Below are 140,738 nucleotides of genomic sequence, written 5' to 3'. Positions count from 1 at the left end.
GCGTGACCTGACCCCTGCCCCGGCCGTGACCTGACCTCTGCTCCGGGTGGGACCTAACACTTGTCCCGGCCATAACCTGACCCCTGTCCCGGCCGTGACCTGGCCTCTGGTTCTGCCGCTGTCCCAACAGTGACCCGGCGCCAGGACCGCCCGTGACGCGGCGCCGCTCCACCTTTCTGCGCTGCTCCTTCTCCTGCTGGTCGACGTCGGGCGGGGGCGCTTGGCGGAGGTTCCGCAGCCGACGGGCGTCCAGCCGCTGCTGCCGGTCCGGCGGCAGGCGGGCCGGCGCCGCTGAGACCACACGACCCGACGGGCAGCGCGTCGCCGCCGCCGCGTCGACGATCTCGAAACTGCCGCCGCACACGGGGCGACACCGGTCACTCGCCATCAGCTGCCGATGCTGACAATGGGAGGCTTTTGGCTCTCTGCGGGACTTCGAGGTGGAAGCTGAGACCAGAGACGCAGTTTGCTATTCATTAGAAGCGGAGGTATCCAGTTCCCCAATTTTGAGAAGATGGGTTTGCATATTTGTGAAGAAATCCGTTTTGGTATATGCAATGTGGTAGGGTTAGCCCTGTTTCCCTTCTGAAACCCCAACCTTGTTCTACGAAACTATGCCGCTGGGTAAGATCTTTAATTTGAGATGCTCAAAGTTGACACCAGTATTTTCTATCAACTAAGCATCCTTATGGAGACTTCGATTTTTGCCTAAGAAGTTCATGCGTTTAACCAGCTCATTGAGCCGCGCTATCTTCTCGCAAATAGGTGGAGCAGTCGCGTCGTTCACAACGGCAGTAAATAGATAAAAATGTCCTACTGTACAGCTGACATCCATATCAATCACCCAGACGACCATGAATGACCCGACTCTCGAATACCCCTTGAATACAAAAATATAAGTTCTTTGCTTGTTTTATCAATACAAATTTTGCTCCAGCTGCACACAGGTTCCCAGGGAGCCAGCCGCCGGACAGCCGCCCTGCGCGACGGCTGCCGCCGGACCTGAGCGTGCTGAGCAGCGGAGTGCGCCGGCCGTACCTCAGTCCACTGGAGGTCAATGACTTGGGCGTGGCGATCAGCCCCTCCTCGCGCAGGGACTGCAGGATCCGCTTCTCCTCCATGCGGTTCTTCTGATAGCCCGACAGGAGCCGGGTCACCGCCCGCCCGACCACCTCCAGCTCTGATGGCACGCGGGTGGTGCGGTCGGGGGATGCTCAGTCACCTTCGGCCGGCCCAGTCTCGGTGTGACGCGACCTGGAAGTGGCCGGCCTCCTCCTGACCACTGCTATGTCTGGTCGAGCACGCGTGATAAGGAGATGTATGCGGTCATTTCACCTTCATCTGACCAAGACGCGGTCTGCAGCCGTCAACAGGGAGGCGGCCGGGCGACTCGGTCGGGCAGGTTCGCTGTGTCCGTGTGGTGTGGTGTGGTGGTGGGGGCAGGGGGAGGCACACGTACTGAGCTGGTGGGGCGGGCGGAACTCGCGCTCCACCTGTGCCACCTGGTCCGGTGGCGAGTTCTCCGTCACCATGTGCGCGTAGGTCGGCTCAAGCTCGTAGGCGCCGCTGTCTTCGCTCTCAGCGGGCGGAGCCGAGTGCGACTGCAGCTCACTGAACAGCAGCGCGCCGCTCGGAGCGTCCAGAGATTCCTGCCAACGCCCGGCCGTTACTGCACGGCTCAAACGCGTCTGAACTACCGGCGAGCTTCGCCGCCACGGCGCGCGGCGTCAGCTCGGATCGAGTGCCCAAAGTTGCGGGACGGGACTCACGGCATCCGTGCAAGAGGATAAGGGTGTAAGAGGATAACGACTTGGTGACGAAATCTAGTGCTGCTAAGCGTGAGTATCGCGGTCAGATGTCGCTTGTTGTTCCCAGCCGGGTGAAGTAAACCCGGGAAACTGCAGTAACGTCACGGGAAACTGCAGTAACGTCACGACAAGCACACCCATCGCCTTTTTCGTAAAATACCCACTGTTCAATGACGGCTTATTGACAGCGTACGTTGCCAACTTTCCTCCACCGAACGAAAGCTTTTTTCTCTTTCAGTTGACCTTATTTACCCAAATAAAAGAGAACGGGTCGTCGGAACACGGAAATCTGCGCCCGTAGCGGAGAAGCTGGGAACTAATTAGATAGTCCACTTCTAACTTAAATAATGATCAAATAATGCAATTTTTCACAAGTATATTTTCAGTTCGAACGGTTGAAAGAGTCATGTTGTTTCATTCACCATACCTTTTATGTTATTTATGACTTAATGCCGTCTTTGGAACATTGATATTACACCGAGACACAACATAAGTACTTTGGAAAATGGAAATGGGTCGTAATGTCTGCTGCTTTTACACGCATATGAGAACTAGTCTGTGGAAACGCAAGGTTTCCGCTCTTTAATGCATACACACTGCATACATTTTCAGGAACACCGACAGCAAAAGTTGCCATTTTAGACTACTTCACCGCGATGAGTTGAGCGTATATAACAGCAGCAAACAATAGAACACATTTAGTGAAATTTACTTCCTTTTTGGAAACGAACACTAAGGGACTGGTGAAATGCCCATCCTGTAAGCGTTGAATTATATCATGCTCGATAACAAATAACTGATTTTTCAGTTTTCCAACCGTAATTGATGCCTAGTGGTTGGATCTGATCTCCCAACGTGTTATCTCAGGAACCAAGCGTCGGATCGGAAAAGATCAAAGGCTGTTCGAAAACCACGTTCAGTTTTTCCCCAGCAACCGGGATAAGAGGACACTTAAATGCTTGCTTGTAAGGTAGCTTCGGTGTCAAATCGGAGAGATCAGGTCAAGGTCAAGTGCAGGTTGGTGGAAAATAAATCATTCGGATCAATGGGTACTTCAGTTTTTTGGTGCATGTTTTCATACTTTTTTGTCCCTGGCATAACGCGGTAGCGTTTATTCACGCACTAACAATAATACAATAGATAGGTTGCAATTATTTGGTCATGGAATAAGTCCCAAACATCTAAAATCATTTTGATTTCTGCTTTCAGAAAGAAAAATAGCAACAAGCAGCTGACAACACCAGAACTTTCCGTTTTTTTTCCTTTGTAGGAATATCCTCCTGTTCAAGCCCAGAGTTAGTGCAACAAAAGGCCAGGGTATTTCATCACTCCACCCGGAGCCGTTGTGTACCGCCACCTACGATTCCCGTTATTAACTGTTGCGCTGCCACCCTGCCGAGCCCACTGGCGACGACTCTCCGGGCAGCGGCCTACACTCACGCCGAGCTCACAGTCGGGGATCTGGCTGGCCAGCTGCTCGTCCCGGGAGCGCGGCCGGGTCAGGTCGAGGGAGCCGGCGTCGCCGCGGGCTGCCGGTCGGGCCGTCGTCACCCGCGCCCGGCTGCCGCCGGAGCCCATCTGAGCCGGCTGCCCGCCGGCCTCTCTGCCTGCCAAGAACGCTGTCAGGCCACAGCCGCTCGTAGTTCGCTGGCAGCCGGAGCTCAGCCGGCACGACGCGTGGGGAGCTCCTGTCCAGACTGGTGACACGCGGGGGCTCCAGCTCAGCCGGCAAACCCGCGGAGCTCCAGCCCAGATTGAGTGACACGAGGGAGGTCTAGCTCAGCCGGCAAATGAGGGGAGCTCCAGTCCAGACTGGGTGACACGCGGGAGGTCCAGCTCAGCCGGCAAACGTGCGGAGCTCCAGCCCAGATTGGGTGACACGCGGAATATTCAACTCAGCTGGCATGATACCCGGGGGCTCAGCTGAGCCGGAATCATACCTGGGAAGCTCTTGCTCAGCTGGGACACTACGTGGGAAGCTCTAGCTCAGCCGAGACGACACATGGGAGCTGGGAAGCTCTGGCCCAGCTGGGATGGCGCCTGCCTGCCTGGGACGACACGAGCAGCTCCGGCTCAGACCATTGGACACATAGAGCGGGGCACCATCTCAGATGAGGTGACTCATGGCCGGTGCTTCAGCTGGGACGCTGCAAGGGGGTGGACGATGCATGATACATGCATGTCCCAGGTCATCTGGGGGCGATGCACCGGACTGGAGAACTCTCTCAGCTGGGACAATGGAGCTCTACCTCGACCAGGACGACGCATGGACAATCACGCCGGCTTCAGCTGGCTGGAGGTGACCGCCAGCCGGCCGGTCGGTCGGCGGCCCCGCCTCTCACCTTCTCAGTGGCGCCGGTCCCCCGAGGATGCCGGTGATCTGGCAGCCGCAGTGACCCCGGGCGGCGCCGGGCGGTAGGGAGGCCGCTGCGTGCTGGCCGACACTGCCGGTTACCTGCCGCCAGCCCAGCCTACCCCGGCACGTGGCCGCCGGCGCCAGTCGGCCCCGTTGTTTGCAGGGCCTCCCTGACAACCGGCGGCAGTCGATCACCCTCTGACGTCACGCCGGTAGTGGAACTGCCGTCCGCGCTTGCAGGTCCCCTGCCTGCGAATCACTTATTTAGAATAAGTTGAATATACCATTGACCATCTGCATTATTTGAGAGAATTCAAAGCTTTGGCATGGAAATGGTTGGCTGTGGACTGGAGCGATTTGGTTATATGAAGAACACCTATCATTACAAAGTCCAAGTCGGCCGGGTTAACGGAGGTTATTTTAAAATGTCCAACGCATAAGTAAACAATTCAGTCCGACAATCTGTCAGCAACTACGAATTCTCCCTCAACGAACTGGGTCGTGATTCATCACCATGCAAAAAGGCATCTGAGTAGAAACATCAATGATGGTGGCTTTTCATAAGGGAGCAGGAAACCATTTAAACATTCTGCCTTTCCACATGGGGGAAGTACTTAAGGCCACATTTGAAGCATTACTGGCACAGTTCAGGTTCGTCCGACTAAGCTGTCCTTTTTACATGGAGCTGTCTTGAGTCTTTGACAGACAGATACATTTTCATTTGCTCGAAGTCCTTCCACACAATGACTTTTCAAGCCTGACGTTGGTTACAACGCCTGGCACGTTCGGTTCGCTACAACACAGTGACGTCAGCTACCAAGATATACACGAAATCGAGATATCACTTCAATAAATGCGCCAATTTCACACAAAGTGCATGTGTCGTACTCAAAGTCTACCTGAAAAGATAAATGAGTACAAAGTGCAAGTACATGGGGACCACATTAATATGCATGACCACATACAAAGGTTGCAGTGAGCATGCAGTAAAACGGGTCGCCAGTATTTCACTGGCTCAAAACAAAGAAGCACGACGCAATATTTGTGTTTTGAAATGACAATTCTTAACCTCTTCGCGTATGAAGACATAACAGTGGTCGGGGTCGGGCGGCCCCAAATTGCTGCAGCACGATAAGGAAATGCCCGCTTGAAAACCTCTAATCGGCACCTGGGCAGGCTAAGACACGTCAGCATGGAGAGGCACGTCCTCAACAGTGGTACAAAGGAACGCCGCTTAAAAAGAATCTGCACTGCGGAGATTGCTTGCTCGCATCTCAGCGCTTTAAACGATTTCAGCACCTCCGTCGTAGATCAACACGCCGATATTAACTTTCCTATCACGTCACGCACTTGTCCATCCATTTGGAAGATCGTGCACACCACCTCAGTGCCCAAGCCGGGCGCTCGGTCCTTATCTGAACAACTTTCGACCCATTTATATTTTCTCTGTACTGTTAAGACGTACGGAGAAGGTTGTTTGCTCGTAGCTCACTTCTTGACAATCACGCACTGACACCATCGCGATATGCTTGCCATCCACGTCACTCGACAAAGGACGTCCTGATCGACGCTTTCGAATGGCTGGTAACGGCTGGCGACGACGGCCATGTCGCGTCGATAACGACCATCGACCTTAGCAAGGCTTTTGACAGCGTTGATCGCGGCATACTCCTGAGCAAGCTGGACTGGCCCGGGGTGCCCTCAGAATGGTTCCGGGACTACCCGAGCGGTCGAAAGCAGGCGGTTAGTGGTGGCTCTGTCACCAGTGACGACCCCTCTATCCCACGGGGTCGCCCAGAGGTCCCTTGTCGGCTCAATCGTGTTACTCATCTTGATCAGCGACCTGTCCAGCTTTCTTACCCATCGCCGCTTTCATCCCACGCCAACGAGACCCAATTCCTAAGCTCCGCCACAAGGGCGTCACTTTATTTATCTTTTGGGGGTGCCTGAGCCCCCCCCCCCCTTCAGTGCAGCTTGAGCCCCCCCCCCCTTAATGCTAACTTGGGTCCCCTAATTGCTCTTCTGAACCCCTCAATGTATATCAGTTAACAGGAAATATTGAACAAAATAAATATGGAACAATTGTCTTAACTATTGGCACACTAGGGAGTAGGTCCCTAAACATATCACTATTAACATCATGCTAATTTTGCACCAAATGGTATCATGTGGGTGCCTTATATGTCTGTCATGCTAACTTCTTCGTATATTAAGGAAGCCTGCCGATGTTTGACTTTTTCTCTCAAATGATGTAGCATATATTAGCAGATAATAGCTAACGCATGTTTCCTCCAACCGTGGCAAGTGTATTTGTCGAATAGCCGTGGCTGTGGTGGTTATAAGCGGTAATCAGCAGTGTTCCATTATTGAGATTTACTGAAAGGTATTTCTGTGAATTTCTGAGCCTTTTTCTAAGCCTCGTTCTAAGCTTTTCATAAAAAGGCATCTCCCGAGTCTTCGGCCTGTCCAACCTGAGAACCCGTGCCGAAGAGTCCATTCATTGCCTTCAACACGGTTACAGTCAAACAGCCTTAAAATGAACCCAAGCACCCAAAACCCCATGCCGAGTGCCACCAAATCATTTATAAAAAAGACCGGCAACCTCCACACTGCCACCTGTGCGGCGCTGTAACACGATCCTCGTGTCCCGCTCACAGTTCATCACCTCCTGAAGAAGTTCTGAACCTCCTTGTCCAACCTCCACACTGCCACCTGTGCGGCGCTGTAACACGATCCTCGTGTCCCGCTCACAGTTCATCACTTCCTGAAGAAGTTCTGAACCTCCTTGTCCAACCTCCACACTGCCACCTGTGCGGCGCTGTAACACGATCCTCGTGTCCCGCTCACAGTTCATCACCTCCTGAAGAAGTTCTGAACCTCCTTGTCCAACTGTGCGTCTTCCCCCACATCCTCAACGGCCTGTCCACCTGAAGTGGAGCGGCCGAGCGTCACCTTGACCGGTTGCAAAAGATGTGCTTCTCAGCCAGGCTAGTGAGTGGTGTCCGCCACAGCGATCGTGTTTCTCACGGCCTGGAAACACTCGGTTAGTGAAGTACCGCGGGTCGTATATACTGCCGCAACGGCGTGTGCATGGGGCACTGCACGCCCCGAATCTCAGGGGCATTCCGCACTCTTTTCGTGACGCACGCCGAGTCTTGCCAGCGTCGAACTCGGGCGCTGTTTTGGGCGGCATCGGCTCGCTACATCTGCCGCGCGTCCGACTGATCGCCGAGTGACGGTTCTACGCGGCGGCGCACCGCCGTGTGGAACCGGCTCCCGCTGCGGCCGCCCGCGCCCCCACGCATCGCGCGTTCTTCACTGTTCTAAATGGCTGACTGACTGGAACTGCTTCTACTTGTGCGTATGTGTGTATCTCTCTGTGTGCTGAGTGTTTGCCTTGCACGGCTAGGCACAGAATAACCGCTACGTGGATGCACCTGCAAAAAATAATAAAACGTGAGCTGGCTAGATTGTTTTAGGTGATGCATGTGCACACCTGCACGATGCAGTCGGTCCACGTGGTGGTCTGCTCGGGTCGCCGAAACGTTAGATCAATCCTGAAAAACGCTCCAAAGCTTTCGAGTCTACCACGTGCGGGTACACGTGCGCATTGATGCACGTGCACGTGCGCCTCAACGCGCACTGGTTTTCACTTTTGCCTGCACTATTTCCCGTTATTTTTCCCATCAAAACATGTTGAATCCGTTTGCCTGTGACAACCCGTGACCGAGCCATCAACCAGATCTCAGCACATCTTCCTATGATTCTCGTCAATTTGCGAATTCGCGTTTGCCGTGTGAACCTGATGGGACACCTCCGCACGCGCCGGTGGCACCCGCAGCAAGTTCGATAACATCCCGAATTAAATGCACTGATGCGGCCCTGCTGGTTTGCTGCACGTGGAATTTCGCGTGGCTGCTATTACCCGCAGCGAGCTACGACTGCATTCGTGCATGACAGACGGACAGGCCGACATTTCGAAAATTATGGGATAGGATAGGCTGCAAGTGCCGTGCTATATACTTGAAGGCTTTGCGTTTGCAGGTATCCTATGAATTTGGAATATTTCAGGAACTGGACGTCTAATTGTCTTATTTATGATTGGATTATGTCAGGAGTCTTTTCTATGCGTCTAAGCACCACTTCGTAATCGCTTTGTTTGAAGCTGACCCAGCTTTGTTTTAATTCCAGTCAGGTTGTAGGGAATCTTGAAAGCCGAATACAGAACGTCGTAAATTGGTCTTTGCTTTAACGTCAGTCAGGTTGTAAGGAATCTTGCCAGCCGACCATAAAACGTGGTGAATTGATCGATTGATGCAAGTAGACTGATGCATTTTCATCAACTGAATCACAGTATGAGCTTTAAAGTTCAAATTCCGAGAACAAAATGGCCCTCTCCGTCCCAAAGAAGTATGAGACAAAACATGAGCGCGATCACGTATTCCGGATTCTGGACGTCATATAGTATTTGCAAGGCTGGTAAGTGATACTGAATATGGAAAATCAGGTCACTGCCCTCTATTCAATGTGAACCACAGCGCGTTCCCTTATTTGATAGTCCTGCAATGTGTATTGCTTACATATTGGTAACTACATCGTTTGCATGAACTAGATTGCGCTGTCGTTGGGCGAGTCGCGTTCGTGCGAACCGGTGGTGGTGGCCCGTATTACGCCAGCGTTTTGTTACTTCATGCCTTATATATTGCACGAGGCAAGATAAGTGAATCTAGCTTGCGCCCGACGCTGAAAACACTGCGTGTAGCCAAAGCTATACTGGCCAGCAATTTAGCTAGTCGATGACTGGTATGGTAGCTGGTGACGATGGTTGGTTTTCACAGATTAACACGCGCTCGGATGGAGGGTCAATTAACCCCCGCGGAGGTGTTTCCAGAGTAGTTTCCGAACGGCGCGGCGCAGTCATGCTAAATTTTGCACTTTTCAACAATTGAATAGCGGATCATTCGGTATCAAAAATTTGGATGTACCTTGTAAGGTCGTTGACCTACGGCAGGTCAAAGTCAGGCCATAGATTCAGGAATACAATTTTTAGGGAATCGTTCCATTTGACGCAACAACGGGGTATTAGACGAAGCTTTACATCTCTAACATCGTTTCATAGGCAACACAACGACTGAATGGACAAATTCCATTGACCTAGAGTCAGGTGTGAAGGTCGGACCGAGGTGAAGCCAACCTGTTTTATCACTCCAGAGCTTCCTGTATGGCGTAGTTTCTGGTGCTCATTTGTAATTTACTGATGGCGTGAACCGCGTTATACATCTTCCATTTATTTCTCGAAGGTCAAAATAGGTTACTGACTTAAAATGACTCAAGTCAACAATATTTTTGGGAACATACTGCCTAGCGTAATCTTTGACGTTTATTCAGATACAAAGCTCAAAGCAGTCTCGCATGATTTTGACCACCATGACATTGGAAGAGTCCAGCAAGGTCACTGTCCTTAAATGAGCACCAGCGACCTTTTTCTTCGAACGGGTGTCAAAGTTCTGAGGCACTTTGGACATAAATTTCGATTTTGACATTGTTTGAGCTTATTTGGCCCGAAGGTTTTGACCTAGGAACTTCAAATTTTAACATAGGTAAATTCACGTACAGGCCAACACACCTTGTGAATTTCGTGTCTCTAACTTTTTTAGTTTATGAGATCTCAGGGTGGGGGGGTGTCATATCGACCCCCCCCCCCCCCCGAGCAAAGGGCATCGAACCGGCCGCCTGAGTGCGTGTTAATAGCGTCTAGTCCAAGCAATACGCGCCAAGCAAAAACGATTTGGCGACACGCAAGGTAGACAGTACAGTTACCAGCGCGCTGTTTTCGCTCCGTCCACGAGTCCAGGCGAGTCCAGGCGCTCATTATTCCAGGCGTCGGACACCATCATAACTTGCTTATTTTCGCAACTACGTTGCAACTATGCTGACATGCAAAGTGAGGTAAACAAGTTTGCCTCAGTGAAACGCCGGGCACGCGAAAATTACATTTTGAACATCGCGGATATCGATGGTAGAATTAACCCTTACCGGACGAATGTGCAGATTGATGCAGGCGAAAACTGTACTCCAGAACTCGCGCGCGAATCGGCAGGTATAAAGCTTATTGCAAGCGATGAGTCCAAACCGCAGTGAGCCAGGCGCACTGGCGTGTTAACAACGCCACTGACATGTAAGAATTTTCTGGTCGGAGTATCTCTAATGTTTGAACTTGAAATTATTGGAATACGGTTGACGCAGTGCATATATGCAGGGAATGTATATCATTTCAGATCAATTTCATTGTATTTCGACATGTCTCGGTGTTGCCATATTTGCGTTGCGTCTGGGAAAGCAAGGATACGGGGTACCATCCCCGGCAATACCCGCTCTTCCTGCCATGGGGTGAGAAGCAGGCAACGCCATACATCTTAGGAAGCCAAGTGCGTCGTAAGGCTGCGATGACGAACGAACGTCTTCGCAGTAGCGGTTGCACTATTTTTAATCATGTTATAGACATTCCTAGTCGACATGCCAGCAGTTGAGAAAGGTTTCTCTTCTGCCTTCTGTGCGGCATACATTTCTCTAACTGTTATTCATGACATTGCTCCCAACCGGCCACCAGTCACGCTGTTTGCAACTGTGACGCTACCGCGATTGTGAGGCCTAAATACGTGAGGAAAGAAGTCATGCAACTCGGAAATTTTGTAACCATAGTTGTCACGCCAGTCATCGGTAGGTTACACGTTTGAACAACAGAGCTTCGGCAAGCGCCTGACAAGGCTCAACAAAGTGGCGCAACACCGGTCACTACCACAGGTATGCCCGACCGCGGTTCGCACGACGTCAGCGCCATCTAGTCTATGGAAATGACGTCGTTTCCGCGCCTGTAAGCAATGTAGTAGAGGTACTCAATATGATAGCGGGCTCTACGGTTCACATTGCAAGGAAGACAAGAAGCTGATTTGTCACCTTCACTTTAAATTACGGGCGTTACAAATACCATATGACGTCCAGAATCCCAAAGACGTGCATGCGAGCACTGTCAAAAACTTCCTAGGAGCGGGGTGGGGAATTTTGCTATTGAAAATTGAATTTTGAGGGTAGTTTTTGTATTCAGTGTATCTAAATGCATCCGAATACACCACATCCTCTTGAATTTTCATAAAGATTGAAAAAGGGCCACCCTGATGCCCAGTGACGCGCCTGAATCCACCGCGCGGAGGACCACCAGTACAAGCTCACGACCTCGATGGCATTGCGTGGAGTTTGCCAGGTCAACAAATGAGAATGACATTTTGCACCAACGGAATATGTGAAGTTTGCGGTCATGGACGTTCTGGGCGATTGCGACCAAAGTTAAGTGAAATAAGCAAATATTTTTTATTGGGGTAGTTGCCGTGAAATGGGTTTTACGTCTCTGTCGATTTCACAGCCTTAGCTTAGTCGACTTAGGCGCCAGCATGTTGTGCTCGAGGAACTCCTCCAAAATCACGACAGCACCTCCCTGCCGGTCGATCGTTGACACTGTTGCAGATCTGGTAGTGTCGGACTAGCTGCGTAGATTGCGGACGGTGCACGCCCCTTGCATTCGGTTTCACGTAATTGTCTGCGCGGTTCGCCGAGATCTAACACCAGTTCTAAGAACGCTCCGAAACCGTGGGGTCCGCTGTTGTGCGCGGATGCACGTGCGTCTCAGCGCGCAGCGCTTCCCACTTTGTTTGCATGGATGCTCGTTCCGTTCTGCGTAGAGATGCTTTCCGGGTTTCGCTATGCGTTTCCGCGATTTTTTCTTCTTGAAAGGCGCCCGCGTCGCGTTTTTCGTGTTAATCCAATGAGGCACTTTGCCGACAGTGCCCCGCCGGTCAGACTCTGTCACAAATTGATCGCCGTGATGCGCTCCTGCTGACCTTCCCGCAGGTCAAGTCTCACGAGGCTAGCTGGCACCGGCGACGAGCCGCGAGTACATGCATGCATGACAGACGGACGGACGGCCCATCGGAACACTGCGAAATTCATAACGTAGGAAGATAGGTGGACTGAATATGGCTGGGCCGTTTATTTACGCTCGAACCCTGGATAGTACAACAAACACGACAAAACGTCGCGAGCAGCTCAGTGAACGATGCACCGCACATTGCACAGCCCATCTACTAATACACGGGAAACCAGTGCTCGACCGAGTAGTGGTACACGGTCCGTCGCAGATGAATACCAGCGTGGTTCATCCACCCTCTAGCCACTCAAAACACGCGCTCTGACTGAGACAAGCGTCACGATCAACGGCTCCGATGGTGCCGTGAAACGATCTTGACTATAGGATGTGAGCGTTCGCTGCCGCGGCGAATTCAAAATGTGTGTCGTGAACAAACGCCGCACAGGTTAAAGGTCACGTTGTTTCCATTGCACTGATGGATGGACTACACGGTCTGGAGGTAAACGCGGGTTTGGCACCGGTCATGGCATTAGTACCTGATCTGTTAGAGGATGGATTCACCTAAGAAATGGATAACAAATTTGGGAAGCATCCCAGGTGCGTGATCACATAAGCTCTTATGTACACCTCATGGAATATTCATATTTCATACATTCCTCAGACCTTGGTGAGAAAAACCGACGTCAAATGATCCAACTGGGCCTGGTGACCCATACGATGATGATGATGATGAAGGGCTGAGGTGCCAGATCAAATTTCAGTGAGCCACCATAAGTCACCCCAGCATGGCTCCCCGGTGATTTATGCATGGATGTAACCCCACACGTTAACTGCTGGGGTGATGCACTGACCTCGTTCCGCGAATTCACGATCCAACTTCACTGGGGTTCAACAGGCATCCAATCCACGCGAACGTTACTGAAGCGCGGGCAGTACCAACACTTCACAGTTACGGCCATATGACCAGGGCGACGTAGAGCTTAGGGCCCAAACACCGATGGTGCAGCTGGGAAACGCTGGACCATGTCTAACGTTGTCCTGTCCCTCAGGTATAGCACGCCCATGTTTGACTGGTTCCATGAGTTTGTTGGCTGCACCATGAGAAATAGCAGCAGATGAGTCGAATCATAGGCTCGGAATACCCTTAGCAACGTTGGCTATTGGACAACCACCGAAGTGCCCCGCTAACACCACGTCCTAGGTTGCCTCTTCCCCAACCCCACCCCCCGTGTCACCTAGCCTCTTTACGGACAGGTAAACCTTCTGGTGCCCACCCGTTTGGAAGCGGCAAAGGGCTGAGTTGGGTACAGAATTCGGGGAAATTACGGGTATGCAAGGGCGCACCCAGCATTTTCTTGAGGGAGTGGGCCCGACCCCGCTGAGTACACATCACGCCAATTTATAACCTTCTGTCGGGGGGCATCTATGGTCAAAACGAAAATCAGGCCTAAATAAAGGGCTTGGATCTCTAAGCTCGCTGAGCCACTGGGTATGGGTACGGATGTCGGTAAGACACTCACGAAATGTCGGATAGGCAATTCGAGAAATGGTGAACAATATCACTTCTGCGCTCCCTTTAGCCTCGCCCTGATTCGCCGTTTCCATAACGCAGACGGATAGGGGTGGGGTGGGGGGGGGGGGGGGGGGGTGGGGTGATGCAGCCCTCGGGCATCTCGAAACTAATATAGATCCTAGAAAACACACCAGTGGATCTTTCTCAGCCAGATCTCGCCAATGATACTAGTTCTGATGTTGTTAGGTCAAAAATTGACTTCATCACGCTAGGTCAAAGGTCAAATTCGGTGTCGGCGACGTCAGTCGGCGCGATGTTGGCAATAGCGCGGTGTCAATTGTAGCGACCTCCGAGCACTAAAGCTGCAGTGCACCGATCCCGCTCTAGGACGGTAGCAGGTTGCAGGTGACCCGCCCCGAGAAACTCAAACAGCAGGGCAATTGTGGTGGATTGGATGTCTGGTGATCATGACAGAGAGCTTGAGTCATAAATGGCTTTGTTCTGAGCGTGATCCTAATGTAGGAAGCGAGCCAGAAAATATGGCAACCACACATACGTACCGCAAAACTTCGTGTGCGGGAAGACTTGTGAATGGATCCTCTGACACCCCAGTACGAACCATCTGGATTACCGAGAAGATAATAGATGGCTTTCCCAACACCCTAGTTACACGTCCACTTATACCGCGCAGACCCCTTTGAGACAATCCCTGCCACAATGCTACCAGGCAGGCGAGCGCCCGCCTACGTGCTTAGCATTGCGGTTATGAGAACAGGCGGCAAAGGGTAAAGACCGCATGACGATTGCACTTTGAATGGCAGACTCTTGGCTTATCAAAAAACGTACACCTCAAGGCCCGAAGACTATAAATTAGAACGTAGTCTACCAGGTCGACCCGATAGGCCGAACGTCCCGACTGACAGTTGACATCCGCACCTCTGCCGACTGAAACGGAACCCCGCCGCCCCGCACCATAAGACAGGGTGCGAACGCACCAATACAAACCAGAGCACCGCACGAAATAAAGGTCAACGCCAAACGCTGACCTGATCAGCCAGCGCTTTCCAGAGACTGGACGAGGTACAATAGGATCTCAAGGAGTGAGCACTTGGATGCGTCATCGCAGAATACCATAACGTGGGTGCCCGGTGAGAGCCGCAAAGGCATAAAGCAAATCCACTGAAAACCAGTGACCAAGCAATGTAAAATAATTCCACGTCACCAGCTCCTTAGAACCTAACACAAATATAAAAGGACGCACTGTGCCTGCACCGTACTATGCCGACCTCAAAGGCAATCTTGATTTCCCGCCACGTCTGCGATTGGCATGACCTCGCCGCTCGGCGGCAGGGGACAGGCAGCGTGCCGCTTGCTGACGTGGCTCTCCAGGTGATGTTTGTGGACGAAACGGTACTTGCAGTGCTGGCACTCGAACTTGCGTTCCACGCCGCACTCCAGCCGGAGGTGGCGCGACAGGTTGGACTTCCAGCGGAACTGGCGGCCGCACTGGCCGCAGGCGAACCCAGGCAGGACCAGGCCGGCGCCGCCCGGCCGATCCGAGCGCCGCGCCGCGGTCGTCGTCGGAACTACCAGCCAACCTGAAACCAACGGCCGCTGTTCTCATGCCCGACAATACACTCAGCCATCCATACTCAAGTATCAACGGCATTGCTCCAGTGACGTCACAAGGCTCTGGACCAGCCGCTCGAGGTGTAGTCTGCTGTGAAAAGGCCGTCGTCAACCGTCGCAACGCAGATGGCCACCCATCACGCAATGCACAGAACTGGTCCATTTCCGGCGTTCGGCCCGGTGGCCAGCCCTGCCCGAGGAGTGGGTGGACATTTTAGAGATCACTGCAGCGCTGGACACAGCCCACAGCGCTAAGCAACAAACTGCTACCACAACTGCAGAACACACGCCGCCGCTGCCAGGCCGGGACTGGTGCCGCCTGGCTCTGAAAGCGCGACGATTGCCGGCATGGCGTGCTGCGCCATCTTGACGTCATGGCCATCCCTTTCGATACCTTGTAAGTGCTCGACACCCCGGCTTTGTGCCGGTGTCGGCGTAATGGAGCGGCCGTCATGGCAGCATGCGGCCTTCCTGTCATGCTAAGCAACGGGGCTTTTCTTTTTCAGCAATGATGGTTGATTATAACAACTACAAAAGAGTTTCATCAGCACTTCAATGCTTTTAGGAGGAAAGATTAACGGACGAAACGTAAAATACTGAAATAAGCCGGAAAGGAGGTTGTTTTCCACAGGGCAGCACTACTTACGGAAAGCATCACAGATGTCATTTCAACAGCCCTTCTGATCAACGTCCTTACTCCACTCGACACGAGGACCGTGCTACTCTCTGCTTATTTACGTGACTAAAAAATTAGCACAAGGCTTTTATCAGCGCTTATGCATAAAACGCACACGAGTAAACCAAAACATACCGATAAAGATTGGCAACCAAGGGCAGATCATTCACCGAGTGTTAACCGGCCTTGACAGGAAGAATGCGCAACATTTCGCGTCTACTTCACTTACTTGAAAACTGTACAGGCCTTTTGTAGGCGCGTGCCGTGTCCAGCATGCGCATAACGTAGACCGAAAACAGCCATCGATGCAATTATCGGCTTGGAGTCGAAGTAAGTCAGAGTAATCAGTCGCATCAGCTGAAGGGGTAGAACCGGTCAAGCCTCCGGCGATCAGCCGAGCCCTAAATGATCATCTGCCACCGGGACGAGCAGCCGCGCCATGGACGAACCACATCACCGGGACGTCAAGAGGTCGCCCAGGTTGCCGCTGTGCCGGATCGGCCCAGTGGATTGATCCAGACGGCAGGTGGTGCTGCCACACTCCCGGCAGGAGTACGCCCAGGCTCTCCTGAGTCGTGAGAACGGTAGAGTTGGCTAGGCAGCACTGGCCACACACCAACCGCAGCTTCACACCCTAGCAAAAAGACGGCGCTTGTAGTCCTGCCGCCGGTAGCTTCTGGGGCTCGCCCCTAGGTGGCGCTGGCAGTACCAATGCGACCGCACCGATCCCGAGGCAGCACCCGTGCTGTTGGAACACGGCGCCAGCTACAGCTTCACCGCCGCCATCCGAGCCGCCAGATGGCGTTGGTGGCCACCGTGCCGTGCCCACCGCCGTCAGCACACGCCGTCAGCACACGCCGGCGGCGTCGGCGGGAGACGGCAAAGCCCAGAAAACACCGGCCTCGGTCGATGTCGTATATTGCTTTCAGCTCGTCACTAAATCACGCGACGCACGCGCACGAGTTAGCCCACCACCACTGCATAGGAAGACGGGCATCCGGCAGTTCCGAGTCCGTGAGCGGGCGAAATTTGATGAGGTGACGAAATTCGATTCCGTATGGAAATATGCCAGCACTGAGCACAACAGCCTTACCACTAACTTCCCAGTCACGCGACATGTGAACCATGATGAGGTGGGTAGAGGACACCAACCCCCAAAGCGTATTGTAGAAACGACCGCCGATCATCTCCAGGCGCGCGGAAGGTGGGCCGAAGCGATTACCCCACTACCAAACAGCGGCACGCAGACAGATGTCATGCAGGCACCGAACGGCGCCCTCGTCGCCCCCCCCCCCCCCCCCCCCCCCCTCTGCCCCGCCCTGAAGTCAGCCAGGCCCGCGCTCGCCCAGCGAAGCAGCTGTCGGCGAGTTCGCGGCGTATCTACATGGAGTCTGGCCAGCGAGGTACCCATCAACCACTCATATCTCACCTCCCACGCATGATTTTGATTTTCATGGCCAACAAAACACAATATCAACAGCCTCGTCACCTAACGGACACCGGGAGCACTCCCACACAGTACAGAAAAAACGACCCCGTTTTCTCCACCCCTTCCGGCTAACAGCCGACGCGTATTATGCACTTCACACAACGGCACTTGGTCCTGAGTATGTTCCTGAGTAGAGATTTTGATTGGTCACGATGACAACGTGGCACCAAGCCCTGATTTACACAACACACAAACATAGCATAGTAAAATGGCATACCCGCTCTGCTGCCCCGCAGCTTGGCGCCCTCTCCGTGCCCGCGCCGCCGCACAGGCGTCTCCTGTCCCCACGAACATGCCCGGCGGTCGGTCACGAGCTCCATAAAACACCTCACGATCAAAGCGGTGGTGAAAGGCCGATCCGAAGTCAGTGGACGTGATCAAGACCAGCGACGAACAGAGGCTTCCGGCCTGCTATCACGAGAGGCCGCGCGGACCGTGACCAGCTCTACTGACCGAGCAACCGCGGTCGTGCTGGAAAACGGGTCACGACGCCGAGCCATGGTGCCGGGTGGGCCACGCCTGGCCGATGTTGGCTGCCTGGTTTCTCAGTGCTGAGAAGCATGGCAGGTGTTTGTACTTCTGTCGCATGGCCCACTGCCGCCCTCCAACCGGCTGGCCCGGCAGGCGCCGCCTTCTGCGTCAGTGATCACACCCGACGCACCGGCGACGACCCGGTCTCTGAATATCGCTCACGTCTTCAGAGAACACAAAATACATGACAGACTAGGAACGTTCGGGTAGCGAAAGCTCGGAAGACTACATGCTTTCTAAGCAGACTGGAAAAATCGTTAATAATGTCCACGGAAGTCACAATTCTCGGCGCGCGGGCCCTGACAAAATGCCTGAGGAATGTCTGCCGCCCCGGCGCCAGGCCAGAGGTCGGCGACTGCGCCAGCACGCGGCCTCGGTCGGAGCTCGTGTGCGGGCCATGGTGGCACGCTGGGGCGGTCGGCGCCGCCACGGTCAGCAGACCGCCACAGTCGGACGCCGGGCGGGGTGCGCAACAGAAGCGATCATCTGTCGCTGGACAGAGCTGTGCGCGACAGCGAGCGGCGGCGGTGAGTCGGCACTGGGGAGTGGCCGCAGACACAGAGGAAGGCCCACACCGGAGGCACGTCTGGTGGACAGTGCGGCCCGACCCGGGGCGAAGGAGGAGCTGACAGCCGGTGTCGCTCCTCGTTGCGACAGCTGGTGTGCGGAGGAGATAGCCTCCACCTCAGCAGTGGCTGTGCTCCGCCTGGGTGGTGGCCGTGTTCCATCTCAGCAGTAGCCGTGCTCCGTCTGAGCTGCGGCCGCGTTCCGTCTGAGCTGTGGCCGTGCTCCACGTCAGCAGTGGCCGTGCTCCACCTCAGCAGTGGCCATGCTCCGTCTCAGCTGCGGCTGTGCTCCATCTGAGCTGTGACCGTGCTCCGCCTGAGCTATGGCCGCGCTCCGCCTGAGCTGTGGCCGCGCTCCGCCTGAGCTATGGCCGCGCTCCGCCTGAGCTGTGGTCGTGCTCCGCCTGAGCGCGCCGACCTGAGACGCGGCCAGAGCGCCGCGAATCACATCAGATAGTCCTTGATCAGCTCGGGGTTCTCCGACTTGTGCGTGGACACCACGTGGATCTTGACCGAGTGCCGGTGCTGGAACTTCTTCTTGCAGACGGGGCACTGGAACTGCGGCTCGACGCCGCACTCGTACTTGACGTGCCGCTTCAAGTTGCCGCTCGAGGCGTACTGGCGGCCGCACTTTTCGCACGCGTACTGCCTGCTCGGCGAGGTGGGCGACTCGCGCCGCAGCAGCAGCGGCAGGCCCAGCGAGCCGGACGACGGCGGCGGCGGCGGCGGCGGCGGTGCACGCGCCAGAAGCTGGTCGTAGCGCTGCTGCTGCAGCAGACGCTGGAAGCGCACGTTGAACGCTCGGTGCAGGAAAGCATCTGCAACACCCGAAAAGCACAAACGTAAGCGGAACGAAAGCGGCAACGTAAAACGATCGTAGAATACGACGGGTCGACAAATAAACGAGAACGAGCGCAGTTGATGACCACCGCTGTTGTCTAGTGGTCGGAAAAACGGTTGCAGCAGATGCACAAGGCTAGCAAAAACTACAAACACATTCGTCGAGCAAAACTCGCTAAATCGCAAGCAAGAGTGCAAATATCCAGAAGAGAGCTCTCTGCTCGCTCAGACGTCTGATACAGGAGAGTTCTAGCAGGCGGGGGTCGCGACTGCGTGCAGCAGTCCTTCCGCTTGCTGCCGGCGGGGAGCTCGTGCGGCGGACACCGCAGAGGCTGCTGCAAGGCTCACGGGCACGCTGACGAGCTACTCAGGCAGCGGGCGGGGCAGACGCACCGCCGGCAGACCCTGCATGCTGACAGGCAAACATGCGGCATGCGGGCGTGCGGGCGTGCGGGCGTGCGGGCATGCAGAAGGCGCAGGCGGCGGTCTGCAGGGTCCGGCAGTAAGCGGGGGAGGAAGGCAGGGGCGGGGCGCCACGCGCACAGGCTGCACCTTCGACTGCTGCACCAGAGAGCGCGATCGCGCGTGCGCCTCTTCAGCGGCCGCCCGGCCGTCTCTCGCCACCACGTCTTCGCCTCGGGAGCCAGGCCGCTGGCCACACGCCTCTCCGGCAGTCTGTCCGCCTCTGTCTGTCCATCTCTCAGTCCGTCTCCCACCGCCACCGCCGCCGCCGCCGCCCCGTCGCGCCGGCGCTGGCGGTGCCGCGCCGCGCGTCGACGCCATCAACTGTGGTGCACGCGCACGTGCGTCCGCATGTTGTGCTTGTGTTTGAACTTCATCAGGCAGACGGGACAGGCGAACTGCGGCGGTTGGCCGCACTCGTAGCGCCGATGCCGGTTCAACGACGACGTGGTGGCGTAGGCGCGGCCACACCGCTCACAGTGCACGGTCGGCGGCGAGCCGGGCCCCGCCAGCAGCGGCAGGCGCGGCCCGCGGCCGCCGGCCGCCGCTACCCGCGGGTGGAACAAGTCCAGCAATTCGAAAGACGGACAGTTGGGACCTGCAACGACACACACACATAGGTGGTGAGGGCGGGCGGGCAGGCCGCGCGGCCGCCGCCGCCCCGCCCAAGGGCCGGGCGCGTGCTACCCCCGGCCCGGCCCAGTCCGGCCGCCCGGTTAGTGAGTGCTGGTGCGCGCGGCTGGAGCCCGGCCGACCCGCCGCCCGCCGTTACCGTGCACCCGCGCCCGCCCGCGCAGTACGCCCAGGGTGAGTGCGGCCAGGCGAGTGAGTTACAGCCCGGCGCCGCAGGGCAGCAGCAGCCCCGCCACCGTCACCATCTCCACCGACTGACACCGGTCCACAGTCAGAGTCTCCGCACGCGTCTCCGGACGGCACCGGCAACCGAGGCCAAGCGGCCGAAACGGTCCAGTTCGAAGTCAACGGCCGATTGTGGCCCCGGGCAGTGAACTTTACACGACGGGCTACCACAAACTCTCAGTTACAAAGGTGGAGGGGAGGGGGGGGGGGGGCGAGGCGCACCACGAGCCGCCGCTCAAAGGCTGAGGGTTGGAACGGCGCCATACACCCGGGTTCCGAGTCAGGGAGGATGGACAGCCAGACAGCAGGGGACGGGCACGGCCAGGAGGCAGCTCCCGCACGCAGCGCCCGGCAGGAGCGCGGCGCCCGCTCGTCCCGCAGCAGAGCTCAGCGGGCGGGAGGCCGAGCGCCCTCCGACCGGCAGCTGGAGGCGTGTGACCCGGCTCAGCTCGGGGCCAGCGGAGGCGAGGTGTGGCGCCGTGTCGTGACAGGACAGTGCGTGGTGTCGGGGTGCGCGTGAGGCCGCGCGCCGGCGGCCGGGACGCTACCTGGGGCTCCGCCGGCCTCCGTCGACGGGACGAACGGGCCCTCAGCGCCGTCGCCGCTGCCGCCCAGCGACCAGTTCATAAAGCCTGCAACAGGGAGGGACTCGGTCAGCCGGTGCGGACACCCGCTCACCCAGAGCACCGGCGCATCCGCTGACACTGGGCTGCCCTCAGGCCGTGGTAGCAGCCTCATCAGTCCCGCGTGGTAGCAGCCTTATCAGTCCCGCACAATGACGGCGTGCGAGTCTCGCAAATCTCTTGGCAACTGCAAACAGAGCCCACGGTGCATGCAGGTTGACATGTATGACAGATGATAACCACATGCAGGAGAGCGCCATCCACACCGTAGTAGGCGACAAACAACGATTTCCGTCAGCATCCGCCGACGTGCTGACCTATCTGTATCCCCTGCACCTAGCAGCAATCAAGGACGACCACGAATAAGTTAACTGCTGACATGTGGTATGCGACGTGTTGTACCTAAACCCGGAATGTGGATCCGGGACTGTCCATACCCCATGCAGCGGGAGGTGGGGGGGGACAGAGGGGACAGAGTGGCCGGCCCAGACCACTGCCGGCACCCACCTGCCCCTCACACTCCAGTGTGTGCATGAGATTAGTGGGGCCGGCCGGCGGCGCTGAGTCGGCCCCATCCCCCCCCCCCCCCGCGGCCGGCTCCGGCGCGGCGGCCCAGGGGAGGGGAGAGGCGGCCATTGTGGACGGCGGCGGCGGCGGCGGCGGCCGGGCCGGGCCGGGCCGGCTCGCTCCCCTACCAGCGGCGCGACGCATCGCATTACCGGCCCGCCCGCACAATGGCGAGGGCCGCGTGGCTGCCGACGGCGCGCCGGGCCTGCGGACGGCGTCCCGCCGCCCGACCGACTGCAGCTTCACGAATGTACGCTAGACTCACGGGGCAGCAAACAGAGACGCAACTGCTCAACCGGTCAGTCCACCACTTTTGCACGGCAAGAGTCCCCCGGATTTTGGCCGGATTGTAGGCCAGACGTAGTAAGCTTTTGCAGATTTTAACAAGCCAAATAATGCAATTTCGCTAGTCAATGGTGATTTCAAATCCCTCCAAAAATCACAATACACTTGTGAAAAAAAACATCTTTCAACATTTCTAACGAGGGCCCTGGTTAGTGGCAGACAAACCGATAGACTTGATGTTGTGGGGGTGGGTTGTGATTAAATATCATTGATTCATACACCAATCATATCTCAAAATCAATTCAAATTATTCATGAAATAAGCGAGGAACCGTGGTTCTTTCAATGCCTCACCCTCGCTCACTCGTCAATACGGACCTCAGTTACTGGTGCATTCCATGTGGAACAGTTTTCGAAACCTGCACAGTGGCAATGCAGCGTTTGACAAAGGCTGCGTGTTTTCTTTTAAACAAAAACATACAATTCATGATCAAGACAAGAGGGGCTCCTACGAACAACACCTTTCACCCTTTCTGCACGTATCATTAATTTCCAGCGTAAACGTCTCATAAAAACTGTGTCCTGTTTCCTTGTGTCATCTCTTCCCACGTGTATCTGTACACGGGTCTGTGTCAAAATCAGTTATACGTAACGTCAATCAAACATTCGATAGAATTCCACAAGTTGCAATCAGCAGGCTATGCGAAGTATGAACTGTGTATGAAGTATGAACTAAGTATGTAATGAACTGAAGCCTTGACACGCTTTGCTGCGCACACCCAGACAGCCAGCGTGCTAACCGTCACCCTTTCCACAATTAACGAACATTTCCGAAAATATACTGCAATGTACAGGACACCAGCAAACTTCACGTCTGTTTCGCGTGTCTTGCCGGGCGGCGGGCGCTGCGCTGCAGCCGGCGGTCACCGGCGCGAGCGGGGCGGGCCTGGTCGGCGCGACGGCGGCGCACACGCGTCCGTGTGAACGGCCGCGCCGCCGCCGCCGCCGCCGCCGCTCCCGGCTGCCAGTCACCAAGGTCAGGCAGCTCCCAGAGTTCAACATACTGCGCCGGTGGCAGTGCCGCGCCCAGCCAGCAGAGTCAGAAGCCAGCACAGACAGAACGCCGCCCAGCTAGCGCAGGCAGTACGTTGCCCAGCCAGCCTAGTCAGCACGCAGCCCAGCCAGCATTTAGTACGCAGCCCAGCCAGCCCAGTCAGCACGCAGCCCAGCCAGCAGTCAGTACGCAGCCCAGCCAGCAAGCCGGCAGTCAGCCAGTACGTCGCCCAGCCAGCACAGTCAGCAGTCAGCCAGAACGCCGCCCAGCCAGCACAGTCAGTGCGCCGCCCAGCCAGCGAATAATATCGTGCCGCCTCACGCGGGATGGTAGCGAGTCAGGCGTTCTCAGACCGGCCCATTCGCCGCGAAATGTCTGATGACGCGTGGAATCAGACGCCGGTGAAAGAACGCCTGTTTAACTGCTTTGAATAGTATGACAGAAAACCGCAGTCTGTTGAGAAAATACCAACAATCTTAGCCAGGATGGAACAGAAGAACGCCCAATGTCGCTGGCAGGAACATATTCCCACACTGAGCGACGGGGGAACACGATAAACGTCAACGTAACACTCCAACGGCAGCACTCCAGGCTGTTGTCACTAACACAACACTGGACATTGAGCCAACTAAAAAAATCGTGGAGCCTGATCGATAGGGCCAAATTCATTTCCATTAATAACAAGACCTGCTCGCCAGGATATGTATAATGACCAGCAATGATTTGGGCGGGAGCTAGCTTTCAGGCCAGCAATTGGCCTGGGCTGATCTCCGCGACCTGGCTATCTCTATTAAAAACGCAAATTTGCTTCAGCTGCCCACATACATACTGGAACGTTCGTAGGAATCGAACTAAAGCAGCTGTCTCCGCCAATCGGTGTCCCATCCCGTCGGCAGGCTCTCGGGTGGACAGTAAGCTTAAACACTATCATCCCCGCATGCCAACTTCTCAGCCTCCACTAATAGGTCGGCACACGAGAAACGTCCCGGAACGTCACTGAAGTCATGGAGGTCCAACTAAACACGCGTGGCATTGGTGACTACGGCCAGTCCAGATGGGGAGCACGGGGTCATACCCCACCCCTCCCATCAGCAGCACGCGTAGTGAGCACAAATGTTTCGTTGTGTTTCGCAACCGTAGTTCTTGTCACGAAAGTGACGGAGATGTAAACGGAGAACGTGTCACGCGCGAACACGTCCAGCAAAGATTTCACGTGACGTCACGCACCATGGAACATTCTTGACGCGTCACGAATAAACATCACGTACTAACATCACATCACATCTTAAGCAATATGTGACTACTCCAAGACCAAATCATGCGATACATATTGACACCAATTATTTAAGAGCGCTTGCATTTTGCGTCTAAGAAGACATCACCGAAATCTGGGGGGAGCGTGGCTGGATTTCGTCCCGCCCGTTTCTTTCAAAATTCCTTTGCTCGCTCGGATTCCTCGCGAACTCATGGTGTACGTGCAAGAGCCCTGCCTTCAATACCGTCATTTTCAGGTTCAGACGCCATGCCTTCAAATGCCATTCAATAATTTGGATTCAATAATTTGGTGCAAGAGCCCTGCCTTCAATACGGTCATTTTCAGGTTCAGACGCCATGCCTTCAAATGCCATTCAATAATTTGGACACTTTGAAGACACGCACGACAAAGTGAAAAAGCATGTGTAAAACATCTGAATTTCGCATGATGTTCAGTCATGGCAATACAAACGCCTTTACCATCCCGAACCGAGCAAATACCTGACTGCCGAGCAGCTCCGAATGTGACACTGCGTATACTCTGGTGAAAAAGGCCCAAATATGTGAGAAGCGCGCTCCAGCGTGACAACAAATACCATGGGTGGGCGGACTTCATTACTTTCATTAACATATCGGCGTACCGTCGACGCTGGGCTAGGACGAGAAGGACGCATCGTAATGCTGATTGCCAGTGCCCAAAGAAACACCATTTTATACCAGGGCAGCACGAGCCACACGTAATCGAACACCGATCCTAGACGGTCGGTGTGTATTATTCGCGTGGACGGGTCCTTTCATCAAAGATGGGATGCAAGAACGCCGGGAAGACACTTCCATCGATGTAATCCACGACATCCTGGCAGTGAAGTGCTATTCGCCCGTCGCTTGATACTGTATAGCTATAATGGCGCAGTCGAGTGGGTAGTTGTAATGACAGCGAGACGTAGCCAATATCTCAAAGCATTGGCAGCTCACTGCCGCTTGGTGCCCAATATCCTGTTGCCAAGTTCAGACGATCATGCTCACGTGACGCGCGCGATTATCGACAGCAGCCATGACCACGTCCTTATCTGATATTGACGCGAAGCACACGTGTCAGACATTCATCATGTCCCATATTACGCGGGGCCCGACGTTCGGTCAGTTCTCGTTAGGGATATGACGGCATAGATAGATGATATCGTGCTCGACCCCAGAGGACAACACGTTGTGCTTCCTGACGCAGCTTTAACCTTAATCATGGGCATATTATCCGTGCAGCGGTTGGCATGTATGACGTCATAGGCACCATAAAGGAAACATTTATAGAACGTATTCTATCTATTCTATTTTATTTATTCACTTTTTCTATTTGTTCTCATCGGCTCAGTCATATTAAATCAGCGCACCGCTGAGATGAAAGGGCGGATAACCTACTCCTACTTGCAAAACCTTCACTCGCATATATGAATCGCTCGAAGCGACCACCAATCACCGATTCACGCCAAGACGAGACCGAAGCTGTCCAATTTTCTGATGACTGGACCAGGACATTGCAAGACCAGGATATTGCAAGACCAGTATAGGATACTCCAAGACCAGGACATTCGTGCTGTGACCCAGCCAAGAGCTGAAAAGCCGTCCATTGACTATGCCGCATAACGTTTGAAGGCAGATGACCCACATCCAAGTGTGTGGGGGGGGGGAGGGGAGGCAGCAGCATGTGTACTAAAATGGGGAGTCAATGAGTTGACGAAGTGACAGTCTCAGCCCACAGTACACGCGTGGACAACAGCTCATGAAGCTGCTACGGAGAAAAGAAAGTACCGGCGGTCAACGTGGTGTTTAACCCGTAGTAGAGACACATGAATGGTACACACTAGTGCAGCATTTTTTAACCTTTTTTTTGGGGGGGGGGGCGCATCCTGACCATCAACTGGTACTGTTATCAGAACAATAACGGCTTGCATAATCTCCACGAAACCAGTACCAAGCCTTTGGCGAAGGAAACTTCCAATCCCAAAAATAGAATAAATAAGCCGGGACCGCCAAGCATTGGTCGCTCAGCATTTTGTACAGCTCGTAAAGCCATAATACGATAAAACTTGCTATTTCAGCTATACAAGTTGCTTTGGACATCAGCAACCAGCATTGCGCTAATGAGTCATCACCACAGTCGAAACGACTCTCGCACTGGACACAACGTTGGCCAATACCGCTTGTTCCACGATATCCCGCTGCTATGCTCAGATATTCATGTCGACGCATGTTGACGTGACACAAACAATTACCGACGGTGCGCAGCCAAATTCGAGGTACTAGCCATCGCTGAAATGACATAGCACCAGTTGATCTAAGTGTATGCCATTTGAAGGAAACGTCCGCCTACAATGAGTATCCAGCAAGTGAGGATAGTACGCGCGTTTCCACCTCGTCTAATAATTAATTTTGGTACCATTTACAAGCATTTCATTCTTCCATATCCTTTTTTGCGACAAATTTGCGCTAACATCAGCACATCATTCGGAAGGGGGTTGAAAAGGTCGTTCTTCGTTCAAAAATGGATCAGTTGTGTATCTGCCAAGGCCATCTACATAATTTTGGCACCGTGCACAAACCAATGTTTTAGTGTACCTCGCGTCCCGCAGCTCCAACGCACCGACAGACACCCCGGGGTCAGGCGGGCGCCACTCACCGTGTGGGACGAGCGACTGGTCGAGGCCGGGCGGTGGCGGCTGCGGTGGCGGCTGCGGCTGTGGCTGTGGCGGTGGCAGCGGCGGCGGCGGCGGCTGCCCGGAGGCGCCCTGCCACTCCGCCTCGCTGCCGTCGCTGACGCGGCCGTCGTCGTCATCACAACTCGGCGACTCCCGCTTGACGCTGACGTCGGCCGGCGCCGGCGCCGGCGGCGACGGCGAGCGGTCAGGCGGCGGCAGGGCCGTGATGGTAGCCGGGATGCGCGGCAGACCGGCCGACGGCGAGCTGGCCGGCCGCGGCGGCTCCGGGCGGCTCTGGCTGGCGCCGCTCGCCTCACTGTCGGCAGACGGCCGGCGCGGCCGCTTGGCCGGCGGCGAGGCGCGGCCGTTCAGCCGCTCGGGCCGCGCGCTGCCGGCCGGCGCGTCCCGTGCGGAGTGCGGACTCTCCGACCGCCTGGGCACCGGCGCGTACTGTGTCTGGAGCGGCGGTGGTGGCGGCGGCGGCGGCGGCGGAAGAGGCGGCGGTGTCGCCGGCGCAGCGTTAGGCCCCCGCCGATCACCGCTGTCCGCCAGACCCTTGATCTTCAGCGATTCGGCAGTTTGGATCAACGACGACAGCTGATCTTGGCACACATTAACTTCACCCTGGTACATGTAGTCAACAAGAGCTCTTAGTTCGTTGTGAGGCACATCCTTGAGAATGATGACTGGGTGGGCCTCATGATGTGTGGCGAAGATGGACTGAAATAAAGGTGAGCAACATCAACATATTGTACCTAAAACTATATTCAACCACTCATGTTATTATACAGGTGTGTGACTTCATGCACAGTTGCCACTTTTGCATTCATTCTGTTATCAGGGTTTTACAAAGCTCTCTGCTGCTGCGGTGATATGACATCACCTGCCCCTGACCCTGCATGAAGGTTGACCATCAAATCCAATATCTCTGGTTTCCTCAGTGTGAAACAGACTTTGCAAAGGAGATTCAGAAGGAGGTAAGAGATGCATGCAGCTTGACCTGATTTACCTAAGAAGTTCACAAAGCCAAGGTGTCAACCCTTGGGAAGGAGAGTGTAAACCTACTGCAGGGGTCATGATGGTATATTCCTGGATTCGCTGCCTCTGCCAACCCATTAAATGAATGCAACAGCAAATAAATGGCCTCAAACATAATGAACAGATTTAAATGAGCTTACCCTGAAGTACTGGCTGCAAGCAGAGAGGACCACCTTGTGGGCCCTGACTGGCTGGCCCTCAGCATACAGTGTGACATCCACCAGGCTCTCATCTTTGAGTAGAGAGCCAAACACATTGATAAGTGTTGTCTGGTGGTGGTTCCACCGGAGACAAAACTGCTGATCTGTCATCCCAGACCTGAAAAAGATGCACATGGAGATGTTGGAAAAATATGGACCTTGAAAGATGATTACATGGAGTAAATCATTGGAGAAGAGCAGCAGTGTGCACCACAGCTGACTCATTACAAACAGGTGTCACGCTTAAGATGACATTTCATTAAAAAACAATTGGGATCAAATTAATTTTTAAGTCATCAACATGTTGATACTTACACTACCTAACACTTTGCCTGTCTCAGGCCAGGTTTCCACAGAGACACAGACACAGAACATGACACAGAACAATACCACAAGACATGGCTACCAAATACCTGTCTAGCATGTAACATTGAAGATATCACAATATTGAAGGAAAAGGAAAACAAAACCCATAACCTCATACCCCAACAGCAAAAAATATCTGAAATTCAAATTTCCCCATTCTCACTGTAACAACTGGCAATAGTACGAGTTACTTACACATAAATTTTATCACTCCATTTCAAAACAATGGCTTTGACTGGAAGCCCTAAACTATGGTAGAAAATATAGGTCCATTGGAAACTTGGTGGCATGTAAAACCACTCACTAACAGATCACATTCCACAGTGGTGTCATGGTTGGTGGCAGCTAGTCAAAACAGTCTCTGTCAGCTGGTTTTAACCAGTTTTATTTTTCTGGTTGAGACCAGCAAATTTAAGCCAAGTAATATTACCAACTTTGGGCTGTCTGGCTGCCTGATAAGCTTTGATCAATCAATCAGGCAATGTATTTCTGACTTAAACATGCCAATATTGGAAGGTAACACCAAGCTAGGGCAAAAGCAGCAGCTGTTGCTTATCACTTTGCCCAACCCAAGGCAAACATCTGACAAACAAGAACAGAAAAACAAGGAAAATAACAAGCTTCTTAATTTTGTAGCATAGAAATGATGTGAACTGTAATGCCATAGTTGTAATAAACATCAATTAATGATGTTACTATGACATATATAATGATGCAATTCATGTAAAATCATGACTGTAACTTAATGCCACCCTGCTATCCTGATTTTTACTTGAATACTAAAATGGCCCTGCCACCATTCATTCTTGCATAAACCTTAATTACATCTATAGTGATGTTCTCCTACTGTATTGTTTTTATTCAAGTCACAAATTCTGTGATGCATGCATATATATATATATATATATATATATAGATAGATAGATAGATAGATAGATAGATAGATAGATAGATAGATAGATATAGATATATATATATATATAATATATATATTCCCCACGCACAACTGGGTAAGTTTTAGACACTGCCCTGCCACGAAGTTCAATAGTTTGGGTGCTACCAGCACTTACAATGAAAAGTTAATTTTGAAGAAATCTCTATATTTCAATACATTGCAAATATGGTCACTTAAGCAATGTTTCAAGGTGTAAAGCCCACAGCCAAGATGCAAAATAAAAGTAAACCCACCTCCCAAACCAGCATGATTCAAACACTGTTCATCCAAAGCAGTGTTTGAAGAACTCACAAATGGGAAACAGCCCAGTTTTTCCATGATTAACCAGGGCATGCTTGAGGAAACATGTGCCGACGTCAAAACGACTCAAGTTAAAGACAGCATACAAAAGGGACATTCTAAATATTGTGCAGATTAAAAGATAAAAATTACGGTTGTTTTAACCAACACAGCAGAAATTAAGGAATCTCTTCTATTAACCAGGACGCGGTTGAGTTACGCTACTTTGCAGATGCCTTTTCCGCCATTTTAAGAAGTCGACATAATCGAACCGCCCTCACTCCCAGCTCACGAAAACGCGAAAAAAGCATGGCACAAGGTGCGACACGCGTGCTAGCACTCTTCCGCTACATAAGCATTTCACCACATTCAAATGCTGCCCTCACCTCTCAAAGCTAATCGGTCAATCACCGAAGTTCCGCGCCCCAGCCCACCCCACGCAGGTCCCCTCGCTTCACTCAAGGCCGCATGTACGCTTCTGCGGTGACACCCTCCCTCCCCTTCATTGCTGTGGGTGAGCTCTGATTGGCTTTCGGTGTGACTATCTCAAATGGTCAAAGGGAATTTTGTTAGGGAGGACAACGGCTAGCATTCTAGAGATATTTTTGAACATAAATGTCTCTAAAAGAAATGAACAGTACGGTATTTTTCCGGCCGAATATATACGAATACACCTTATATAAGACAATTTCACTGCAGGTAAAAGTGTGCTGCAAGGCCACCGAAGTACAGAAGTTGTTTTCCTTCCCTCCCACACCCTACTGCTGAACACACAGAATTGGTACACAAAATAATTACGCATGTCGAGCACGGAAGTGACATGGGTGGTACCTCGGGTACCGGACACCCCTAAGTAAAACGAGGCGGGACCGGAGGGAGTCAGTGCTTCGTAAAATAAACAACGTGAGTTGATCTTGAACGACACTTTCGGCTCCCGGGGCATACGCCATCTCCAGAGGCGAGAATAACACCCAAACAAGAACGTGGTAACCGAAAGGGGGGGGGGGGGGCAGTGGGGGCAGCCGCCCTCGCCGGCCTGAAAGCTGTGTGGGGCGGGGGGATGCATGCAAAAAAACACCCCGGCCTGCCGAGGGCTCATTCCTCATTCATTCTAATTATTGTGCTTCTTGATCTAAAGAGATCAATTCTGAGCCCGAACAGGACCCATTCTGACATGTAGATATCCGTTCTGGCCTGAAGAGGCACATTCTGGTCTGTAGATGGCCGTTAGTGGCTGGCGGGTCCGTTCTGGCCTGTAGAGGGCCGGTTGCACCTTTGGAGGGGTCATTCTGGCCTTGAGAAGGTCCATTCTGCCCTGCAGATGGCCCATTATGGCATGTAGAAGGTCCAGTATTTATCGTCAATAGTTTAACTCAATCCTGACCTTTGGGTGGCCTATTCTGGCCTGAAGCGACCCGCTATCTAATCGTTGGGGGTCCATTCCGGCATTTTGGAGTTCACCCAACTTAAACATAGTTCCCGCACCCCTGCAATCAAATCCCCTTGGCTACATCGCCGTCGGTGGCACGTGTAACGTAATCAGCGCGGCGCTAGGTAGTGCATCATGGGGCTGGACGGGCTAGGGCCGCGTCTGCGGCCGGCCCTGGGCCTGGTGCTGCGGCCGGCCCGGGGCCTGGTGCTGCGGCTGGGCGTGAGCCTGGTGCTGCGGCCGGCCCGGGGCCTGGTGTTGCGGCCGGCCCTGGGCCTGGTGCTGCGGCCGGCCCTGGGCCTGGGGCTATGGTCGCAAACACTGCTTAACACAGGGTTGCAGTTTCCTATTCAGTTGGGGAACGTGCTCCAGCCTCCAACTTTGAGAACAAAGGGGCGTGCGCATATAGAAGCCCTCCTGCGCACGTACCCGTCCTTACCAAATTTATGCTCTGTATTGATATCTACGTGACTAAATGTTGACAACGACCAATTTCAGGGAAACACATAAGAGCTAACTCTGAACTTGTGACTCACAATCCATCATATCCTTGCCAAACCAATTTGGCGTCGTGCAATCGCATGCACAGCGTCATTTGCTTACTTGACGCCCTCCATTAAGCGTCGACAGCAATCCGATCTTCCCTCCAGCCGGCGCGGCCTGATGTTGAAACACTCTCTTAATGGAGTCGCGTTTGTTCACTTCGCATTCCACGCATGTGATCAACCGACCGTCAGAGCTGTACAGCTTGCCTTCATTTTGATCACAGGTACACAATGTGAACAGATCGGCGTGTACTTTGACATAACACGCGCCCGGGCGGCCGGTTGGATACGCTTCGGTTGGATGGGGGCCAATTTGACCCCCCACTGAGATCTCAGAAACTAAGGGAGCTAGAGACGCAGGGTGTGCTGGTGTGCACGTGAACTCACTTAGATCAGAGTTTGAGGTTCCCAGGTCATGACCTTTGGGTCAAATATGGTCAAACAAGGTCAAACCTCAGGTCGGTCTCCCAAGTGTCCCCAGAACCCAGATACCTGTTCTAAGGAAAAGGTCACGTGTTCATGAAAGCCAGTTACCTTGCTTGACCTTTTGAAGATCATGGTGATAAATCTTACAAGACTGCTTTGAGTTTTCCATTTGAATAAGCTATACAATTACACTAAGCATTATGTTCCAAAACTCAAATGTTGACCCGTGTTATTTTAGGTCAGTGGCCTATTCTGACCCTTAAGAAGTCCATGAACGATGCATAATGACGTTCCTGTTATCAATTAATTCGAAATGAGCACCAGAAACTACCCCGCACAGCAAGACCCAGAGTAATAAGACAGGTTGGTTTGACCTTGGTCTGCCCTTCCTGCCTGACCCTAGGTCAATGGAATTTCTTCATCCAATTGTTGTGTTGCCTAAGAAAGTATTTCAGAGATGTATGGCCTCGTTAGATCAGCCAATATATGGCCATGCTGACCTCGCCAACTGTCTGGCATCAGCAGATCGGCCACGTCGACCACAGGGTCACACCGCCTTCACCACGACTGAAAATTTGGCAAAACTAGCATCTCGAAAAAGACTGCTATCACGAAAAACTCGAAAAGGGGTCTGTAGCGACCTAGCGACATGGGACATCCAAACTGCGAAATCAGATAGCAATTAAACAGACTGGTCGATATCATCAGCCTTGTACAGGCCAGAGGATACATTAAACGCTATAACTCGAAACGTAACAACTGACCTGGGTTGATAAGTTCTGACACTCAATAGAAACACGAAGGGTCGTACCTGGGGCCGACGACAGCATCAATCCACCTCCACTGTTACCCACACTCTTAGCGCTGGCAAGCCCACCTGGTACATCAGTTGCCTCGTCCACTAAACGAGCCTTTTCAACAGCTTTTGGGCTCTCCCCGGGTTTCTTGGGAAGGACGGACTGATGGTACAATGCATACCATCCCCAACTATGTTCACTTTTGGGTGAAAAGGCGTGCGACAGGACGAACGGGAGGAACGCTTTCTCCTCGTCTCGTACAGTGCACACGTCAGTGCCCGCTGCAACCAGACCATACCGCAGGTCGTCCAAGTAAAGGCGCGGCCAAGGTGAATCTCCGTCATCCAGCGCGACGTCGCTCCACGCGCCGTCGAAACACCCGTCGACAACACCCGCGGAAACGCTTCCGGTGATCTCTCCGAAACACATCATATTCCTTGAGTACCAACCACACCGTGGCGATATCGTATATCACGGCGACCACGACACTTCCAACGGATTTAATTCTCACGAGGTTGTTAAAGAGAATGTTTCATATTTAAAGACATTTAAGCACATATCACATATGATGGAACAAGCGTTCTGATGGCCATTGATATACTTTTAAATGGAAAAATCTGATCTAGGCAACTCAATTATTATTTTTGTATCTATATGTCCTTCTATTTGATACGATAATACCATTATATGCCATTCTATTTAATATGTTCCTCAAAACGGCTTTGTTCGATTGCGTAATGGAACGTTTGCAACACTCTGAGATGTTAACCACGTATGCGTGCAACAGGCGTTTGTATATTTCAGTTACATACACACATGTATATGTATACACATATACATATCCTGGTTTAAACTTAATACGTAAGTTTCTGAAGTGTTTGACAGCATTCAGTGTTCAATGGTCCATCCTGGAGGTGATCAGTGACCAATCGTACCTCTCAAAGATTAGACTGGGAGTATCTTTTTTAACAGCTTTGCGGTCATCCTCTGAACCGCTTAACAGTTACAGCGATACAAAAAATACAGCTTGTATTTCTTCTCTTCCAATTCCACCACCACTTTGTGGTGCTGTCAAGGCAATCCGTTCTAATTATCAATCCAAAAATTGCGCAGGTTAAACAAACGCCCGGACTGCCTTTTAAATGTACAGTTCGATGTCTCAAAAGGGTACATTAATTTAAGGGGTGCTTCTTTCAGGTGCGTCATCATTTTTGTCCGCCTGTCGGCCACGACTTAGTGTTAGCTGCGGAACCGGCCAATGAAGACTGCACCGCCTGACACGGAGCTTTTTGTTGCTAAGGTTTACGAGCGCGTATGTTAAAAACTGCGTCACACAATTTTGCATCACTAATCAGTCCTGAATAGATGTTGGATATTTTCACCAAAACATGGCCTGACCAGGTTAATACAAATTGTTGATTTATTTCAGTCTACAGGCTACATTCTTGGGGTCCTTATTGTCTCTGTAGAAACCTGAACAAAATTATGGCAAAGCTTCTGAATTCTACCTTTTTATGAAGGTTTTCTGGACCATTGTTAAGTGAGGACCGTCGGCAATTAGTCAATGCAATCGTTTAACGCATAATTTTTCAGATTATTGACTAAAATTCAAATAGAATTCCCTCCGCCGTCATTAATGGCTTCCGTTTCAGTTACAGAAGGTAAAAATGAAAAATGGTATATAAAAGCATGCCCTCACTAACAAATGGGCCGTACTCTGCGATGTCTTTGGGGGGCCACCTTTTACCATCAGTGGGCCCTTTGTCAAGGCAGTCGTGCGTCCCCCTCGCTAAGGTTTTGACTGTGCTCCTGTTCTGGTACTGTCGCTCCAAAAAAAACACAGGTGAGATTAGATTGAAGTAGGGTGGGAATGGGGCTGAAACCTGTTGCCATAAAAAGGATTTTGGAGAAGGCAAGAGCTGTCCAATCAGCGCGCAATTTAACCAAACAGTTGTGGCGCACTGACGGGCAATAATACTGCACGTCGTAGAACTTTAAAATGTTTTCAAACTACTAACTCTGTGCAATGATATTGATTTTTTCAAAACAATTGACGCCAGGGCAATTACTTATTATTGTTTACTTCATATCCGAATATGAAACTGTGAAAATTACATGTAATGTAATTTACTTGCATCAATTTACACGCCAGGCTTTTGTTTTTGCTGTTTGACAACAAAGGAGGCCAAAAAAGCGCATGAATGAACCGCACCAATAACGTCTACCTCAGCGTTCTCCAAACTGCTCCGCAAAACACCTCTCATTTCGGAGGAGTTAGAAGAAGGCTAGCAGCAAGCTTTGATGGGTTTAGGGAAAGCTGGGATGCCCCATGGAAACGATCAGGTCAGATTGGAAAATATTTCATAAGCATACATTACCATGTTTTCCACTTTGCGCGCCGCCCGCCTAGGATCGGTGGAGCTTCCCGGCGGGGCGGGGAGGATGGGGGGGGGGGGGGGGCGGCATGCCAGCCGGCCGTGGCCAGGAACTCCCCCTTGACCAACCAAACATAACGATTAGACCGGGCAGCTCCTGATAAGAGAATGCAGATCCTTCAGACGCTTCAGCCGATCACTCCGCAATTAGACAGCGGAGCCTGGGCGAAACGCTGTTTTCAGAAACGGACTACTGCGTTAAAGGGAGACGCCTGCCGTCAGCCAGACGGTCGGCATTAATGGATGCGGAACGCCCAATTGCCTACGAAAAACATGCACGCTGAGATATTTGCCTAGGATGTTATGAGAATGTTTGCTGCTCTGCCCGAGGACCCCGCCGCGCCGGTGCCGCTGTTCTCCCCCCCCCCCCCCCCCCCCAGCTGGTGTCAGGAGCGCCACGCCACGTGGGAACTGGGCCAGAGGGGGTCGCACAGGGCCCGCCCGAGGCGAAGCAGGAATAGAGTGGGCGGGACTTGCACCGTCGCCTGCGACGTCGCCACACCCGAGCTCTGGCCCTGGGGCCCTGCGGGGGCCGAACCCTGGAGGTAGAACATGCGGGCCCGGCAACATATTGTATGAAGGGGGCGTTCCGGCCAAACTACTGGACCAGACGGAAAACGAGGGCGGGCTGACCTAGTTTCAAGACATTGCGAGTCTCGGGTAGGAGTCTCCGAGGCAAAAGGGGGCGAGTACCGTGCATCAGGAGCCGACAGCCGTGCATCGAGAACAGGGCGGCCCGACGCTGATCGCCTGGCGACGACCTCTGGCTCCGCGGGCGACGGGACGCCGGCGACAACACGCATGACGTGAGTCCACAGGCTGTTGTCCCCCGTCCTAACCGGGCCATTGACGGCTATGCGCTCCGAAGATGTCGCTTGGCCCCTACCCACCGAGCGGGCATGGACCATGACGACCTCTTTCCCCTGTGCAATAGGGGAAAGGGGGGGGGGGGTGACACTGATTATGCGACCCTCCCTGCCAGGCACTGCGTCTTGGAGCGAGAGACGAAGTGACCCTGTGACCCTAGGGCTTGGGATCCCATAATCAAGGACGGGGGGGGGGGGGGGAGTAGGTGATGTGTCACGTGTAAGGAAGGAGAACGAAGCCCAACAAGTGGGCTCATATGTGACTATGTGTGAATAATTGTAAATACGGGTCGGTGGCGATTAAATTGTTTGTACAGAGGCAACCATGAGGCCACGACAAGATGAAAGGTTGGGAGCTAAAGGGATCGATGATCGTGAGCTACACGCGGGCCGGACCGTTCCCAAGGCCGGTGATGGCAATAGCCACACGTTTACTCAGTCTTGCCGTAGTTCATGTTGTACTCGACCATGGTCGCGAGTCAGGATGAGCCAGCCGACGGCCATTCTGCTCTCACGTACATAAACATTTAATGGGCAGCGTGGTTCGAAAACACGGTTTCTCTCTTCTCTCGAACGAGGAAACGGTCGACTTGCTCGTTTCCCCCTCACTTGACCTTAAGCGTGACGGCATGAAAAAGCGTAGGCCATGGTATGGGCGGGGACCAGTTGGGAGACCCGAGATGCGAGGTTATGCACGGTGGTAACTGGACCTATCCGCTGGTGTGCGACGCCTCGGGAGAGACCAGAACACAGGCCGTTCTCTTCCGACGTGATGTACGACATGTTCTTGATGACGATCCCTTGATGGCGACAAGTTCGGCTCGGATAGAGAGCGCGCCATCGACGCTTGCAGGAAGCGCTACAAGGGACCGAGTCGTCGGACAAGTTAGTCAGGCCGAGTCTCCAGAGCGCGCCGGCCGTGAACACTGTAAGGTGTAACGCAAGTCGGGCGCTCTTGGGCCGAGGGATTCCGCTGTGCCCTCAGGAGCGCTGTCTACCTCCAGGCCTCCGAGGAACGCGCTGTGGGGCGGCGCCTCGCAAAGCCCGCTCCGGCAGGCGGGAAGCGAGGGCACAGAAGCAGCGGAGGAGACGTCTTCGTATTGGACGGCGCGCTGCCTGAGGCGCGTGCGCAGCAGTGGGAAGCTGCGGGCGGTGGGCGTGGCCGAGGGAGCGGTGGGCGTGGCCAAGGGAGCGATGGGCGTGGCCGAGGGAGCGGTGGGCGTGGCCAAAGGAGCGGTGGGCGTGGCCGAGGGAGCGGTGGGTCACCCTATCGCGGATAAGGCGCGGGAGGCCGGCGTCCAAATAGGGAGCCGTCACCCTGGAGATCATGCGAGGGATCAGTCGTCCAGCTTTGGTATACTGGATGCCGGCCTAGCAGCTGCATCGGTGCCAAGCTGACAACGTATTGACACAATATGCTTCAAACAGGGTATGCACGGGAGTTCATTGTATGTTTGAAGTGGGCAAATTAAATTTCATTTAGCCCAGCGACCACTCGCGCAGATATGCCAGTTAAAATGCAAGGTGCTGGATAAGGGGGTGGAGGGGCGAGTAGAGGAGAGGTCCTACCGATGTGCGAGCAAAGAATGAGTCGGGTGACGTGGGCGCCGGTGGATGTGTATGTTTGAAGTGAATGTGGTGGGGCGCCGAATGCATGAAGTCTGTGCGAATTAGCTAGGGAGTTATGGATGAGAGGGGTTCCGGAATTAAATTCAGCGAACCCTTGCAACGTGATTCACCGGCTGCTTGGCATCCCGCCAATTTGGGTGTACCATGGAATTTAGGACGTTTAGCTTTTTTCGATGTGTCCGGTTCCACTTTTTTCCCCGTTTAAATACTATCACCAGCCAAATTCTGGAAGCGGGATCCCGTGGCTATGGAACCATGTATGGGGAGACAGTCGTTCATGGTGCCTGACCGGACCTACCATCCCGCCAGTGCCCCGATCTCCCGCTTGATCCTAGCTCTGTGGCTCACATATGTGTACGCGTGTCGATGTCGGTTACACCAGAGTCACAACGTTTCGTATCGTGCGCGTTATACCAACAGGCTCAAATCTGACCAATGCGCTCCTCAGTATAAATTTGCACTTGTGGGAAGGCGTGACACCGGCAGCCGGCGACGCACAAACACCCAGCGGCGGTCCGGCAGCCGCGCCGCGCAGCGCACGCACCCCATCACAGAAACACCCCACACTTTCAGGAAGTTAAAGGAGACTGGAGGAGCGATGGTAAGAGGCCCGATGTGAGTGAGATCTGGCCGGGCCCGGGCCGTTGTCCAGTCGTATTTAACTTCTGGCGCAGCTTTTACCAGCGGCCGCACCACCTGCGTATTCTTACGGGCGCTGATGGAGTATTGTAAGTGCCGTCGTGCGTGGCTTTTTTGTCGTGTGAGCTGGTAAACCAAATCTAAACGTGTTAAGCCGCACAAACATCCAGACAGGCTGACTGCATGCTTGTTAAGACATCCGTTGCCAACATGCGGCAAAACCGAATGAGTTCAGGAATCATATTTGAATCGTGGATACACAAACGTTAGGTTCACGTCATCAGTTCCACCAACGAGTTCTGAACTATAACTTATGAAACTACCTACACTACCCCATGACGTTCAGTAGTTAAAAGGGCGCATGGCCTTTGGATCCCGGTCATTTCGAGATACCGTTCAGGTAACCAAACACAACCTCATTTTAACAATGCTGTCAGTGTGAGCTAACGTACATGGTGCCAACACAGTGTAAATTGAGCTTAGTTTTAAACTGCCCAATTGCAGATGGCGATAGTATTGCCGGCGAAACAGCGTACCAGTCATTTACGACCCAGGAGCTGGATGAGTTGTCACGGACGAGGGTCCTGGCTTGAGGTCTTCTCAGCTTGCATTGGTGAAGTCATGTCACTTCCGAGTCGTGTCTTATCAGGAACTTGCCCACCGGCAAAGACATACTTCCGTGAAACACTTGGAACGCTGCAACCATGTCTTCCCTGCAACGTCAGTAGCACAGCGAGGGCAGCTGGAGTCTGAGCATCCCAGAACATGGGCGATTCCTTACTTCCCGGACAAGCCGCGTAACTCGTCACTGAATCCACTCCAGCCACTCCTGATTCAACTCGCCACACGAACCCCAAATGATGATGCTACACCCTCGAATAATTGCGCCAAAATGGACGTACTGTAGTCCTGCCAAGGGTGGCGGCGTGAAACACCAATGCTGGCGAATGACTGTCTCACGACTTCCAGCTTCTGGGTGGCGTTAGAAACCGCCTCTGCTGTCTGCACATGGTGCATGGGCTGGCGTGAGCTTCCAAGGTACTTTTCAGTGGGCACGACTGCGGTCTCGGTGCCGTTCAGAAAGAAGGTCAGTCGCGGGCTGCAAGTGCTGATGTGCATCAATCTATACATGGGTGCGATGAATGGGAGCAATCATGCTCTTCAATCATTCAACCTGACCATTGACGCCAACCTGGAGAGGAAAAGCGGCAGGGTTGACAAGTTGACATGGCGAAGAAAGATTAACCCTTTCCACGCTCACGTTCACGTTCACACCACAGCAGTGTTTTAGACACGGGCCTTATTTGGTGCCAAATCTGAAATGCACGAAACCGGAGTGAACAGAAGTGAAACCCATCGCCTGTCGTCAGACCCATCAAAATAGACTGCAAATATTATTCTGAAAGCAACACAAACGCCGCATTCGATGCTGCAAACAGTGAGCACCGTTGCAACGCTGCATTACTGGATGCTATCAATAAACAGTCTGCGGGCAGGACCAAGTCACGTGTTGCCCCTCACACGGCCGGGGCAATCAGTAGGTGAGGTGTCTGGTGATGAGGCTTCAGTCAGGTCATTACCAGTCCTGTGTTGCCGTCCGGGGGCTGTCCCTGTGGTGACATTACATCCGGCTGATCGTCGATGCTTCTGTCGGCGGCGGAGGTCAGTCAATGGGCACAGCTGTGCATCTCATGGGACATTTCATGCAATGAAGCACCTGAATTTCGATTGTGTTCGGCTATATACATTATCCACTTTTGGAGAATACGACGTTGATTTATTTTCCGTTGCGGCAATTGTAAGAGGACGTAGAGATGTATCCGCCTGGACTCGTCGGCACTGCAGCGAGCGAAATCCGTTCCATCCATCGTCATTTGTTGACGGGCGCACCCCTCAAAAGTATCAAAAGCGATCTGATAACGTATTTCAGTGGGTACTTTGCAGCCCTTCTCTTCAGCACGCGTAATAAGATAATCGACCTTGTTTTTCTTTGTTCGCTGTCTTGTGTGGTGGCGGCTTATGATAAGAATGTTATTGATACATTTCCTTTATTTGTGGTAATATTGTAAACGCAGTTGATCTCTCCTGTCGGTGTTTGGTAGAGTTCCTAACCTGTACTTTCTTTGTATGTTACTATACACGTAGGTGTCACCGTCGAGTTGGGTTAGTTTCACCCCACCAACTTATTGCGATGGACTAGTTGTAAGTAAAAGCGGTGCTCGGTTTCAAGGTGAGCTCAGAAGGGCACTGAGCAGACATCCCCATCAAAGGCCGCTGGTTCGTCACTTGTCAGCGACCAGTTGAGAGAACCTGGGAACTACAGGTCAACCGCAAAGGGGATCAGTGCTGCCATCCCCAAATGGCTGCAAGGGTCACGGAACCGGGGAGGTTGGCGCCCCGTCCGTGTGGCGAGACTGCATGGCACCTCTCCATTAACGTCAGATCGAGCTGCCATCTCCAAATGGCTGCGTGACGGGACTGCATGGCACCTCTCCATTAACGTCAGATCGAGCTGCCATCTCCAAATGGCTGCAAGAGTCACGGAACCGGGAAGGTTGGCGCCTCGTCCGTGTGACGGGACTGCGTGGCACCTCTCCATTAACGTCAGATCGCGCTGCCATCTCTAAATAGCTGCAACAGTCACGGAACCGGGGAGGGTGGCGCCTCGTCCGTGTGACGGGACTGCATGGCACCTCTCCATTAACATCAGATCGCGCTGCCATCTCCAAATGGGTGCAAGAGTCACGGAACCGGGGAGGGTGGCGCCTCGTCCGTGTGACGGGACTGCATGGCACCTCTCCATTAACATCAGGTCGTGCTGCCATCTCCAAATGGGTGCAAGAGTCACGGAACCGAGGAGAGTGGCGCCTCGTCCGTGTGACGGGACTGCATGGCGCCTTTCCATTAACCTCAGATCGTGCTGCAAACCCTTTGACGAATGGGTCCTCTGCTACTTCAAGGGTGCTGGCCTTCACCGAGCTGTGAGGCCTCCAATACCATGCTTAGCGGACAAAGTTTGATCCCATGATCCAATGTTCACTGTGAAAGTTCAAATACAGATTGTCATTTTGCAGCTTGGCGTTCACTTACGGAACGGGGGTTATGCTGATGCCCACCGCACAAACACTTCTCGCCCATTATACTACCGACTTATCCTCAATCCCACGTTCCGGTTGGAATTGATCCTATTGAAAGGGTAAGACCTTGAGGCTTGAGGCCAAACGTCACAATTGTTGGCCAGTGCCAGGTCATGGGTCATACGCTCGTTTATAATCTTGCGTTATTGGCTTTCTAAAGCTGGAAGTATGTTTAAAAGCTGCTTGTGCCTTACCACCCGGCAAACAATTGACTCAGAATGGTTGATGGAACATTTTAAAAGTCGGATATTTCTCGTATGACAAAAATCATGCAGCTGCGAATTCATGCGGTTTTGGAGATCCTGTTTGCTAGCAAGTGGTAGTGAAAACCCGGTTGCAAGACCAGCCGGTCCCTGTAAATCAAACCAAACGACGTCATTGTTAGCAAACGCAGCCCCGGACGTCATGCTCGGTTTTCGTAAACGGATATTGTCGAATTTTATTTTCGGAATAGGAAGGCAGCGTATCGGGTCTGGTCTGGCGCATCTTTGTAAAATGCACTGAAAATTACTTATCAAGCTCTCGCAATACAATCTGACTTTGGCAAGAGCGGAATGTTTTCCAAAGTTGTTAAAGCACTGCATGACCTTTTTGGATAACAAAACAAGGTTTTTAAAATTCTAACCGTGTTCTCGGTGTGATTGGGGCGGGCGGTATGCCCCAACTGGAACAGCTCAGTGACAGAGCCTGACGTCTCTCCTTAAACGACCTGTGCTTCGGCCAGGATAGGTTAAGATGTTTGTGGATTTAGCTCTTGAACGACGGAGAAAATTAGAGCGATTGTAGCTACCCTCTGCAGCCATGGACACATTTTCCTTTACAAGTTTAACAACCACATTTTCAAATGATTGATCCAGAAAACGGTTTATCATAGACGAGACACACAGGTTAACGGAGCGATGGACCGTAAGCACCGCCATATTTCGCGTATAAATATACTACACATTCATGATAAATATGCGTCTAAGTTTGTGAAAACGTTCAATATCTGTAAAGTTCGTGGCCATTTTGATCTTAAAATAAGCGTAATTTCTAGATTTTGCACACTTTTTCGTTTTCGTTACTAAAACAACGTGGTGGGCATTTCCATACCGACTCATCTACCGCGCACCGAGTCGGTGATCGCACGCGCAGAAGTCCACCGCCACACCCCCTGGTGTCAGGTCCGTGACGCGGGCTGAGGTGGCGTGCGGGGAGAAAGGGGGTGCACGTTGGTTAACGTTGCGCAGTTAGTTAACGCGCATCATTACAAACTGTGAGGAGAATTTGCTTGAAAAAAAGACAATTACCACATCGAGGTGTGTAAAAAGGTGGTGAGATCTGCTCCTGAATGTTCGCGTTCTGTCTGGATAGCGCAAGGGTGGGACGGCTGTTGGTCGGTACATCGCCATACACACCTGTACGCAAGTTACCGAGGGTATTTTGTCTCTCGGCATTCAAGTTTGAAATAGGTTTCAATATCAATGAAAACAATTTCCACAGCGTTAGCTCTAACAGACAGCGCAGATGTGACGCTTTTAGCCATATCGCAGAATGCATTACGTCCACACAAGCTCTTAAAGGTCACAGAGACCCTGAACATATGGGCAGTTTATTTTTTATATTCAGTTTGAGGGGAACTCGTCGCGCATCGCTGCACACCCTTCGTGGAGCGCCAGATGCTACGGGGTTCAAAATAAGCGCTCAGATGCTACGGGGTTCCAAATAAGCGCTCAGGTGCTACGGGGTTCCAAATAAGCGCTCAGGTGCTACGGGGTTCCAAATAAGCGCTCAGGTGCTACGGGGTTCCAAATAAGCGCTCAGATGCTACGGGGTTCAAAATAAGCGCTCAGATGCTACGGGGTTCAAAATAAGCGTTCAGATGCTACGGGGTTCAAAATAAGCGCTCAGGTGCTACGGGGTTCCAAATAAGCGCTCAGATGCCATCGTGCGAGCCTGTGTTCAGAACTTTGAGTATCTCCTACACGGTGACGAGAGCAGCGTCTGTGATAAACACGGCCAGTGTCAAGCAGGAATGCTGCTCATGTTCAGCAGTTATTGGTAAGCCCAGACTGCGGCGGACCGAAGCGCGCATTTGCTGCGCTTGCGCTCCCCTATGCTGAGAAGTTCGCCATTTTGCCGCGCTTGAGCTCTGCGAAGCCCGCCATCTCGCCGCGCTCGCGCACCCTTATGCCGCGAAGCCGGCCGTTTCGCCGCGCTCGCGCACCCTCATGCTGAGAAGCCCGCCATTTCGCCGCGCTCGCGCACCCCCCTGCTGCGAAGCCCGCCATTTCGCCGTGCTTGCATACGCTCGTTCGGCGAAGCCCGCCACTTTGCCGCACGTGCAGACGTTCGTGCTGCGGAATCTCGACCCGGCTGCGAGTATCTGTGGACTGGCCTGCAGCACCACTGCAGCACCGGGCCCCGGCCATCCGGCGGCACCACTGCAACACGCCAACTCAAACACGCTCCGTATACACACCATCGAACAAAGCAACATTCACAATTGCTGGCAGTTCTCACACAAAGCTATTGCAGCGCCCACGACAGCCTCTTCAGTTTGACGGTCCTGCTTCGGTAACAAAAAACATGAGAATTCGAACACGACTTTGCCAGCGAGGCAGATGTGGATTGGTTCTGGTGCATCCAACGGTGTACGGGCGGCAGCATTGGAAGACTGATGTGGACAGCCAACACGGCACTATGCATAACCCACCTGTTCCACTGATCGCTAAGCTCTTCACTATTTCCTTAGGCCAATGTATCGTCACGCATTTACAAGGGCTTTAGGACATATGCGACGCATCGGAACGAACGAAGAACAACAATCACTCATCTGCAACGACAGGCAAATAAGCAGTTAAAGATAAGCCCAACGGAGATGGCACTCGTGTGTGAGTAGAAAAATTAACACCTTGCACAGGGTGGCCTGCCAGACCCTAAACACCACGACCGAAGTCTCAGAGGAAATCATGTACGATGTCGCCAGGCGACACGATCAATAACGCAGCAAGGGTTGGCCAACGGCGAACAACATAAGGGTCATAATGGTGTCCTGCTCTCCGCTAACGACAAATACCGACCACTGACGCGCAAGCAGCGACTAAGCAGCGCGTGCGCAGCCTCCGCCGGAAAGCTCGCTGTCTCAGCTCACACCAGCTGAAACCGCCAGACGGAGAGCGGCCGCTTGAAGCGGGTGACGGACGACGTCTCCCTGCCGCCGAGTGTGTACATGTAGACGGGGTAGTAGGGCACCAGCGTTTGGTCCAACTGAACGCCGTCACGCACAGGGCTGCTGGATCGCGAGCGCGGCCTCTCCGAAATGCCCGAGTCCTGCGACCGGCACAGTGGCGCCATCTCAAACTCGGCACCCGACGGTAGCGCCGCCACGCGGTAGCCCACGTAGTTGGGGTTGTCGTACCCGGTGATGTCGCAGTGCTCGATGCTCGAGTAGTCGGACGTCCCGTCGCTGTCGGCGCCGTGCGTGATGCAGATGAGCCGCGCCGACGACGACGACGACACCCCCGACGAGAGGCGCGATGGCAGCCGCGGCGAGCGGTGACCGGTCAGCATGGGCGCGCACGGGCCGGGCCGCGGCGCGTGCCGCTTGGCCGGCTCCGGCGGCGGCACGGCGCCGCCCAGCAGGTCCGGGTACGACACGTGGTCACGTGGGAAACCGCCGCAGCCGACTCTCATCTCCACCGGCGGCATGGCGTGCGTGCTGTACGACTTCGGCAGCTCAGAGGACGAGGTGAGCGACGGGCCGATCGGCTGCATCTCGACGCTGTCGCCGCTGCAGCTGCTCAGAGCTGAGTAGCTCGGCTGCTGCCGGCCGGCCAGGTTCACCTGCGAGATCCGCCACAGCAACTGACTGCCGGACGCGTGCACGCGCGGCCACGCGCCGCCCTCGCGGCCGGGCCGCGGCACCGCCGCCGCGCGCCGCTCCTCGTCGCCGCAGCGGTCGGCCTCGGTCGACGGCGGCGGCGGTGCGCCGGGCCGCCTCTCCGTCACTGGCCCCACCTGCACGCGTCGGCGGGCGTGCAGCACGTCAGCGTGCACCACAGGGACGGTTGGCCGGCCGGCGGTATCACCGGCGGTGTCAGCACCGGCGTCAGCGGCGGCGGCAGGATGGCTGTGTGGCCGCTGCAGCCGGCGTCGCTCGGCGGGCAGTAGCAGCGCGCTGACGGCCACGGCCGAGCACTGCGAGCGCGCCGCCGGCTGCGGCTCGCACGTTGGCACCCGCTCCCAGGTCTCCGTGGCTGAAACGGAGCCGACGCTAGCTCAGGCCGACAGTCCATGCCTACGCACACACCGGGACACCTTGCGGCCCTCACTGCGACATAATCGTGTTAATATTTAGATAAACTTGTTTTGTTGCCTGTCAACAGTAGGAATTTGTTGCCTGCCTGGAAACTGTGGCGCACAGTGCAGCTAGTCTCGACTGCGTCTATATAGGACGAAACTGTTGTCATAACTACCATGACAGTGCTATACATGTGAAATAGCATATCCGAACAAGACAGCGCAAAAACGGGTTGGTGAGTTCATAGAAGGCACAGTTCAAAGTTAACAGCATGACAAGATTAAAAGTTCAAATAAAAGTAATGCATACAAAGTTTGCGAGTCGAAATCGTACCGTACAACAAGCTAGGCGCGGTGTTCAACACGCGCTCAGGTACTGATGAGCTTGGCCCTCCGAAGATTTCCCACAACAACTTTCGGCAAGCACAGCGCAGCCACCCCCAACTTCCACCGTCTGTAAGTTATTGAATAGCCGGCGTCTTTGCACACACAAACGAAACATACCTTGTCAGGTCCCTGACCTATGGCGGGTGAAAGGCACGGCGTGGCTGTCAAGGAAGGCCATCGCAATGGAGTTGTTCAAAATGATGTGACAACGTAGCGTTAAACAAAGTCATAAAAAATGAGATGGTGTTTTGGACAGCTACACTATTGCAATCGGGACTGCGACTGATTTATTTGACCTTGGGTCAGATATGAAATATATGTATAGCTGGAAAAATTGTTTAATGAGGCCATTGTTGACGCGCGCTTTAAATTCCTGGATAAGGGCGACGCCAAAATATGTATTATTTTAGTTTTATGAAAAGGAGAGGTTACTGACCTGAAATGAGCTCGGCAAACACTTTGTTTTAAATAATATACTGCCAAGAGAGGTATTTGGCGCGTATTGTAAGTTCACATGCCCAAATAATCCCCAAGGTTTTGGGCCATTTGCGCCCTCCAAAAGTCAGACATGGCCACTGGCCTGATATAAAGACCGCTGACACTTTGCTTGTTATCCATATTAAGGCTGGTTGCATGAGATCAGAGTGCACTTCGGACACCGATCTGGAGTTTGACCTTATCTGACCGAAGGCCATGGCCTAAGGACCTCAGCAATGGGCAAAGCGAGTGTAGATAGAGCCCTATCCGACCTGCAAAGTGCGGTGTCTCTAGCGTTCTCAGCTTTTGAGACCTCAAGAGGTCAAATTGCAACCCCTACGCACACTCGCACGCGGCAGATTACACCAGCCACTCGGGGGCGTGTTAAGCACACAGTGCGGGAGGTCTCCAATGGTCGCTGGTCGACGAGCGTCGGATATTTGGAATGGCCCGACAAACGGGTGCTTTAGATAGGTGATAAGCCTGGGGGCGGATGTATGAAACCTCGTGGACAGTTATGTTGCCGCAGGCTTGTCGTCGCATCAACGTAAATATCGTGGCCCTCACACATGCCGACTTCTAGGCTTGCTCGCATTGTACACGACTCGTTGGGGGACAAACAGGTGGGTCAGTTAACGGTGAGCTCTAATGGGACGCTTTACCTGCACATGGATGTAGCAGAGAACGACACAGACACAGACACAGACACAGACACAGACACACACACACACACACACACACACACACACACACACACACACACACACACACGCACACGCACACGCACACGCACACGCACCCACACCCACACCCACACCCACACCCACACACACAGCCAGTCACAACTTTGCTAATTGCTTGTTCAAACACGTACGCCAGCGCACCACCTAAAGACAGGGAATGCCTGAGGCGATCCATAACACTTTCGGAGATAGAGGACTGGGTCCTGAAACATTACCAGCATAAAGAGCCTGTATTAAATACGGAATCTTCAAGATGCTGGGGACGAAGACAAATTGCGAGCATTTACCCACGGCTTTATAACTGGGCTCCGTATAGTGGCCATAAACAAACTCACACAAACAAGACGCTCAGATTCAGGAGACCATTAAGGCACTAGATTCTGAGGCATACAAGCGCCACAAACTGTAGTTCTTCAACTCCTTTCAGGCAAAAAAGTGAGATTTCAAGGAAAAAGAACACATAACCATATCGAAACTCAGGAGCATTCAGCCATCCGTCACACATATTCACTGTCTACAACACATCAGCGTCTGGCGTTCGGCCAAACCCTGTTGTGTGGTCCTGCTGTCCGTGCCCGGAGGGGACGTCCAGAAGCCGACGAGTCGCATGCCACCGGCAAAACCTCACCACGGGCGGCGACACGCGCCGCATTCGTAACTATTTACCGCTGATCAGCGACAACGGCAGCCAGTTAACGAGGTATTGATTCGGTCGCCGCCTGGGCGTGGATTAGCGCGCCCCGCTCGGCTCCGGCGCCTCTGACAGGACGCGGGAGGCGTGTCGCTTCTCTGACGGGAGGCGGGGGCGTGCCGCTCTCGTCTCTGGCGGGAGGCGGGGGCGTGCCGCTCTCGTCTCTGACGGGAGACGGGAGGCGTGTCGCTTCTCTGACGGGAGGCGGGGGCGTGCCGCTCTCGTCTCTGACGGGAGGCGGGAGGCGTGTCGCTTCTCTGACAGGAGGAGGGGACGTGCCGCTCTCATCTCTGACGGGACGCGGGAGGCGTGTCGCTTCTCTGACGGGAGGCGGGGGCGTGCCACTCTCGTCTATGACGGGAGGCGGCAGCGTGCCGCTCTCGTCTCTGACAAAAGGCAGCGACGTGCCGCTCTCGTCTCTGACGGTGGCGTGCCACCCTCACCCCTGAAGGGAGGCGGCGGCGTGCCACTCTCGTTTCGGACAGGAGACGGCGGTGTGCCGCTCTCGACTCTGACGATGGCGCGCCACTCTCGCCTCTGACGGGAGCCGGCGGCGTGCCATTCACGTCTTTAACGGGAGGCGGCGACGCGCCACTCTCGTCTCTGACGGGAGGCGGCGGCGTGCCACTCTCGTCTCGTCGTCAGCAGCAGCGGCAATGTTCGCATGCCCAAAGGCTAGATGCCGCTCGCAGAAGAGGTCGGAGTGTCAAAATGCTCGTGCAGGTTCACAGCGGGAAGAAGAAAGCTTTAAAAACTGTTTGCAGATGTTGAATCAACTGGCACTATGTAATTATATGAAATGCTACGCTAATTTGAGGACAAATTGCATTTTTGAACCCTGCCTTCAATACCGTAGCCTTGAAGTGGAGCAACTGGAGCAGCAAACGCAGTCCGCAGTTCTTGCTGGAGGAGAAGACGTGGTTAATGACTCGAGCCGGCGGTCAGACGTAGACAGACCGGCTATCGGAATGCCTTTCGGGTCCATCCATTGTTTAGCAAGCAGCTATTCCTCTCATTTTTTCTCTTCCTTCTCATCTGGCTCTATTTTTGTTGCCGGCGGAACATGTCTCCTTTGGATGCACGCGTCTATTCGAATGTCAGCGTTCAGTTGTAATCCCAGTGAGAAACCGACAGTGAGATAAAGCGCATGGGCCCACACTGATGCCACGGTCGTCCGTCTCGCTGAGCTCGGAATAGACCCAAGTTGAAAAGGTCACCGACTCCGTCAGCACAAACTTTTACCAAGTTCGCCGCCATTTCGTATAGAAAGGTCACGGCTCGGCCGTGCAACACGTAGAAATAGATAAATATGCCTGTCCACCACTAAAGCACCTTGGCCACCGAAATCAGCATCCAAACCCAGTGAGCCTGACGCGACCGAGCGCTGATTACGAAATGTGCGCCAACTGCGAAGGAGAGTTCTCCGATCGCAAAAACTGTCTCCGGCTCGGCTGGAAGCCTGGAAGGACCAGCATGTTCAGCCATCCGGCCCATCATTCCCCCAACGTGTCCATGCCCCATCAGGCAATTCCCCCGATGAGCCCATCGCTGGTTCATGAGCTCCACATTCTTGCCCACAATGAACATCGATCAAAGCTCCACTTCTGGATCATCTCCAAACCCGGACGAGGTCCAGAGGCGGGAGGTACAGGCCCATTGCATATCGTCTCCAGACCCGGACGAGGTCCAGCGACAAGAGGTAAAGGCCTATTGCATATCGTCTCCAGACCCGGACGAGGTCCAGCGACAAGAGGTAAAGGCCTATTGCATATCGTCTCCAGATCCGGACGAGGTCCAGCGACAAGAGGTAAAGGCCTATCACATATCGTCTCCAGACCCGGACGAGGTCCAGCGACAAGAGGTACAGGCCTATCACATATCGTCTCCAGACCCGGATGAAGTGCAGCAGCAGGGGGTACCGGCCTTTCATATCAGCCGACCAGCGGCTGCTATACAGCTGTGGACGGGCAGGCCAAGGTGCTGACGGGCAATGCCAAATCGTCTCACATATACAGGATCACAGAGAGATCACAGGCATCGAACCGAAGGCGCGTCAGAGTTACAGCACCAGGTGGAACTCACCGACACAAGAACAAAGAGAGCTCAGAGTCAAAGAGCCGAGGGGTGATCAGAGGTAAAGGACCAGAGGGTCATTGATAGGCGGCAGGGGTGCAAGGGACGAGCGGGGACACGCAGAAACTCAGTAATCTCTGATCAGGAGCGTTCACACCGGTACGGCCCAGCCAGGTCTGCCAGCCGTGTGGTCTGGGCGGTGGAGGAGCTCACGGCTGGCCGTGTGGCCTGGGCAGTGGAGGAGCTCACGGCTGGCCGTGTGGTCTGGGCAGTGGAGGAGCTCACGGCTGGCCGTGTGGTCTGGGCGGTGGAGGAACCCAAGGCCGGCCGTGTGGTCTGGGCGGTGGATGAGCCCAAGGCCGGCCGTGTGGTCTGGGCGGTGGAGGAACCCAAGGCCGGCCGCGTGGTTTGGGCGGTGGAGGAGCTCGCGGCCGGCCGTATGGTCTGGGCGGTAGAGGAGCACACGGCCGGCTGTGTCGCTCACGTGTGACAGCCCTCGGATGGCGTACCCCTCCGGCGATATCAGCCCGTATAGTCTATGTACGTAATCATCTCAGGCTTACATATTACCCGCTTAGCTACCCCAAGCATCAGACCTACTGGCCGCCAATCTAAATTATTCAGAGATGTTGTCTTCCTTTTAAGACATCTGACCTACTGACCGCCAATCTGAACTATTCAGACATAATGCCTGCCGATTAAGACATCAGATCTGACGATAGGCGCTTGACACAACGCGCGCCTATCTAAAGGCATCAAATACCACCCTTATTTGAGATGCTAGGCCTGCCTGCCCGTCTGTGATGTCAGGCGTGTGTTTGTTTATATTATGAGTTAAACGCACATCTGAGGCATTAAGCCATTTACGCGTCAGCCATTAGGGACGGGGACGTCGAGGTTTTGAATGCATGGCTTCCACCCAACTAACCACCGTTGACACGACGCTTGATTTCGGACAACAGATGCGTTCCGTACCCCATTCCGTCGCGAACCGATGATAAGAGTGATAGATGTGTGAAACGCCAAAAGAAAACGCTCGCTTAGCAGCGCTTGTCGTACGTGAGAGTGAGCCCACCAACCAAGTTGTGTCATTCCAGCTTGTCGCACAGCTTTGCTTCAGCTGTTTAGGAGTACAGAACTGCAGAACTGGCGCGACGGGGAACGACAGATACAACACGGCCGCTCAGGGACTGGAGCTTAATGACAGAAAAGTGGCGTCTGGCGCCTTAAACGCGATATCCACCTGCCCAGGCCATACAAGACATCCGCTTGCCTCCGGTGGCGGCAGCCGTCCATTATTCTCCTGCCGAGCCGCAGCAGACGTCCATTATTCTCCTGCCGAGTCGCCGCAGACGAGGCTGCTTCCCGTCTCGGACGCTACAGAGCTGACGCCACTCACGGCGCCTCGCAGCCGAGCCGGCCAACAAACGCTGGCAAGGCTCAGGTTCAACCCCCGCCGCGAGCAATCGACCCGGCCTGTGTCCGACGCAAAATCGATGACGTCAGTGGGAAAGGGAAGAGTGAAAGTTGCTTTTTTAAAAAGGAAACACTCGCGAGCCACGCGCGGTGATGAACATTTCGGATGCCAAACATGTAGAGTGGGGCGGCTGGATAGCATGTGAGCGGCCTGCGACGGTCATGCTTAAGGTGCAATAAAGTTTAAATGGCTTCTGAGACTGGAGATAATGGGAAAGAATTGCTGGATTAATTCAAGCTCAAACTATCATTTAGCTTGGCGAGGCTTGCTAACAGCACTAACTCGGGAGGAGACAACATCAGCTGTACAGACGGGATTTAATGCCCCGGCATTAGCAACCGGCCTTTTTAGCGCTTTAGAAAAAGCCAAGTCTGGCTACATTAGCATAGCAGGCACATTCGAGCATCGTTTCACTGGCGCTGTTTCTAAGACAGCCATAGCGCACGGATCACTTGAGATATCAACTCTTGCCAGAGAGAGCCGTTTTCACACTCTCAACCCACGAGGGGGAGTTTGGCAGGCACCCCACTAACTCTTAAACTAGGACGGCTATAGCATCAGAATGAAAACCAGCGTGCTTGCTCGTGGTCAACGATATCTTGAGATGTTCAGAGCTTTCTGTGTGATAGCCATAATCCAAATTGAAACAAAATGTTCTCGACTGTATACCTACCACACTGCGAAACCAGAAAAAATGCATTGAGCATTGGCGCGTTCTCTGCTTTTTTCCGGTTTTGAGAATATTCAGATTTCTTGGTCTAAGTCAACTGAATGCCCCCACCCCACAGGTCAGGAAAGCATCACCACAGGGGAATCATTCATAGGACCACATGGCATATAGTTCACTACTGGTAGCTGTAGCACTAAACAAGGAAAAGTGACGGGGAAAACCCGATGTCGGGATCACCGCCGAAGCTATCCAGTTGCACCTGTTTTGTTTTTAGTTCAGTATGTAACAATATATAAGGACAAGCTACGTCGTTGGGGTAACGCATGTTGTACTGCTAATAAATGCAGATATTTGCTTAACAATAATCGGATGAACTTACTGTGAGCTTGCTTTCACTCTTCCAGTTATGAATAATTTGCAACAGATGCATTTGACCTTTGACGGGTCAAGGCCAGGCACGCTTATAAAGCCAAAAGATTCGTCCCGGTTAGCTCAGGTAGCAGAGCACTGGATTCGCAATAAAAAAGACCCTGGTTCGAGACGCAGCAACGCCACAGGGACAATTCGGGTTAGCATGCATACGTGACTGAAAGTCCAACCAACCACAGTCAGGTGTTGTTGAGTCAGGACTAAACAACACCTGGCGATCGGAGAGTTAACTGGCGGGAACGTGTACCAACTGATGCATGGAATGGTGAAGATTGAGCTGTGGGCGGAGCAGAAGGCTGAGACCGGAACTGTCTGCTTTTGCATGTGATTGTTGTTATTGGAAAAATGGGTCGAACACCCTTCATTCGCGTTTTTAAAGTATTTGACCCTAGGTCACGTCACAGTGTTGTCCCCCCCCCACCCACAACTCATTGCGTTAAATCGATTAATTTAAATCGGCGAATATTTCAAAGCGATCGGATGAGCGGTTTCGTAGCACCAGCATGTATGCTGGATATGCCAGTTCTTTGGTCCTATCCGTAGTAAGGCCCTATATACGAAGTAAGGTCACCATGTGATTTCTTTAACTCTGCACAAGCCGCCGCGTGACGTCAGTGGGAGCCGCTTGGTCGGTGGCCCCCGGCGACCACCGAATAGGAGAGCCAAGATTTCAGCCACCAGAAGCCGCTCCAGCAGCAGCAGACCCATGCGCCGCACTCCAGCAACGGCAGACCCAGGCTTCCCACCCGCCCCCCCCCCCCCTCTCTTGCAGGTTCAGACCCGCTGCTCGTCCAGACTAGCCTAAATCCCCTTTAACACCGGTGACAAAAACTTTTAAGATCAACAGGTGAATATCATTGTAAAGGGGATGTTCCGCATTCGAAGATATTGAAGCAGGCATCAGATGCGGTGAAATTGGTATTCTTTTTAGCGTAAAAGACTGCTCTAAAAACACAATTCCGTGTTCAGTAAAAATGCTCCTCAACCCGTCATTGTCTGATTACGTCATCGTACCTTGAAAAACATTGAGAGCCAAGTGACAGCCATTATATCTGGAAATCGTGCTCACAAACACCATATATGAACGACTCGACAACTATATTTCGTTTGGCCGTGATCGTCATATGGTTAACGGAATGACAGAAGTTTAATGACATGATTATGACGTCATAGACTCTTGGAAACCTTGAAATGATCTCCTAGAAACATTCTGCATCCGGTGTGTAGCTCCGAAACTAGGGGGGTTTAGGCCTCAAGAAGGGCATGGCTGTGTGCTGCACCAAATGACCCTCAAGATAGCTATTTCAGCTCAAAACCCCCATACAAACCGCGATGATCACGCCCAGCCCGGCCCCAGCGGTCCACCGCTCATCCAAAAGTTGTTGAACAATCAAAATGATCGCTGGATTGTTGACGTTTATGCCACTCCCATCGACGTCACCGTGGGGTGGTTGCTAGATAACTTGGTTTCCCTATGACCCTCAACACTGGTGGCGACCCATCTGCACAGTGTTAGGCTAGTCGATTTGTGCTATGCGTAAATGTCGTTCCTTCGTAATCCTTGCGCAATGTTTGGGAACATATCGCTATGCATGGTAAGCAGGGCCCTGTACAGGCCGTAACAGCATCTCAAGTAATTGGTCTTGCAAATTTAACTCGTAGGCCCACAGTTCAATCGTTACCGGACTTCACGTACATGCTTACGTGCTTCATCCTCCGTTGGGCCCCAGTGCCGGCGCACGGCCAGTGCATTCAATTGACAGCCGCATTCCAGTTCATCCTCACCGTCCTCTCTCGTGCTCAGGGATTCTTCCCTCCACCCATTCATGCTCAAGTCCGCCATTTCTGCCACGTCTGCGCTTCTCTATGGATGCATGCTATCAGACAATAAGTTCCTGGCAACCTGAGCCTCTACACGAGCCTTGGAAATATTATATATGGTCAGATTCAACCAAAACAAGCTCACAAACAACACGAATCGTAACGCTAAGCTCATCTCTCGCCTCCTGTTAACGCATCCGCTCCTCTTATCCGGCGATTCGTTCCCGAGTTGTTCATCGGATCGCCAGCCATCCGTCACCAACCGGTCAATTCGCCTCTCCCCACACATGTTTGCAAATCTGCCCCCTCACCGCCACACACCCTACCCCCACCGACACACATACACACACACACACACACACACACACACACACACACACACGCACGCACGCACGCACGCACGCACGCACGCACGCACGCACGCACGCACGCACGCACGCACGCACACACACACATTCGTCCCGCGCCGTCGGGCCCCCGGCCCGAGCGTGTGCCGGAAACACCCACCGAAGTGGAGCCGCCAGACCTCGGCCGTGGTTTGGCCACGCGACTGGCCGCCGTACACCAGCATCCAGGCGAGCAGGCGGCAGGCGGCGTGGCCGTGCAGCGGGCCCGGCGGAGAGCCGCGCCACCGCACCGCCGTCCACAGCAGCGAGTCTGCAACACAGCACGCCTGTTAGTGCCGTCCACAGCAGCGAGTCTGCAACACAGCACACCTGTTAGCGCCGGCCACAGCAGCGAGTCTGCAATACAGCACGCCTGTTAGTGCCGTCCACAGCAGCGAGTCTGCAACACAGCACGCCTGTTAGTGCCGTCCACAACAGCGAGTCTGCAACACAGCACGCCTGTTAGCGCCGTCCACGGCAAAGAGTCTGCAACACAGCACGCCTGTTAGCGCCGTCCACAGCAGCGAGTCTGCAACACAGCACGCCTGTTAGCGCCGTCCACAGCAGCGAGTCTGCAACACCAGGAAGGTATCACTCGCCCTCTTCAGTAGCGATATTGCAACGGGGAAGGTTTGTTGGCTCTGTGCACAACAGCTATTATGCAGCACTGGAATGCCTCCTGCTCTCTACATTCGGGGATCTGTAGCTAAGGAGATGTCGTTACTCCCGACAGCAGCGAGTCTGCAACAACTGGAGGCTAAACGCGATAAAGTCTTCCCCCAGCCACAATAACATCCAGGCACTGAATGAAGCACCGCGCAATCGTCTCCGTCTTCAGACGGCCTCTTGGCAGGCATTGCGAGTTATGTAGATGATAGTACAGTTTGTTTATGTGAACCAAACCGCAGATGCATCGCTTCACACACATCTAACATGTCCAGGACCTGTTTGGTGCCCCGTTGGCTACCCACCACGGGTGCCATGGTGAGTTCCCCACTGGGCGGGGGGGGGGACACGTACCGAGGTCGAGTTTCCAGAGGTCGGCGCGCTCGGTCAGGTCGGTCATGCCGCCGAACACCCACATGGCGCTGTCGTGGACGACGGCCGAGTGGGCGTGGCGTCCCTCGGCCGGACCGGGCCCCGTGCGCAGCTCCTCCCACCGACCCGAGGCTGGCGGCAGGCGCGGCACTTCAGAAACGGGCACGCACACACGTGCGCGCCCGCAATCGCGCACGCCACACGCACGTGCGCAGCGACACACACGCAGGCGCAGCGACAGCGGGCTCACACAGCACGTAGTTGATGAACTGACGCAATGGTCTCAATTTGTTCAGACACACCAATAGGTCCTGTGGTGTGACAGTGTGTCACCAAACACACCAGCTTCTTTAGCACAGCACAGTTCCCCTAAAACTTGTTCGTACTGTCCCTTTACCACCTACTTGTTTGCCACTATTCCGCTCGCGAGGAAGTGCTTACAGCTTCGTGCGCGTGATGTTTCGCGAATGCTCCCGTGATAACTGAGCCAACTCTGTCTATCTTCGTGGGTCGGTTAATTTGTATAACTGACATTGCCATCACATGCAGACAAAAGAGGGACGGCTTATGCCAGCAGACGACAACCAACACTCACAGAGCTACCGGGCAGAGCACAACGGACTCGCGCTCCCAAAATCCCGCAGTTGGCACACAGAGTCGCCGAAATTGACGCGCTCCAACTGCATTATGAAGTGAGTCTATGCCATTGACGGGTGAGAACAGCTGTGACCCGTGCGTGATAACCACCACGCCATGTGGCAATGATCCACCACCTTACTTCAAAATTTCCACACACTAAGCGACAGCGCCAGGATGTTGCCGCTGCTATAGTCTGCCAAAACAGACGTGCCACCGGCGCTGTAAGGTGCGAGCCTCGTCTGCCAGAGGAGGCGTTTCCCAGAACAAAACCCGGCAATACCGCCACCCTGAAAAACCGGAGAATAATCCCAAGCGGCGGACCCAGACGCCTGGTTTGGCGCGAGAAGCACACCACTGCATTGGTATTTCCTCTAAAATGTGAGACACTTGATTTAACAAAATGCATCAGAAATTGACATATGCAGCCCATATCTGGAAGATCGACCACAACCAATAATTTTGTACTGACTCTCTTTAAGACTAGAACTTAGTAAGTAAAACTATTCAACTTTGCTTTAAGTACGCCACTGGTGGATCCATCCAGTTAGGGATAGGGACTAAGCCGCTCGGGCAAATGACGTACAATATACATGCACGAGGATGCGTTTTTACGAGGATATTCCTTAAATTATTCAATGCTAAGTTACACGATAACAGAGATAGTCGACTACCTGAGATTAAGCTCCGGGCATCCTGGCTGCACGCCCGCGTGCAGTCCGACCGGCCTGCTCCTCATGGAACCACGCATCATGAATGCATTTCAGCTTTTCACCTGTGTCAACTTGTACCCAACCTTTGCCATACGCTGGTTACACTGTTCAAGGAGCTTAAGGATGAGGAAAACATGCACTAAATTCCAAACTGATCCACATTTTTTGATTCTCTTACCTTCATTCTTATCTAAATATGGCGGCCTTTCTCTTCGTCTGTTCTCGAAAAAGTTTACAAAGGTCACCTGCCCCTTCATTTTCACCGCAGTTCTCTTCCAGTTACTGTCAGGCCCGCCTGGGTACTGTCTCTTTGAAAGATGGCTCCAACCAATCACCTCGCGTGAAAATCCCATGTTTTGCGAGGAAACGTACTCATAAGCATAATTGTCCAAACTAAGAGAAGAGGCTGAAGTGCTTCCAGATGGAAACACAAGCAAACTTACACAACTCATCCACGTTCGCTATTCTTGTTGCTCGTTTTATTATTGCCAAATCAGTTCCCAACAGACCAACATATTTGGGATCAATGCCCCTCTTCTGAGCGTATGAGCAGGGGAAGGCTGGAATGACCCCTGCCATCGATTGGCCGATACAAGCGGATGACTTTGGTCGGGCGCTTTTTCATCCCGATGAAGCCCTGGAACTCTGCAGCCGTCAGACCTCGCTCCGTTCGCACCGCACAACATGTGCCATCCCGCTACGATTGGATAAACCAGGGGGGGGGGGGGCGCACCTAGGGCACCGAAGCACACAGGCTTGGCTGAATAATGGAGGCTTAATCGAGTCCGAAGCTGATTTGTCACAATGCATTTGATTACCTGATTACAACCTCCTGATTGAATCCTGACATCATGCTCGCTCCAACCAAAAAGAAAGAGCCTCACGGAAGGAACAACAGTGGATTGGTCTCAACAAAATCTCGTGAGTTGTGATCGGTTTGATTTTGCTGGGCACATAATTGAACATTTCTTCCTGAAAATCATACTATTTTAGACATACATGCCCAAATTTACAAAAACATCGTACGTAGAAAAACAAACTTTGAACGTTCAAACTTTTCGTTTAATTCTGAGCACACCAATATGTAGGGTGGCGTGTGCCAGCGTGCTTTATAATGCAGGGCTTCATTAAGGTACCAGAGTCGACCTGCCCCGGGCGATCGGTGGATTCCTCGGTTCCCGACTGCCAGCCACGCCGGCCGTCGAACGCCTTGCAGTGTTCCCTAAAAACCGCCGCTATCCAGAAACCAGAAGTGCTGGACACAAGGGTTTGCCCTCAAAACACACCGTACCATGAATTCCCCACAGGCTCTTACCACTTGAGCGCAACTGTCAAATAAGCCGGAGAGATATCTTCAAAAAATGGATGGCGGAGGTCGCCTCGACCACCTCCCCATCAGGCGAGCGCTAGTAACACAATGGTATGCGAGCTGCTAGGCGTGCAGATTGTGTACTCGCAGATCAACTCGATATTGTGCAACGTAAACCCTGTTGGGCCCGTGGCATAAACGTTCTGGCCGACCAGATATCTAAAAAGTAAGGCTTCATTACTACAAAATTGACAAAGGGGTTCATAATACATTTGTGTCATAAAGCAGGCTGTCTTGAGGTACGATTCATATCAGATTTTCTGCTTCAACAGAGAACATACGGTTTAGCACCAACACAATCGGTGTATCGTAAAAACGTATTTGTTGTCATCACGTCCTGTTGCAACACTCCGATAACAAGTATGCCAGATGCGTGATATAAATGACTGGTTATTGATCTCCGATCAATTCAAGCAGACAAAAAAGACGTGCTTAGAAGTTAAAAAGCCCAATGCCAGGGTTCGGTGATCTCACATCAGCACCGTTGGGGCGCATAGGTAAAGTTGCTCTTGCCAGCACAGCGATCACCAACCAGAAGCGGAGTTATACGCTCAACTGAGCTTGCACATAATGAGTGGTCAGCTTCATCGTCAACATTAGGCCAAGTCACGCTAATTCAGCCCTTCAGAACGCTATGCTGCATCTGCTTTCGTTTTCTGTTGGGGAGGGGGCTCCCTGTCACAATTTCTCACCCGAATTATCGCAAGACTTTCAATGACATACCACAGCTGGTCACAATTACTTTTCACTCCCGTCTATCAACTTCTGGTTGGTCTTCACTGAACGGACACCGAAACAGACTGAGGATTGCGTTGGCTTAGACTGTCTTGAGACGACCGACGAGAAACCTTCAACGTGAGGTTGAGAAAACAATGTAAAATTCTGATCGCAAGTCGGAGACAAAGACTGCCGACATCACCCGACCGCGCAGGTCATGAAAATGGACACTAAACGGCGCTCAGCCTGGGGACCAGGCTGCAACCATGTAAGGTATCAGAAATAATCATGGTCTCGATCCACATTAATCTAACAGCTGCCCACTTTATTTTATCTGGACCCTCTCCGAAGCTTTGTGTGGCTTGCCATCCACCCAGCTCCTTGCCCTTCCATCCTCTGTTTCCACGCATCTGCTGCGTTGACGGTATTGCGGGCAACTTCGGCCGAATACAAACGCCTCATATGAGCATTATTGGATCATATTTTGGTTGCAGATGGCGCCTCGGCTAGAAGAACTCTCGAGATGGCACCGAACTCCAGAGGAAGAACTCCCGGTACTCCAATTGGCGACGCACATCCCCTTAACACGACTCTTCGTTTTGCCCGCCCTAACAATGCTCACACTGCGGCCCGTGAGTGTGCAAGAAAACGAGGGATGCAATCTACCTCAAGGGCGTGTGACGCACGCAGTTTAAACGCTCTGGTTGAAAATCAATGGCGTTCCGCTTATGGACATCAAATTGAAACCGGGAAACCTTTGGTGACAGTTTGATGGGGCCCAAGGCTGGGTTTGCCTCTGGCTTCGTTGGCTTCAACCGATGGGGGCGTCAACCCAATGCTAGTGGAGCGGAGGTAAAATAGATTTCATTGCAGCTTTGGGACGTCAAAAGAAGTCAAATGCATTCAAGCAGCGGCTTAAATGCAGCCAATGCGGTTTGACAAATAGTGGTTACAACTCACAACTTTAGAGAATCGACTGGCCGATACGCCAGTGGAATACTAACGACCATTTGGCGTGACGTTACAGGATGAGAACGTTTGGGGACACGTTCCATGTTCCCTGCGGCATATCCCATGTGCTTATCAGCCCAGGCAGATGGACTAGGCGGACAGGTTTCGCCGTAATGATCGGGCTGCACTGCAGCCAACCATTTTGGGAATATCATAGCACTGATTTCGGCAAAGCGACCATGCCTGTCGTTTGAATTATTTTTCATCGCATCAATATTATTTTACTGAAATCAGGCTTTTGATAGTCAGTATTTCTAACGGTGTTTTAAGTTAGATATCACGAATTTGTGCTGCCCATAACACAAACTTGACATGCTGTCATTGTTCAAAATACAATTGACATTAGCAATGAATGATTACTTTATCAGCAGCAGTTCCTTGAACACGCTGAAGGATTTAAACACTATCACGACGCTGCATCATTGGCTTGTATGTGAGCATGGTCATATGCCAACACCATAAGCTGTTACGTCATCTGTCTTGTTTATGCTTTTATACTTAATAGGATTATCGCAAACGGAGCCCTCTCCACTAACAGGCGAAGTCAGCAGAAATAAACACGACCTGTGTGGGCGCACGCCGATAAATTTACATTTGGGGGCACATTCGCCAGAAATTGCATTGACACTATGAATATTACCGCATGGATTCTGAGAGCAGTAATATCATCAAACATTCGGTTCGACGTTTCATACAAAAGCGTTGATCAGCTTTGGTGCCCCACAGAATAGCCTGAATCTCACGGCGGTCACCCGCGCCGAATGAACCTCGATCGGTGCCTGCGTGCGGGTCGGCCGCCGAATCACGCGCATGGTGGAGCCGCGCGGTAACATGCGGGAGTCTAATTTTGCTGGAAAAACGCTCCAAATAGACATCATACTGCACTCTCCGTGACGTTCAAAAGAGAAGGTGAAAGTGGCGCAAAACACCTTGATACGAAAGAGACTGCAGGCATGGCAGGAAGGGGTATCACTTAAAACTTGGAAGTTAAGAGCGAGCGAACGAGGGAAAGGCTACAAGGTATTATTAAAGGCGAGGGGTCGGCTGGCTGGGCTGGCAACATCTGAGACACGAGCAGCAAAAGACAGCGTGATGTCCAGAGTGGCTGCCAGATCACGAATCTCTCCAATGTGTTCCACCTCCGTGCCACTGATAACATATGCTGTCTGGACGGAAGCGTGCCTGAGGACCATCACGGCAGATTGGCGTTTGATAGCATTCAGTGGTGGTTCTTATCTGACAGACCAGACCGTCAGACGATCGAAGGATTGCTGCCACTATGCCTCTGTATGAAAACAGTGTGTGAAGTCTGTGTAACACCGCTGCTTGAAAATCGCACATATACTGTCAAAAATAGCCAAAACACGTTCAGCTTCAAATAGCTCATGAGCATAGCATAAATAAATAAGACGATACGAAGAACACTGCACGGCGACGAACTGCCGCCGCAGGCAACGGTCGGCGATCGTCGAACCGACCACTGACCGCGGGCGATGGGGGACAACACCGTTCCCTTCGGCGACCAACTGCCGCAGCGGGCAACGGTCGGCGACTGCCGAACCGGCCACTGATCGCGGGCGGTGTGGGACGACACTGTTCCCTTCGGCGACCAACTGCCGCAGCGGGCAACGGTCGGCGACCCCGAACCGGCCACTGATCGCGGGCGATGGGGGACGACACTGTTCCCTTCGGCGACCTGCTGCTGCCGCGGGCAACGGTCGGCGACCCCCGAACCGACCACTGATCGCAGGCGGTGGGGGACGACACTGTTCCCTTCATGGAACTCTGCATGTTCAATATTTGCTCCAAACACACAAAACCACACACCTCAACATGCTCAACGTGATCCACATTTCGGTTTGGGGAGGCCCCATCGAAGAGCAAGCTTGGCCGGCCCAAAGCATGGCAAGCCTCGCCGAGCGTCTGGCTACTGGAGCCCGCCCGCGGCAGTATATCACACCTTTGCCAAATCAAACACAGCGGACCAAAATGGACGTCACGGCGGCGGCGCGCCACTGTCTCAAGCTTTGTCGGCTCTGGGAGTTCTCGGAGCGTGAGTACTCCTCTGGTAGACTTCGAGTCCTCGGGCAAGAATTCACGCACGAGTCTGCCTCTGGAAGTCGTCGGGCAAGACCTCACGCATGAGTCTGCCTCCGGAAATCGCCGGGCAAGACTTCACGCATCTGGGAGTCCGCCACTACCGGGACTCACTCCGTACAGCAACCTTTCTTTGGGTTTATGCGGGCGTTCGCGTTCGCTCATGACTAATGCATGCCACGTGCTCCGAATAACAGGGGCTACGGGGATCAGCATTACGCGTGGGTGAGCAAAGGGCGGATGACCGGCACGGCCGCAGACCTGTCCGCCTTCAATGTCAGTGGACCGTTGATCCTAGTCATATCCTCCCAGCAGCAGCAACCGAAACAACGGCCTGGTGCACATTTTGCCGGCATGCCTTTTATGATCAGCTAGCCTCCTTCCTACGACAGCTGCTGGCGGTATCAGTAAACGCTCCGCGGGTGATATCGCCACCATCATCCGGATGGCCGTGTCATAATGACACTTGCCCGAGACTTTGCTCAACAGAGCGACGGAGATCCATAAATCGGGTCTGGCGCCATGCATCATGGGGAGTCAGACAGGCGTGGTAATTGGCAATCGTAGGGGAATGATTACCGGCTCATTTCCAGAGTAATCCGATGCCGCAGGAATATATAGGTGCACGACGCAGGCGCCGTCCTTCTCCTTAATTCCGATGGAATATAATGCGATTCGGGGATTGAATTCATTTTGGGCGGGATTGGGCTTGAAGTTGGCCTCCGTGATTGAATCGGGCGCGGAGTTAACTCACACGAATTGAATCACTGAATTGAATCGGACGCGAAGTTGATTCACACGAATTGAATCATTGAATTGAATCGGATGCGGAGTTGATTCACACGCTGTGCCAGCCAGATTCAGACTATACGCCAGTTCCCAACAGTCGCCTTGAATCGAATTTAGACTCAGCTCTATTTGCTTTTATTCGGGTTCGGAATCGATTCCACCAAAGTAGGGTCAAGTATAATTCTGATACGCACAATAAGTCATTGCACTATCTGGACCCCTGATTATTTCCATCACACGGAAAGGCAACTGGGGTAATGAGACGTAGACGATGGAAGAAAGGTGGATGGGACCACGGGAGTAGTGTGAAGAGGCGCCGGGCCTAACCAAGGAGACCTGGTTTGCATACAAGAAGAAAAGTACAGAGGCTTATGACAAAGGAAAGCATGTTCATAGTTACCCATGTGAACGTGTCAAAAAATCCACATTCAAACACAAGCCAGGTCGGCCCTCTCGGCGACTAGCGTCCTCGCTCCCTCGCACTCAACCATCAGCTGCAGATGGCAGGACGCCACCGGCACCGTGTCTGAGCACGGCGCCGAGGACGGAGCGGGGTCGCGCACGGTGGTCGGCCGCCCCCACGTGCGCGCGCGCGCCTCCACCAGCCGATGCCACCCGCCCTCCGGCGGTAACGTCGGCGCGCCCGCCCAGCATGTGTTGCTTCCCCTCCCTCGTAATGACTCTCTTACGCGAGCGCGGAGGGGAGCGGCCGGCAGTGGTGCATACTGGGCAAAAGACGAGAGCGGAGAACGAGAGCGAGGATGGGCGACGGGGGAGGCAGGGGGAAGGGACCGCCGCCCTGCGCACGCGTACAAAATGCCAATTGGATGGTTTGGTTTATGAGGCACTGGCGATGAGGCAACGAACAGGGAGAAAGGACATATCTGCAAAAAATAAGATAGACATAGGTCGGGAATATAAGCAGATGCCATCGACAAAAAAGAAGACAAAAAAGAAACAGCAGACGGCGGCACTAACTAGAACAAAAAAGTACAGACAAAGAATGTAGAGAAATGCTCGGCGATTTTTGAGAAAAGTACACAGCTCACCGCTCGTCGAACGTAAAACAAAACCAAAAACGATCACAAGGAGATATCGGAACATGATCTTCGAAGACAGGCGAAAAAAGAACATGGTATTGCGAAATTATGTCCAAAATGGGTACGAAGGCATCGCACATGACGAGAGGGTCACTTCACTGAAGACAACGTATGGTTTTGTTGATAGCTGGTACGCAAAAACAACCTGGCCTGCAAGTGGAAACTGAGGTGTGCAGGGACCTGTGCAACCTCATTCTGACCTGTTTCCATATGTAAAGTTACGTCCATAAGTGCGCAAAGCCGACAATCACGTGACAAAAAGTCGAGCAAAAGAAGTCAAATGACGAGAAGTCCACAATACTACGCAATACAAATGTAATAAAAGTTAAGTTGAAAAATTCAAGCAGGGAAGAACCTATAAGGAACCAGTCACATGGGATAAGAGCCCAGGTGGCAGTCAACGGTCGAGCAGTTGAGGAATACAGTCCAAAGAGATAGGTCTTATAGGAAGCGATCCAAGGGTATAACAGGCAACAAAGCCAAAGCGACATTGTGATATTGGAATAGGATGACACTTGAGATTAACAACATAATTACAGAATAGGATTTCATAAAAACACACGCCAAAAAGTGAACGGAAAGGCAAAAAGCGGCCGCGTTTCATCTTCACTATCGTGCTACCAATACCCGAAATCCTGTTCTATGATTAGTCTGGTGGCCATAATGGATTCGTGGCGCGGAGGGTGTGACGTCACACTTGTCGACTACAGGGCTCGCAAAAAGTTTTAACATCTCGGTAGTCGGCGGGGCGTTCATGAGCATGGCGGCACGCAGCGCAGGCGACATCATGTTAGTGCTTCGGCTATTTTAATTAATACGTGGGCTACTAGGGATTTAGCGGGACGTTATCTTTTTAAGCTTGCGGCTTGATGATAGGTGACTGCTTCTAAGCTTACAAACTTATTTTTCCTCCCAAATTTTATGGGCACAGATGCACGGCTAATGTAACGCTTTCCAGTAGTCGGTAGCTGGTATGAAACAGCCCAGCATACGAGTGGGCGGGGCTTGTGTTGTCTGCCAATAACACGGTAGATGAAATGAAACGCGGCCAGTGGAAAGATCAAAACGGTTCAATGGACTTAAGACAGTCATGTCCGATTCGGGTGATTTCAGAATATTTTACCAATCGGTACAGATTTGTATGTTAACACTGGGACCGAAAATGACGAACTAGGCTTAGAGTCTGAACATTTGCTGATATCTCAAACGTTGAACTGCTGGTTATAACATTACATCATTTGGAAATTCATCTGACCAAAGAATTCCACCAGTGCTGGCAATGACATAGGGCATTGTATGATTCAATGACACGTGCTCTTATGAGAATAAAAAGCGTAGTGAAGATCCACAAAATACTAACAATTCAATTAAGCTGACCTGTTCCATTCTTAAACTGATCCCCAGCACAAACTACTGGTAACAAAGCTTTCGCTAAAGTCGTCTCTTATAACTTTGCCTAAACTGCATACACGGAGGGATTTTGTGTAATGCTCGTTTTTTTAACTACCTTCTGGTGGGCAAGAATTATCTAGCGGTTTCAAAGCTTAGCAAAATTCGTCGCCAGATAGTACGGAAAACTTGAGATTACCCACCGGGGCTGTAACCCGGACCTCCGGAATGCCTGTCCAGTATGGTAACCAATACACCAATGGTGCTCAATAAATTGACCGCACGTTCAACCTTTGATGTTGTAGCACATGTGAATGGTAAATATGTTAAGTTTATTCAAGCTGGGTATGTGGATATTTGTGTCGGGCTGTTTTTCGACTACTCTAGCTTCGGCGGGCCAGAACTCTAGCCGTCTTGCAGTTCAGCGATATTGTTCGACAGATAATGCAGAAAATTTGCGGTCTTGAACTCGCATTGAATAATGCCCTTTTAAAATCTCGTTAAAAACCGTTCCAAGACAACCGTTTGCAAGTGTAAGTGGCCGCGTCGCTACTGGTCTTCGATGCTCACGCAGGCTTTACAAATGCTTGAAATAAAATGGAAATTAAATGAAATGGTCGTGCACCTTTTGTTGTTCAATTGGATGTCATACGCACAGGTGTTCGCACCATAAGCTTCCGCATTCCCGAAGGAAAAGCACAAAATTGCTTAAATTGTCAAAATTCGCATTGCTGTTGCGCGTCGGTGCTTATGTATGAATTGCAACACGGTGGTGACATGCTGAAGCGGCTAAATATTTTTCATATCTGATGACCAATCTGTCGACTTGATTCTAATTAAATATGGCGCCATGGGCTGGATTTTTTGGGAAGTGGCCGTCTTCGGCCGTGACTTTAAGGAATTTTTATATCGACAAAGCAAAACTACATAAAACTGATTTTATCATCACCAAACCCGTATCAGCCCAACGCAACCCATACGCATTCTCAAGCCAAATGACCCAACGCAACTCTGCATAGCCAATAGCCATCATGCCGCCGTTCCATGTAGCCAATTCATCGAAACATTTTCAAAGGCATGCAATGCCTGAAAATGTGAGATATACCTTGATAAATGATGCCTTGATAAATATACCTTATAATATATATATATATATATATATATATATATATATATATACCTTGATAAATATACCTCGATAAATGTACCTTGATAAATATACCTTGGTAAACGCCTCTCAAAACGCGCCTGGGTTGCCGGTTGAATGTCCTTCCCTTGGGTGAGGGTCAACTTGGCCCCACTGAGATCTCAGAAACAAAGTGAGCTAAAGACACCAAAGTAATAGGGTGTCTTTGCCTGTATGTGAACTCACTTACATCAAAAGTTGGAGTTCCTAGGTCATGACCTTAGGGTTGAATAAGTTCAAACACGTTCACACTCCAGATTAGTGTCCAAAGTGCCCCAGAACCAAGATACCTGTTCTCAGTAAAAATCATTGGTGCTCATTTAAGTTCAGTGACCTTGCCTGACCTTCTAGAGGTCATGTTAACCAAAATCATGCAAAAAATGCCTAGTTTTGCATTTGAATTAGGATCAATGATTACGCTAGGCAATCTGTTGCTAAAAACAAAATGTTGATCTAGGTTATTTTGTGTCAGTGACCTATCCTAGCCCTTAGGAAGTCTATGGAAGATATATAATGCAGTTCCTGTCATCAATAAATTCGGAATAACCACCAGAAACTACCCCATATAGCAATCTCTACAGTAATACAACAGGTTGGTTTGACCCAGGTTTGACCTTCAAATCTGACCCTACGCCAATGGAATTTGTTAATTCAATTGTTATGTTGCCTAAAAAGCAATCTCAGAAATGAAAAGCTTCGTTTAATACTCTGTCGTTGCATCAGATTGAAGGGCTCCCCAGAAATCGTCTTCGCTGAATCCATGGCCTGACTTTAACCCAACGTAGTCCAGCGACCTTACAAGGCATATCTATACTTTTGACACCAAACAATCCGCTATTCAATTGCCTACAATTATGAAAAATTTGGCACGGCTACACCGTGCCGTTTGGAAACGATTCTAGAAAATTATTCGGGGTCAGATTGACCACCAACCGAGCGCATGTTAAAAAATAACGGATTTTTTCTGTGACTGAGCATAAAGCGAATAGATTTACATCAGTTTGCGCTCAACCAAATATTTCGACTCCGACTGGTGTCAGTAGTTAATGGATAGGACAGGACAGGACAGGACCTTAGATAGGACATTTTGGAATATCAGGTTGAGATAGAACCTGCATAGTTGAGATGCAGTTATTTTGGTATTCCTGTCCCGAGGACGGCTCTGGTATTGTGAGCGCACCAATCATTCGATCAGGACGGAGAGGGCGGCACTGGTAATATGAACGTACCTGCCCAACGCTCGGAACCGAGTGGGCGGCACTGGTACTATGATCGTACCGATCCTGCGCTCGGGACCGAGCGGGCGGCACTGGTACTATGATCGTACCGATCACACGCTCGGTACCGAGTGGGCAGCACTGGTACTGTGAACGTGCCGATCACACGCTCGGGACCGAGTGGGCAGCACTGGTACTATGATCGTACCGATCCTGCGCTCGGGACCGAGCGGGCGGCACTGGTACTATGATCGTACCGATCACACGCTCGGTACCGAGTGGGCGGCACTGGTACTATGATCGTACCGATCACACGCTCGGTACCGAGTGGGCAGCACTGGTACTGTGAACGTGCCGATCACACGCTCGGGACCGAGTGGGCAGCACTGGTACTATGATCGTACCGATCATACGCTCGGGACCGAGTGGGCAGCACTGGTACTATGATCGTAGCGATCATACGCTCGGGACCGAGTGGGCAGCACTGGTACTATGATCGTAGCGATCATACGCTCGGGACCGAGTGGGCAGCACTGGTACTGTGAACGTGCCGATCCTGTTTGACTTGTCGTCAGTTGACTTCTCGCAGTTTGTTTTGTGACCGTGTTGACTCGTGTCCCTTTTCCCATTTGACATTGCACCAGGGCACCAAACAGAATGTGACTCAGGGAGCACGTTATCGTACGTGACGCACGTAGGCATGATCCGACAGCCTCGTTAAGGCGGTGCCCCACACGATCCGACAGCCTCGTGAAGGCGGTGCCCCACACGATCCGACAGCCTTGTGGAGTCGGTGCCCCACACGATCCGACAGCCTTGTGGAGTCGGTGCCTCGCACGGTTCGAAAGCCTCGTGAAGGCGGTGCCCCGCGCGATCCGACAGCCTCGTTAAGGCGGTGCCTCGCACGGTTCGACAGCCTCGTGGAGGCGGTGCCCCGAACGGTTCGACAGCCTCGTGGAGGCGGTGCCCCGAACGGTTCGACAGCCTCGTGAAGGCGGTGCCCCGAACGGTTCGACAGCCTCGTGAAGGCGGTGCCCCGCGCGGTTCAACAGCCTCGTGAAGGCGGTGCCCCGAACGGTTCGACAGCCTCGTGAAGGCGGTGCCCCGAACGGTTCGACAGCCTCGTGAAGGCGGTGCCCCGAACGGTTCGACAGCCTCGTGGAGGCGGTGCCCCGCACGGTCCGACAGCCTCGTGAAGGCGGTGCCCCGCACGGTCCGCTAGCCTGGTGATGGTGGTGGCTCCGCACGATTCGGCAGTCTGGTCGACGCGGTGCCCTGCAAGGTTCAACAGCCTCGTGGAGACGGTGCCCCCGCATGGTTCAACAGCCTCGTAGAGACGGCGCCTCCGCACGGTTCAACAGCCTCGTGGAGGCGGTGTCCCCGCATGGTTCGACAGCTTCGTGGAGGCCGTGCCCTCGCACGGTTCGAAGTCTGATGGAGGAGGTGCCGCCGCAAGGTCCACCCGTCTGGTGAGGGTGGTACCGCTGCACGGTCCGGCAGCCTGGTGAGGGTGGTGCCACCGCCCGGTTCGGCAGCGGAGCGAGCTGACACCGCCGTGCCGCAGGTCGCCTGGCTCGAGGCAACGGCGCGGCATCGGGGCGTCGGCGGCAGGCGCCGCGTCCCAGATACGATCAATACAGTGAGTGGAAGTCACCGGCCAGTGATCTGCCATGCCGGTGAACAAACAGGGGGCGGGACCTGCTCTTGATGGAGGGGTTGAGGGATGGCACGGGGAGGGCGGTGACTCCATCCGGCTGCTGCCACCGTCGTACGGCAGCAGCATGGATAGCACCGGGGCGACACCATCAAGCAAAACACCCGCCGTCGCCAGCGCGGCGCTCGAAAGCAGGCCTTAGCGGGATTATGGCTACGGCGCTGGTGTTTTGTCGGCCGGCGATGATAACGTCGCCGCGTCCCCTCCGTCCCTTCTCTCCAGACACGGCGAGACGATTTATCGTTCCGCAGATCCCTTTTTATTTCTGGGCCACGAAATGAAAATCAGAATGGTTCCCCGAGGGCCAAGCGGCAATATTTCAGGCTACGTCGTCCAGTCTTTTTTGCGACGGTGAGACCCAATAGAGAAAAGAACGGCCACACACCAAAGAGCAATGCTCGAAGCCAGGTTTCTCCTCGATATCAAAACGCAACAAATTGGTTTAAAGTCGTTTCCCCTGCCACATCGATCACAACCCGCCGTGGTCGAAAGAAATGATTGCCTGATTCGGTATACTGCGGCACTGAGTACAAACTGCAGAGTTTGCTCGCTTTGGCTCCGCATGAACCGAACGATCAGATGCCAACTGGCCAGTGCGGGATGACTCAGTGTGGACCGGTGGTTTTGTAGCACTTCACAGCAGGGCAACAACCCCGCCGCAGGCCTGCCAGAATAAAGTGGCCCGTAGGTATAAATGTCCCAGGATTGGAACAAGACAACTTCGATCACGGAAGTTCATAGTAAACCCAACAAGATCTGTGGCGCAAATCCTCCCGAGTTCAAACCGCCCGAAAAGATGAAAAAAATAACATAATATCTGATAGTTCAATGGTGCACGCGTTGCAGATTTATCGACTTATCCTATCAATGATAAAGGACAATCATGTGAAGTGTGGTACATAGTCGTTACTCATGCTTAGAACATGGCCAAAGGGGTGAATATGATTCAGCCCGCATCTTCTACAGGACTGAAAAACAGACAAGCTTAGTTTTTTTTAACAAAAAGGTCGCGTTCCCAACGCTTTGGCTAACTTCTGAACTCGCTGATCTTCATACAGATCAAAGACAACTAAAAAAGCATATACAGAACGTCAAAGGGACAGATCAAATAACGATAAAATCTCACACACCATTGGCCGCTTTCAGCCAAATCATCATTTCATTCCCTAACTCTCTCCTTTTTCCCCCTCTCAGAATTCTGACACCAAGTGGAAATACACCATTGATAAAATTATTGTGAAACAGGTAAATATTGGTTTTTTGTTTTGAGCTCTTGTAAATGTGATTCTCATTTGTGGAACATTCTTGCGTGTGCGTCATGCCATGATGTGGAACGTAATAAGGGCATATTATCTGTTAAGGGTATAGCGTAGCCTTTATATAGCCAGCCTACATGTTCGTAAGATATGATATTCTAAATCGCCATAAATCATTAGCGGAATAAGATCGTAATATGCATATAAGATAATGTGATGCAGTCACGGCAAAACTGGTACAAACAAACGGACATACAGTCAGTGATATTGCTCATAAATGATCTCGCTTCAGGGCACGTTGACGGCGATAAGACACATTTAGTACAAATATAAGCACTTGTAAGTCAACATGCAGTTCTTTCATCAACGGCATATTTCCACGTGATGTAAACATTCGGTGAGTAAGAGGAGAAGGAGGGAGATGAAGAATGCATTGATGGTGTGGCTGAGGAAGGTCTCACGATGTGCAATATTCTATTCTTGGATCTGTCGATTCTATGTTATATATATGCATTGTTGTGGCAGTGGATTTTACACATAAGAATGCCGGCGAAATCAGATCTTAACCAAATATTGACCTCGTGAACATTTTTCTAACAATGTCTTCTTGTGCCGACTTTTCAGCCCTGAAAAGCCGCAAAACGGCACACATTAGCTCTCTTTGTTGGCCCATTTTCTATGACATAGTCAAAGACTATTTACTATGCTTCGCCTGTGCTCGAAAAAAACAACATCCAAACTACAATTAAGACAATGGTCTGGTCATGGTAGGATGATCCCTGTCCCAAAACACAGCTTGAACTCGCAATAGGTACAACCTCATAAGTCAGCGAAGGCCCAGTGTGGTAAGTGACGTTCGCCGCCCGGACCCACGCCGGCGCCTCGCTGCCCACTCACCGAACTCATAGCGCCAGAGTTCACCGGTGGAGCCCAAGAGGTCGCGGTAGCCGCCGTACAGGTACATGGCGTCGGCGTGCACCACGGCCGAGTGACCCCGCAGGCCCCTGGGTGACCTCTGGGCGGTCGGCGGCGACGCCCGCTGGCCGCCGCGGGCAGGCGTCGGCCTCGACGACAGCTTGGTCCACAGGTTCGACTGGAACAGGGCGAGATATGTGACGTGCGGTGACGCAACTGTCGGCGATGGTGATTGATGCGGTTAGTAATGGTGAGCATGTGAGACGCAGGGACGATTTCAAAGTGAGCGACGTACGAAAAGCGACTTGCAAAGCTCGCCTCCCCCTCCCCATTTTCTCCCAAAAGTCTGACAATTCCGCTTTCAAATTCAGCGAAAAAGGATATTTGCCCTACTTAAATATGCATTGCCGATGTCAACACGTGCCCTGTTCCGAAGTCAAATAGAGGAACAATACCGAAAGATTTAATTTCCTTGAGCCGCGAAATTTTCGTATCCCTCGCATCACATGGTTTTATAGTATATTTTATTCATAATCTATATGCATTTCCTATCTTAAGTGATAATGCACTAACGGTTTCCTACAAATCACGTTACGAAGTGTCTGCAAAACGACTTTACAAAAGTTTGATTGCACAAGCTCGTTGCCTCTAATGGCGCAAGGTGCAGCAAGATTTATGGAAGCTTCCAATATTCCAAATGGAGGAACGCTACCCATTTGCCAAGCTTTCTCCATCTGTGATTTTCCAGGAGAACAGTTTTCAAGCAATCGAGGATCTTTTACAGTTTTCTGAGCAGCCGTTTATAATTTTGGACTAATTCCTGCCGTTTGCGCAAATATCTCTTGGATTGTTCGTCCTCGGAAACACGGAAATTGTAATGTTAAGACATTATATTTTCTGGGCACTTCCCCGCCATATTTTAAGCAAAACTTGTAGTTTTCTCCATCTCCAGTCTTGTCGACTGTTTTTTTTTTCGGGGGGGGGGGGGCTTACTGGGTGTGATATAATGGGAGAAAGTAATTTTCTCCAGCACACGGAAAAGCCCAAAAATATGGCGTTCTTACATTGCATTAGCTCGTAGTTGTGATACAAACCTTCCTATCCGTTTAAATCTATTTCAATCTTGGATCTTAATCAGATCATCCACCCTAAGATTCAAATCTCAAAGTGCAGCGACATCCTAGCTCTACTTATCTCACTCCTCGCCCCAAGCCAGCAAGACTCCCTACTCTGGGCGCGCGGCCTGGCGCAGCCCAGCGCGCCACTGCGCGCGCCTTACCCGGTGTCAAACCGACCGTTTCCGGTTCAAACCGGCTTATCCACGGACATCCGATGCGAAGATGAGGCCGACGACCCCTCCCTGGTAGCGTGCGGCGGACGGGGCAATCAGGCTGCCGACGTCGATTCATTTCAAACGATTTACGCAGCTCTGATTGCACGCGGAACGACCGACGCCGCGCGAGATCAGAACCGAGTGTTCCTCGGAGCGCAAAGCCGCCGACGAGGAACCGATTGCTCAGATCAGACGGCGGTGACGGTTGGCTGGACGCCTTCGTGAGCAGTTAAGGTGCTGGTATATCGCGGGATTTACAGGCAGACAATGAGTCTGATTTTCCCACCCAAATGTATTGTTTAGCTGAAACGCGTTACTCAGGATTACGCCCATTTCTTCCATATTATACCTCAAGATGGCGCGGAAACTTGACGAGCGATGCAGAATCGGATATGGGCCCAACCCGCGTGACAAATGATGTATGTGTTTTTTTAAACACTTGCATTACAAATAATAAAGCTGTTCTTTCAGCTGTAGTATGGCTAGCCTACCCCTAGCGATGTATTTTCAGACTTAAACTTCATACCTACCCATCACCCATGAACAGTTGACCGAATGACCCCCCCCTGTCCACCGCGGCACACAAAACGCTGCGTTAATGCCGGCATTAGTAACTGGGAAGTTGAAGGGCGCGGCACTTCCGCCTAACAAATGTGAAACCTACTAAGCAAAACAAAAACAAAAAATCAACGGAACAGCAAGCAAACAAAAAAGCAAAAAAGGTTAAAAAGGTAAAGGGTGAAAACAAAAAGCAAAAATAGGGTAAATCAGTCACCATTAATATTGTTACCTACTAAGCAAAACAAAAACAAAAAATCAACGGAACAGCAAGCAAACAAAAAAGCAAAAAAAGGTTAAAAAGGTAAAGGGTAAAAACAAAAAGCAAAAATAGGGTAAATCAGTCACCATTAATATTGTTATGAAAGTAACTGTCAGTGAGAGATAATTTAAAGTAGCCAGTTTCAACGGTGACTAGTGGCTTACACCATCACCCAATTAGTAGAGAGTTGCAGAACGACGTCAGGCTACTGAAATACAAAGTTTCTAGAGACAGAACGATATCCCAGTCTTGTTGTGTGCGCGCCGCCACCCCCACCATCCGCCAACTACGCAGGTCTGATGTCAGGTGGTGTCAGAAAAGCCGATGTGTCAGTCAGGGTGGCGCCGTTGTGGCGCTTTGCGGAAGACGAAGTGAATCTGATACACACCGCAATGCATGCCCATGCAAACCAACGTCACACACGTAACTCATTTAAATGTATGTACGTATATATGTATACATATATATATATATATATATATATATATATATATAAATACATATATATTCATATTATAATATATTCAACTATCTATACTCTCCCTCTCTCTCCTCCTCTCTCTCACCCATTCCCATACCCACACGCGCACACTTATACACCCATCTACGCTTATACGGCATGGCCCGTACCGTATGCACGATGGCAACCCCATTTGATTTGGTGCCTTATAGCTGGTGGTGCAGAAACAGTGAGATTACCAAGTCCGTTTGCTTGGCTAGGTACTCTCAGCACTCACGAAACATCCACACGCTCATACGCTAACATGCTCCAAAGCTCAGGCTGACTTCATTGCGAGCTCAGGGAGCACGCCTGGGAGGCACAGGCTTCACTGGATAATGGAGTTATGATTTGCAGAGCTCCAGCCAACGACACTCCATCACATGCCAGTGACAGGGCGTGGGACTAAATCACGCGCTTCAGGCAGAATGTTGCAGGCTTGGTGAGAAAGTTGACTACCTGATTTAGCCTTTCTGGACTGGCTGGTTCCAGCGCCAGTTCGCCTCCCACTTACGACAACAAACTGCTCGAGGTTCGCAGCTGTTCCCGGGACATGACCGGATGGGATGTCACTCGCAAACTGCTCGAGGTTCGCAGCTGTTCCCGGGACATCGCCGAATAGGATGTCACTCACAAACTGCTCGAGGTTCGCAGCTGTTCCCGGGATACGGCCGAATGGGATGTCACTCACAAACTGCTCGAGGTCCGCAGCTGTTGCCGGGACATGACCGGATGGGATGTCACTCACAAACTGCTCGAGGTTCACAGCTGTTCTCGGCACATGACCGGATGGGATGTCACTCACAAACTGCTCGAGGTTCGCAGCTGTTGCCGGGACATGACCGGATGGGATGTCACTCTAATTCCCGATGACGACATCGTGGGTGCATCTCCCATGGCTTTGATGTTCATGTCCTATCTAAACCACGACTGGACGGACATACCTTTTTTCTCGCGAATTTCTGGCAAGTGTGATTTCTTCAGTTCCTAACAACTTTAACCTAATGAGCACGTTTTTCTCTCAGGTTCTCGTGGATGATATGCCTGAGCCGTCAGCTTGCTTGAATTTGCCTGGTAGACATTATCCTGATCATCTAGAACCTAGACCCCGACCAGCATTCTTTTTTAGACGGGGGCTTGGCGCGCCAACTCTTTTCCTTCACATCTACATTTAGTTTTTCCCCGATAACCTTTAGGGTCATAGCCCTAGCTTCTGCTGGAGGTTCTTCAGGCTTTGTTTCTGAAGTCCACATCCATTGAGTATGTGACAGCAGTTTCTAGGATATTGCTCAGTTCCATGGACCAATGCTTCACGTTTACGACCAGCTTGCGCAGGTCACGACTTTCAGCTCTTAATGCAGCTAGCTCCCGCTTAAAGGGTTCCACCTCCTCACCTACTGCTCCGACAACAAGCTACCTGATCAGTTCGATTTCTCTCCATGAACTCCCTGATTATCGACGTCAGAGTTACGTTAAGGCTCCACTTCCAGCGATCGAAATGCAGCAAAGATGAAAGGCCTATCCCTTTTTCTCCCCGTGCGATTAAGCCAGTGACACAAATCTGGCGCAGGAGTCAGCGCGTAGACGTCTCCGAATGCGCCGCATACGCCGCAACAGGACACGTCCTCTCCTGACGACTGCCCAAGAGAGAACAAGTATGGTATGGCGTGGTTGGACATACGTATGGTTACTGGGCCATTCCCGACAAAAAAAAACCTATACCACTCCTATCGACTTCAGCATGGGGCACTGTATGTTCATATCCTGAACAGAACTGAGCTAACATAACGATACTTTTTAAATGATTGCAATAAGAATGCAGTTGTAGTTCATAAACGCCACACACTAATGCACCTAGGGTTGATTTATGGCTTGTCTAGCACATGATAAACCAGCACATGTGCTGAATCAACACTCCAACCAGCAGTCTGAAATCCCATGCAGCTTCTGACAGGACAACGACCTCGCCAACATCGAAACTAAATCAGCTGTGCAGCCAGGGGAGGAATATGAGGAGACACCGCTCGTATCAATATGTACACGTTTCAGGAAGCATTTTGCACGCAGGTGCAGATACCTTTATTTATTCTGCTGATCATACGGGAAATGCAAATTATCTTTAAAAAGTTTCGGCTCTGAAACTCCAACAAAACAGTCAACACCTATCGAACAACAACGGATGCGCAAAAAATGCTCCAAGCTTATCTCCGGCGTCCCTTTCAGCCTCGTCCTAACAAAGCCCCCGGAGAGTTGGAGAATTGGAGCGGACTGAAGCCAACCTCCCTCGAGACAAAACACTAGCGCACGTCATCCCGGGAGGCAAAGCCCGCCGGCCGACGGCTGCAGCCGGGAGAGAGCGGCCAGGCCGGTTCGCTGTGTGAGCGTATCTTCTCTTTGTCTCAGCGTGGGTCGCCAGGTGGGCGTGTCTGCTCTCTGTCTAAGCGGCGAGGCCGGGTCGGCAGGCGGGCGTGCATGCTCTCTGTTTGAGCGTGGGTCGCTAGGCGAGCGTGCATGCTCTCTGTCTGAGGGGAGGGGGGGGGGGGGGGTGGGAGAGGTCGCCAGGCGAGTGTGTCTGCTCTCTGTCGGGGTCGCCAGATGAGCGTGTCTGCTCGTGGTCCCCAGCGGCGAGCGTTTCTAGTCAGATGAGCGTGCCTGCTCTCATTCTCAGCGGCGAGCGTGTCTCTCCAGGCCCCTCTCCAGCCTGAGGGCCGGCTCCTGACGGGCCCGCCCTCCGGCGGAGATCGCTAATTGGGCCGTGGAGTGGCCCGCCTTCCGCCCCAAAGCGCTGAGGGGCGGCCGGCGCTGCACGCCCGGTCCGTAACAAGCAGCCAGAGCGGTCCGGCGACGGAAATGGCCTACTTCCGGGCCGCCCGCCGTGCCGCCAATGCCGAGGCGGCAGTGGGGGGGGGGGGGGGGGGATGGGATGTACTAAGGAGCGTACTTACTACATAATGAAATGCTGTTTTCTAGAGGGGCATTTTGCACTTAAAAACATACCAATAGTCACAAGTGAGCTTATTTCATGATATCTAATGTTTGTCTCAATTTCTTCAAAAGTGGAACATTCCGTTTAAGCAAACATGACACAATTTTCCGAGATTGCCTGCCCTAGTTATAATGTTAGATCCACCATTGGTGCGGATGTGAAACAAAACATGCGGAAGTCATCTGCGAAGATCCGCCACACCCCTCGCGAAATCGAAACATATCATTTGCTATGGTCCGCTATGCCACGCTGCAAAAAGGTGTTTACAAGGCTCCAGCATGCTTACGCTCTGCGGCAGAGGGCAGCGAACTTGGTCTGAGAGATCCCCACCAGCAAAGGCGAAGACAGCGTGCGACGAAGGTGAGCTTGAGAACAGCATCTGGACATGGCATTTCCAACCTAGCTCTAACTTCAAGTAACTATATCTAGAAGGTCATGATCTGCCAAGATACATGCCTAAGCACTAACTGAAGGATGCACAAGCTCTTTAGCGATGAGTCATTTTTCGCCCTGCCACCACCACCATCGCCACAAAGCGGCAGTGGTAACGCGCGGACGTCTGGTTCACCTTGGTATCGTAGCGCCAGAGAGGCGTCTCGGCGCCGCTGGAGAAGCCCACCTCTCCGCCGAACACGTACAGCTGGTGCTGCCAGCCCACCATCGTGTGCTCCTGCAGGTTCAGCGGCCGGCTGCCCTCGGCGCGCACCTCCTCCCACTGGCCCCCGTCTGGAAAGGAGCGCGGCACTCAAACGACCGCCGCCGACACCACCGCACCGCCAGCCGGGGTCACACAGGGACGCGGTGGGCGGGGCCATCGCCCGTCGTGACCTGTTTCTATGGTGCACGGCGAGGAAGCATCCCCGTCGGGACCGCAACGGATCGGGTGCCCCGTCCACCAGAGATACATCAAAGGTAGGGTACGGACAAAGGGCACAAACGAAGATGACATACCGGAGGTGTGGTACGAACACCAGAGGGACGGAGATGGGGTGCCCCGTCCACCAGAGGCACACCGCAGGTAGGGTACGGACAAAGGGCACGAACGAAGATGACATAACAGAGGTATGGTACGAACACCAGAGGGACGGAGTTCGATTCCCGCAGTGTCCGCTATCCCTGCCAGGATGGCAAGGATGGCGAAGCCATATAGCCTCAACAGCTGATTACGTCGGAAACCCCAGTGGCAATCGGGAACCACTGTTGAACTGTTGAACAGCGTGGAGACACCCCTCACCAGGACACAGGACAGCACTGGTTAGTGATTAAATCGCTCCACTGTGTCCGCTCGCCAAAGTCGCTGCGAAAGTAACACGCATTGCGGATGAATTCGTCGTCGCGGACTGCGCGTATAAATTTCTAACATTTTTAGCGGACGCTTAATTATCATTATTCAAAAGACGTGTTCCCGTATTCAAATCACAAATGAAGAACGGCCAAAACGTGGTTGATGTAAAAGAACACGGAAAACGTCTGGGGCAAAGGTCCGCTATCTCATATTTTTAAAGGTTCCAGGTTCGTCTGGGAACGTGACAGAGACGACTTGACATGCTTTGCTGCTATGTGTCTCCTTGATGCGTCTACACCTGCAGCACATGCATGCGATAATTGCATTATGTTGCTAAGGGATATACTAATATGAATTCATCCGGCTCTTGGCTCTGGCCCAGGGTGGACGAGGTCCGGGGCCCCCGCAGCTGCACTGCGTGACCGCACCAGCGGGCTCTGTGGCCACGGGGCCGTGTCAGCGGGCTCTGTGGTGATAAGGCCGTGTCAGCGGGCTCTGTGGTGATGAGACCGTATTAGCAGACTCTGTGGTGATAAGGCCGTGTCAGCGGGCTCTGTGGCGATGAGACCGTGCCAGCGGGCTCTGTGGCAATGCGTGTCTGAGCTGGGGTTCGTGCCGCCCAGAGAGTCCAACGGCGACATGAAGTGAATTGTTCTGAACACTTCACACCGACAGATGAGCGGCGCGATGCTTACATGAGAAGTGAGCTGGATATAGATACGGTGAGTGAAGAGTAAATCATGGACGAAGTGAAGAAAATGGTCTAAGCAACGACGACGCCGACGTTTTCCTTGAAACAAGCGAAACGGCTAGCAAGGCGGGTCAAAAGCAGGAATCCGTAAAATAAATGTCACAGAGGATTCGCATGGTTCAGTAAATGAAAGCTTCCTGACATCCAAATTTAAGTCACGCGATGACCTTCATCAGATAATGAAAATCACGCATCGAAAAGCGATTTTGATAGAACAGACAAAAATTATCACTGGCTGCTAAGAAATCGAAACAAAACTGGAAGCCGCCAAAGTGAGGCTGGAACAAAAGGTAGTGGACCTGAAATCGCACGCAGCCGAACATGACCAGATTGACAAGCTTAGTGTACAAGTGACCTAAAAGTGTAAAAGTGACAAAAAAAAATGTAAAAGCGACCACCTCCAAGCCAGTGACAAGCCACGCAGGACGCCGCTGCGCTCAGACGCATGCGATGCAAGTCGTCCGAGATGATCCCCGGCACGCCGCCCTGGCTCCGACGCTGGCGGCCGACCCAAGCTCAGACACACGCGATGGAAGTCGTCCGAGCTGATCCCCCGGCACACCGCCCTGGCTCCGCCGCTGGCGGCCGGCCCAAGGGAGTCCGTCCGTGACGTCATACAGCGGGCGTTTCCACTGGTGGAGGTAGTGCCCGAAGACCTGGCAGCCGTTAGCCTTAACAGCGCCAGGGCACCCCTCTGCAGGCTTCCGCAAAGGCCCCGGGGTCACTAAGGTAGCGTCTCTGCGAGAACGGAATGTTGTTAAAAAGTAAGCGGGATGGATGACAGTGAGCTGTTCAAAAGGTCAGCGGGATGGATGACAGTGAGCTGTTCAAAAGGGAAAGCCAGACGCAAGGTAAGCGAAAAATCTTCAATCAGCTGCTTCAGCTGCAAAAAAACCGTCGGTGGCAGTAATGCGTGTTCAGTCGTAACATGGCGGTGTCCTGTAAGGGAACGGCTCGGAAAATGGCGGTTGACAGTGCTGAGAGAATCAACGACCTGGTCCGTGGCTAGACGGTGGCACCAGGCTCACGCGACTTACGCAGCCATCACGTTATGCTGGCAATGATCTATATATATATATATATATATATATATATATATATATATATATATATATGTATATATATGTATGTATATATATATGTATATATATATGTATATATATGCATGTATATATATATATGTATATATATATATATATATATATATATAGGTATATATTTGAGGTAAAGTAACGGTCCTCGGGTCGCAACATGTATAAAGATATATGTGTATATATATATATATATATATATATATATATATATATATATATAAGTGGTATAGCAACGCTATTATTATAATGACCGGATCGGCGCAAGGGCTCGTATTCGGTAATGCTGAGCTGGTTTCGATGTCTGGCCCAGTACAGAGGTACATCAGGCCTGTCATTAAACAGAAGAGGAACAAGAGGGCTTTGGACAGGCAGGAATACAAAAGAGTGGATTATTTATCTAGTAGCATGCTGGGCGGGACCGCCTTTTGGTTACACGCAGTTAATGCCTGAATGGATGTGGTCCACTCAAATCAACCCAAGTTATCGGCAGGCAGCATATCAATGGGCCAAGGTGGACCATGAAAAGAGCCGAACCACAAATGTAAATCGATTAATCCATCGATCTGTGCTGCAAATAATCAACATCTACAACATTCGCGGCTAAAAATTTCTTAACGAGATCGACCTTCGTCTCGAACATGGATATGGTACTTGAATGAGGTGGCAGTCGATTTATCACGCCATATCTCCCTCCTGGAAGGAGGTCCTCGCCCAGGAGAAGCCTATTAATAACGCCTTCCTGACGCTTTCGAGCAGCTTAACAAGTGTATCGGAGCAGCAAAATTTGGGTATGATTCACTGCTGTCAGCAACGCACATTTCGCAACCTGTTAAATCACAAAAGAAATGAGAGCATAAACTGCGGGCGACGAACCGAAATCAGTAGACTAAAATATACAGATAATTCTATGTCAATTCAATTCTATTCAATTCTATATCACAACAGATGACTTCAAACTGAGGTGGCTGCAAATCAGAAAGCTGCATAGATTCTGCCAACGAACCAATTGCCCCACCTCCTCGGAATCCCAGCGACCGATCAGTGCCAGGGTTGCCGGAACTACGCGGGGGCATTTGCATAATTCCAGGCTTGGCTCTCAGTCGATGGAATTCTGAACGGACTTGATCGTGGAGCGCCGCTTACCGAAACCTTTTACAGTGCGCCACGTTATCACGAACAGATTGACCTCCGTTGATCGTGATGAAGCCCCTGCCCCTGTCTGCTATTTCCGTATGTGTGATGTTAGCGTTTCCCGTTCATTTCAAGAGTTTATTAAATAATGTATTTCGCAGTGTCGCAATCAGGAACGTGATCCGTCACTTGCAAGGTCCAATCCTTTTGTGCACAGTTAAGGTGAACAATGTGCGGCGTTCAGCACGAGAACGCTGACCAAGTTCGCTCGCACGTGGTCTTTTTTCGACATCTAACAGTCTGGTGTTAGGATGGCTTTGTGCTTACAGGCTTCCACAACTGAATGTGAGGAAAAAGGGAACACGATCGACAGTCGCATCTTGTGACATGTGATGGTGTATAGTATGTTATACGTTGGAATAAATGGGGGAAATGATACAAATGCACAAATGTGAATCCAAATCAGTCCAAGCGACCCGCAACAGGATCACAATATTGACATCATCAAATGCTCACGATATCATAACGAGAATATTGCCTCTTCTTGACAAAGGCATTGGAAGAAGCACCACTCATAAAAGAGGAGCAGGGCGAGAGCACCGAGCAATAAGAAGCAGCTGTGTCCAGCAGGAGCCTTGTTTTTGTCAGCTCGGCACAAAACCTGATCCGAGTCTGCAAACTACATAACTGATTCTCTTCGTGGCCAGAACGGCTGGGAAGGGGGGAGGGGACGCTGCGGTCCGGCTACTACTTTGGTATAACTATATGGATCCCATCACGGGGGCTACACTGACCGTAGTCACACATCACACCACCGATGGAGACGCCACGCAAGAATCGAACACGTTGCTAAGGACGCCCTGACGTCGGGAACTTTGTCGAAGTAAAGATGCCATACTTCGGATCCGGAGAAGCGCAATCAGGCGCGCCGGCGCCTCACAACTGTGCGCGGAACATGACAGAGTTGGTGCTCGACTCCGACCAACGTCGTTAAAAGTCACCCGTCGTTGCGTTGTTAAAAGTCCCCCGTCAAGAGCCCTCTATTGGTCCCGCCAACAATACGCACCGCATGTTCACAGTCAAATTTGATCAGTTTCTGTCATCGCCATTGGAATGAGAGAGCCACCGTAACGTTTAACACTGACGCACGGCCGAAAGAGGTATAATGCAACGATGCGTGATCCAAGCGTAGGCGAACCACCAGAGCCAAAAAATTAATGACGTCGAACGACGCAGGACGCATCACCACCTAGTTGGTCAGGTAAACGGGACGGGATATCAGGCAAGACAGCGTCACGCGCTGGAGCCTGCGGTCTCCACACGACTGTGAGGAACGCAGGCGGCGGCAGGGGCGGGGCCTCGAGTGAGCAGCGGACAGCCATCGCTCCCAGCGACCAGACACGGGTATCAGCGACAGGCGCTGCCTCATCAGCCCCACGGGACTGTCCCGGGCCACTTCGACAGGGATCGTCCTCTCCCGCAGCTCTCTCCCGCTCGCTGCCTTGGCGCGATGCGCCTCTAGCCCGCCAACGAAGCCATTTATCTGTGCGGGCCCGTCTGGGGAGCAGGGCGGCCCCGCCCCTCCTCCCGAGGGGCGTAGAGACGTCGTCGGCGGTCAACTGTTGATACCGAAAAATCGTCCGCCGCCGGCACCGGGGTCTGCGGCACGCGCCACACCGCCCGGTCAATAGACGGTCGCAGTCGGCCGCCGGTGGACATGGGCTGCACGCAGCCAGGCTAACCCGCTGCCTCCGTCTGCTCTCGGACCACCCGCAGCTACTGCCTGCCCTCTAACCGCCCGCTGCCGCTGCCTGCTCTCGAACTACCCGCTGTCACTGCCTGCCCTCGAACCACCCGCTGCCTCCGTCTGCTCTCGGACCATCCGCAGCCACTGCCTGCTCTCGAGCCACCCGCTGCCTCTGTCTGCTCTCGAAATACCCGCTGCCACTGCCTGCTCTCGAACCACCCGCTGCCTCTGCTCCCGGACCATCCGCCGCTACTGCCTGCTCTCGAGCCACCCGCTGCCTCTGTCTGCACTCGGACCACCCGCCGCTGCTGCCTGCTCTCGAGCCACCCGCTGCCTCCGACTGCTCTCGGACCATCCGCAGCCACTGCCTGCTCTCGAACCACCCGCTGCCTCTGTCTGCTCTCGAACTACCCGCTGCCACTGCCTGCTCTCGAACCACCCGCTGCCTCTGTCTGCTCTCGAACTACCCGCTACCGCTGCCTGCTCTCGAGCCACCCGCTGCCTCTGTCTGCACTCGGACCACCCGCCGCTACTGCCTGCTCTCGAGCCACCCGCCGCCTCTGTCTGCTCTCAAACCACTCGCTGCCGCTGCTGGCTCTCAAACCTGGAACTGTGTGTGGTCCGTCAAACGTGTCACGTGTGGTCCGTTAAAATCGGAGCATCGGATCTGCTGATACCCTATGGATTTCTGCTCGGAAGTGAAACAAAAAACAAACGCAACGTAACTGCATAGACGCCAACAAGGGACAACGCCCGTAATGATTTTAATTGTACACGTCTATGACCTATAGTGATCCAAGAAGCCAATACAGTTATGGCCAAACGCATCCAAAGCCGATAACTCCGGCTCTAGGACAGATATCCGCGCTTTTAACGGTATCAGCATGATTTGTTTGCGCTTCCACATCTGCACTACCTACCGAAATGCTTGCAACAGTACCTCAAGCTTAATTAAATGACACGCCTGCATTATAAAATGTTTCCAAATTTCAATTGAAATCATGTGTCCTTTTTGAAAGTACCACTATTACGATGACACCGTTAGCGCACGCCCTACCGGAACTACCCAACAACCTCCTTTTATAGGGATCCAAATCGCACCCAGACCTATTTGGATCCCCATAATGCTAAGATTGCTTCTCAGCACGTAAGATTGCTTTTCGAAACCCAGTTACTGCTTTCGGAACCAGGAAAAGCCTAAGAACAAGTTTGGAAGCAGACTCAAAATCCATCTAGAACCAGGATCCAGCACTGAATTGTGCCGACAGAAACAGCAAGAACTAACGTCTAGGTTGACAACACGCCAAGACATCCAGGGATACTAAATATCCGGATTGAAATATGCATAGGGATCCAGTGAGAACGAATACCCAGCCTGGAATGATGACGAGAGATACAGCAAAAATTAAGATCCAGCCTGGCGTTTGCCAGAAGTCAATGAAGAAGCCAGAACCAGACTAGCATTATTCTAGTAATCCAACAGGTGCAAGGAGCCGGTATAAAGTAATGAGAGCCAGCGAGAAGCAGGATCCTACCTGGAACGATTGTCAGGAAATGGTGGATATCCCTACAGCGCACTTATAGTATGCACGTTGCACTTATAAATATTACCAGCAAATGAGCAATAAAACTCAAATTTCCGACCCCAGTCTTGCAATGGTGTAAATAATCCCAAATCCCACAGCTAGAGGTTACGAATGAACCAACGAGAGGTAGGAAATGGAATATAGTGTTTTCTGAGCGAACCATCAGGAAGCGGAAACCTGAGGCTGGTGTTTGTGAGGAGCCGGTATGAACCATGAACCAGGGCCTGGTCGTTATGATTGAGCCTGTGGGAACCACAAACCATGGTCTGGTTTTTATGAAAGAACTTGTGGAAACCAGGGACTAGCTTTGGTATTTGTGGAAAGCCGAGGAAAACCATGAATAATGTTCCGATGTTTGAGAAGGAAGCAGTTAAAACCAGGAAGCCACATTTTTATTTGCGGCAGAAACAATGGGGACCAGGAACCAGTGACAGATATTGGGAGGTGAAACTATGTGTCTAAGCCATTTATCGTTTAAACTTGTAGAGTATGTCTCTGGTGTGAATTATACATGTTTATGCTTGCCGATGGGTGCACTAGTATGTCTCTATTGCACCCGTACTGAAGATATACTAATGCATTATGCACGAGTTTGTGTAAAACAAAAATAAATCAGGGAAACATCAAAATTAAGGCTGAGGATTTAAGGGGAATTTCAGGAAACAATGCGTTTGTTACTTTCAAAATTGGGTTGTGGGGCGGCCGAATATTCAGAATCCCAGAAAATGGAAGCTCAATTACGTGCATGTGCTTTCATCATGCGAATAGCTTGCAGACGATTTATGAGACAATATATAATCAATAGAGTGCCCACAGGAATCTGTAAAGGTGCCCAAGTGATGGCATGTTAAGACCTTCCCCGCGGGCTAACTGGTCAGGAAGCCTTCCCCCTCCCCGTCCCCCCCCCCCCCCCCTGCGGCCGGCCAATCGATCGGCGGGTGGCCGGCCAGCCAGCTAGCTGGAAATCTACTTTGCGTTCATCCATGATTTACGAGAAACCCGACATCAATCAATTGATATATTCAAATTCGCTCTAACCTCGGGCTCCGATACGCCGGAATTACATTTTTGTCGTTCAAAAGTCCTAGCCTGAAGATGATTAACGTAATTTACACCGCTAGTAAGCGTTTGTACGATGGATAATCATGAAAATAAAGACAATCACCAGCAACAAAGCTTTCTAAGAAATGGCCACCAGAAGCCGTTACAAGCTACCGAATTGACCTTATAAAGCTTGACCTCACTTTTAGACCAAAAACGTCGGAATAAAGCACTAACTACAGCAATCCAGCGAAGGTTATTTCACATGAGCCATTCTCTTGCAAAAGGCCCACCCAAGCAACGGCGAAAGGCTTGCTGATGCAGCTTATGACAACGCCGCGGCTGCTGAGTGCGCGCCGTCCGTCCACGTCCTCTGATCCGTCAGCGATACGGAGAGCGCGCCGCGCGCCGCCGCTCGGCTCGACCGTCGAGTTATCCTCAGGAGGCGGGTGGGGGAGCCCGCTGCGCGTCTCCCCCAACGAGCCAGACCTGCACGAGCCGTAATCAAGACCCCCACACGCGGAGCGAGCGAATCTCGCCGGCCGGGAAGCATGAAAAGAGCAACGTCTCGTCAAATATTGACAGCGCTGTTCGCTTTGAATTCTCGGAGCGGCTTTGAAGAAGCAGCTATTGGGACGCACGGCGCTGAACGCGTTCGACTCAGCAAACGTTATCTGGATACTCGTTTCGAAACGTAAAATCATGAGGGCTTAGAGGTATTTTTGCACACTTCTTGACGTACTTTTACGTGTTGGACGAAAAAGCCAAGTGTTCATATATTTCCAGGATACAGCGTGTCATATCGCTATATCCCACTCTTCATCTTTTGAAGGTCGCTCACAATCCTACAGTTTCACCCGTCCATAAACGGTAGCTTTCCAGCAGCTAAAGCGTGCTGCGATACAGCGTCACTTGCCTTTTTAAAGCAATGAAAATCATTCGAGTGGATTGGAGCAGTGCATTGGATTAAAAAAGACTTATCATCCATTCATTGAGTGCAATGGTCCCCTATATCACTGAACTTAAACGCACATGTGTAAACCGATTTTCCGTAGGAACAAACCAAAGACACAAGCTGAAGGCTATGGGAGAACGTCAGTCAACTTCCTACAAACATCGCAAAGGAAGCAAACCAGACGTATTCAGCTCGCCCGGCTGACGACAAACACGCAGACATCAGTGAGTCGTGGCTAAGACACCACGCAGTTTCATAAGCGCATGGAAAGGCAGCCAACAACGCGGCTCCATATGGCGGACAACGCCCGTGATCACAGCGCCGGAAAACATCACATCACATTCGACGTGCCGGTGGCAAATTTGTTACATAGGGCGTGCCTCCATTTAGCTGTCATTTCGTGCCGCCTCCGGAGGCTCAGTCGTCTGAAGAAAATCTGCCCAAGAGCTCAGATTAATAAAACGCGTTTCAGGCGAACAGCGGCAGGAGTTTCCGGCCCGGTGAGTCCGCAATGGGGGAGATTCGGAAGTCCCAGTGGAGGCGTGAAGCATGGCGAAATAAAACAGCAACGTGTCCGCTCGGTAGTGCGACGCAATGTGTTTTGTGATCGGGATGTATGTCTCCCGACGTAAATATCACGTAAGGTAACAGCCGGCTCCCTTTTCTAACCTCCCTTGCCTCACGCAGCACTTCTTCCGTGACGTCGTGGGAGATGTCAAGCAGGATATATCCGCTCGAGAACAAACAAAACTTTCCTCGCGCCGGAACGGCTGTTGTATCCTTTTAAACGCTCGTTTGGGTTTTTTTTTAGCGTTTACACCACTCATCAGATTGCACTGTTCCAATAAAACGACAGATACGTTATCTCATGCAATGCTCGTCCTGAAGATCTCACAGCAGTTTTCGGCTTTCCACAGTATAATTTCAGAATTTCGCAGAAGAATGGAGTTTTTTTGGGATAATTATGCAAAACAAAGGCGATGCCAGAGGTTATCATGCCAGACGACGAATAGCACCTTTAGTGACTGACGTAACTGAGAATGACAGGGCTAGACGGTTCTGACCGTGGGAAGGAGACAAAAGGTTGATTGCAAAGTTAAACTTAAACAACAAATTAAAAACCACCACGTCCCACGCTTCGGTCGGAGAATACGATCTATACAACCCTCCGGCTAGATCACTGTTCCTTCCGATCCATCGTGATTTGTGCTTGAAATAGGACTTGATGCCTAGGTAGCTGTCCACATCCCACGCCTAATGCAGATCGCCTTCGGCTTATTCCTCCGCGGGCAGTGCACACGGCCTTGAGGGACTGAGGAAGTTTCTTTGCCAGCCGTTGAGTTCGGTACAGAAGCGCAACGAAGGAGTGTGCCGGGCTTTTTGAACCCTGAGTTGGGACATTAAAGACGGTGTTTAACATTTGTATGGTGTTTTGAACTGAAAAAAGTAATTTCGGAGATCATTTAGTGCAGCCCACAGCCCTAACCCTTTCAAGACTCAAAACCCTCCAACTTCTAGGTTTAACGCTCGCGAACGTACGCAGACTATTTTGTGCAGACTTCCCAAGGGTACCTAGGTATGCAAAACGTAACAGGAACACAACGCGAATACAGCGGACACCAAGCCTGGTGGGAGCTCTACCCACCGGTTTATATATAAGAACCTGCTGCCAGATACTGACTCCAACCTCTCAGTCAGCTCAGTCACAAGCCCGTGCAATGCAGCGTCGGCAAAGCAGGGTGAAAGCGACTCGACGTTCTCGCGAATGCCAGTAATGTACTAATGCGAATGCGAGCAATGAGCGAATGTGGTAGCGCCGTATTGTCAATGGTTAAGCGGCCAAATTGAGGGCTTGAGACCAGAGCGTGATCAGCGGCTTCAACGGGCATGCCATCGCTGGCGCGGCCAACCTGTCTCCGAAGTCGAGACCTTTCGCTTGCTCGCCGCCTCTGCAGGACATGGCTCGCTGTTTTCGTACCGGCGGCCTCCTTCCAGTACCATTCCCAAGGTCTCGGACGACAGAGGTTAGGCCTTGATCGTCTCAGGACCCAGAGTGGCGTATGTAGCCCTCTGACTAACATTCTGAGACCTTAGCCCTGTCCCAGCTTGCCTGATGGACCCATGGGCTCGGACGAGTCCCTGCTCGGTACCCACTAGACCCCTTTCCTTAGTGTTAGGGCCTTTGACTGACAGAATGGTTCTCTCACTGCCTCAGGGTCATCTGAGCGACGCAGGAAGCTCTATGACAAGACATTCTTGGACGCCTGCCCCGCGCATTTCGTTTGTTACATTTGGCTCGTGGGGCCGTTGAGGAAAGTGACGACATACGTCCCAGGTATCCGGTACCCCTTTTTGGAAGGCATGCGGAAAATGGTTTGGTACATTGTATGTGCTCAGTACGCCAAAAAGTTTGACCAAATAGCTCAACATTGAATGTCATCAGGTCAACAACCTTTCATTACATGTTGTGACGTCCTTTTTTGCACTAAATGGTGCGGGTCGTATACATTCGGCCTTAGCCCGATATCTTCAGCTTTTTATCTGGGGGAGCATTTCTGACCACGGGCCAGAATTTTACCGAATCACGCGCAAACGTCTCTTCGAACAAAAACACGGCTGACATTTGAAGGACCTCTTGAGGACTGTTCTTGTTGTGAATGCTTTACAACCACTCTCAGCGGCGTTGATGATAAACAGTATCTGAGGTAGAAGGGTACATTCTCAGAAACATTCGATGCTGATAGCGGCGACGGTCGCAGATGCTGGCACTTTAATAGTGCCAGACTGAATACACACCTTCCCTCCATGGTCTTCCCACCCATTTTTATAACCCATAATTTAATAAGTATGGTGGGAAAATCGTTGTAACTTTGTATCCATGTTCCATCATATAACAGTATTTGGTAAAAGGCATGCAACGCTTTTTCCGGAGCGAATCCCGGGAATTCCGAATTACATGGCCTTGGTGGCCGTAGACCTTCCGCCCACGATCTTTGGTTACTGGCAGAGATTGCGACAGCAACCTCGATTCCGAAAAATGATTGTATTGGCCTGTGTGGCATCACATATTGCTCTTGCATAATACCCTCGATATTGCACTAGAGTTTCGATGTAGGGCAGAAATTGCTAGAGCGATCTCGGCCCCGGAATATCATTGCGCCGGTCCCGAATGGTATTGCATATTGTAACACGCTCGCGCTGATGTCAAAGGACTACGACGCATAGCAATGAACATATTACTTCACAAACAGGATGACGGCCGGCCCGGACCTGTCGGCGGTGTTGACAGTTACCTATTGCCCGCGTCGAATTCGACCGGCCTGCTGTCTCACTCATAGGTTGGTATTAACGGGCAAACTTCTGCACGAATGTAAATGTGATAATTTCATGTCCATCGTGATGATAAATAACTGCGAGGCTCAATATGTTTCATCCAATGCAAATTCAGCACTGAAACAAGGTATATGACAATGTTTCTACAAAAAGGATCTTCCCGCAACCAGAGCCCGCATAAAATCACTAAAACGCAGATTTGTGTATAAGCATCCCGGAAAAAAACTAATGCTTGCCCGTGTGTGTGGTCTTAGCAACGGGTGACGTCATCTCCAATGTTTGTCAGTGTGTAACCTCAGCAACGAGTGACGTCATCTCCAACGTTTGCCGGCGCGTGATCTCAGCAGCGCACCTGTGGACGATGTCCCCTGCGAGTAACAAGATCACAGGGAAACGTCACCGATTCCGGGCCACGTGCTTGCGGCCGCCAATGGCCCAGCGGCAGCGCGCAATACCGCAGTCCCATGGGCATCGATCGGCCGCTCGCACGGCGTCCCTGAGGGCTGCGGCGGCCAGCCGGGCGGGACCGGGCCGCCACGTTATCGCGTGCTGGCGCGGGCCAGACAAGCGCGGCCCACCTGCAACGCCATGACGCGCCCAGCAGTATGGCTTTGGTTTTTCTGCCGATATGACATCACCAGTGATGACGACATACGATGTATCACCAATGATGACGTCATACGATATGCCATTATCAGCGATGACGTCATTCGATGGAAATCATAGATTACTGAAAACAATATGGCGGAACGGCTTCAAAGTGAAGGGCTCTGCTTACCCAGGAATCCACTGTTGCGTCGATTGCATGCGGTTGCACTTCAATGGAGATCGTTTAATGATGCTGATTATTTAATGGGGATGTTTGTCGTCATTGGGGATTTACGACGCGCTCAGCAGCGGAGGTCATATAACGCCGCCGACTGCGGATGTTTAATGACTAACGATATATATATATATATATATATATATATATATATATATATGTTGTGTGCCAATTATGGTTATGGTATATATATATATATATATATATATATATATATATATATATATATACGACTTACGTTCGCTTACCCTGACCGCGTCGTTTGACACACATGCCGACTGCAGAGCAGGCTGGTCATTATTCGTGACGTCATGCTGGGCACATCGCATGCTATGTTGTGTGCCAATTATGGTCGCCGCCAAACGCCATCAAGGGCATCGGCTTGCTGGCGGTTGATGATGGTGAATCACGCCGGAGCCTCCAACTTGAGGTGAGAGTGTTCAGGTCGTAACACGTCACAATCGGACAAAAACGCGCCCTACAACGGCTCCTCGTCGCGTCCAGTGTTCTCTCGTCTGCACGCTGTTCACATCTTCGTTCTGTGCCGACAAACTTCGTGGATATGAGGAATCAAGAATGGAGCATTTTTCAGACTTCCTTAAAGAATGGAGCTTTGACCATTGCGGGAACAGGCTGGCAGGGTGCATACACTCCCTGAGATCGAGAGCATAGGCAGTGGACGGGGAGCTGCAACAGGCTGGCCGGGTCCCAACACTCACCGAGATCGAGAGCATAGGCAGTGGACGGGGAGCTGCGACGGGCTGGCCGGGTCCCAACACTCACCGAGATCGAGAGCATGGGCGGTGGACGGGGGAGCGGCGACAGGCTGGCCGGGTCCCAACACTCACCGAGATCGAGAGCATGGGCAGTGGACGGGGAGCGGCGACAGGCTGGCCGGGTCCCCGCACTCACCGAGATCGAGCCGCCAGAAGTCGCGCAGCGGCAGGTTGCCGTTGCGTCCGCCGAGCACGAAGATGGCACCGTCCAGCAGGCAGGCGGCGTGCTTGGAGCGGGCGCAGGGCAGGCGGCCCTCGGCCTCGCCCACCACCGGCTGCCACATGGTACGACGCCGCCTGCGGGCGTCAACCAGCGTCAGTGGCGTCACCGCGTTCACTGTCACCAGTCCGCACAGACCCATGTCGCTTGGGCCGGGTTCACCAACCGCTCCGGCGCTGCCGCTGCCACTGCTGGCGCTGCTGGCGCTGCTGGCGCTCAGCGGCTGGTCACACCCCAGAGGGCTCTGCAAGAGCCGTTGATCGTCGGCAGTGACACGCGACGGCTCCCACAGACGCGACACCGCTCCTAGGGGCTCGAGCGACACGCGAGGCCGACCTCTCCGCGCCACACGCGCGTCTGAGGCGAAACGTGCGCAGTGACGCACGGCACTCCGGCGACCCTCCGCTCTGCGCGCGATAAGATAGAGCGGAGACGCAAAGTGCGAGATCTGACGCGAGATTAGGCATCTCGGGTCAAAGGGCTGCACAGATTTCAGACAGAGACAAAGGGGACTGGAGATCCTGCCCTATGCCCCGCACTGCGGTAGGGCAGTTGGCAACACAGAGCAAAGCGGGACAGCAGAGCACAGCGCATGGCACGGGGTAGTTACAGCACCGTGGTAGCACGGCTGTCGGTAGAAGCTCATGCACTAGCACTAATGCTGTGGAACCGGTAATGCATCTTGCGACGCGCGAAGCCGTGTGCGTATAGTAAATATCATATGTAATAAGACATATTCAGAAGAGTTTTAAAAGTCACGAATCATGTTTCTGTTCCAGGTTGTGATTAACACAGGGTTAAATGAATTTGGAAAGTGCCTTGCGATATCCGAGGACGATGGCGCAATCCAGCAAAGCCATTTGTAGAGATGGCGCTGCATGCCGAAGATGACAAACCATAACCAGCAATTCGGCTATTCCTGCCCTTTCACACAACCGCTTCATTCTTATTCAAAGGTCGCTTTCGTGAACATCACATTCCCTGCAACTCGCGGCCTCAGGGGCGCAGGCAGGGGCGCAGGGGAACACGCTCCCCTCGGCCCCCTGGGAGCCGATGATAATGGGCCCGGCTGGAAGGCTCGAAAGGCCACAGGGGCTGGCCGGCCGACGATCGTATCGACGCCCTCTGGCCGTCTGCGGGCCGGGCCTTGGAAGGTCAGTCAGTCTGTGCCCGGCACGGAACATCGCGGCGCGCCGGCTTCTGAGGAACATCATACGCAAGAAGACCGCGGCGCCGAATACGCGCAATATGCTCGGCCTCTGAAGAACACCGTACGCAAGAAGACCGCGGCACTGAACACGCGCAATATGCTCGTGTTCGTTCAGAGCATGATGGCGGGAATGTGCGGGGGCAGGGCTCCACGACGTGCCACAGGCAGCTGGCATTCCTTGGATTCTCAGACCGCGAATCAGGGAGGCATCCGCCGGCAGGCGGAGGGCGTGGCGGTGTGACGCGCGCTATCGTCCGCACATTGTGTGCGTTGACGCGTGTTGTCTAGAGATTCAACATTTTGCTATCAGTGTCCACTGGCCATCTACGCCGGTACCGAAGTGAGTACTGATGCACTGGAAGAGTGGCTGGTGCAGCATGGCCGGTACGTTAAAGGGTACGGTCGTGTAGAGAGCACCGACGCCGCTGGCCCAGATGATGCTCTGGTACCGCAGTACCCATTTTGGCACCGACTACCGGTACATCGACGTATGCATATCCATGTACCATGTACCATGTGCCAGCATATTATGTACAAAAGTGGCGCCGCTCCAATTCACACACATGCCACATCAAGTTACTCATTATGTGGGTTTGGTTTGGAAGTATTCTCAGTCGTAAGCAAGCGCGAAACCACGGGGAGGCGTAGATTCGACAGGCGTGTGAGCTTGTCTTCTACCTGAAAGGGCTTCTCAGCCCGCGGGCGCCAGAGGCGAGGAGGTGAAACAGTAGCATCGTCACCAAGTGATCTACACGACGTTTATAGGCTTTGACAAAGACACATCCAGAGGGTTTGCTGAATTGTCCTGATGCGTTTTGCATCAATAAAAGGTGGGTTCAAACTATACCTGGTTTCCATACGCTGCACCTTTTCCCACTATCCAACCAAATCAGACCTCCCCTTAAAAACAGGCTCTGCCATTCGTCCCCTTCTCCGAAGAAGAGGTCGTCCCGATTCGCTTGCCCCGAAAATACGCCCCGTCACGCCTCTCCGCTCGAGAGCGTCACAGTCAAACTGCACTGAAGACAGGCCATGACGCCTCGCCGGCTCCGGGCAGCCGTTGCGGCCCGGCCGTCCGGCGGCGCGGGGTCGGGCCGAGTCGCCGCCGTCGGTCCGAGACGCGTGACCGGCCCGTAAATCGAGGTCGCCACCCCGGGCCCATTCCTTTCTCACCTCAGATCCCTGGACGCCGACAATCCTCCGCAGCGTGCGGCGGCCGAGAACGATGCCGTGACGGCCCGCAGGTGCAAGTGGTCTAGAGACGACGGACAGCGGACAACGGGCAACCGATAGCCGACAGCGGAAAAACAGACGGACTGACAGCCAGACGGACAAACGGATGGATGAATCGGTCACCAGCGGACGCAGACAGGGACGTGCCGTGTCTGCCCTAGCGTGCCCTAGCCGGCCACGGCGGCCGGCCGAGTTCGCGCGTCCGTATTGATTTTCGAGGCCCTGCAAACGCCTTCTGTGGCCGCTCCAATGCGCGTGCTGGCACGGGCGCCAGTCTGGCGGCGGGCTGACGAGCCTGCCGCCGCGCCGCCCGGCTGGACGCGCTCTGGGCGTGCCGTCCGGATGGGGACAGACAGTCACGCTGGGCGGCGTGCCGTCCGGGCGGGGGCAGACAGCCACGCTGGGATAATGTCCGCACGCCGTGTCGCGCCGATGTGGAAAAACTACTTTTACTGGGATGTAGTCGAGCTGTCACACGAATCAGACAGACCGTCCGACGGGAGGGGCAGGGAGGAGGAAAATAGAGCGATCCTCTCATGCCTGACGAAGCACGACAAAGCAAACATGCAGTACTTTTTGCGGAATTTGACAACAAGCGGAAAACATCGGTTCATAAACGACATCAAATCAATTAAATTTTGGCAACGTATTTTAGGATCGAATGTCCCAGCAGCAGTGATCACGTTGCTCAGACAGAATCTCGTGCTTCGTTGTCCTCAGACATCGGCATCACACGCCATCGGAAAGAGGAAACATCGATGACCCGATCCTTTATTTGCTATTTCTTGGGTTGATTGGAACGAGGTTCTTCGCTTCCGACACTAACGGAGAACCGTCAGCTTAGTAACGAAGATGAAACGGAGTTTGACACGGACGCTGCCCTTCGACGCGACGTTGTCACGCCACATAAATGCTCTGCTACTTCAGCGGAGCGTGATGCGCCGTTTGTGATTTACAACCCAAGCCGCCTGATTCCTGGCGGTGCGGATGGACACCGACACAGCGGCTGCACACTCCTGGCGATGCGGCTGGACACCGGCACAGCGGCTGCACACTCCTGGTGATGCGGCTGGACACCGGCACAGCGGCTGCACACTCCTGGTGATGCGACTGGACACTGGCACAGCGGCTGCACATTCCTGGCGATGCGGCTGGACACCGGCACAGCGGCTGCACACTCCTGGTGATGCGGCTGGACACCGGCACAGCGGCTGCACACTCCTGGTGATGCGGCTGGACACCGGCACAGCGGCTGCACACTCCTGGTGATGCGACTGGACACCGGCACAGAGGCTGCACACTCCTGGCGATGCGGCTGGACACCGGCACAGCGGCTGCACACTCCTGGTGATGCGGCTGGACACCGGTACAGCGGCTGCACACTCCTGGTGATGCGGCTGGACACCGGTACAGCGGCTGCACACTCCTGGTGATGCGGCTGGACACCGGTACAGCGGCTGCACACTCCTGGTGATGCGACTGGACACCGGTACAGCGGTTGCACATGTCGCCGAAGCGTCAGATTAGGCAGGCGCCGGTGCCATCCGATGGTAAGGAAATGGAAGGTAGGAAGACCATACGCCTGAGGTGACTTACGAAGGATTTTCAGGCTCACCCGCGTCCCACGAGATGGTCACTTTTTAAAAAATAACTCCATTTCGCTACATTTCGGCCCCCAAGTGACCTCCTCGAAGCGCCCGCAAACCAAGCGCAGGAATATGTGAAAGTCATGGACATATGTTTCATGCCAAACGCCCTAGGGCTTGTTCATCAAGACAGATGATGATTTTGTCAACGCATGAGATGCGAAGCAATTGCGCTGAAGTCAAACGCAAATCTATATCGATGGTACATACATTGCCCGGTGCACTCATTTAATCACAATGCATCTTTCCGGCACTCGCAAATATGACATGGCGTGGGAAATCCTGCATCCAGAAGCAAGTGATCCGATCGGGAATTCATCTATGAAGTAAAGGTGCATGCCTGCATGCGGGATTGGTAGGATGTTATGTTGGTGTACCACGTCCTCCATACAAATCGCAGCCCGCCCTATGCATGGCTAAAATGTCCACTATGCCTACCACCACACCACCTCGCGAGACTCGAATGCACACTCCGCCTCTTCACCCGGCCCTGACCCGGCTCCTAAGCGGCACACCATTGACCGGAGGGGCAGGTTTGACCCATCTCCCCGCTTATCTCAAGAACGGCCGGGCCCAATTTTAAATTCAAATGACAATCGATGGCACCATGGCGTGCGGTCTCGGACCACACCACAAACTAAGCGGCTTCCGACTCCCCGGAACAGCGCCGCCGCGGCAGACCTGAGCCCTGCCGCCCGCTGCCGCCGGTCTGGGTCCGCCAAGGTACCGGCAAAAGGCGCTGCGATGGATTTCTAGCCACAGTATTGAGTCCAATGCTTATTATTTTGAGCGTACCACTTATCAACATTTGTGTTATTTGATATAGCCATTTCAATGTGCAAAAATGAAACATACAACTTTATGTCGTATAAATGATGAAGTAATCGGCTCACATTTCCCATTTGCATATACGAAATATATTCGTTCATTCGGTCTGTACATCACACTGACTCCGGCACGCACTCTTGTTAAAAATCAACAAACACAACGTCACACTGATGTTACTCATGTTTGATCTATTATGGCTTCCGTTTTGTATTTTGGCACAGTGCAAAGGATTGATGACTGGAGCGCAAGCAAAAATCGTACAAATATCTTAACGCTTTTTTGCATTATTGTGAATCATCGACAGGGCCAGGCGGATTGGCCAACCGCTCGGTTAATGCCGGATAAATCAGCCGAAAATGAAGTGTGTGGCAAAAAATATACGAAGTATTAAGAACCTAAGCACTGAAACAAAAATAGCAGACAGTTAAAAGTAATGCGGGGTGTCAGCATGTTAACCACGCATGTGCGGCAGGAGTATCAAAGTATGCAATCAGCATGCACATTAAGATAAATAATTCATTGAGTTCTTCCCTGCGCCTGCGCCTGTGCGACCCCATTGCGATTATTGTTTACGGTGGTTACCGGCGTGTCATAGATGCGATGTCCAGTCCCTCGTGTATCGTGGGAGCCCATGGATCGGAATACAATACTGGACACGGTGAGTCTGTCACACGCGATGGCATACGGTGGACCTACTGTCATAATGCAACGTGGTCCGGTTGACATTCCGGCATAATTTGGAAGCTGTGAAGAGTACGGACGGATGGTGAGTGGATTTTGCTCTACAATGGCGGTGTAGCTCGGACTTGACTCTCAGAAAATAAGCTACAGACAGCATCGTGTAGTTAGAACCCTCATAGACGGTCACAATTCAGGTGGACGACAGTCTCCTTTATCGCGCATCACGTCCACCACGCCAAACTTGACAACGTCTTTCCAGCGGTATCCCACCGTCATGCCGTTATGACCTCCGGCGTCGCGCCGCGCTCATACCTAAACTTGACCGACGTGAAAAAGAGGAGTTTGCTTGACTTTTGTGTGTGCGGGGGGGGGTCGAGTGTGTTTTTATCATCGCCGCATCTTCTTTTTGTCCTGTAACCTGTGACCCATCAGCGCACATCAAACATGAAGCCATGCATGCGGAACGATCCGTAGTGAATAAATGAAATATGACACGACGCCACCGTCTCAAAATCAAAGCTCAATCACGAATGCTCATCCCCTGTCTTCTACTTGGCGTGTGCTTGGCAACAGCTGTAGACAAAGGACCGTCACGGTCTCTGCGGAGCGGCCCCAGTCGCCGTCACTCGTGAGAAATGGCCGGGCACGGTGGCACCGGCCGTCGCAGCTGCGGCGCGCTCGGCGATCCGGCCTCGGCGCGACTTCCACGGAGGTCAGTGACCTGCCGCCACCACGTGACCCCACACGGTCCGGTGGGCCGCGGCTCAGTCGTGGTTCGGTAACAGCCCGCAGTCCTGAACACAGTCGAGGGACGTCGATTGCGGGAGGGCACCACTTAAAGGGAGTGTTCCACATTCATATGGGGTTTTGAAATGAAATAGCCAGTGTAAAGGCCTTTCGGTGCTGTTCATAATTTTGCCCTTCTTGAGACCTGAGCCCCTCTAGTTTCTGGGTTGCATGCCGGCAAAAATGGGAAAGGTATATCGGGGAGAGTATTTCAAAGTCACCTTGACATTCATGACGTTATAACAGCGCCATTAAATCATCCTGCCATTCCATAAGCCATGCAGCGATCCGGGCCGATAAGAATATGATTATCGAGGAGTTCGTATTTGGCGTTTGTGAGTGCGATTTCCAGATATAAAGGACGTCAATTGGCTCTCAATCAAGTTTGTGCAAAGTACAATGGCATAATCACACCGTGACGCATTGAAGAGCATATCTACTTAACAGAAAATTGTGCTCTCTAGAGCAATCTTTTCCACTTAAGAATTGCACCAATAGTTGAAGGTAATCCTGTTTCATGATATCTGTTTGCTTGCTGCTTTCATCATATCTGCTTGCTTATTATGCTTGCTCAAATATCTTTACATATGAAACATTTACCTTAACAAGCCTAAAGAGCAACTGATACACCAGGCTTTGGTTGGACGCGTGGATTAAATAATAATTTTCTGACCGCAATATGCTCATAGATCGCAGCAGATCACTACCAAGTACAAACGACTAATGTGCGACAGACCACCATCCCAGTTTCACCAACCGACGTAGTTCCGGACCCCAGTGCTACAGAACTGCACACATAGCTGTATCATGGTGCTCCGCGGCCCAGTGCTGAGGAGCGTGACTTTCAATTACGTTTAAAAAGCTCCACTCCGTGGGATGTCTGCTGTCATAAAGATTACTGTATTCAACCATGCTGGCGTGGCAGGATGGGATTCGTTGAAACCAGTCAGGGCCAAAAATAGGCGCTTGGCGGCGTTAACTATTAAAACCGCTTGAATGTCTCCTAAATGGATTGTGAAAAGTGCTACCTCTGTGACAATCGTAACAAACCGCCCCGAAGCCCATTTGTCTAGAGATTCCTGGCGCGTTTCTCAGGGAAGGGCGATTAAAGGCGCGCCAGGCGATTAAAAGGCGGGCCAGTCTGAGCTTTAGCGCAGAAAATGAATTTGATACAAAAGAGAGAGAAACGTCTTCAGGTCCTGGTTTCTCGCCATTATGAGTTTAAAGCTATCACACTGATTATAAACGGCATTCACTATGCTAGAAGGTACTGGCTAAACGACGTTATAGTACCAAACAACGATTGTATTGGTATTGTTCAATGTCTCGAGCTGCGCTCATCCTCAAGAATGACCATCCTAAGGTAGTTGTTGCTGTGCGACAATTTTTGCGCCATTCACCCTGACGAAAGTTTGATCGGCCCGTTTGGCGCGGGGGCTCCAAAAACACTCAATATGGGATATCATAACATTAATTCCCCAAAAGCATCAAATCGAGGAGACACATGGCGCTCCAATCTTTGCTTTCACCAGGAACCAAATTCTAAAAGGACATGACAGCCCATATTTAGGAATGCCCAGCTGCATGGTTCACTCCAGCCGGGGCGCTCAATCACATACAGACTGTACGCCGCCCGGGCGGTCGATCCTGGAGGGCGGGCGTGCGCGACCGCAGCTGGCATACACGACCAAGGGCGGCCGATCCTGGAGGGCGGGCGTACGCGACCGCAGCCGGCATGCACGACCACGGGCGGCACCCCGCCGGCCAGGTGCTCACGGTCCTGAGCCGGGCGTGGTCGCTGGAAGGCCAGGCTTTATCGGGCCAGGATCTATCGGGCCAGTGGCAGGTCTGGTAACACCGACCCGGGGTAGAGCCGTGGTATCTCAGGCCAGTGGCAGGTCTGGTAACACCGACCCGGGGTAAAGCCGTGGTATCTTAGGCCAGTGGCAGATCTGGTATCACCGACCATGAGAAACACCGTGATACCTCAGGCCCAGGCGCCGATCCTGAAAGAACTTGTTCGCTCGGTCGATCTCTACATGATCGAGCTCTCAAGCCCATCCACACACATGATGAAGCCATTGACCCTGGCTGCCCCGCCCCATTGGCTGCAGCGCCGAGGCGCCCGCGGGGCTCACTGAGGCCTCGCGTCTAGAGCCAGCGGATCTTGCTGCCAGGCTGGCGGAAGGCACGGGGACAAGCCCGGAGCGCACCTGCATCACCTCTGGTGATGCTGATCACTGGGCGACAAGGCAGGCCGACACTCGTCCATGCCGCACAGCTGGGATTTTCGCTCGACTGACGTGTGGCTGGGAAAATTATGAGTCCAGGCGGCGGTCCATGAGGCGGGATGCCGTGTGAATGGGTCAGGTGCGGAGCGCTCAGAGCATGAGGCCAATAGAAGAGACGACAAATATAAAACCCTGGCACCGCTCCATGGCGGCGCCAGTCCAGAAGCACGGGTACCGGCCTTAAACCGGCAAGGTTCGGTCGTCGCCGGCACCGGTGACTGTTTTCAACGTATTCTATGCGGGCCAACATTGGCGACACCGGCCAAGTGCCGGCATCTACCAGCCCCAGCACCGCTCCAGCGCCTGCCGCGAGACTGGGGTGGGCACCGGCTGGGCGTATCACAGTTTCACAAATCTAGTTCCGGGCTTTTTTGAGTCCAAGACATCCGGTGCATATTGCACACAACGTCTAAGTATGACTAAGCGGTTTGTAAGGACCTCCACCCAGCCAGAGACCCACTGAACACGTGGAGGCAGGGCCACAGGTTCGGACGCAAGGCATAAGTATGCCATTCAAAGGCTTGGAAAACGTATAAATTTCACTGAGTGAAAACACATCGCAGTTTGCTCACGCTCAGCAGAGCTAAACGCTTTCGCAAGCGAGCAGCTAAGCCACGCGCGCCGCGCTCAGTTCTGTTTATCACCCACGGCATCCTGTCCGCGAGAATCCATGCACTGTGCAGACGCAAACCGCATCTCGCTTCAAAGGAGCACTTTCCAAAAACGTTGTTTACCACGGCGGCATGCTATGGCAAGCCTGGAACCCGTTACCTACCTGTTCTGCCACGATGAAATATCCCCGCCAGCGAAGCGCCGCCGCCACAGCACCCGCTGGAAGCGTCCGCCACCCACGCGCCTCACGCCCGCACACCAGCCCACGAACTGCGCCTAGTGACGGGAGGCGACTGCGCGGTTGGTGCTGTAGTCAGCTGCGCGGGCGTTGGCGGCCACGCCGTTCCGTTATTGGTGGACGATTCAGACACAACGCGCCGACCGTGGCGCCCACACAGTGGCGGGCCCAGGAGCAGCGCATGGGAGGCAAGGCTCGGGAAGCGATGGCACGTAAGGGGCTCCACATGCGAGTATGTGAAGACTACTGAAAACCTAAGGACTGCCGAACACCTGAAAAAGCTAGACTGGGACATGACGCATTACATGCCAGAGGGAGAATGCGAGTGTCGGGCTTCATATGTACCAATCAGGCTTCAGGTACAGAACTGATGTGCCCGCACGACTTCACAGAGGTGACACCGGGATCTGACGGCTGGCGTCACTCGGTGGTACAAGTGTCCATATTAACGGGAAGGGAACAATCATTAGAGAGTCAATTCCCTGAACAGAATTGCAAGCGTTGCTATCTCGGATTCACGCCGGGGTGCGGGGCACCCATCTTCATCCGGCTTCCTTGACAACGCCTCCAACGCTTGCGCTTCGACAGTTTGTGCCGTCCTGCAAATGAAGCAGCGCTCAGAGGCGCTGCTTAGCAGCCCCTACGAAGAGCAAGTCCTGACCTCGCCCGTGCAGTCGGAACGCGGTTCCCTTCCCCAATGCCGTCAACGCCCCTGGCGCCGCCGACGGCCGTCGCTGTCGACAGGCCGGCGGCGGCGCCGGGGCGACGTACGACGGCGCGCGCCAGTCAGCCGCCCGATGACAATAGCCACTCCGTGGAACCGGATGCCGTGAGAACACACCAGCGCGCGCGCCCAGCCCAGCACGCCTGATTTGGGAGTGACGGCGCGCTGCCAGCTCCACTTAATGTGCCGCCGGCGTTGATGGTTTGAGGCACGATGCGGCCTGTCGCGGCCTGGAAGTGGCCAGGGTGTTATATGGAACCATGGATCCAGTGCACCTGTATTCTCATAGAGACTCGCGTTTTACGGACCGGTTTATGCGTGTAGCTATGACTGCACTGAAACCACAGATTGTCCAATACACTATGCCTAGTGCATCCGCACTGGAAGCTTTTAACACGCGTTCGGGTGGGGGGTCAAATTGACCCCCGAGGGCTTTTCCAGAACGGTTTCCGAACGGCGCGGCGTAGCTGCGCCAAATTTTGCATATCTTTAGACAACTTAATAGTGGATCGTTTAGAGCCAAAATTCAAATTTACCTTGTAAGGTCGCTGATCTATGGCAGGTCAACGTTGTTTTATCATTATTGAAGAAGCACTGTCATAACACCGTTGAAACACTACACTGTTGTTTCTGCGGTATGATTCCGCCACTATCTATTCCACCGGTTCTGTGCTTGGAACTTCCCTGCATCGTTCCACTACGCGTTACTATGTTTTGCGCACGGTGCACGAAAAACCGGCTGTGGCTGCTGGACGTGGCTGTTTTACTTCAGCTGAGCAGAGATCTGGCGGCCCACTCCCGCCCGACACCCTGCCGACACTGTGGCCCGACATTGCCTTCACTGTGGCCCAATACCCTGCCGACACTGCGGCCCGACACCCTGCCGACACGCGGCCCGACATTGCCAACACTGCGGCCGGACACTCTGCCGACACTCCGGCCTGACACCCCACCGACACTCCGGTCCAACACTCGGCCGACACTGCGGCCCGACATTGCCAACACCCGGTCTGACACCATGCCGGCTTCTCTTTCACTACCGTTAATGAACACGGCAGCGCGCCCGGCGAAGCAGAGGGAAGGGGGGGGGGGGGACGGCAACAAGGACGCCTACACGCTGAGACCAGCAGAACAGAGCGGCTAATCACAAAATCCCCCTGAAAAGCATGGCATTCTTCAGCTTTGGAATAACATGGAAAGGACAGGTTTTCCTTAGGAAAGACTGTTTTTGAAAAAAAAAATAATAATGCATTGGGATTATTCTTCACCAGCACCATGAGACCGAGCACGCTTACCTGGCCTAACAACAGACGCCAGGCGCTGACCTTCCAGTCACGGCTGAGGTCTCTTAGTGCCACCAACGGTGTCAATGTTGTGGTATGTTCTGAATGGCGCGGGCCCGGCCCGTGCCCTCCCCCTCCCCCTCCCTCGACTGTCCGACTGACGGCGTCAGTGTTGTGGTGCGCTCCGGACTGTGCGGTCTCGGCTTGTGCTCCCCGACAGCCCGGCTGACGGCGTCAGCGTCCTGCACCCTGGCAATATGATCCCGACCTGACCTAGCCGGACCCAGAATCTCGAGGAGAGCCGGAGACTTCCAGCAATGAGGATGTTGGTGATAGAACATCACAACACGCATTTTATCTCCAGAAAATGCATGCCGTAATGAGATGTTTTCTAGAAAATGCCGGTGACTATCGCTGTTCCTGTTGGGTCGTATAAAATGGGGTGGTTGCGCTGTGGGTGGTCAGGTTGACTTAGTTTGTGCCAGGTTGTGCCAGATGGATTAGAAGTTGTGCCAGAAGTTAGATCAGATCAGAGGTCAGGCCAGGGGGAGTCAAGCCTTCACCCCATTACCATTTGAATCATTGACGACCACTTCTCATGGGAATCTCATAAGAAACTCTCCCATCCCTGTTTGGTTTCGTGGCGGGCTAAATAATTCAGGCTCAAATACTTTTGGGACTCAAATACAAATGCGGACCGGGGCTTCCCTAGACTCGAACCCATGTTCCGTGAAATGATGGGACTCACACTCAAATAATTCGCCAAGGGTAGAATCCGGATTCGAACTGACTTGACTTGACTTGAGACTTGAGACACAAAGCCTTGAAATCGGACCAAGCCTTTGGTTTTTAAATACCGATGCCTACAACGGGTTAAGGCCAAATGTACGTGTGGAAAATGCACGTATACATTGCGTACGCAACTGTTTGTAAGCAAACGGACGTGAGGTATAAAGTTCGAATGCTAGAAGTACGCACGAAAAAGTTCGAAGGCACCTGGTCGTGTGTTTGTAAGAACGTATGGGTAATGTTGGCAACGCCAAAAGTTCGTTGGGACAAATATTTGTTCGGAAAAGCTTACATGCATTAATTATATACGCCATTGATCATAAGGAATTAAATGTGCGCAGATGTTCAAAGCGGATAAAGTTGGTTTGGTAAAAATACGTACAAACACGTTTGTGAGCAGCATAGGCGCGTGAGTGGGGGCCGAGGGTGCACTTCACTTTCTGAGAATGATGAGCATTAAGCCTGTGGTGATGCACGGGGAAAATTCATTTCGGCATGGTCGATTATATTTTTATGGATGGCGGTCCGGTACAGACCGACCACCAAGGTACCAAGTTACAGCTCTTGACAGCTATTAAATACTCTCGAAATTCGGTTTCCGATGACAAATCCAAGGCACAAATTCAAGTAGATAATTTCAAGCTCTATCCGGCGTACAGTTTAAAAAAGTGCCATGGGCAGTGTTGGGTCGGGTGCGAACAGGGTCTTAATCAAAGGGGGTGCACCAACCTATGCCTAGCTGATGCACCATTCTCTCCAAAATTCGTTTCACTTTATATGAGCAATCACATACCGGGTGCCACTGGCGCGTCTGCCCGCCGTATGCGACAACCGAGCTGACTCGTCGCATCCGTCAGCTGGCATCGGCTGGGCGCTCGAGGGCATCGGGTGAAGTCGCCACCAGAGGCGTCGTCAGGCTGAGGAATTATGGCGGAGCCTAACAAGCTCGGCGGGTGATCCACAGTGGACTTTTTTTTTCTTCTAATGTTTGTATCTCTAATACCCTTTATATTAAGGTAATCTTGCGCAGTTCTTGCGAAGAAGGTCATGCCATGAAGGTCATGCCATGAAGGTCACGAAGGTTGGGTAGGTCATAATACTTGCCTTGACCTATGCAATGGTTTCCATGGCCCGCCGCCCCCTACCCCCAGCTCTCCTCAGTTGACGGGATGTGAAAGGCCCGCTCAATGTGCATTCTAACGCTCAGCTCGCATCTGCATACGAAGTTTTGCGCACGTACGTGCCATCGCCAAACAAACTTCATCGCTGACACATTTTTGTACAAACTTTGTGTACTTCAGCTATCAGATATCGACGTAAGAACACTTGCTTATGTTTCTTTGTGGAGTGAACGTTTTCTTTGACGAACGTTAGAGCACGAAATTTAGGTACAAACGCTTGCTGACGACCTTTTTCCATGCGGACTTTTGCGCGCAGAAACATTTGCGTATGAGCATTTTACGATACAATCTTTATCGATTAGTACCTTTTTGGTTTGCGAACATTTACCCTATGCACAGCATATGCTGCGCATTTTGTTCCGAAGAGCATGAGGCATGCATAGTTTATCTTACGAGCAATAACTGTGCGTACTTTGTATCCCTACTTCTGTCGGTAACCCGCCCTCTGCTCAGTTCCCTTTACGTACGTCATTATACTGTCGCCTTTGGTAGGTGGCAGCCCATACGGCTTGCTACATGTAAAGATGGCGCTGATATAAGCCCTCACTCGACTTCATAGCACGCCGCCGGCACGAAGTCTTAGTAAAAGCGTTGCCATTCCCCAAGTTTTACCTTTACAGCAAGGGTGTTGTCCCCAACTTTCCCAGATGAAGACGACCGCGCGGGTCCAAGTCGTCTCGCAATTAAATGTTTTGGGATCGAACAAAAAGCGGGGTTAGCTCGGGTGAAACCCTAATGGTGAATGTCAGTGAACACTAGTGAAAGCGTTTTTTGAGATTCCAAAACTATGTTCTCGGCTTGCAGTTCGTTTGAATTGTTTTATCAGCTTTTTAGATTCTCAGCTATTTACACATCGCGTGCATATTTAATATAAATCATGTGAAGATAGCGTTAACATGAGCAGTCCCACAACATTCGGAACACGTTGCTCGCAGAAAATATCAGCGATCTACTTCGCCATCTGCACACACTATATGTTTTTAACGAGAGGGAAAGAGAAACCATGAATGGCCACGAATTGGTCCACGTAGAAGAACGCGTTGTCTCTGGAAATCATATGAAAAGGCAATCGCGCGTTCTCGCGCGCCCAGCACACCTCGCCTGGTGTGATCTGCAGCAGCCAAAGCCGTTCGATTTGAGAGAAACTGCTGTGCCGGCACTAGCTGTTTTTGCTCCTTAGGCTGGTAGCGCGCTGGCTGAAAGCCTGTTATGTAACTTGTACCACAAGTTGTTCTGTAACAGGATGGACGTTCTTAGGCAAACATCGGCTGTCCTTTTCATTTTGGACCTCATTTCGACCTACTCTATTGAATGCTTATAAGATCCCTTACCTTCTCACCTGGTTCCGGGAAAAGGACTCTATGTGTATAAAACTATATGCACATTATCGTTTCCGGCTGAAGACTGAAAGGTCACTGCGTCTCAGCGCATGGTGCCTGCCGGCCGTCATTCTGGAGACCCGGGGTCATTTTGTCATTGTAAAAGTTATTTCGATGCTAAGTCCAATGACGTGATTTGGGGGGGGGGAGGGAATTACAGTCTAGATGCAAGAAAACGTCGAGTTGTAAAGGTGAACACATTGATTGCACTCCGCTGGTAAACTCCTGCTATTGTGGCATAATGTGTCGCCGAGGACCGGTCATTACGGCTCGGCCCCATTCATTTCGTAGGATTTGGTCCGCGACATGGACCCACGTAGCGCCAGGGGACTTGATGGTCTTGCAGTGGTTGACGGTGGGGTGGTCGTGCCCGAGGTTACCCAGCCTAGCGTGAGAGCGATGCTTGTCGATGGGCAATGTGCTCCGCCTTTTGATATGCTCAGGGACTTTGAGCACTGTTACATGGGAGAATGACTCCTTGCGAGACTGATTTTGAATGAGTTCCGAAGTTCCCAAAGGTTTATTTTTGCATCGTTAATACCAAATGCCCAGATATGTTTGCATGGCATGCTCTTTCTGCGGTGGCATTGCTCGGACGAGATATGATATTTCCTCGAGCCTCGCGGCGGGCGAGAGCTGGTGGGTACAGAAAACATGTACAAAAACGCGTTCCAACATGCGCGAGCCGATGCGGACTGAAAAGACAGAACTGCCTACCAGCTACGTCTTACCGCATTACTAGCATTCAGAGTTATCAAGGTCTGCAGGCTCATCCCGATAGATGGGTGCAGTAACATGCTTAATATTAAACAGAACAAATAAGAACGCGGGGGGCAAATCAGGCTATATGGCAAACAAGCCAGCCTTAAACAGACATTTTGCTGGGATGATTGGAAGAGAACGTACGCTCTGGAAAATATTTTGGGGCGGAGCAGTTCACTGTGTCTAAATTGGGTGAAATGCAGCCTTTCCTTCCCCAGCACCAATTAGTGGATGCAACAATATAGAAGTCGCTCTGCTTCTTTTCCCTTGCAGGCATGCCTAGTAACTGGCACCTGCCAGACGGTTGGTCAATGCGTCCATTTGAGGATAACTGAGTACACTGCAACCAATCCAAAGCTTTGTGTGTCTTTTGCACTCGTCTAATGAACGGTGCCATCTCAATACACAATGCTGGTTTAAAGCCACCATGCATCACTACTCAACGTTCCATGCATAAATCAACCTTCGGCAGATTTATGTCAGTGGCGCAGAATCTAGCAAGAGAGATATGTGTCCAGGTCTCTGCCATCGTGTAATGCTTGCAACAGGGAACACTAAGAAAAGAGCCCAGCCACCGGCCTTTCAAACAGGGCGCGGGGTCGCTGCCGTCGCTGCGTTACCGGCATCCGACTCCACATCTCACCAAACGACTCAGGCCAAGTTCGGCGCGCAAAGGAAACAGTCATCTACGAACTGAAATTTTTCCTGTTGCTAACCGGATCTCTTCGATGCCTGGCGCGGTGATTTGTCAGCACATGCCTCAGCGTAAGCAAGCGAATCAGGCTCATTGTGCCCGGAGTCAAGTGTGTTAAACCACTTAAAGTTAAGCGATTGGAAAGGCAGTTGTCAAATACCGCATCGTATCTAAACTTGCGTCTATATGCCTCTCGATGGTACAGACTTTGAACTGCAGCAGTACACATATGCTGGAAAGCTGACGCCTCCTTCGTGCAAGGAACCTTCAGTCAAACAGCGCAAGCTGTGTTGTGTCACATGTGCGCCAGAAGCGTATTGGAATTAAGCTCTCTAAAAAACAATAAGTCGCATATTCGCTCTGGCATGGAACATGGGAAGTAACACTGCTCCTTCCGCATTATGAAGGGCCCCAGAAGAACGCTCTGAGAACCTGCTTCTAGCCCAACTCCACGTCCATTAGAAGCGCATACGGACGTGTTGGCCATGCCGCCATTGTTTGTGTGTGCTCACGTTGAGCGCTAGTGAGACCTGCGCACATCTCGTGCCTGAGACTGGACCGTGATGGCTGGGACACCTTGAGACCTTTGCTCACCTTGTGTCTGAGACTGGACCGTGATGTCTGGGACACCCTGAGACCTGTGAACATGTCGTGCCTGAGACTGGACCGTGATGGCTGGGACACCTTGAGACCTGTGCTCCCCTTGTGCCTGAGACTGGACCATGGTGGTTTGGACACCTTGAGACCTGTGCTCCCCTTGTGCCTGAGACTTGACCACGATGGGTGGGACGCCTTAAGACCTGTGTATATCTCGTGCCTGAGACTGGAGATGGTGGCTGGGATCTCCTGACGGATAATGAGTCGTTTGAGTCTTGTCACCATTTTTGCAATCACTAAAGCTTCGGGCCACTACAGAAATCCCAGTCCTGTGAATGACCATGAGGTTTTGCCGCCACTCTTGTCCTAAAACTGGCTGTGTGTTTTCAACCAGCTGGCCGCCCGGGGTACCGCTCGGCCGGCACCCCGGTCCTTGCAGCGCCGGGTACAAAGTGCGTCGCGCCGCTCGGGTGGTACCCCGTGCGGCGGGGCCGTGGCGCCCGACAGCACCGCCGGGGTACGGTGCGCGTCTCGCCGCTCGGGTGGCACCCCGGGCGGCGGGGCCGCGGCGCTCGGCCGCACCGTCGGGGTACGGTGCGCTTCGCGCCGCTCGGGTGGCACCCCGTGCGGCGGGGCCGTGACGCCCGACAGCACCGCCGGGGTACGGTGCGCGTCTCGCCGCTCGGGTGGCACCCCGGGCGGCGGGGCCGCGGCGCTCGGCCGCACCGTCGGGGTACGGTGCGCGTCGCGCCGCTCGGGTGGCGCCCCGGGCGGCGGGGCCGCGGCGCTCGGCCGCACCGTCGGGGTACGGTGCGCTTCGCGCCGCTCGGGTGGCACCCCGTGCGGCGGGGCCGTGGCGCCCGACAGCGCCGCCGGGGTACGGTGCGCATCGTGCCGCTCGGACGTTGCCCCGTGCGGCGGGGCCGCGGCGCTCGGCTGCACCGCCGGGGTACGGTGCGCGTCGCGCCGCTCGGGTGGCACCCCGTGCGGCGGGGCCGCGGCGCCCGACAGCACCGCCGGGGTACGGTGCGCATCGCGCCGCTCGGACGTTGCCCCGTGCGGCGGGGCCGTGGCGCTCGGCCGCACCGTCGGGGTACGGAGCGCGTCGCGCCGCTGCGCCGATCTCTGTTGGTTGGTCGGCATCGCCGGGAGCGGACGGAGCGTTCAGCAGCGCACGCCTCCGATAGCTGGCCGCCGGGGAAGGCCGTCATGACGTCACCAGAAACGCTCAGGACGGCGCTGAACACCTCCGGTGAGGTTCACACATAGTCACACGTTTGCTCTGCCAGCTCCAGCCACCGTGACAGGGCTGCTGTTTGTCTGTCCGTCTGTCTGCCCGACCCGCTCTCTATCGGTCTGCTTCTTACTGTCTTTCCGTCTTTCTGTCTTCTTTTGACATGTGCTGTACTTGTTTATGTTTTTCTGTTTTGTATCATGAGTGTTTATTATGAAAACGTGCATTTCTACCTATCATCAAGAACATCAGCGCAGATAAATTACCTATCTTTAAGATCAGCGCCGGTGAATTACCTATCATGAAGAAGATCGGCGCCGGCGAATTCAGTGGCAATCACGTAAAACATTCATGCAAATTAATCCACGCAAGTAATTCAGATCAGTGTGATTCAGATCTCAAGTGATTGTTCACTTGAGCAGCCGACCATGTTCGGTTTCCTGGTTAGGCGTACTGCCACTGCATCTCACTTAAGGATTTCTGCCAATGGCATCTCAGCACGACTCCATGGATGTCACGCGCGCTCTTTAACATGTGCAAGAATAGAATATGGGTTTCTGGTGCTGCCTTCTGAACAGTGCGATAACGGCCCGGGACTTCTCATAGAAAACATCGAACATGGTCCTGGCATATAATCAAGATGCCAAGTTCTAGGCAAGAAACATGCGCCTGCCAGCACGGGTATTTCCCGGAGTTTTGGTTAGCAGCTCGCCCTACGTCACATACAGCGCATGTCGTGCGATTGGGCAGTGCAAGTTATGTTCTTAACGAAAAGATGAGGCGAGACGTCGCGCGTCAAGTACGAGATTTGATCAAATGTGGTCGCCTCGCTTGCCAAACGATTCCCAACAATACGATTCTGGAACCACGAAAGTTGTTAGGTACATTTGCGAGGAGCGTTATGCACATAGATAAGACAGTAGTAACAGCCTTATTCCTTTGATAAAAAACAGGAGACTGGAGATGCGTTGATATTAGCCGAAGACGTGTCAGTTATTCGTTTCGATAAAGGCATGTTGCCGAAAGATCAACGCATCTATATCTCCATTCTCCTGGGTTTTCTCCGACGAATAACGCTTTCACTACAGCCTTATGTATGATTCGGAAACCGTCCATTTTTGCTATCACCCCGCAACCGAATGGTTAAAAATTAGCTAAAAGTATTTCCCGAAAGTTAACAGCATTCTGCATACCTGTGTGAGGCACCCCACGCAAGACGTAATGTAGTTCGTATACGACAGTCGATTGACAGCATTTAGGTAACTATCCTTACATTGAAAACAATATTTTTGAACGAGTTTTGTTGTGCCTCATGTGAGACATCGTTCGTAGGTTTCATTAATTGGAACTTGAAATTTGGAGCTTGGTAAATCTATCTGGACGGAAAAATTGCTTGCAAAACCTGACCCCTCCCCATACGAGAACGTTCATTTACATGGACACTCCAGCTTTGGCTTCCGGTTTTCCTATCTTGTTCAGTACATATTTTTTCGCTTGGTTTGAGATTCTTAGCTTCTTTCTGCATTTTAAGGAAACGTTTCGCGCTGAATAATATTAACTCATTATATCTATTGAAAATTGTGATAGAACGCATACACATTTAGACTTTCGGGAAGTTCCGTGTCATTGCATGAATCTTTTTTGTTATTTTTAAGTTGTTTGCGTCGTATGTGTGTGTGTGTGTGTGTGTGTGTGTGTGTGGGTGTGGGTGTGGGTGTGGATGTGGGTGTGGGTGTGGGTGTGGGTGTGGGTGTGGGTGTGGGTGTGGGTGTGGGTGTGGGTGTGGGTGTGGGTGTGGGTGTGGGTGTGGGTGTGGGTGTGTGTGTGTGTGTGTGTGTGTGTGTGTGTGTGTGTGTGTGTGTGTGTGTGTGTGTGTGTGTGTGTGTGTGTGTGTGTGTGTGTGTGTGTGTGTGTGTGTATGTGTGTGTTAAACCACCATCGTATATGTTGTACGAAAATAACTCTTTTTTTGCCTGCTCATGTAGCCGTTGGCCGTTTGTTACCTGAAATGCGGCGCAAGCTAACATACGGTGTATAAGTGAAGCAGCATATGTTGAGATAAATCGCAACTTAGTGAGCAGGCTAGTTACCTAAGCTTGCAAGGGCAAGACAGTAGTGTTAGCCGTATTCCTGGGAGAAAAACCAGGAGAATGGAAATGTGATTGGGTTGATATTTCGGCAACATGTCTTCATCGAAACATGGGCACAAGTCTTGTTTCGGCTTGTGCTCTTGTTTCGATGAAGGCATGTTGCCGAAATATCAACCCAACTATCTCTCCATTCTCTTGGTTTTTCTCCGAGGAATAAGGCTAATAGTACTGTCTTATCTATGTGAATAACGTTCCTAGCTAATGCACTGGATAACTCACGTAAGCTTGCAAAGGAGTGAGAAAATGTCCTCTGAATCAGCAAAGAACGAGTGAATGCTTTAATGCTGCCTGTCGTCAAATTTCTTCTTTTTTAAATTTGACGAGATAACTTCATTTGATGATATTACCAGAAACCATGGCCTTGCATCTCGCAAGTTGGCATTGCGCTTGATCGACCTACACAAGAAGCTGTCATAAGCTAAATTAGTCTTGAATTCTTGAAAACACATAAGGGTAATGCTAATTTCCCGAAGTTTCTACGCTTCAAGTTATACAAGAAAACACCATATTCATCATACCTTACACCACATTCCAATCTGAACTCTAAGACTATGCATGGGATTGGAAGACTAAAATAATTGTATGACTTACACAGCAGTACATTGAGCTGTGTAACTACTTTCAGAATCTTCTACCGTTTTTTTTTTAGTCTGATCTGTTCAAGTTCCATGGCCATTGTGTCTTGAAGACTTTTACCTACGGGTATAAGAACACCCATCGTAAAAAGCTCGGTGTTTGCAAAGCGTTGCTTGCCCGTGATCCTGATGGAGCCATTCATGAACTTTCATGTGGCGGTGTTCCTGGTCGTGTTAAAACACTTTTGGCTCTCGGACTTGATGTTATCCTTCCGGTATAGAGGCTGGAGCTCCTGCATTGCCACCTTGCGTTTGAAAGCAAACTGGTTTGTTCCGTGTCTGACCTTCCTTGATGCATTGATGTGGATTTAACGGCGTTAAACGTAGCCTTGTCTCCATTTATCAACGGTATTTGTATGCCTTTGATTCCTCAAAAGTTTTCCCTGCCATCTGTTCTTGTCGTGAACTTGCTCCTCTCGACATTTTCCGTCTGACAAGAGCATTTCCATTTCAAAACTGGACAAATGTAGCGGTGTACTAATCTGGGTCGTTAGTCATGTGTAGAGAAGATGACAATGATATTGACAAATGTTTCCAAGTTTGCTGAAGTTTGGGATCCCAAGCTAAAAACTACGCCATGCACAAAATAGGATTAATGGGCCTTTGTCCAAATTGAAATCGCTGGGCATGCTAACGGATGAAACGTACAAAGCATTTGCATGCTTCTGGAAGTGTGCCCGGTATTCTGTACGGTTTGCTGGTGCCAGAGATCCACAAGGCCCTTAACCCATCGTCCCTCTTAGAGCTGTTGTCTCCGCTTGTGTTACCCCGGCTTAAAACTTAGCTAAATGTCGGGCTTCTGCGCTTAGCCATCACACAAAAGCCAGTACACGTCAAGGTGCTCGTATATATATGCCCGCAATGCTCGTCGCATTTTTCCAGTCCTGAAACCGCATCTGCCATTGTATTTTTTGCATGTTACAATAGCGACAACCCGTATGGTGCCGCTATGGGTTTTCCATGCTAATTTCCAAGACAGGCGTTCCAACAGGCAACAGACTCTGTGGCTGACAAAACCCGAGAAGCATGTATGCTTCAGTTCCTTCGCTGTCTTGCCTCCGACCGCCATTCGTTTTGCTGTCAGAAGCAATAATAGCAGCGTTGTCCCGCGGCCAACATATCCAATTATTAGTATCAGACTGCGGATCAGCGGGCGATACCGAGCCCTACAGATGTACGTCATCCCTGCAGAATACGTTTGTGGCGCCCGCCGATGCGTGCCTGCCACGCCGAAATGACCAATTTACGCACACGGTCCGGCCGCACTTACGTGCTGGGGCGCAAGGCAGCCTCCATTGGCATCGGCAATGACGTTCCGCGCGATGTTCGGGCTTGGCATTCTGGCGCAGCCGAGGCCAACAGAGTGGCCGGTGGTGTGACGCGCGCCCGGCAACAGACTATTCTAGACTATTTATGGTTCTTGATGTGGCGTGAGATTGCCAGATGATTTGAACCTGTGCTGTCACCATTGCTCCTTTTTGGTGGACGCCTGGTGTGGATGGCGGATGAGGAGAAGAAAAAGCAAGTTTTAGCGCTGAGCGAAGCTTTTTCATAAAGCTGAGGAGCCTACCTGCTTCTTACATTCAAGCTTTATTGTCCAAACATGTTCGCTAGTAAACAAGCCAGAGAGTTTCAGCGCTTTGGCTTGGAAAGAATATGTAAAATCTGGTGCATGCTGCTTCAAATAATCGTCATTGTGTTGAGGTACAGGTCGGGTAATGTTCGTCGTTAGCAAGGGGCATTGCGCCTCCGGGGACGCTTAGCCCCGCGAAACGATCAGGCCCGCCAGACGAGAAATTATTATTTCTAAACCTTATAAAACAGCTTCGTCTCATTGTAAGCATGGTGAGAGCATGCAACTGCATCAGGTCGTTGGGAGCCGAGGAAGTCCATGCAAAGAACAGGGAGCTGCATCAGCCCGCAGAAAATTGACCTGATTATTCACCCCGAAGCGTAAGGCGTGCCCGTGCTTCGTCTTTTTTTATTTTACACCCTTGGATTTTGGCTAGTCTTGAAAGTTGATCTGATCTTACCTTAAGCTGATGAGCGTAGCCAAAGTTTCTAGGGTTTGGGGCAAGCCGGCCCTCTGCCGGCTGCCGACAACTTGCTGCGTAATTTTGATTTCCGCCCTGATCTGAGTCCTTTGGTAAAGCGCCCAGTAAAAATATGAGTCAAGTTTAGAAAACTTTGGAATAGCTTGTTTAAAAAAGTTCACCGCCCCCCACAACCTGTTGCATTCGATTTGTGACCCCGAAAACTTTGAATCTGCATCATTCTCAGGGATCCCATTTGGGCGTTTGGGGTGAGGCTGAGTTGTCCCGCTGCCCTCTTCCCCTTCCAAAACCAATTGGGGAAACTGCTGCTCTGGTGCTCTGGTGCTCTGGCACTCTCAACTGCTCTGGCTATTTGTAAACTTACGATGTCACATCCTCCACTTATGTGCGTCACTACCAGCAAGAGGCAATTTATCGACTGCACCTTTTAATCGAGAAACTGAAAACATTGGGATCAAAAGTTGGTTCAGCTCAAATTCTGGCAAGCGAGTGGCGCTGTACGAGATGGACGGCATTTTTGGCACCATCTCAAACCGCGTGACTGACCCAGAAAAAGGCCCTGGAAAGCTTTAGCGCCAGCGGACTGTGACTCCCGAATTCCGAAGTGCTCTCGGCCACAGCGACTTCCTGGCTCTGCGAGGACCCAGGAGTTAGAACCGGATCTGGAGTCGGGCACGGCCGGTGACAGCATGCCGTGGAGTAGAACCGGATCTGGAGTCGGACATGGGCGCTGACAGCATGCTGTCGAGTAGAACCGGATCTGGAGTCGGGCACGGGCGCTGACAGTATGCTGTCAAGTAGAACCGGATCTGGAGTCGGGCACGACCGGTGACAGCATGCTGTCGAGTAGAACCGGATCTGGAGTCGGGCACGGCCGGTGACAGCATGCTGTCGAGTAGAACCGGATCTGGAGTCGGGCACGGGCGCTGACAGTATGCTGTCAAGTAGAACCGGATCTGGAGTCGGGCACGGGCGCTGACAGCATGCTGTCGAGTACAACCGGATCTGGAGTCGGGCACGGCCGGTGACAGCATGCTGTCGAGTAGAACCGGATCTGGAGTCGGGCACGGGCGCTGACAGTATGCTGTCAAGTAGAACCGGATCTGGAGTCGGGCACGACCGGTGACAGCATGCTGTCGAGTAGAGCCGGATCTGGAGTCGGGCACGGGCGGTGGCAGCATGCTACTGAGTGCTAGAGGCAGACAGAGGACTGCTGCACGCCACTACTAGAAGACAGGCCGCATGCAGAAGATGGTGCAGAGTCGGAGCCGACTCCAACCTGGGTTTATTGCACGAAGTGCTCAACATGGGCGCGTGGACTATGCACGGATAATAGCAAAGGACAAATGTATTTGTGTGTGATCGCTGCTGGGAGTAAAGGGAAGGCTGAAGAGCCACGTATGAGCACTGTTGTGCCAAAGTACTTTTCTTCTTGCAATGGAGTGCCAGTTTTAGTGTCCTGTGACCAATGACGACTCGAGTAATGTTTTGAGCCTTGTTGGAGATTGTGACTTTATCAATGTTTTGAGCTTTGCGCTCCTTATATGAGCATGTGAAATCCTGAGAAGAATATTATTCAAGCAGAACGAGGCATCACATACCTTTGCGGCGTGTAAGCTGGATAACGTTAGACAACAGGGGACGGTATATGAACGAGAGAGTGTTTTATCACCGCATATTACATGCTCATTGAACATATTGCGGACGTGCATAAAGCACATGATTGGCGCACTAAAAACGCCTCATTTGACGCTTTTCATTCATGTCTATTTTTACGAGAAAAAGCTATGCTGATATGACCACAGACTGGAATTTCATAACATGGGGGCGGAGCAGAATACGCACATGAACGTTTTCAAAATGACTTTAATTGCTCACACCTTAAGGTGTGCGGACCTTGTGCGATACGCGATAAAACGGACGCTATGACAATATCAAAGATTAACTTTCACAGCGGAGGGACGCTTTGCCCCAGCGCAGGAGGCCGTTTGTCCCAGCTCGACGCTTTCCCGAACAGGGGCGAGGGCCCCTTTTTACATCCTTGCATATGCTAGCGACTTCATACCCTAAAAACATCAGAAGTGCGTATATAGATTATTATTCAACATGATCAAAAACATTGAGCTAGCTACTGATACTTCAGCTGGTTCAATTACGCGCCTCAGCTCAAAGGTATAATGCTTTAAATTACATTGGGGGCGTTTTCCCCAACCCTCCACTGTGTGGCAACAAGACCAAGCTTCATCAACAGCTGGATTTTATTTCCTGCACCGCGCAAAAGATGACTACAAAAGAACCTAAACAGCCGGCGCATTTTTGCCGATCCGATCGTCTATTTTTGCGCAGGGTGAAGTAGCCAAGCGTTTGTACCAAACGTCGTGTGAAAACATCCCTTTTTCTTGCCGACTTTACTAAGTCGAGTGGGCATAACAAGCCATTTTAAACTACAAGTTTGAACAAGTCAGACGTTTTGCCATCCCTGAATACGTGGGCTAAGGTATCTGGGATGCAATTAGTATGATCAAGAAACAGCCGATTTTTAAACGACTGACCTCAAAGATGCAAGCGGATGGATAAACAACCAGAGCACCCAGGTGGATAACTAAGCAAAAGGTCTTGTACTCGGACGAGTGACTTAAGCCTATGAGCAGCGAGTCACGTGTAGGTACGGTTGGAGGGTATGGATGCACGGCCAGCGGGCGGATGTGGGTGTGGATTTTTCCGTGCAACCTCCTCCAACCTCCAACCTCCAACCGCGGAGACAGACGACAGCTTGGACGCCAGGACGTCAAGTCTAGGCAGACCGTCACCCACTTGTCTGCGCTCTGCCAGTCTGTGGACCGAACGTTTTGCAGGGAACGTTACTTTACATCGTACGATGCACGTGATCACCGATTGGTTGGCTCATGACAGCCCGTCTCAGCCGCTCGCGTTTCAGCCAACCAAGTCGGTAACCTCAGTGACATGCGGCGACATGTGAGGATGGAACCTGATATTTCATCGACGTTAACTTCAATGGATTGCGAGTAACGATACTTACGCCCGACTTATCTGCGGAAAGGCTTTGGAAGCAAAGTGTTGCCTTGCATTCTGGGTGTTCATGGCATCACGAGCTTCCATTTCAAAATAAATGTACAGGTTGAAATGATAGATTTGACCTCGTAGGATCGATGTTAATAGCCTGCCTCCACGAAAGTATACAAATTCGTGACCCTGAAAAACGGCCATGGAGTTGGCATGGCGTGGCATGTTGGCATTTTCTTTGGCATGTTGTACCGATTGGTTGACCACCTTTGAAATAGAACGCTGAACTGCATGGCCGGCTACTAGCATTGTATCTGTCGAACTTGTACATTCAAAAGTATGCCATGCCGCGTCTATCCCGAACAACGTAAAGCGAAAGACGATTTGACACGCGCCCGGGTGGCCGCCTGGGTACACTTCGCCCGGGTGGGGGGGAGGGGGGGATCAATTCGACCGGCTTGGTACGGCTTGGTGTCTAAAGTGCCCCCAGAACCTAGATGACCGTTTCTAAGCAAAAGATCACATGCTCATTTAAGGTCAGTGACCTTGTTTGGCCTTTTTAAGGTCATGATGACCAAAATCATACAAGGTTGCTCTGAGTTTTGCATTTGAATAAGCGACTAAGATCACGCTAAACAGTATGTTCCTGAAAACAAAATGTTGACTTGGGCCAATTCAGCTCAATGACCTATTCCGACCTGTAAGTAGTCCATGGAAGATGTATAATGCGGTTCCTGCCATCAATAAATTGGAAGTGAGAGCCAAAAACTATGCCATCCAGCAAGCCCTACGGTAGTAAAACAGGTTGGTTTTGACCTTGGACCTTCATATCTGACCTCAGGTCAATGTAATTTGCTTATTCAACGGTTGTGTTGCTTAAGAAAGCATCTCAGAGATGTATGTCTTCGTTTTACACTCCGTTGTTGGATCAAATTGAAGGGGTTCCTAGAAATGCCTTCGCTGAAACCATGAACATGCCTTGCCGTTGCTGAAGAAATATCTTGCCTTCGCTAAAACTATGGCCTGACTTTGGTCTGCCATAGGTCAACCACCTTACAAGATGCATCTAAATGTTTGATGCCAAACGATCCGCTATTCAATTGTCTACATCAATGCAAAATTCGGCGCGGCTACACCACGCCGTTCGGAAACCATTCCGGAAAAACCTTTGGGGAGGTCAATTTGACTCCCAGCCGAGCGCGTGTTAACATTGCTCGTAAAGCTGAAATGTTCGATGGATTTTGTACGGGCATCCGGAGAGCAGATTATTACCTTTAAAAGTTACTCACTCCACGTGCAAAGAAGTCGCAGCGACAAACTCGCTATTTAGCCCGAATTCTCATAAATTATGGCCGACCTGACAAGGTAAAGTACAGCTGAAAAGTTCGGCTCTGTATCGCTAGCATCAACAGATCACCGCAGCGGTGAAGGTAGACCTTTTGACGACTAGGAACATTTCGAGGAGACAGTGCTTGGGTAACGAGGCATTGGCAAAACACGCCTTATTCCCCTTTGGCAAAGGGTGCCCTTGTCCCAATTGCTTTGAGACCATTTGGCCTGCAGAAACGCAGTGCTCTTTAAACTTTCCGATCGCGGAAAGGACACGAGCCAATTATTTTCAGTTTTGGTAAGCTCCCCAAGGCGCATGCCACACGCAAACGGTAACAGACTCCTGCCTCAAACACTACACTGGACACTACATGGCGTGTCAGTTTTCGATCGACATGAAGCGCATGTTCCCGCAGCTTCCCGTCGATCTCATGATCCTGAGAATACTCGAATCCACTGGAACAGACCAAGAAGATCTTTACGTGTGGCATTCCATCTTGTTTACGGCGCTTGACCTGACTGACATGACAGGTGTAGTGGCCGCAGTGCGGCACGTGACTTGACCGGTTGCTCGGGCTGTGCTCTGAGGAGCGCCCGGTCGTCGTCAAGCCGAGGTGAGAGCACCGCGCGCCTGCCGCACCCCTGCATGTCAGGACGGGACCGTCTGCCGGAGGGGCCGCCTGGCACGTGACCAGCGGCGCCGGCCACCCGTCCCGATGAATAACCGACGGACGTCTCATCAATGCTGATGGTGCGATAGCTGCCAACTGCGCTGGCCGCCGGGACCGGCTGGTCAGCCGGCGGCTCAGCCTCCCGCCGGACACGGCGCGCGCTCAGGTCACCCGTGCCGACGCCTCGTGCGGGGGGGCCTCAGCCTCCCGCCGGACACGGGCGCACTCAGGTCACCCGCGCCGACGCCTCTTGCGGGGGGGGGGCCTCAGCCTCACGCCGGACACGGGCGCCTCAGCCTCCCGCCGGACACGGGCGCGCTCAGGTCACCCGCGCCGACGCCTCTTGCGGGGGGGCCTCAGTCTCACGCCGGACACGGGCGCCTCAGCCTCCCGCCGGACACGGGCGCGCTCAGGTCACCCGCGCCGACGCCTCTTGCGGGGGGGGGGCCTCAGTCTCACGCCGGACACGGGCGCCTCAGCCTCCCGCCGGACACGGGCGCGCTCAGGTCACCCGCGCCGACGCCTCTTGCGGGGGGGCCTCAGTCTCACGCCGGACACGGGCGCCTCAGCCTCCCGCCGGACACGGGCGCGCTCAGGTCACCCGTGCCGACGACCGACGACCGTCCGAGTGCCCGTTTGGGCGCGACGACCGAGTGTTGGTTAGTGAAACTCACGGGATCAACATGTGCCCGGTTGGCCGATTGAATGCGACGCGCTCGGGTGGTCAATTTGACAAGTTCCTGAGATCTCAAGACGTTTACAGAGTTAGACACCAAATTTAGAGCGTAGACAGTCATGGATCTGGACTCAGTTGTGTCAAGATATACCTGGGAAAGACCCAGTCAATAGATTTGGAAATTATGATGACCTAGTCAATGACCTAGAAAGTGACAAAGGTCATGATGACCCTTGTGCTAAATAACGTCAAAAAAGGTCGAGCTCCGCAGCAATGCCCGAAGTGTCCTTAAAGCTTCCCATGCAACCACATTTAACCTAGGTGCATCTTCTAAGCAAAACGGCATATACATTCACAGACGAAGCATCTCAGAGCTTCCCATGCAACCATCTTAATCCTAAATACCTCTTTCAAGCAAAAACCACCGCCGTGTGTTTCAAGTCAGTGCCATGTTTTGACCTTACAATGTCACGATGACCAAAAATGTACGGCATTGTTTTGATTTTGAACGTAAAGAGGCATCAAGGGTTACGCTAGCCGGCATGTTCCTGAACGCAAAAGACTGATGGGATTATTTTAGGCTAGTGACCTCCTCTGACCTTCATGAAGCCCGGTGACACATCACAGCTGACGTCACTGTGATCACAGAATTCGAAATGAGTGCCAAAAACCACCTCGTTAGCAAGTTTTTCAGTATAGGTGCATTTTGGTTTTGACCTCGATCTGACCTTCATACCTTACCCAAGATGAATCGAATTGGACATTTTCTTAAACTCAATGCCGTGATTGTCTGAGAACTGTCACAAATATGTATGATTGTTTAACACCTCGTTGCCGCATCATATTGAACGATTTCCTGTAAATTGTCTGCGCTGACAGCCATGAATTTCATCTGCATTAGGTCAGCGAAATTAAAAGGCACATTTAATATATTGTTCTAAATGATTGGCCATTCCATTGCCTATTTGGTGCGGCTACGCCATTTCGAAAGTTCTTCTGGAAATATCTTCGGGGGTCAAATGACCCCCTACCCGAGCCCGCGTTAACCTTGAAAAGATGGAGGGTGGTGCGTGAAATTGAAAACACGGCACTTCACTGAGCTGGGTCTTCTATTGGTTTATATGTGCGGTGCTGGCAACAGTCGTGGCAGCAGCCATCAAAAAGCGGCGAAACACTCATAACGCTGCTTGGAAACTTAGAACTTAAAGACATCCGTAACGCCATTGTCAAGCACAATCCAACTATTTACATCTCTGTAAACCGTACATTTAATCATAAAACCTGTCCATATCGGCACGATGATAGTCTTCACGATTTAAGCTTCTTCCAGACTTCATGTTTGTTTGGCTTTGCCAGAGCTGTTGACTGCCCGTTTAAGTGTTGACGCTTCGCTATTTTTACGTTCCGTCGATTTAATGCCGCTAACTATGGCCGAGGTTAGATGCCCGGGGTTCACGCCTGGCTGGCAGCATACCAATGTATTCTCGCGAACCCAGGCGGTTAAAAATATAACTTGGTTTATTTTGAGCACGTCAGAATGACGTTCATAGCTATTGGAGGCTTTCAGCATGCAATTAATCTCGGAATGTTTCTGTTCGTTGACATTTGTCCCACGCCGTGAAGTGGAATTCGTGGCTATTTTTTCGCCTGTCAAGTGCACGGTTCATTTGGGACGTGCGGCTTTGGAACAGCCATGCATTTGTTTCCCTGTTGTTTCTATGTTTTCACTTGTCGAAAATATGTTAGGCTGCTAATTATTTGCGTACCCCGTGCGTTTGTCACAGCTGGCAGCAGGGTATGTCAGTGCCTCAGGCTAAACACCGGCACTGGCCAACGTACATCATTACTACCTGCATGGCGTATCATCGATCAGCCGTCTGTTTGGCTTCTGCGCTCCCAGACAGCCGGGGCCCGACAAGCTCCAGGTCTCGTCTGCAGATTCACTGCATCGTCCGCCGTCATCATCATTAGCCCCTCCCAGGCGCCGTTCTGCTGCTCCCCGTCGGTCTTGCTCGTCCGGACCGTTCCAATGCCCACCACTTATCAGGCGTTTCGCTCCAGATCCGGTCTCTTCTTCTTGCTTCTCTCTGGCTCTGCTCGTTTGAAGAGTTTCGCCTTCCACCACTAGTGCTGGCGTATCAGGGGAAGGGGGAGGAGGAGGAGACAGCAAGGGCAGACTACCCCTCCCCATCTTTTGAGGTGGGGGCAAAAAGTATTCTTGCGCCCCCGCCGAGACTTTCAGGTAGCCCAAAGGTAACCCTCGGATATGTGGAGGTGGTTCACTTATTGTGTTCCAAGGTAGAGACCCCACCTGACGAAATTTGGACAGAGTTTATTTCAGGCTGAGGAAAATCGCCCTGAGTGTGGTAAATGAACAATTTAAACAAACCATATTTCTACGTGCGCAAGATAAAAGGGCCTTTCCGCCTGCAAGCCAAGCCTACACCCAACCGTACCATCGCATCCATAATCTGTAAGATTAGCTGGATTGCTTGGAGCTCCGTAATAAACCGTGCATTAAAATGTACAAGTTGCTACATTCTGTTACTTGTGTAACCCCTTTGTGTTTCACTGTTTCTACCAAGAGGCATGTCATCGTGGAAACCAGTCGTGGGTTGTGGGGAAGAGGTGAGGGCCAGATTTTTGCACAGGCTTCTGCTGTCTTCTAGAAGCTTCTCATTATTTTCGGGTGATTGGACAGTGTTCAGAAGGCTGAGACAAACTTTGGAGGGCCAAAGAGCCAGGATAGTACTGAAAGCTCCACTTCCGCTTCCAGCCCGTGCAGTGAAAAGTCCGTGAAGACACATGCGGGAAGTACGTAAGAGTCACTGAAACGAAGCTACTTCTCAGGACAAATTTTGTGTCTCATTTTGGACAGACCGGCTGGACCGCCGTAGAAACACTGACCCGCTTGGAACGCTTGTTTATCCTACCGTAGATGACAGAATTTGAAATGTCAACTGTCTTGGGATGGCTGTATGTCATAATCACTGACCCAAATCGACAGTAATAGCAGTATAGAAAACGAATGTACGAAGGCGCAAAAGGAATAGCACGTGCAGTTTTGAAAGATGCGAAGAAGGCGCGCATCATGCAGGTGATCCAACCACTACAGAGCTGTACGAGATGAGGAATTTGACGTTCCATTTTGTGCAACAGTGAGTGCCAAACCATCGCACATGCAGGCATTATGTTATTAGGTCAATAGACCAGGGCTAGACCAGGCCAATGGCCACTTTCTCCTAGATATGGGACTATGTCAGCTTTATATGCCGATATCTACAAAGTCATCCCACTGAACAGAATGGCACACAGACATACTCCTTGCTTAATTGTGAACATGTTGGTACGTAGCTGTGTCGGGTGTGGACATATTTGTATGGCGTATGGCTCACGGGTAAGTTAAAGATTTCGTCAAAGGGAAGGAGCCACGCTTTACTGCGGGGCCTCCCGCAGCTTGATGCCCCCCTCCTACCCCCACCTCACTGGGTAGTGTACCCAACACTACCCATCGCTGCCCGCCTACTGCCCAATGAAGGACCCCTGCGTTTCACCACCACTCACCGCCGCCGTCCGCCGCAGGCACCGGATGTGGGTACTGCCCGCCGCTGCCCGCCTGGAGCCCGCCGCTGGAGGCCAGGCCGCCGATCAAAGGACAGCAGTACTACGCGGCCAGCGGACAATACGGCTACGGCTTCCCGGGCTATTCCACCTCCAGTCTGGAGAACCTGACCAAGCTGGGCCACCTGGTCGGCCTCTGCGGCGTGGCCACCGTCGGGTCCATGGGCAACATCTACACCATCTCGTCCTGTATCGTCGGCGATAGACTCAGGAAAAAAGGTACTGCCCAAGGCATTGCGCTGCGCAGTGTGGTCGTGTGGCCCAAACAACGCAGAGACGCGCGTCCGAAACAGTGAAGTCTGTGTCTAAGCCTTGCATTTACACTGTCCAAAGCCCGCCTATCTTAAAGGTAAGCATTTTGATCAGGCCCGTAACCAGACGGAGATTTCAGAAGGTGCACAAGTGAGCAACAAAAAGGCACACGTTTTGTGTAAATACTGCCCGTTTTTCCGCGCTGGAATGATGATATGTACAGCTTAACCAGCACCGCTATAAATATTTGTTGGGACCCCAAGAAGCTGGGCCGGTTGAGGCTTTCCTCTCAGATATATAGTTTTAGATATAAAGTTTTAACAAAAAGGAGTAAAAACATCAGTACCAATGCCTTGCTTTACGAATGCTGCCTGGCACATTCTAGACGCAGTTGTTTTAGGGAAACAATATGCCAAAACAATGAACGGGCCAAGTGATCACGGGAAAAAGTATGTAAGTTCGTTTTTGGGGCCACGTTGTTGGTAGAGTGAAAGGAACAACCTTAAGTTACTTCAGACACATTCGCTTCTGGCTAACGCATGCAGTTCATTTCAGCCAATGGCTTCGTGCTATTAAAACGTCAAGCTGAATCCGAAGCCAGCGGTTTCAAACTTTGTGCGGACGAAGCGCCCTTCAAGGTCAGAATCAGACTCAAATGACCGGAACCCCACATCGCCCAAAAGATTTGGACAGTTCGAATTTAAAAGCATCAGAATGCTTGCTAATGCATGAACTGGCATCCGTCATGAAATTCAGCCTGTCAAGGTCATCTTTCAGGGACAAAATTCATGCTCGACGGAAAGAGAACTCCTTACCCTCCAAATGAAAACGGCCGATTTCGGATTTTTAAGCATCTAAATATACCATAGGTCGTGAACCAGCGTCCGTCAAGAAAGTCCATCTCCGCAAGGTCACACGTCGGGGTCAAACTCACGCTCAAATGCCGGTAAGCTCCAAATTGCCCAAAAGCTTTTGTCCAAATTGCAGACTCTTAGGCATCAGAATGTTCTGAACTAGCCGGTGTCGACAATTTGTGACCTCTTCGACTGGAAAGGGGCGAAACGCATCATCCAACGGCATGCAATGTAATTGTGCAAGTCGTTACTATTGCTATTTAAGTGCTCTCTTCTGATTGGTCTATGTGAAGCCCTATTTGTTCTGGACCACCGCCCACTTAATATTTCGTGATGGTGTTTAAGATTGTTTAGTTAATTTTATGACGTTGATAGGGCCGTTTAATGCTGGTCTGAGACGACGAAGAAATTTTAAGATTTTTCCTCATTTGCTTTAACAGCTGGGGACTTGTCAATGCTTTGATGTTTCCCCCCTTTAAGTCTTCCTTGAAATGCTGGTGATGCCATTTCGCGTGGATAGTGTGTCAGGTTTCATCTCGTCTCCATTTTGGCCGGTTTCCTGGGATTTCGCCTTTCCGCACTATCGACGGCGACGCCGTCCTCGCCGTACCAGAAAGGCATCTCACACTGGAAAATACAAACCTGTCACTGCGCATGTGTCGGGAAGTGTGACTCACGCCGGGACGCCGAAAAAAAATCCGCAGTACGCCGGTCATTTTTGGGTGATATGAAGTTCTCCGTTTTTAAATCTTGAATTTGACCTCGAAAGCCACATGGCATTGAGAAATAAACGCAAGATAGGTAGATCTCCTGCCTAATTGACCACCTCACGAGTTTTCAGCAAAACCGGAACTGGTCGCTGAAAAAGGCTGCCAAAAGTCATCCTTGCGCTGTCTTGCCTTGCGCATCCTTTTTTATAATGCACGCTGATGGCGGCGGTCTTTCCCTGATCATTTCAAACCAAGATCGATTAGTACTCGCGGAAAGACCAGTAGATTTATCTAAAAAATATCCTAACCAGCAATAAATTTGATGTGGCTAGATAAACGATTGACCTGACAAGGCTAGGTCAAATGTCAAGTGTTCCTGGAAATATAACCATTTTACCCTGACATGCCCTTATTTTGGAAAGCACTCTATGCAGCAACATAAAACTTTAACTGACGTGTTTCGTGTTTTATCATGAACACAGTGACATATGGTATGGTGTCTTTCGGGGGTATGGTGTAGACTTTATTAACCGAAGTGTTCCGCATTCGTATGGGGTTTCGAGCAGAAATAGCTATTTTGAAGACCATTCAGTGGAGTTAACGGTCCTGCCATTTCAAAGTCTTAAAGCCATCTGGTTTCTGAGCTAGACGCTCGCTAGACGCTTGCGAACGCTCTGAGCCAGACTCCGCATACGCGAGCTAGACGCTCGCGTATGCGGCCTATTTCGTGCAGACTACTCCAAATGTCACCCATGAGTGCATGACACACAGCGACGCCACGCGAATACTGCCATCCAATCTCCCTTGCGGTGCCTAAGGTCAAGATAAATGTAATCGTCCAGTGTTTTGTGCTTGGCGTAGATCACCACGATTTCTGGCATCAACGGAATGCAGTTGGCTATAAAGCAATGTCATGCATGTAGTAGTATTATGTAGTGTAAGTTTCGGGCCCGAATTACATTTTGTGCTACATGGTACAGGAGGTTGGGCAGTGGTGCTAGTTATGACAAGCATGATAAGGAAAATCGAATGGCTTAAGAATAACGCCAAAGCCGAGCATGCGAATGCAGATATACCATATACAACAGCGGATTGATATGCAAGAATGCCATAAGAAAAGAACATCACACTCTCACGTAGCGATATTTGGGCTCTGCCAACACAACGCCTGGCGAGATCAAAAGTACTACGAGTGAGTCAGTTCGTTGGTTACAAGAGGAATTTCGTACCACCAGTTTGGCAGCCACTCTGACATCTTACAAAAAGTCCCTGACGAAATCAAACGATGGCGTATTGAGGAACACTTTTACTTAGTAATCATTTTTGTACATATCACTGCTTTCCTCTTAAAAGCATATCAATAGTAATAAATGATCTTATTTAGTTTTTACCTGATGTTTGTTCCAATAGCTCCAAATATGGAACATTTTTTAAAGAAATGTTTCACATCTGGAGATATTGAAGCAGGCATCAGATGTGGTCAAATAAGCTCACTCATAACTATTCCTATACATTAAAGTCGAAAAGACTGCTCCAGGCAGCACCTCTATTCAATAGACATGCTGCTCAAAATGTTATTGCCTTATTGCGTCATGGAGCATTTGTATGACGTTGAGGTGATGCCAAACTAGCTGTGCAGAATTGCCACCCAGAACTCACTTGTAGTACTTCAAAGTCGTTGGTAGATGGCAGTGGTAACACTGAACGTGTTCGCTGAGCCAAATATTCTAATGTTCTTGTGCTTTGGTCCTTTCTCGTGGTGTTCTTGCATAGTGATCAGTGAGTTTAAAATGTTTACTGCTGTCCAAATACTTGAATATAGCGCTATTCTTAAATCATTCGATAACAAGTCTTTCTTCTGTAATACTTGTAAGACTTAATATGGCTTAATAAGACTTAATAATAATAATAAGAAGAATAACGTTAATATGGCACCGTGCATGCCTTAAAGGCCTTGAAACAGATGGCATGAAATAGTCCTGCACATCTTTCTGGGCGCATAGCTTAGAAACTAGCGGCCTTAGGTCTTAGAAGAGCAGGACTGTGAACTGCACTCAAAGATTTGCATGATGGCGTTTTCGGTCAAAAGCCATACAAGCATGTGAGACAATTGATGTTAAAGTGCCGGCGTTGCCACGCGCGATTGGCGGATTTGTCGGTTGCTACCCTTTGCACGCGCCTACCGTGAATTGCCCTGCAGCCTAATAGAACTGCCGCTTTTCAGAAACCAGGACAGCTGGGATCACGTTTTTGGTATCAAAGCGTGTAAGATGAGTGCTCCAAAGGCTACCGCAAATTTGGACGCGATGCACGACATCACAGAGGAATACCATCAGAAAACTTTGAATGGAGAGGGGTCGCATCGCGCCCTATCTCCATATCAGATCATGGATTGAACTGTTACGCGTCATTTCCCTGTTTGGGTAATGTCCATTGTTTTTTTCCGGTAGGCAACATTTTCATTGTGAACCTGTCGTTGGCGATGCTGCTGGTGACTCTGCTGGTTCTTCCCTCCATTGCCATCCACATGCTGGCTGGCGCGGACGTCTCAGAACAGGTAATCTTCAAGCCTAGCCGAACCCCGACTGCCTAGCAAATGAGGAGTGCTGTGTGTAGTGTAGTGTAGTGTAGTGTACTGTAGTATTCTGGGTGTTCGTTACGCCATGTATTCCACTCCTCCTCGTATGTCCTCGTCAGAGGCTGTGTGGGAAGTTCTCATGAGTCCGTCGGGACGCAGTGCTATGCGACACGAACATCTACGTCGAACGTCGGCTGATGGGCCTCCCTGCCGCCAGGCGCGCCGGCTGCACGAGCTTGTGACGCAGCTGTGCGGTTGCGTCAGCCTCTTCACGCTCTGGGCCGTGGCGCTGGAGAATTACATCCGCGTGTGCCATCGGCGAGCGTACCGTCGCCTGCTGAGCCAGACCACCGTGACGGTCGGCCTGGTGCTGGCCTGGGCGCTGGGGGGCGGCGCGCTCGCCATGCTGATGCTGGCCGAGTCGGGCGTGGCGCACAGCCGCACGCACGCCGCCCTGCTGGCCGGCGTGATCGGCGCCGCCTCGCTCGGCACCGGTGGCGTCTACCTGCTGGCGTGGCGACGCGTGCGCCACCTGCGCCGCTGCACGTGCCACCCGCACGGCCGCGGCCGCCCACTGCCCTGGGACGTGCAGCTGGTGCGCGCCAACGCCGCCGTCTGGCTGAGCTTCTGCGCCGCCTGGCTGCCGGTGGCCGGCGCCAGACTGCTGGCCGCCGGGCTGGCGCCGGGCGGGCGTCAGGAGTCCCCGCCAGCCCAGAGGCTCGCGTGGCTGCCGCTGGCGCACGCCGCCGCTTTCAACGTGCTGTACGTGCTGCTGAACGAGGACTTTCGCGAGTCGTATGTCAACCTGGCGCAGTACTGCTGCTGCAAGATGTCGGTGCACTTCGGCAAGCGGCCGCGCTCGGACCTGCCGCGACCGCTGCTCGTCGAGACGCGCAAGAGCTCGATGCGTGTCCACCTGATGGCCGGCTACGACATGCGGCCGGCCGGCGCCGAGTCGGCCTGCGGGCAGGGCGCCGTGCGCCACTCCCTGGTCACCCGCAGCGGCAGCGTGTCCGGCGCCAGGACCATCATGCTGTGATCCCGCTGGCGCGGCGTCAGCGGGCTTCTGGCGGGGATCGGGGCCGTCTGACTGTCTAGGCTGCTGATCTCATCTGATCTGGCTGCTGATAGGCTGCTGATCTCGCATGGCTGACCGGGTGATTGGAAGGCTACGCAGCTGAGCTTGCTTGTCAATCAGTCACAGTGGCTACCAGGAAGGCACCAGGCTATGAATCAACCAGGCTTTGGTCATCTTACATCTTACAAGACGCTGAAAGCTGATGATGCCTGAAGTCTTCGAACGCACATCAGGCTTAAGGGGCGTGTTCACAAGACCGTGAGACGGTGAACCAATGTCAGGAGCTCGGGTGAAGATCACGAAGTCGCGGTCGCACACCCTTCTGCCTAAACATCATCAAGCTCGCGCGCAGAACTACTGCATTTCAAGGTCAACGATATAAGATTGCCAATGCTGCAGTTCAAGAACTGCACACGCTGGAAATTCTGATGAAACAATGTGCAAATACGAAACGAATAGTTCGTGAAACGTGTCTTGTGTGAAATGTACTTGCCCTGTGTATTGTATGTATATTGTATCATCTACCATTAGACGGTACTGAAATGTCAACAGACAGGATCAATGGTCGCCGTCTCGTCGTTGTCTGGAGATCTTAGCATGTTGTTGAGTATGTTTTGTCGGAGGGTATGGCTACGCATGCAGCCACGTCGTAGATATTGGGCGATAAAAATCAGGATATTTTGGATAGCGTATCAAACATTATCGTGAGGGAAGGTGTGAATATCAGGAAAAAGGCACAAAAGAACGTACGGACCAACCACGGACCACAGATAATATGCTGGCTATGGTGTTGTAGCCGCACTAACTCCCAATAAATGTTCATACGTTGGCTAGGTATGAACAAGCGGGCAAAGCTAAAACCCCAACGCAATCACGGATGGATGTATCGGTAAACGTTATTTCTACGCCGCTTGCGGCACTGCACTGCAATGCACTGTAATGCACTGTACATTTCTGGCGCGAGTGGTATTTAGATTAAGTGTGCAAGAGCCACGACGAAAGCTTCAAGTATTTATAACGATGTCTGCACATTTGTGACATAAACTCAGACGTTTGCTTGGTGCGTTTAGTGAACGTGTGTCATTATTCACCCGTAAACCGACAAAAACTAAGTCCGTCTTACCCCGCCCCGCTTACCTCGGCCTCCTTGCACGGCTCTCCGTGCGGTGTCTGTCGACAGAGGCGTGGCCCTTTCACACTGTACGTATAACAAGGGTCCCCGCTGTCGCCAGTAGCGCTGCTTCAGAGCGGGCCCGACGCGACCCGCAGGAAGACTGATGTCCTTGACGCTAGCGACGCATTCGTCTTGAAGGGCAAAAGCAACGAGGTATATTTCTACCCCGCCAATCCTCGCATCGCACAGCATCGCACAGCTGTTTCTACCGGAGGATATGAGCCTGTCGGCGCAGATCGCTTGGCTGCTGTGAGCAAGCACGATGTTAAGACGAGACAATTATTTTGGAGCGTGCTGACTATTGTGTCTGAAGTTTAAGAAATGTGTTGTGTAGTTGGGCGCGACTATGTCATGTTACGTGTGTATGTTATATTCTACTATTGTTAACGAATATGTGTTGGTAAGATTTGGCAAGCTTCCTGTCACGTCTTTTGTCCAATAGAGATGTTCTGGTGGACATGAGCACGTAGTTTTACCCCATGTCAAAGTCACGGTCTGCTGCGCAGGCGAGGTCAGATGTCATGTCGGGTCTTCTGCGGTCTGCTGCCGGCCAACGTGTGACATTTGACACCGGGCTTGCTTCAACATCATTGAGCAATGGCTATAACTCAGCTTAAGCTTTTTTTTATTATTATTTATTTCTTTAGTTCTTTTCAATTATTTTCATCTTGAAATTACGACCAAGTAGGACATCCATAAATTGAGCACATTGCATACGGCTCTCGTCATTGATTGTGCAGAAAAACCAGTATTTGAGGTGATCGCGCGCTGGCCTAAATAAGACATGGTCGATCTCACAACCATTGTTCAAAGACTGTTGACAAAGACTGCATGCTGTTCGCTTTACACATCGGTTTGCTAATTTTTATACTCAGGCATGTGCCAAGATAAAAATCCCTGGATTCCATCCCCACCATCTGGATTTGGGATCTACTGGAAGCCCAGGTGTTTTTTTTAATGTTGTTGATATATTCCCTGGGAATCCCATATCTTTTTAAATCCCTTTTTCCGAGTTTCTCCTGACATCTCAGTTTTCTTAGGCTAGTTTCCAAATGGCTCTATGGGATCCTTTATTTTTGATAATATTGCAGAGAGATATTCTCAGAGCTTGGGTTCATGGAGTGTCATTTTCTAAAATCGATTAGCGCCTGATCCGATAAAGCTGACTTGCCATGTCCTTCAAAACCTGATTTCTCCCGTATTTCGGCCACTTTGATTTGCTTACCCGACGTCAAAAATAGCTGTTTTACTTTTTAAAACCTAAAACTCTTACCATGAAAAAATATGAAAAAATTAGCAAAATTAGTCGATTCCAGCATTGTTTCTCTGATAAATAACGACCTCCCATTTCAAGCTGATGTTGGCTGAATTTTGTGACAACCTTAGAATAGGGTTAAATTCACATAATATAAATAATGGACAACGGCTAGTTGTGATCAAAGAAAATAGGTGTCCAAGCAGAATGGCGAGCCTTAATACGCACAGATGTGAGCTCACGGACAACTTTTCGTGTATACTGTCAGGATGTATAAACCATTATGCAGAAGTGAAACTGATCTCGCAAGAACTTTTCAGAAGACATGTGAATATCTAAGAGAACCGAGGACGTAAATACCGGTTTTTTAAAATAAAAGAGCGGGTCACCAGAGTGCCTGTGTCGCAAAAAATACCGCGACCGACGCTTTGACACGCGCTAGAAGATGGTATGAGCAAAAAAAGCATTCAATCTTTGGTGTTTTGGTTTTATGAGATGGGAGTTCTCATGATGAAAATAACCGGCCTTCAGTTTCCGAGGATGCAGCTGCTAAGCGACGCCATGAAGAAAGCATTGGCTCTTTTAAGCGAAGTTTGCTAAGTTTCTCATGCGAAGTTTGGGAGCTGCCCCACGATAGATTTTTTCGGAAAAGCGACCTTCTTGGCTACAACATTTCTTTCACCCTGGAGCACACGGCACAAAATATTTTTTTTCCATTACTGGACACCCTTTTTGTGATATGACCAGGTGAAAGATATCCCGCCGAACTGCACTTTAAGCCATCCCGTCTCGAATTGTACTTTGACGCCACGATAGTGCAGTTGGTTAGAGCCCCTGCCTTCACATACACCCACTCACCCATTATCCACTCACCTATTATCACCCACTGACACGGCAGACCACAAAACTATTGTATGGTTGGCTGCAAAACAGGTAGAACAATCTCAAGGTTATTGCTTTGTACGGCCTTTGAAGGACTCATCTATTATAAATTTTGGCAGATGGATTTGCTGCCAGGACTGGCGAGGTATAATAGCAATAAATGATATAGACCAGGCCGCTGCTCGACTGGAACTGCTACTTCAAAATGCTTGTGAGGAGCACTTCCCTGAGATTAAAGACAAATGCAAGACAAGTGAGCCGCAGTGGATAACAAAGCGCCTCAAAGAACTGATAAACAAACGCAATAGGGCGCACAGTCGTCATCAAATGGACAGGCTACAAAATCTTGGAGCCAAGGTAAGCCTAGAGATTACAGCTGCAAAAGCGGCATGGTGCAGGAAACGAATTCAAAGAATTGCTTCTGACCGAAGAGGGTGTTGGTACAGACAAGTAGCCAGCTTAATCAACCGAAACCCAAAAACACGGAGCCTTGATCTAGCGGAAGCCAATGACAACCGAACGCAGTATGTAGACGACCTTACCATATACCAGGCGTGTCGAACTGACCAAGTAGATAGTCACTGCCAATTGCAAGAGACCAGTAAGATAGGCGATTGGGCAATGGCAAACAAACTGATATTGAACACTGACAAATGTCAAGCCATGCATTTTTTCACAGCCAAAAAAAAAAAACACTAGCACTACCGGACATCATGATTCGAGGAAAAAGCATGCCAACTGCCATCAAAACCAAGCTTTTGGGTGCAACGATATCGAATCAAATGTCACGACAAGCATGTGGATGAGATGGTAACCAAAGCATCGGAAGCTATATATATGCTCTACATAATGAAGAAGTACCATCCACCACAGGAACAGCTTGTTCGTGCGTATGTTACTTACATCCGGCATTGCTAGAATATTGTACACCGGTTTTTCATGCGAGACTCACTGCCAAGTAGGCGCAACACCTTGAGAAAGTGCAGAAGAGAGCCTTGAAAATCATACTCGGCCATTCGGAAAAGTACTCACACATCCTGCAACGCTCGGGAATGGAAAACCCTTGCTCTTCCTCTATCTCTGCTCCCTCTATCTCCTTATCTCTGTACTTCTACTCTCTCTCTCTCTCTCTCTCTCTCTACCTCCTCTCTCTCTCTCCTCTCCTCTCTCTCTTATATTCGCTTTCATCTCTCCTCTCCTCTCTCTCTCCTCTCTTCTCCTCTCTCTTCTCTTCTCTACCTCCCTCTCTCCTTCTCTCTCTCTCCTCTCGCCTCTCCTCCCCTCTCTTCTCTCTCCTCTCTCTAGCCTCCCTCCTCTTCTCTCCTCTCCTCACCTCCTCTCGTCTCTCTCTGCTCTCTTTCACACCTATTCTACTCTCTATCTACTCTCTCTCTCCTCCTCCCTCTCTCTCTCTCTTCTACTTCTCTCTCTCTACTCTACTCTCTTCCTTCTTCCTCTCTCTCTCTCTCTCTCTCTCCTCGATCTCTCCTTCTCTCTCTCTCCTCGCTCTCCTTCTCTCTCTCTCTGCTCCTCTCTCTCCTCTCTCTTCCTCTTCTCTCTTTCTCTCTTCCTCCTCTCTCTCTTCTCTCCCCTTCTCTCTCTTCCTCATCTCTCTCTATCTATCGCTCTCCTCTCTTATACTCCTTCTCTCTCTCTCTCTCTCTCTCTCTCTCTCTCTCTCTCTCTCTCTCTCTCTCTCTCTCTCTCTCTCTCTCTCTCTCTCTCTCTCTCTCTCTCTCTCTCTCTCTCTCTCTCTCTCTCTCTCTCCTCTCTCTCTCTCTCTCTCCTCTCTCTCTCTCTCTCTCTCTCTCTCTCTCTCTCTCTCTCTCTCTCTCTCTCTCTCTCTCTCTCTCTCTCTCTCTCCTCTCTCTCTCTCTCTCTCTCTCTCTCTCTCTCTCTCTCTCTCTCTCTCTCTCTCTCTCTCTCTCTCTCTCTCTCTCTCTCTCTCTCTCTCTCTCTCTCTCTCTCTCTCTCTCTCTCTCTCTCTCTCTCTCTCTCTCTCTCTCTCTCTCTCTCTCTCTCTCTCTCTCTCTCTCTCTCTCTCTCTCTCTCTCTCTCTCTCTCTCTCTCTCTCTCTCTCTCTCTCTCTCTCTCTCTCTCTCTCTCTCTCTCTCTCTCTCTCTCTCTCTCTCTCTCTCTCTCCTCTCTCTCTCTCTCTCTCTCTCTCTCTCTCTCTCTCTCTCTCTCTCTCTCTCTCTCTCTCTCTCTCTCTCTTCTCTCTCTCTCTCTCTCTCTCTCTCTCATTCGTAGCCAGCTGGTTTCGAGCCGCTTTAGGCGTTCGCTACTTGTCTTTGACCGGGAAGGTCTGCGGCCGGTGACAGCGGCTGTGCCAACGCTCAAGTAGCGTCAGGGGACAGGGTGGTTCGTGCCGGACATTGCGGTACGTTATGTTTTCGTCGCAGAATTCTGCCGTTGACCCGGAATTTTGCGATCTGATGGTGAAGTTCGACCTCGCACAACAAGTACTGCTTAGCGTAGGTGCTCATCACAGAACAAGACATCCAACCAACGATTAGGAGTACAGCTTAAGGAAACTCATCGTCATAAAACGCGTTAAATAATTCGGTACAATCCGCAAAATATAACCATGATGACGCATCATTGCAATTCCGCGCCCATCATAACCGCTATTAAAGTAGTTCTTGCATCACCACAAAAAAACTCACTTTGCACGCATCCTTTACAATACTCCTCAAAATGATGCAATTTGCAAGCTATGGGCGGAAATGAACCCCGTTTCATCTAGCCGCGCGCTGTACTCAGCCACCTACTGTTGTGCCAGACAGAACGATTTCCTGGATAACAGTAGAACATAATAATCTGAAAACTGTTTGACTGATGTCCATAACTTTGTTGGGGTAAGGGCCACTAATGTTTTAGCGATATCACCATATCCAATACGCTCATCAAGCTCGGAACATATTTATGTTTATATTTAGATCGATATTTGCCCAGCAGAGACAGCTATACGTGTAATGAGCCCCACGCGTTTTATGATCGGGATCACAAGCCACATGATACAAGAATAACTACATACCCATTAGTGACTTCTCAGCTCATATTACCATGCATGACCGCGTGATAGAGAGTTGTTCTTGAACATTATCCACCTGACTCACAGTTTCATGAACTGTCCGACACGAGGCTCAGAAAAATCCAACTGCATGGCGTTGCCTCAAGACGTGCGCACATACCAGTACAAATACGAATGGTTCGCCTTCGCCGTGGAGCCATCAGCTGACGCAGGTCCGTCGGACCAGGACCGCGACCCGCTGTCGCCTACCACGGGACCCGAAGCGTGGTGGGGCACGGGGTACCGCTAGTCCTGCCGGCACGAGCTCAGCGTCCAACAACGTTACGGTGCGGGGGGGACAAAATCGCCCTCATCGGCCAGAGCAAACAGGGCCAGCCGCCAGCGCACAGCGCCAGTTTAATGACTTCACCCGGTGCTTGGCGCACCGCTCGGGGCTGGCCCGGACTGGGCTGTGTGGTCGAAGTGCGCTGGCCTCTCATTGTGCCGTCGGAGTTCGTCGAACGCAGCAGGTCAGCTGTCTCTGCTGCGCGGCATTGTTCCGGGCCGCAAAAGAAGCGCCACCCGTGTCGGCGTCCAGCCGAAAGCGACGACAGAGGGCGTACGGCGTCTGGCAGACCAGCCAGAGCGGTTGGACCGGCCGAGTCTGGCTACAGCACTGCAGATGGCCGGCGGACGGTCGCGTCACGCTGCCTCACAGAGTGCGTAGCCTCGGGCCAGTCAGTCAGTCAGTCGGGCCAGCCAAGGGACGCTGGCTGCGCCGATGTGGATTATCAGCGGATGCCGACAGGCGTGTGGTACTGCGATGTCCGTGAGCCGCTGCTAGTGCACTGCCGTCGTAGCCGGTGCGGCTTCGTCTCAGATGCATAACTCCCTGAGCGTATGACTCTCGGTCAAGTCACCAATGATAGGTAGGGTGATGTCGGTGAGTTAGTTGACCTGGCTGGGCGCTGTGGCAGCAAATGCCGGACAAGTGTTTATCATCCGGTGAACGGCGCACTGGTGCTGCTGACGACGACAGGGGCATAGGGCAGCACCTGGCCCGGCGCCTTCCTCTGAGGTGCTGCTGCCGACGACAGAAGCACAGGGCAGAACCTAACCCGTCACCTTGCTCTGTGGTGCTGCTGCCGACGTCGGAGGCATAGGGCAGCACCTAGCCCGTCGCCTTGCTCCGTGGTGCTGCTGCCGACGACAGAGGCATAGGCACCTGGTCTGTCGCCTTGTTTTGTGGTGCTGCTACTGACGACGGAGGCATAGGGCAGCACCTGGTCTGTCGCCTTGCTTTGTGGCGCTGCTGCCGACGACAGAGGCATAGGCACCTGGTCTGTCGCTTTGCTTTGTGGTGCTGCTGCCGACGACGGACGCATACGGCAGGACCTGACCCGGTGCCCTGCTCTGTCTACAGGGCCTGCCCTTGCTTCCCTGTGCCACGCCCTGCATCGCCGACCAGTGTCGATAATGGTATTCACTTTCTCTTGGTGCTATTTGTAAATAGTTCGAGATATCCCTGGCCGTTCATTAACACAAGAATTGACCAATGCAGTTATTGAGGCAGCATGCCGATATTCAACATTTTTTGGCCAACTCCCGCAGGTTCATCAGTGCCTGAGGTGCGTGCGAGTGAATGTCGGTGGTGGGTGTAGCGGTGGTGGGTGCAGTGGCGGTACGGTTACAGTAAAAGGCTATTTGTGCGGTTTGTCGCCGATATCGTGTGTCAGGGGACGCGACTGTCTGGTCACACACGTTTACAGCGCTCCTGAGTCTGACCTGTCGGGGCGGCGGCGGGGGCTGGCAGTTAGCCTTTTCGTCTCAGATAGGTGCTGCAAAATGTATACGCTGTACTTCTACACCCATCTACAAAGCAAAGTGATCAGGTCGAGATAGTGTAATGAACACGCCATGCTAATGATAATCTCACCGATCGGACATATCCCTAGAATAAAAAATTCCCTGGATCTTATCAACACTAGCCCCTATGGGTTCCTGGGTCCATACCTGGGATCCATGGGCATGTTTATCACTGATGCGTTAAGCACGAGTAAAGGCGGCTTCCCACCATTTTCAGGATTTGCACAACGCTTTAGACTGGCGATTCAGTTCAAGTCATGGCTTAGATGTGTGAGGCGCCACTTGGGAACAGCATGGCCTGTACTGGGTGTGAACAATCGCGGCAAGGAAGCCTTGTTTTATACATTTAAACATTCAGACAGAAAACGCAGGACTTGTTTTTGGAAATACGGCATAGCCAAGGCGTGCCAGATCCCCGGTCATACGTCGGAATCCGAACACGGCACTGCGCCGGCGGTGATCAATGTTGCAGGGCTACCAAATGTTGCAGAGCTGCAAGCAAAGACAGGTCGTCGCGATTTACTTACGTATTAATTTTGATTCCTGCAGATCACGGGTTGGCATGGTCTGGTGTAATGCTTTCAGTTTCCGACGCAACCATCCAGCTTTTTTTCTAGCTGAAATGTTTGAGATAAATGCTCTTCGTGTGACCTTCCCTGCAATCTCAACTCTTAAAGCTCACTTCACAGTTCAAGGGTCGGCCGTAATAAGACGGATTCGCCGATTCAATTTGGCGGATTCGACCAGGTGATGATCTCGTGCCAGTACGTAATTTGTAATCCACTCAAAGTGTGGCAGGCGGAAGTTTGCTCATTGGCAGCACGCTCGTAGTGTACTCCCGGGTGATCATGCTCAAACCGTTCGGTGTTTCAATGTACGCGAACCGTAGCAGGTCAAAGTTAAGCTGACTGTCAGCTATGGCAATGGTCATAGCGAATCGCTCAGGCTGATGCTACGACAGAGTGAAGAGTATAAAGTGACAGCAGATTATGAAGTAGTGCAACGTGGAGATTGTTCCGTAAACAATTAGACAATTGAGATTGATAATTATGAATAACTCCATTAGCCTTGGGTAAAGTGTGAATGGCAATTGATGATCCGAACAACATCGCCTTTTTACTGAAAACCTTTTTGTGGGGTGGTTTTCGACACTCGTTCGAAGTCATTGTTTTCAACGCTTGTTCACATCACAGCAATAGATTCCTTATTTTGACCCTTCGAGTGTCATGGTTGATCACTGGCCTAAAATGACCTCGATCCATCTTCTCTGAGGAACATGTCGCCCAGAGTAGCTCTTGACGCTGACTGTCGCCATAAATATCAACATGATATCGAAGGGTTTCGGTCGTTTTGACGCTAAGAAGGTCGAATAGGCTCATTATCTGATATAAACGCCATAACATTTTGCTTAGAAAAGGTATCTAGGTTAAAGCTGGTGCGCGAGGAGACCTGGGAGCACCTCGTTCACCGATTTTGAGCTTAAATTTGCTTGATCTTATTTTACAAAACGTTTACGATCTAGCGACCTAAGAAGTGAGTTAACATAGAGCCTACATACCCTTTGACTTGGTGTTTTCTGCCACTATTGGTTTTTGGCACGCACCGAGTCCAGTCAAGTGAACATGTTAGGGAATCATTCTAACAACTGAGTTTGTATCTGATTCCAGTCATACCACATGGTACGAAAGAAAAGTGCCACGCTACACAAAACACCATAATACTGATATGACAAGTGGCAAAGTCTCATGACAGTAAAAAAACTCCAAACAAATATCAGCCTTATCTAAACCAAGCACAAATACAAGTCTCACAGGTTCACGGCTTGCACAGTGACACCCCTTCATGCCCAACCGCCGGCGACGAGGCCAGCTGGCGCACCGCCAATGAGAGCACGGGGAGGGTGGCGGGCCGTAACTGCAGG

The 140,738-nt window shown here is 51.9% G+C and overlaps 3 protein-coding genes and 1 long non-coding RNA gene across 4 annotated transcripts; 1 reads left to right on the top strand and 3 right to left on the bottom strand.

The window, feature by feature from the left end:
- Positions 1 to 19,211: 19,211 nt before the first annotated feature.
- Positions 19,212 to 27,187, bottom strand: LOC119090456 (uncharacterized). Its single transcript, XR_005093232.1, has 3 exons — positions 27,106 to 27,187; positions 21,198 to 21,281; positions 19,212 to 19,307 (listed from the first exon to the last, which is right to left on the bottom strand). It is a non-coding gene; the product is annotated as an uncharacterized LOC119090456 (long non-coding RNA).
- Positions 27,188 to 27,260: 73 nt separating this feature from the next.
- On the bottom strand, positions 27,261 to 30,399 carry LOC119089867 (longitudinals lacking protein, isoforms H/M/V). Its single transcript, XM_037212675.1, has 4 exons — positions 30,349 to 30,399; positions 28,303 to 28,480; positions 27,512 to 27,844; positions 27,261 to 27,287 (listed from the first exon to the last, which is right to left on the bottom strand). The coding sequence occupies exons 2-4, from the start codon at positions 28,471 to 28,473 to the stop codon at positions 27,261 to 27,263; spliced, it is 531 nt and encodes a 176-aa protein (XP_037068570.1). The 5' UTR covers positions 28,474 to 28,480; positions 30,349 to 30,399.
- A 13,127-nt stretch (positions 30,400 to 43,526) lies between these two features.
- Positions 43,527 to 102,393, bottom strand: LOC119089866 (tip elongation aberrant protein 3). The gene is made up of 9 exons (XM_037212674.1): positions 102,278 to 102,393; positions 92,744 to 92,904; positions 78,654 to 78,811; positions 72,430 to 72,625; positions 56,321 to 56,470; positions 55,422 to 55,571; positions 46,009 to 46,103; positions 45,470 to 45,690; positions 43,527 to 45,313 (listed from the first exon to the last, which is right to left on the bottom strand). The coding sequence occupies exons 2-9, from the start codon at positions 92,889 to 92,891 to the stop codon at positions 44,995 to 44,997; spliced, it is 1,437 nt and encodes a 478-aa protein (XP_037068569.1). The 5' UTR covers positions 92,892 to 92,904; positions 102,278 to 102,393; the 3' UTR covers positions 43,527 to 44,994.
- A 22,389-nt stretch (positions 102,394 to 124,782) lies between these two features.
- LOC119089865 (uncharacterized) lies at positions 124,783 to 130,588 on the top strand. The gene is made up of 6 exons (XM_037212673.1): positions 124,783 to 124,792; positions 125,117 to 125,374; positions 129,422 to 129,528; positions 129,767 to 129,930; positions 129,988 to 130,009; positions 130,331 to 130,588. Exons 1-6 carry the CDS (start codon positions 124,783 to 124,785, stop codon positions 130,586 to 130,588), a joined length of 819 nt encoding a protein of 272 aa, XP_037068568.1.
- The last annotated feature ends 10,150 nt before the right edge of the window (positions 130,589 to 140,738 follow it).

The sequence above is a fragment of the Pollicipes pollicipes genome, unplaced genomic scaffold (genome assembly GCF_011947565.3).
Source record: "Pollicipes pollicipes isolate AB1234 unplaced genomic scaffold, Ppol_2.1 Scaffold_3087;HRSCAF=3621_pilon_pilon_pilon, whole genome shotgun sequence".
Taxonomy (NCBI): Eukaryota; Metazoa; Arthropoda; class Thecostraca; order Pollicipedomorpha; family Pollicipedidae; genus Pollicipes; species Pollicipes pollicipes.
The sequence above is the reverse complement of the archived record's forward strand: the minus strand, read 5'-3'. Positions and strand labels throughout refer to the sequence as shown.

Bases quoted from the DNA above. Each gene is read 5' to 3' on its own strand.
- LOC119089867 (XM_037212675.1), bottom strand. From the start codon at position 28,473: ATGACAGATCAGCAGTTTTGTCTCCGGTGGAACCACCACCAGACAACA. The intron at 27,845-28,302 runs GTAAGCTCATTT...CCTTTATTTCAG, and splicing joins CTTGCAGCCAGTACTTCAGG to TCCATCTTCGCCACACATCA. The intron at 27,288-27,511 runs GCGCGGCCCGAG...GGCCGACGTCAG, and splicing joins GGGACGCGCCGGCCGGCAGC to CGTCAAGCGGGAGTCGCCGA.
- LOC119089866 (XM_037212674.1), bottom strand. From the start codon at position 92,891: ATGTGGCAGCCGGTGGTGGGCGAGGCCGAGGGCCGCCTGCCCTGCGCC. The intron at 45,691-46,008 runs GCCGAGCGACGC...CGGATCTCGCAG, and splicing joins TCAGCGCGCTGCTACTGCCC to GTGAACCTGGCCGGCCGGCA. The intron at 45,314-45,469 runs GCCGCCGGAGCC...CGGCGCCGACAG, and splicing joins CTGCTGGGCGGCGCCGTGCC to CGACGGGACGTCCGACTACT.
- LOC119089865 (XM_037212673.1), top strand. The intron at 129,529-129,766 runs GTAATCTTCAAG...CCCTGCCGCCAG, and splicing joins GCGCGGACGTCTCAGAACAG to GCGCGCCGGCTGCACGAGCT. The intron at 129,931-129,987 runs GCTGGGGGGCGG...CGTGGCGCACAG, and splicing joins GGCCTGGTGCTGGCCTGGGC to CCGCACGCACGCCGCCCTGC.